This window comes from Sus scrofa, chromosome 15 (assembly GCF_000003025.6).
Source record: "Sus scrofa isolate TJ Tabasco breed Duroc chromosome 15, Sscrofa11.1, whole genome shotgun sequence".
NCBI classification, from domain to species: Eukaryota; Metazoa; Chordata; class Mammalia; order Artiodactyla; family Suidae; genus Sus; species Sus scrofa.
Genome location: NC_010457.5, coordinates 31,033,922 through 31,155,713, shown reverse-complemented (window position 1 = coordinate 31,155,713; position 121,792 = coordinate 31,033,922). Strand labels below are relative to the sequence as shown.

The 121,792-nt window shown below is 47.8% G+C and overlaps 2 protein-coding genes and 2 pseudogenes across 10 annotated transcripts; 1 reads left to right on the top strand and 3 right to left on the bottom strand.

The window, feature by feature from the left end:
- TMEM185B (transmembrane protein 185B) lies at positions 9,058 to 15,431 on the bottom strand. The gene has a single exon (XM_003359446.4). It carries the CDS (start codon positions 14,586 to 14,588, stop codon positions 13,533 to 13,535), a length of 1,056 nt encoding a protein of 351 aa, XP_003359494.1. The 5' UTR covers positions 14,589 to 15,431; the 3' UTR covers positions 9,058 to 13,532.
- RALB (RAS like proto-oncogene B) lies at positions 37,277 to 91,373 on the top strand. 9 transcript variants are annotated; one of them, XM_021074756.1, is made up of 5 exons: positions 37,277 to 37,295; positions 69,314 to 69,479; positions 81,175 to 81,383; positions 86,252 to 86,429; positions 89,825 to 91,373. In XM_021074756.1, exons 2-5 carry the CDS (start codon positions 69,366 to 69,368, stop codon positions 89,942 to 89,944), a joined length of 621 nt encoding a protein of 206 aa, XP_020930415.1. In that variant the 5' UTR covers positions 37,277 to 37,295; positions 69,314 to 69,365; the 3' UTR covers positions 89,945 to 91,373. The 9 variants fall into 9 exon arrangements, with proteins under 9 accessions (XP_020930415.1, XP_003359495.1, XP_020930416.1 ...); XM_003359447.4 differs by lacking the exon at positions 37,277 to 37,295 and adding an exon at positions 41,218 to 41,463; XM_021074757.1 differs by lacking the exon at positions 37,277 to 37,295 and adding an exon at positions 41,229 to 41,247.
- Positions 45,617 to 64,743, bottom strand: LOC102164362 (annotated as a pseudogene).
- LOC102164509 lies at positions 100,024 to 103,128 on the bottom strand (annotated as a pseudogene).

Here is a 121,792-nt window from a genome sequence, read left to right as displayed (position 1 = left end):
AACAATTTTTAAATTTTACATTAAAAATATTTAAACTGTGCAGTTTGCGTCGTGGTGCAGTGGAAACAAATCTGACTAGGATCCATGAGGATGCAGTTTGATTCCTGGCCTTGCTCAGTGGGTTAAGGATCCTGAGTTGCTGTGGCTGTGGTGTAGGCCAGTGGCTGCGGTGCCAATGGACCCCTAGCTTGGGAACCTTGATATGCCATGGGTGTGGCCCCAAAAAAGCACACACCAAAAAAAGTTTAACCTGTGATAAAGTGCATAAGATATACCATTTAACCATTCTCCAGAGTACAGTTTTGTGGCATTAAGTGCATTCACATTGTTATGCGCTGTGACCACCGTCACCACAGAACTCTGCATCTTCCTCAATGAAACCTGTTCCCATTAAACACCAGTTCCCCCCTTCTCCCCTCCCCCGAAGCCCCTGACACCTACCCTTGTATTTTCTGTCTCTATGAATTTTTTTTTTTTTCTTTTAGGGCCACACCTGCAGCATATGGAGGTTCCCAGTCTAGGGATCAAACTGGAACTGCAGCCGCCGGCATACACCACAGCCACAGCAATGCAGGATCTGAGCCATGTCTGTGACCTACACCATAGCTCTTGGCAACGCCAGATCCTTAACCCACCGAACAAGGCCAGGGATTGAACCTGCAGTCTCGTGGTTCCTGGTCAGATTTGTTTCCACTGAGCCACGACAGGAACTCCTATCTCCATGATTTTGACTCTCCTACGTGCCAGATATGTAAGTGGGATCATACAGTGTTTGTCTTTTTCTGGCCAGCTTATTTCCCTGAGCATAATAACCTCAAAGCCCATCTAGGCTGTAGGCTGTGTCAGAACTTCCTTTTTCAGGCTGAGGAATACTGCATCGTATGGACATACCACATTTTGGTTAGGCACTCATCTGTCAAGACGTTTGGGTTGCTTCACCTGTCGGGGAGGAAATGATTTCCTCTATACCCCCCGCCAGGTGGTTCTGGCTGTTCTAAGAATTAAACTGGAGTTCCCGTCGTGGCGCAGTGGTTAACGAATCCGACTAGGAACCATGAGGTTGCAGGTTCGGTCCCTGCCCTTGCTCAGTGGGTTAAGGATCCGGCGTTGCCGTGAGCTGTGGTGTAGGTTGCAGACGCGGCTCGGATCCTGCGTTGCTGTGCCTCTGGCGTAGGCCGGTGGCTACAGCTCCGATTCAACCCCTAGCCTGGGAACCTCCATATGCCGCGGGAGCGCCCAAAAAATAGCAACAACAACAACAACAACAACAAAAGACAAAAAGACAAAAGACAAAAAAAAAAAAAAAGAATTAAACTGACATGAGACAGATTTAACAGGAGAAAATCCAACAGATGTTTAACTACATGTAGACTTGGGAGAGACCCAGAAAAACTAACTCACCCAAATGGCCAAAGCCCTCACCTTAAACGCTGTCCTCAGCTAAGGGCAAAAGAGGACGTTGAGGGTGGGGAGGGTCAGCTCTGAGAGGTGGCCAAGGAAAGCCCAGGGAGGAAGGATGAGTTTAAGTTCTTTGCCTTCTCGTTGGCTTGGTTGTCCTCTTCCTGGTACCGCAAGGGAGACGCCCTTACAAATGGAGATTTCCTTATACATGTCAGTGTTTCCTACAAAGGGTTGACTCTTAATTGATTTTCAGAGTTTTTCCCATATTTGCTGTTTCTTATAAAATAACCAAAAAGCTAAATAATTAATATGCCCAAAGACGTATTTTGGAAGGGCTAACCCTGCTTCCCTCATACCTCTGAGCATCCATGAATAATGCTGTTGTGAACATGGGTGTGTGAATATCTATTCAAGTCCAGGCTTTCAGATCTTTGAGGTATATAAACCCAGAAGTGGAATTGTAGAATCCTAATGTCGTCCTTTTTGAGGACCCACCAATCTCTTTTTCCACAGCAGCTGTGTCACTTTACGTTCCCATCAGCAGTGCACAAATGTTCCAGTTTCTCCACATTCTCTCCAGGAGTTACTGTTTCCTGGTTTGGTTTTGTTTGGTTGGTTTTTATAATAGCCATCCCAATAGGTGTAAAGTGATAATCTGATGGTAATTTAAATTTTTTATATCCCTATTGATAGTGTTAAGTATCTTTCCATGTGCTTAATGGGCATTGTCGTATATTCTTTGGAGAAATGTCTATTCAAATCCCTTGTCCCTTGTTACATTGAATTGTTTGGTTTTTGTTGTTGAATTTTAGGAGTTCTTTATATATTCTAGATTTTAATCCCTTAAAAGATGTACAATTTACAAATCTTTTCTCTCATTCTGTGGAATGTCTCTTCACTCTTTTGAAAATGTCCTATGAGGTACAGAAATTTTTAATTCTGATGAAATCTAATTTATCCAATATTTTCTTGTGTTACCTGTGCTTTTGGTGTCATATCCAAGAAATCATTGTCAAGTCCAACGTCGTGAAGATTTCCCCCTATATTTCTCCTAAGAGTTTCATATGTTTAGCTCTTACATTTGTCTTTGATCCATTTTGAATTAATTTTTATGCCTGGTATAAGGTAAAGGTCCAGCTTCATTATTTTGCATATGAATATCCAGAGATAATTTTACTTCTTCCCTTTGGATTTGGATGCCTTTTATTTCTTTTTCTTGTCTAATTTCTTTGGCTAGAGCTTCCAAAGTGGCAAAAAATGACATCCTTGTTTTTTCCTGGTCTTAGAGGAAAAGTACTATGGACTGAATGTTTGTGTAACCCCCCCAAATTCATGTGTTGAAGCGCTAATCCTCCATGAGATGGTGTTTGGAGGTGGGGCCTTGGGGTGTGATTAGGTTTAGAGCAGCTCATGAGGGTGGACCCCCGTGATGGGATGTGCTCTTATACAAGGAAGAAGAAACACAGTCACCTCTCCTGGCACACGGGCACCAGGAAAAGGCCATGTGAGGAGAGAACCTGAAGGAGGCCCTTGCCAAGCACCTGATGGGGCTGGAACTCTGACCTCAGCCTCCCAACCTCCAGAACCCTGAGAGAGAAATTGCTGTTGTTGGAGCTGCCCAGTTGATGATGACTGGGCAGACAAAAGTTATTAACTCACTTGGCTTAACAAGCATCCTCATTCATCAGTTATTTCCTGGGGAGGGTGTGGGCTTAGTCTGACACACTCAATCCACTGCCCTGGAGAAGTGAGCCTTTACCTGGCCTGCCTGGGGTGGAAGTGGAGGGAGCAGATCCCTTGGAAGCCTGGTGCCTTGTGAAGGGAGGGCAGACAGGATCAAAGCAGCAGAGGACAGACAGTCTTTAAGGCAGCTGAGGATACTGAGGGCCGGAAAGTAAAAACAATCTGAGATGGGAAGGCACCAAACATAAACCAGGCTTCATGGTAGCAGTAGTAACAATAGCTCAAAGGTGGAAACAGCCCGGTTGCCTGTCAGTGGATGAATGAATAAACAAAATGTGGTATATCTGTACAACAGAGTAGTACTCACCTGTAGAAAGGAATAAAGTACGTACTATGACATGGATAAACCTTGAAAACATCATGTAGTGTGAAAGAAACCAGATGCACAAAAAAATCACATGTATGATTCCATTAATATGAAAGATCCGTGGAGTTCCCTCTATGGCATAGTGGGTTAAGGATCCAGTGTTGTCTCTGTGGTGGTTTGGTTCCTGTGGAGGTGTCAGATTGATCCCCAGCCCAGTGCACTGGGTTAAGGGTCTGGCATTGCCGCAGCTGTGGCATAAATTGCAACTGTGGCTCGGATTCAGTCACTGGCCAGGAAACTTCCATATGCCATGGGTGTGATGAAAAAAAAGGAAAGAAGGATCCATGAATTTGGAGTTTTGGATAACTAGGTGCAAACTATTTTTTTTTTTTTTTTTTGGCCACATTCATGGCACGTGGAAGTTCCTGGGCTAGGGAGTGAACCCTTGCCACAGTTGCAAACTGCACCACAGCTGTGGCAGTGCCGGATCCTTGACCCACTATGTCACATGAGAACTTCCAAAAATTAGTGTATATAAAATGGATAAACAACAAGGTCCTACTGTACAGCACAGGAAATTATATTCACTTCCCTCTTATAAACCATAACGGAAAATAATAAAAAAATAGTTTAAAAATATGAGAGATCCAGTGCAGGTAGGTCCCTAGAGGTAGAAAGCAGATTATTGGTTGCCAGGAGCTGGAGGTTGGAGGAATGTGCTTAATGGGTGTAAGGTCTCCTTTGGGAATTATGAAAATGTTGGAACTGGATAGAGGTGATGGCTGCACAACAGTGTGAATGGACTAAAATTCCAATGAATCGTAAAACAGTTTATTTTATACTGTGAAATTCACTTCACTAAAACAGAAAACACTGAAGTCAGAGCAAGGAAAACTATTAGGAATAAAGACAGATAATGTATAATACTAAAAGAATGAATTCACCAAGGAGACATAATAATCTTACAGGACTATGCACTAAATAACAGAGCTTCAGAATACATAAAGCAGAAACTAATGGAAGTGCAAAGAGAAATATATAAGTCCTCAACTATAGTTAAGATTTCAGTACCCCTATAGTACAAATGCCTGATATTAAGCTTTTCGCTGCCAAGGCATACATTTCAAAGACATACTGCCAGTTACACAGATAAAGAACCAGGCCACCCCACCCACCACTTTCTGCTTTCAGAAAGCCCTGGAGAATTCAGATAACTGGCCCTTGAGTGACACTGCTTTTCCCTTCTCACACTTTAGTTCCCACTCTTGTTTTAAATTCATCAATAAAGAGTGAACCCATGAGACCCTAGGCCCCCAACTCTAAACCTCAGTGAAGGTAGGATCAGAGGTCTTGTTCTCTTCTCTCCCTGCATCTCTGTGTGGCCCTGTGTGGTGGGTACCGGTGAGTAAGAAACGTTTTTTCCAAGTCCCCTACTGGTGGTTGCTGAGTTGCACAGAGGCCTCTCCAGCCACAACTTTGGTCCTGATTGGGGGAGGGGTAATGTCTGTGGGGGCACACTGCAAAGAACAGGGACCCAGGTGAGTGCCCTCAGGCATTCCTGGTTGGTAGCATCACTATCAACAGGCTAAAACCCACACAAAAAAAACCCTCTCTCAATAATTAACAAGTGTACAGAATATCCCTAAGGATATAGACAACTTGGACCACAGTATGAATCAACTTGAACTAATCGATATTCATAAAACCCTTCACCCAGTAGCACAAGAGTGCAATGAAGATTTACCAGGAGAGACCGTATCCTGACCATTAAGCAAGTCTTAATGAATCTTAAAAGATTCAAGTCATACAAAGTATATTGTCTGACTATAATGAAATTAAACTAGAAATCAGCAGTAGAAGGATATCTGGAACATCCTTAAGTATTTTGGAACTAAATACCCACTTCTAAATGACTTAGTGATGTGGAGTTCCCATGGTGGCTCAGTGGTTAACGAATCTGACTAGGAGCCATGACGTTGTGGGTTCGATCCCTGGCCTTGCTCAGTGGATTAAGGATCTGGCATTGCCGTGAGCTGTGCTGTAGGTCACAGTTGCGGCTTGGATCTGGCATTGCTGTGGCTGTGGTGTAGGCCAGTGGCTATAGCTCTGGTTAGACCCCTAGCCTGGGAACCTCCACATGCCGGCAGGAGTGGCCCTAGAAAAGGCAAAAAGACAAAAAAAAAAAAAAAAAAAAAAAACCCTTAGTGATGAAAGAAGATATCAAAAGGGAAATTTAAAAGTATTTTGTATTGAATGAAAATAAAAACACAAAATCTCAAAGTTTGCTGAGTGCAGCTAAATTAGTAAACAGAGGAAAATGTATAGCACTTAATGCTTAGAAAAGGTCTCAAATCAGTTACCCCAGAGTACACCTTATAAAAAGAATAAAAGGAGAAAGTCCACAATAAGCAGAAGAACATAATAAAGAGCAGCAATCAATAAAAAGAAAACCAGAAAATAATAGAGGAAATAAAAGTAACCAAAAGATGACTCTTTGAGAAGGTCGATAAAATAAATCAATCTTGGAGTTCCCTGTGACCTAGCAGTTAAGGATTTGCTGTTGTCACTTCTGTGGCTCGAGTCTGATCCCTGGCCCAGGAACTTGCACATGCTGCAGGCATGGCCAAAAAAATTCTTTAATGAGTAAAATCGAAAAAAATCGAGAGGTCACAAATTACTAAAATAGAGGTGACATCACAGCAGAATAATAATAATAAAGGGGATTATATGAAATCATGTATGTGAAATTTTTGAAAATTGTAAAACACTATAAAATTTAAAGAATCTTTTGGATTTCCCGTCGTGGCTTAGCAGAAACAAATCTGACTAGTAACCATGAGGACACAGGTTCAACCCCTGGCCTCACGCAGTGGGTTAAGGATCTGACATTGCCACGAGCTGTGGTGTAGGTCGAAGATGCAGCTCGGATCCCATGTTGCTGTGGCTGTGGTGTAGGCTGGCAGCTACAGCTCTGATTCAACCCCTAGCCTGGGAATCTCCATATGCCATCCATGTGGTCCTAAAAAGCAAACAAAAGAAAAGGGCCACCAGAGAGGAGAGTTAGCTGCTTCTCCTTGCCCCATGAGGACTCAGTGAGAAGGGGGCTCTCTGCCAGCTGGGAAGGGCCCTTACCAGAATCCAGCAGTGCAGGACACTGACCTCAGACTTCCAGCCTCCAGAACTCTGAGAAATGAGATGTGTGTAGCTGACATCACTTGATTGCTGTTGAGTCCCGCAGTGTAGAGGATTTTTGTCATGGTAGCCTAAGCTTAGACTATGTGTTTTGGGCACATAGCTGACTGTCATTTGACCATGTGTGGGGGGGACATGCACCTGGGACTGGCCCAGGCCATCACTGCAGCACTGGGTGGCCTGCCAGCCTGCTTTGCAATGCCCCCCTCTCACCTGCTGAGGTCCTCAAGCAGGTTCTATGAGGCGGCAGGGTCTCAGGGATGTCCCAGGCAAGGCCCCATTGTCTCCCTATCTGTAACTTCTGCCTGAGCCTCTGGAGAGGAGGGTGGTCACTCAGAGACTACCCTAGCCTGGCTGTCCGGGCCCTGTTTGGCCTCCCGAGGCTGGACCTTGGGTCTAGGTGGCCATGGCCCTGATCTCCCAGCTCTGAAAAGTGTATCCGATGTTTCAGAGCCCTGTCATCACGGCGCATACCCCTGGCCTGGGGCAGAGTCTGGCCTGGTCCTCAGGATCAGCCAGGAGACTGGGCTCAGGTGTCCTGTCCAAGGGGACAAGAGCCAGTCAGGGACCAAGGGTGGAGTGGGGGCTAAGCACAGCTGGAAGGGAGAGGGGTGAGTCAGGCCTTGAGTAAGGAAGATGCTCGGATATTTAACCATTAGGACAGCAAGCCCCGCCCCCCAAGTCAGTCCTGTCATTAAACTGCCTGGTGGAGAAAGGTGGGGTGTGGTGAGTGGGGCAGCCCTGGCTCCACAGCAGCACCAGGCAGTTGCCATACAGGAGGCAGTGCAGACTCTGTTCTCACTGGTGGCTGGTCACCCATTAAGAGCAGGGAGGCCTCCTGGAAAGGTCTCAGGCCGGTGGAAGAGACTTTGAGTGTCCCATTCACTTACTGCCCTCGGTTAAAACTGGAAGGGCCACGTCAAAATGCCAGAGTGGGAGTTCCTGTTGTGGATCAGCGGGTTGAGAACCCAACTAGTAGCCATGAGGATACTAGTGCGATCCTTGGCCTCGCTCGGTAGGTTAAGGATCCCGTGTGGCTGTGGCTGTGGTGTCAGCCGGCAGCTGCAGCTCCAATTCCACCCCTAGCCTGGGAACTTCCATATATTTCTGGTGCAGCCCTAAAAAAGAAAAAAAGAAAAAAAAAAAAAAAGCCAGAATGGCCCAAGGAAGAAGACTTTGGCCACTTTGAACCAGCCACGTCTCAGATCCAGAGATTGGCTGAGGTGGTGAGGAGGGTGGGGAAGGTCCTGGTGTGGAGGAGAAGATAGAGGGCAGGTGACCCTTGTGTGTGGTGGAGGCGGCACTGGTCCAGGAGGGGTGGCCCCTGGGACAGGACTGTGAGGGGACCAGCAGGGAGCTGGGATGAGACCAGAGATGTCATAGCCCATATGGCCCCAGGTTCTGCACAAGGTGTTCTGCTGAGGCTGAGGCCCGGACCCAGGGCGAGGGGAGGGGTCGAGGCCGAAGGTGGGGGTGGGGAGCGCTGAGCCACACAGGGAGGGAGGTTTCGAAACCACTTCCCCTCCCTGACCTCTAAAGAAGCTCTTTAACCCACAGGACATCCTGAGAACAGAGACTGTGGCCAGGGAGCCCTGGGGGGAATGGCTGTCCATCCCTGTGTCCCCTCAGTGGTCAGGGCCACCCAGCCCAGCCAACACAGCCGCCTTGGGGTGTAGGGGGGTGGTGAGGAGACTCTGGAGCAATTGTGTTGCTGCTACAAAAGGGGTGGGGCTTATGGTCAGGATCCTAGAGAACCCCCAGGCCCCACATGGTTCTAGGTAAAATTAAATGAAGAACCAGCAGGACCTGCACAGGGCTGAGGCCCCACCAGGTTCCAAAACCCCACCAAGTGCAGTGTGGTCAAGGATGGCGGGGTCCCCTGGGGTGGCAGAGGAGAGAGGCATTCTCTGACTGTGCAGGAAGGACATACCTGTTACTCTCCCCTCCCTGCCAGGCACATGGATCATAATATACTCCACCCAATTTTCATTTTTTTTCTCTTCCCACCAACTCTAATCTAGGGCAGCCCTTCTCAAAGATTTTGGTCATAGGACCCCTTCAACACTCTTAAGAACTGCCAAGGAGGAGTTCCCCTTGTGGCTCAGGGGTTAAGAACCCAACTAGTATGCATGAAGATTGAGGTTTGATCCCTGACCTCTCAGTAAGTTAAGGATCTAGTGTTGCTGTGAGCTGTGGTATAGGTCGCACACCTGACTGAGATCCTGCATTGCTGTGGCTGTGGCTATGGCTGTGGCTGTGGCTGGCAGCTGCAGCTTCGATTCAACTCCTAGCCTGGGAACTTCCATAGGCCCTAAAGAGCAAAAAAAAAAAAAAAAAAAAAAAAATCAAGAACCACAAGGCCCTTTTGTTTCTGTGAGTTGTAGTAACATTTACCATGGCAAAAATGAAAGCTGGTGGCTTTAAAAAATATTTATTAACTCTTTAAAAAAAATAAACTCATCATGTGTTAACTTTTTTACAATGAAAAATAAGCAGAAATCTAGGGAGGGGAAGGGTGGCACTGTTTTTTCATTCCTGCCAACCTTTTGAGTCCGGCTCACCAGAGGGCAGCTGCATTCTCGGATCCGCGACTGCATCTCACTTGAAGTCTCGGTGGAAGAAGAGCATCTGCTTCCCCTGAGGGGTAGCTGGGAAAAGGAGGCGCTTGTGGGCCCCCTGGGGTCCTTGACCAGCCCTTGGAGGCATGCCATGGTAGTGAACATTAATCCACACATTCTGGAACATACAGAAAGAATATGATAGAGCGAGAGACGGATGAGACCCCTGCAGATGCCCTGGATGAAGAGGTGGCTGCAGGAAGGATGAAGCAGCTTTGCGCCATGACCCTCTATCAGGAAAGATGAGCTAATGCGTGGTGGCGAGGCCAGTTGTGTCCTGCTGGATAAGAGCAGTGGTTTTGAAGGGTCAGCACAGGAGGATGCGCATCCCCCAGCCCAGGAGCACTTCTGTCATCAGCTTTGGTCACCCAGTCTCCGAACAGCCTTCCCTTCTGCACAAACCTCTACTGAGTGAGTCTGGCCAAGTCCTGCCTCCTCCTCCTGGTGCCAAAGAAGCCAGATCCTCTTCCACTTCATGTTCTGGAAGCTGCAAGGTCTGCCCATCACACCCTCCCTCCTGGTACTTGAATCTTGAGCTCTGGGCAGAGATGGCTGGGTATTTGTTATCTTGGTGGCAGTGTCTCGTGGCTGCAGTGGGTGCCAGCTGCAACATCCTCACCAGGTGGTCCCTGAGGCATCAACTTGCTAGGGTCTCTGGCAGCACCCCTTCCCGTGATTTCCCACATGCTTGCTGAGCTTGGCACCCGCATTCCTGCCCGTGTGCCAGCTGCCCGGATCCTTTACTGAGTCAGACATAGCGCTTTCTCGTATTTGCCTTCCAGAAGCCTGGGCAGGCCTGGCCGGGAGGGTCTGCTTCTTCCTTGACCCAGAGTGCTGCTGAGGCCTGTGTAGATGCTGCTTCTCCCTTGTTTCCCAGCACTTCCCACCTGGCTGGTCTCCCTGTGCCCGGGCTTGACCCCTCCAAAGCATCCCAGGGACCCCAGAGAAACCCTTGGAGTCCAGTGCTGCCATAAATCCATTTTGTGTGGAGCCTCCAGAGCCCTCCACTGTTGACAGAGGTGTCTGGATGCAGGGCCTTCCACATCTCACCTCAAGGCCCCTGCCTACCGGCCCCCGCCCCACCCCAGATTCCCTTGTAGTTATTACTGCAATATTGCAGTATTAAATAATGAAATTTTTTCTTTTTAGCTGCACCTGAGGCATGTGGAAGTTCCTGGGACCAGGGAATGAACTTGAGCCACAGCAGTGACAATGCTGGATCCTTAACCTGAACCACCAGGGAAATCCAAACAATGAACTTTTCAAGATGACAGAATGTTTGTAAAATACGGGGAAGATCATTCACGTTCTGCCACAAATTTTGTGATTCCTTTCCTGTCTTCAAAACTCTCTTGCAAGGGCTTAGTGTTTAATGAATCCGACTAGGAACCATGAGGTTGCAGGTTCGATCCCTGGCCTTGCTCAGTGCGTTAAGGATCCACTGTGAGCTGTGGTGTAGGCCATTCAACCCCTAGCCTGGGAACTTCCATATGCCTCTGGTGGGGCCCCAAAGAGTCAAAAACAAAAACTCTTGCAACAGCTGCTCCGACCGTGTCACTGTTCTTGGGCTTGAACTGACCACCCCCGAGGTGGGGCTTGGCCTTGTGCATTGGCCAAGAGAACAAGGACACTTGACATCCACCAAGTGCGTGACCTGGGGCTCAAAGTGTGCTTGTGGGGTTGGCTTGGCCTTTTGTGCTTCTGCCATGAGAAAGGACATGCCCAGGGGACTGCCACTCCTTCCCGCCCCCAGGACCTGGAACAGGCCCAGACCACACCCATGCCCTGGAATATAAAACCCCAGGGTGAGGATTTGTAATCAGTAGCCTCTGAGATTTCTGAGGTTGTCTTGCAGTAACAGCGGACTAAGGCATCTTACAGGAGAAACTAGAGTTACTGAATTGGACACATGCTAAATACTGTGGCTAGTCAGGGTTGCCATAGCAATTAGGTAACTCTCTAGGCATAGCTGAGACTGTATTAGCTTCTACAGACTAAACAACTTTCTACAAGCCGCCACGCCGGCTGTTTTTACTTAATGGTCTTGAGGCAGGAAAGAGGTCAGCCAGGGGATGACCCACCTGCAGAGAACACAGGACCATCACTGGCTCTCCAACACCAGGCCACCCTGGGATGGCAGAGAGGAGACAGGCAGGTGAGCGTCAGGAGGGACCGTCAGGTTTGGAGGGATTGTTTTGGGTGCCAACAAGTCCACAGCCTCAAATTGTACCAGGAGGGGCTGTTGAGCCCACGGCTGCCCCCATACCAGCCCTTCAATTCCTCCGGCAACCCCTCCTCCACAGCGATATCTTACTGAAGTGTAAGCCATGTCTTTAAGGTATTGTTTGGGGATGGAAGGACAGGCAGGGGCTGGGCTGGGCTTTTGCAAACAAAGATGAGAGTCAAGTTCCAGGGAAAGATCCCCCCGAGGCCAGGGGCATCCTGCACTCTCCTGCACACATTGCTCCTGCCTTCCTCCCTCCCACAGATAGGCGGCTGCCACAGGCACTACCTCATCACTTAATTGTGTGCTGTGTGCGTGAAGGCAGTTGCCAAATGTGATCTGCGCGCATCCCAGCACCACGTCCGGCTCAGAGCAGGTCCTCAATCAATACGTGTTGAGGAAGCGAATGAATGAATCCATGCTTGTGAAATGTTACACCCACTGCTTGTGGGCTGGCAGAGACCACATGTGTGTGTCTATGACCTCAGTTCAGTTCTAGGAGACCAAACTGAGCTGTAGCAACACCCTCATGCTTTTGGGCACCCACGTCCCCAAAAGGTTGGCCATTGTTGCTAGCATGTCTTCTCACCAGGTAGATTATTTACGTAATCCCTACGGAGCCCAGCTGAGATAATTTTTACTAGGTGGCTAGTAACAGAAATGGGTTCCCTCCAGTCTTCTCTCCATTAATAATATCAATACTCTTAAATTTTAACCTCCTTTTGAAAGGATTTGTTTTTCTCAGAAAAACAAAACCCTTCCAGGATCTGGTTTGTGCCCTTCTGATCCCCTGGCTACCACCAGTACCTAAAGCAACATTGTACTTATTTTAAAAATAACCTGTTTCTGACAGATCAAAAAGTTTGGACCTTAAAATAATACTTGATCCTGTTAGCCATTTTCGGTTAAGGCCACTCTCTCTGGCTTTCCAGTGACAAGTATAAATACCACTTTACTTTATGGCCAATTAATAGTCTAAGATTCTTAGAAATGGACAAACCACTTGCTGCTTCTTTTAGTTGTTCGTGAAGAGATGTACTTGCCTGTGTGGAAAAATTCAAGGTGCTAAATAACAGTTACACTTTATGGTCTGGTGCCACCCTGGAGCATGTCACCTGTTCCCAAAGGACAGTGGCTCCTCCCAAGAGAGACCTTAAAACTCTGCAGACCGAGGCATTGGAACACCTGAATATTCAGATCCTTGGGATTTTTCAATCCCTATATTCATGCCTAGAACTTTAATAAGACCCCAGACCAGGTACATATTAATGTTTTAAGCAATCTTTAACAACATCTGCAATAGACATGTGTCTTCACATATAAACTTAAAAAAATACTTTAACATAATACACTTTACTGCACAGAACTAGAATTCAACATAATATATTACATGGCTAAAATATTCATATAAATATCACATCTGTATGGATTCACTGCATTAGAAAAATTCACCTCTGAGGCTACTCAAAACCTGTATCAGTAAAGCCTAAAGAAAAACTATTCTAACAGGAGGAACGCCTAAAGTAACAACTATGAGGTTTATGTGCAAGTGGTGGGAAGGAGAAGGCTTTACTTTTGCTATTGATTACGTCACAACAGGCACAATCTGAAATACAATTTCAGGCCAGCAGTGTATAAAAATACTTTTCAAAACAATACTTTTGATAGGTATATAGTACCACTTAAAAAAAAAAAAAAGCCCTAGCTGTGTCTTGAGCCCATCTGAAGACCTACTAAAACAATTTAATGCACAGCTCTAGCTGGTTCTGCAGCAGCAACCTGGAGACAAGCGCCTCATACCGGGAGGCACATCGTGCACGCTCACAGGCACACCCACCACTATAGGGTAAAATAACCTCCCACATCTCCGATGAAATACTGATGAGTCACTGGTAGGCATCGATCTCCAACAAGGCATGAAATGATGTTTGGAGCCTGTTATCAGTTCCAAGTTTGAGATGGATGAGCAAAGAGGCCAAAGTAAGGTGGACTTCGGGTGTATATGGTTTCTTTTCCACTCGTGGGCACTCCCCCACCGACAACGAGTTTAATCCGGCATATCAATATTTAACTTGGGAGGTGGGGGAACATATTTTCCAGGGCTCTGGGTTATCACGACCCTGGCCTTCTTTCCGAACATTGGAGCGATTTTAGGAGCTTCTGGAACAGATGACGTTTCTTCAGCGTCTTCACTATCTTCATGATGTAGATCGTATGAAATGTTCCCGTATTCTCTTAAACAAGGGCAAATTTCAAGCAAAAACTGACAGAAATCTCTGCGAATACCAAACCACCAGTGGTTGCCCCCCTTTCGCCGAAATGTTGTGGTCATTAAAGTGATTAATGACAGCCAAAGAGGGACGAATATGGAGACGTAGGAGAACACGTTGTGGCCGTCCAGCCTGTGAACCAGCAGAACCTCAAAAGTGAGCAGGGGCACGACGATCGTTATCCAGCTGATGGCCATGGTCACATGTGTTCTTCGCTGCTCGGCAACCACATCCAGAGAACGCAGGAACAGGAGGGACCAGACAATGTAATAGAGGACCACCAAGCAGAGAAAGGACATGAGGATCCAGAGCGGCACAAACACCACCAGCCACGGCCAGTGGATGATCCTGTCCAGCCTCAGGGCGATGAAGATGAACTGCAGGATGTTGACAGAGCACAGGATCTCCAGCTCCAGGGACCTGTCGTGCCGGAAGCCCCATACGCAAGCGGCCACGGAGACGGGAGACACAAAGAAGAGCGGCATGAAGACCAGTAGCCAGAAGTGGGTGCCCCTCTCCACCCTGTCGCAGACTAGCACTTCGAACATGAGCAGCAGCAGGTGGATGCCCACGGCGATCAGCATGGCCTTGAACTCCACACAGGCCTCACCCTCGGTGCGGTAACGGGGATTCCTCGCCCAAACGCCCGCGCCCACCGAGGCGCCAGCAAGGACCAGGAGCTTCCACAGCCATATGGGGGCGAACACAGCCCAATAGCTCCACTGGATGACGCCGTCCAGGCGGAGGGGCAGCAGCACGGAGAAGAGCAGCAGACAGGCGTAGATGAGGAACTTACTCGGGTTGAAATCCTGGAACAGGCCCCTGGGGTTCATAGCGAGGCTGCTGCCCCCAACCCGGGGCCACCGCGTCTGCGCTGCTTCCGGGGCCCGCCGCCTCCCCCGGCCCGGCCCGCGTCAGACCCAGGTGGGAAACAGCCCTGAGCCCTGCAGGAGGAGCTTCCGGCCTGCGGCGCCGAGAGGCCGGAACACGTGCGCGCCTGGTCACGTGGCCCGACCGGAAACGCGATGGGCGTGGCGTGCGCGCCGGCGGTCTCCTGGCGACCCGCCGGGCCCGGAGGACGAAGTGTCTCGGAGCCCGGCGCTGCCTGGGCCCCGCGGCCGCCCGCCTTCACTGCGTACCCATTTGGAAAGCAGCTACTGCGTGTGGCGCCGGGAAGGGCGGGACGGGCGACTCCGGCCGGCCCGTTGGCAACGAGCTGGCGGCCACCGCGGGCGGACGCTTCCTGACGGCGCTGCGAGCCGGGAGGCGGGAGTGAGCTCACATCCTCTCGGCCAGCCCAGGCGGGAGGCGGGGCCCAGGCAGGAGCCGGGGCTGGGCGCGGATATGGGCGGGCCAGGGCCCAGGCAGGAGGTGGGGAAAGGGCGGGGCCGAGAGTGGGTGGAGCGCGGCCGGCCGCGGGTGCCCCACCCTCTTCGGCAACCGACTGGGGCTCCAGCGCAGCCGACACTGAGCGGGGGAACCGCGTGGGCACGAGCGAGGCGGGTGGACGGGCGAATGTGGAGTTTGTGAGCGAGCGAACAGGTGCTATAACTAGGAATGCACAGAGTGGGTGTGCATATGTGAAGACGTGTGTGTGCACGAGACATGAGGCAGTGGGCTTGACCTCGTGCGGCGGAAGGGGCTGGTGCGTGCAGTCAGTGTACTGGGTAGGGTGGAGCCCAGTGCCTGGAACAGATGGCTTCTGGGGCTGAACTCGACATGGTGGGGCACTGGCAGTTCTCAGGCTGCTTGTGAAATGGCGGAGGCAGGGTGCCTGGCTACCAGTGCAATCTCACACCTGCCCAGAGAGGATGAGAAGGTGCTGAGAGGGTGTTAGACCCTGCAGGGCCCCTCCCAAAAGTTCCAGGAGCGGGTGAGGAAACTGGACCCAGCAAGCAGGTGCTTCCTGCTCCAGGTCACAGTAGGGTTAGGAGCAGAATGGAGATTCAGATTCTGGGCTCCCCACTTGAAGTTCCTAACCCTTATCTGCCCCCGCCTCAGTCTGATTGTGACAGAACAATAGTGGGACAAGGGCCAAGAGGTCAAGAAATCTGGCGTGGGAGTTCCTGTCATGGCTCAAAGGAAACAAATGCGACTAGGAACCGTGAGATTTCGGGTTTGATCCCTGGCCTTGCTCAGTGGGTTAAGGATCTGGTGTTGCCGTGAGCCGTGGTGTAGGTCACAGACACGACTCGGAACTGGCATTGCTGTGGCTGTGGTGTAGGCAGGCAGCTACAGCTCCGATTAGACCCCCAGCCTGGGAACCTCCATATAGGGCTGTGGGTGCGGCCCTAAAAAGCAAAACAAAAACAAAAAAATAACTCTACCAGTCCAGCTACTGAAATGGGTTTTTTGAGGATTCAGTGAATCAATACATGGAAAACACTTTGCATTTAAAGAAAGTTCGCTGGTGGCTCAGCGGGTTAAAGATCCCATGTTGTTACTGCTGTGGCATAGGTTCAGGCCCCAGGAATTTTCATATGCTGGCGCAGTCAAAAAAAAAAGTCACCACACTTTGGAAAGTAAAGCCTGGGGGTGGGGGACCTGCTGGCAGCTCCCCAGGCAAGTGGTGGCAGAGCCAGTTCTTCTGGCCCCTGTTAGGACACTCAGAAATCCTCCCCAGGATCCTCCCTAAAGCCACATGACCTCGGGCCTTTGCTGCCAGCTTGGTGGCCAAGATGGGAGTTTTGGAGCCTGTTTCCCACGCATCTAGAGCACCTCCAGACACGCATCTGGTTCTCATCCAGGAGGGAGATTTTTTTTTTTTTTGTCTTTTTGCCTTTTCTTGGGCCGCTCCCATGGCGTATAGAGGTTCCCAGGCTAGAGGTCTAATCGGAGCTATAGCCACCAGCCTACGCCACAGCCACAGCAATGCCAGATCCAAGCCACATCTGTGGCCTACACCACAGCTCACAACAACGCCAGATCCTTAACCCATTGAGCAAGGCCAGGAATCGAACCTCAACCTCATGGTTCCTAGTCGGATTCCTTAACCACTGAGCCACAGCGGGAACTCCCAGGAGGGGGATCTTGAGATGGGCTGTCACAATCTCATGTGTCTTTGCTGTCCTCCTCCCAAGGGAGGTCAGAGCCTGCTTCCGCAGGTGCAGCCATAAAAAGACAAAAAAAAAAAAAAAAAAATTTGAGCCTACTCATGATAGTGACCCTGCCCTGGCTCAGTAGTTCCCTCCCCACTGGCTCTGAGTACATGGAACCCACAGGCAGACGCGGTCCTCACTGCCAGCATGGCAAGCCCTGTGCTGTTCCTTCCCAGGCCAGGGCCATCTGTCTTCAGAGAGCTCACGTATTTGTTCTTAGTTTTCAGTTGCGACTGTTAATAACTTGCCACAAGGAGAGCTTAAAACCATGCCCACGTTTTATCCCACAGTTTTGGTGAGTCCGAAGTTTGGGCATAGGCTGAGCTCAGCTGGTTTTATGCCTGAGTCTCACCAAGGGCCTTGTTCCCTGCTGGAGGCACTGATGTGAATCTGATTCCAGGCTGGTTTAGCTTGGCAGGACTTCATTGCCTTGGGGCTGGAGGACTGAGTCTCCCCTGTCCTTGCTGGTTGTCAGCCAGGGATGAATCTCAGCCGCCCGCATCTCCTGGCCTAGGGCCCCCTTCACAGCCGCCAGTGGTGCATTCTCCCACTTTCAAATCTCTGACTGCCCCTTCAGCTGCACTTCTCCTCTGCCTGACTTTTCTCTTGTTAAGGACTCAGGTAATTACACTGGGCTCAGCTAGACAATCAGTTCCCTGGAGGAGCTGGAATGAAGGCAGGAGTCTAGACCAGGCCATGGTCTTCTGGCCCCAGTAGACAGAATCCCCTCACTGCAAATCCCCAAAGTAGGTGGCTAGGGGTAGAGGGATGACCTGTACAGAAAGCCCAGGGACACTGGCCTTCTCAGACCCATCTGGATTGGCTTAGGTCAGCTTCTTCACCAGGACACCATAGACCACCTGGCCCTTTGTGCCAGCCTCAGCACCCTGCTGCCCTGTGACCCCCTCAATCCTGATGCTGCTGTCTCCAAGCTCCGTGAATTTGGCAGCTAAGCAGCCTCCAGCCCCATCTGTGTGGTGGAGACAACCTCACACAACTGTGATGCAAAATGAAACCATGTATGAAAAACTCAGGATGTGCTTAGTTATTCTGTCCTTTCGGTGGCTACTGTTTCTCTTTTATTTATTTTTTCTTTCTTTTATTTTTCCTGGCTGTGGCATGCAGAAGTTCCTGGGATTGAGCCCAAGCCACAGCAGTGACAATGCTGAAGCCTCAACCTACTAGGCCACCGTGGAGCTCCAGGTGTTTTTCCCCTCCCCCTCCAGCTCTGAGGTTCTCCTCCACCCCCCAGTTGTGTGGTCAGGCCCAGTGCTCACACCCCAGGGCATTGAGATCCTCTCTCTGCTCACCTGGCTGTCCCAAGATGACAGTGGTTCCCAAGGGCAGGACCCCATCTTTCATCTCTGTATCTGCAGTTTCTAGCACAGACCTATGCACAGTGAGTGTATCCAGGAAGCAGGGGTGGGCAGGAAGGAGGCAGCTGTTGTGGCATTGTAGGCCTAGGCTGAGCAGCAGAGCAAAGCAGCTCATCCAAAGCCCAGAGGTGTTGGGTTTTCGAGGGGCAGTCTCTGGGCCCCGCACGAGGACGTCCTGGAGCCCACCAGCCCCTCATGCTTGTGCTGAGCTCCATATTTCAAAGCGAGACATCATCTGAAGCTCGTTTTGAGGGGCTGCAGCAGAGGCGCAACCCTCAGTTCACAGATGGGGAAACCAGACCAGGTGAGCCCCAACTCTGTGACCACAGCTTTCTCCTGAGCCCTGCCATTGGCCCAGCTGGTGTCCAGGCCCCACTGAAGAGCTGGACTCTGATCGGGGTCCCTTGAGACTTAGGCTTGTGTTTAGCAGCTTTTCCTTTACTGGCATATTCATCTCACGAAGGTGTGTCAAGCATCTGTCCTGACTTGCAATGCAGTAGTACACATGCTAGATTCACGAGATTAATATCCCACGGGCGCTTAATACATAACGTCTAGTATTTTTGTTTCATCTTCTTTGTCGTCTTTGCAGAAACAGGGTCAGTGCAAATCTGCAGTTGATGGCGGCTGGTCAAAGGCTTTTGGTCTGGAAAACTCCTCAAAGGTGAAGAATTTACATTGATGAAGAGGTAAAAAGGCCCAAATCAAATGTAGACTCAAGTACTAGGCTGCATAAGATTAAATCAGTGAAAAAACCAGGACAGTTTTTGATGTGTGTGCAAGTGTGCGTGTGTGGAGTCTGTGGTTTATTTGGGGTTGATCACAATTACCTCCAAATGTTACAAAACCATAAACAAAACCCTGGGAGAATTTAATTTGAGGCATCCAAATACAGTTCAACTTTATTAATTCAATCTAATTTCTTATTTGTGGCTGTGGGCAAGCAACTTCCCAAATTAAGGACTTTGCTTAAACAAATGGTAAGCAGTTCAGGAAACAGTAGTTTGCATTTAAATTGGCACAACCAGGTAGTTTCTGCCCTGGCGCAGTGGTTAACAAATCTGACTAGGAGCTGTGAGGTTGTGGGTTTGATCCCTGGCCTCAATCAATGGGTTAAGGATCCAGTGTTGCCGTGAGCTGTGGTGTAGGTCACAGACACGGCTCAGATCCCATGTTGCTGTGGCTGTGGTGTAGGCCGGCAGCTATAGCTCTGATCGGACTCCTAGCCTGGGAACTTCCATATGCGTCGGGTGTGGCCCTCAAAAGACAAAAGACAAAATAAATAAATAAATAAATAAATAAAATTGGCACAACCAGAATATTTTCAACAGTTGGACCATGTTAGTTTTCTTTTCCATTCTCACGTGCACAATGAATTTACTCAGCCAAGAGTTTTCTATCATATAGAGATAATCCTTGGTTCTGTTCTCACCTGGCATCAGTTCCAAAATAGTGTGTCATAGGTGGATGACTGGGGCAAAAAGGGACATTAATAAAAAAAATTTTTTTTTTTGCTTTTTTGGGCCACATCTGTGGCATATAGAAGTTCCCAGGCTAGAGATCAAATCAGAGCTGCAATTGCTGGCCTACTCCACAACCATAGCAATGCTAGATCTGAGCCACATCTGCGACCTACACCACAGCTCATGGCAATGCTGGATCCTTAACCCACTGAGCAAGGCCAGGGATCAAACCCGTGACCTCATGGATACTAGTCAGGTTCATTACTGCTGAGCCACAAGGGGAACTCCCAGACATTTATAAAATTCGAATTGTGGTCTCATTCTGTGTTACCTCTTGTTCTTTCACTAACTGGTGCAAAGTAGCAAACAATAATAAGCAAAGAAAGACAGGACATGCCTCTGCATGTCATGCAGCACCAGGCCCTGGAGTTGCCCCAGGAGCAGTTTGGGACTCTTGCCTTCAGGAGCCTCTCAGTCTGCTTGCAGGTCGAAGACAGCACAATGTGGGGACATGGGACCATAGGATTCAGCTTGCCCTGCCACAAAGCTTTGGTGGCTTCTTATTTCTCAGGGCTGTGGTTGACCAGCCTCTGCCCTTCTTTCTGGCCTCATCTCACTCCTTGCCCCCTGGCTGCCTCAGGCTTTGTCCTGAACTTTTGTGTCTGGGCAGGTGCCCCGTGGGGAGCTGGAACTGAGAACCTAGGACCCCCAACTGCTTGAGGCCACTCACTCCACTGTGGTAGCCTCCAGGGACCAGCATGTGTTGGGCCTTGACCCTCAGGCCTGATTCCTCACCATAGCAGTCGAGGGCCACAGACATGACAGATTGAACAACCCTGAAAGAACAGGGAGCAGGCTGGAGGTCCCGGGTGGAAACCAATGAAAAGTCAGCTTATAGTTACCAGAAGAGAAATGTTGGGGGAGGGATAAATTAGGAGGATGGGATGAACACATACACACTAATATATATAAAATAGATATATAACAAGGATCCACTGTATAGGAGTTCCCGCCGTGGCTCAGTGGTTAACGAATCCAACTAGGAACCATGAGGTTGCAGGTTCGATCCCTGGCCTCGATCAGTGGGTTAAGGACCCGGTGTTGCCATGGGCTGTGGTATAGGTCGCAGATGCAGCTCAGATTCAGCGTTGCTGTCTGTGGCTGCAATGTAGACCGGCGGCTACAGCTCCAATTCAACCCCTAGCCTGGGAACCTCCATATGCTGCCGGTGTGGCCCTAGAAAAAGATAAAAAAAAGGATCCACTGTATAGCACAGGGAAATCTACTCAGTACTGTGTAATAACCCAGATGGGAACAGAACCTGAAAAAGAATGGATGGATATATAACTGATTCACTGGGCCATATACCTGAAACTAACAGATCATTGTTAGTTAACTATGGAGTTCCTTTCATGGCACAAACGAATCCGACTAGGAACCATGAGGTTGCGGGTTCGATCCCTGGCCTCGCTCAGTGGGTTAAGGATCTGGTGTTGCCATGAGCTGTGGTGTAGGTCGCAGACATGGCTTGGATCTGGCGTCACTATGGCTCTAGTGTAGGCCAGCAGCTTATAGCTCCGATTTGACCCCTAGCCTGGGAACCTCCATATGCCGTGGGGGCGGCCCTTAAAAAAAAAAAAAGACAAAAGACATTATCAGTCAACTATACTCCAGTAACATTAAAAAAAAAAAAAAAAAAAAAGTCATCTGAAAACCAGAAAAAGAGAAGCACTGGGAATAAGCTGTTGGGTGGAGATCAGGCTGGCTGGGTGATCCAGGGAGAGGCTGTTACAGCCTCTGGGCCAGAGCAATGCAGAGAGCCCCTGCCCTGGTGTATTTAAGCATGAGCCACAGAAGGGACCACCTGGAGAAGTTCCATGTGGCTCAGCAGTAACAAATCCGACTAGTATCTATGAGGATTCGGGTTCAATCCCTGGCATTGTTCAGTGGGTTAAGGATCCGGTGTTGCTGTGAGCTGTGTGTAGGTTGCAGACGCAGCTCGGATCCCGCTTTGCTGTGGCTGGTAATATAGGCTGACAGCTGTAGCTCTGATTTGACCCCTAGCCTGGGACATCCCATGTGCTGCACCTGAGGCCCTAAAAAAACAAACAAAACCCACCAGGAGGCCAACCCCATCTCTGTTGAAACTACAGGCAGGGCCACTGAATCTAGAAATAAATTTCCAGCCCCAGTCCAATGCCGTGTCCTAGAAGTCACCTTCAAGGAGAGAAAACAGCTGACCTCTGAGACTGCAGATGTTTCTCACCATGAATTAGCTAAATATAAGTGGAAAATACATTTTTGAGGCTGGAGATAACAAAGGATTAAAACCTAAGCCAGGAGTTCCCTGGTGGCTCAGTGGGATCCAGCATCATCACTGCTGTGACTCAAGTCACTGCTGTGGTTCCATCCTTGGCCCAGGAACTTCCACCTGCCATGGGAAGCCCCGCCCCCCCCCCAAAAATCCCCAAACAATCCTCTCCTTTTCATGCAGTAGCTTCCTGCCCAAGAAAGACAATGAAATTCTGCAGAGTTCCTGCTGGTCTTCAGTTTTTCTCTTGTTAAGAACATAAAAATTATTTACCATCAAGGAGGTTCTTTCCAAATTGCCTGAAAGAGCTATAAACTTTCCAGCTTTCTCTAGGGAGACCTTGAGGTGGTGAATTACTCTTGACATAAATGAATTCCTACTGCAAATCCAGCATTACCAGATTTCCCCTAGGAAGACAGATAATTTCTTGAACTCCAAGCACTTTTACAGAGCAGGGGGTTTGAAAAAAGAGGTTTTGCTGTACAGTTTCTAAGTAGGTGATTAAAAAAAAACTCAGTGAAATGGTTTACTGGCCATTAGTACCACCACAGCAGATGCATCAGCAAAAGGAAACATCATAAATTGTATGGTTGGGATGCTGTGGGGAGCAGAGGAGTTTTTCTTTTTCTTTTTGCTTTTTAGGGCTGCACCCGCGGCATATGGAAGTTCCCAGGCTAGGGATCGAATCGGAGCTACAGCTGCCGGCCTACACCACAGCCACAGCAATGCCAGATCTGAGCAGCATATATGTGAACTACACCACAGCTCACGGCAACTCCAGATCCCGGACCCACTGACAAGGCCAGGGATCAAACCTGCATCCTCATGGATACTGTTCAAATTCGTTTCCACTGCACCACCACAGGAACTCCCTCAATATTTTATTCTGTCCCAATGCCTCATTTAGATGCAGCTGGATCCTCCTAAGATAAATCAGGGCCAACACTTCATGGCCCACACCGGGAGCCAGCACTGTTGTGGACTGTGGCGCAGGTCCAATCACTGTCCAAATGTCTACACACCAGGATCTGGGGGCTCCGTGGCTGGGAACTTTCTCAGCTCCAACAGCTGGGGAGCAGCAGAGTGGGGTGCACTAGCCTTCTGCCTCCAGAGTCTGGCTCTGCACCACCAGCACACTGCCTCCCACCACTCATCTAGGATAAAGTAGCATTTGTTGAGCACCTACTGTGTTCCAAGCAGGATCGAGGCACACATCACTAAAATCCTGGCCAGATTCCTCTCTCCCCAGGAAGGTGAGAAGGGGGAGATGGAGAGGACAGGCGTAGGCTTTTGCCCTCCTCAGCTGACTCTGTAGGGGTAGAGCTGATAGGAAAGGGGCCAGTGGGCGGGGCCAGGCCGGGTGTGGCAGGAGGAGGGTGGAGGTGCAAAGCCCAGGGCAGCCTCAGGCCCTCCCAGTCCAGGTGCAACCACCGCTGCGGGCTGACAACCCAGAACACATCCCATCTGCTCAGCATGGCCACCGGGGATGCTGGCTGAGTGCCCGTCCCAGGAGAGCCTGCCAGCCTGGGCACCTGCTTTCCCAGGCTCACCACACAGGTAGGCACAGCCCAGGTGTCTGGCTGTTTTGGCTTCAGGGTCACGGCCTCCGCAGCTAAGCCCTCATGGGACACACAGGAACTCAGGTTTGGGTGGTAGCGTCCAAAAGCCAATTAATACAGGGCTTGAGGGCAAGTCTGTCTGACAGTGGTTTGGCCAAACTTTCAATCCCTTGTGAGATGGAAGATGCGGGTTGTGAGCTGTGACTGCAGCTCAGGGCCAGCTGCTGCCAGTAGGGCCAGGCCCCCCAGGTGGCCCTTCCTATGGCACGCAGTGGAGGTATATCTAGAGCAGGGGGCCTTTCAGGCAGCCGTTCCTCCTCTGCAGGTTCCCCCAGACCCACTTTGCAGGTGGGCCTTAAAAAGAAAAAGATTATTTGAGATGACCTTCGTGAAAGCAGCCAGCACATGGTAGGTACTCAATAAATGCTTGTCCTTTCCTATTTTATGCCAGGTGCCTCTCTCTCCATGGAAGGGGGTGGGCAGGGATGCCCCGCTGCTTGGTGGAGTTTGGAGGAGAAGGTGGGGGGTCATGGGTGGAGGAGGGGCGGGAATGACTGGGGGGCACCTCGGGGTGCTGTGTGCAACCTGGGGAGCAGCTGGGGGTGAGGCTGGCGGCTTGGGCCTGGGCCTGGCCGAGAGCCTGGACTTCGAGGGAGGTCACCAAAGGTGTGTGTTAGGTTTGCCAAGGGAGGAACGTGCAAGGCCTAGTTGGTAAAGCAAGAGAGATTTTCTTAAGGCATCAGAGGGGCCCAGGCTGAGCTCATGATGGTGCCAGCCCTGACTGTGAGGAGGTGCTAAGCTTATAAAGAATCTGTGGCTGGAGTTGATGGTGGAAACGTGTGGCAGGAATGACGAAGAAGGTGGAGGTGGGGGGGAAGGTGGTCGAGTGTGTAAGAGGGCAATGAATCCTCGTAGGAGGTTAATCTATGCTCCACATTCCGGGAAAGGGTGTAGATCTTGCTGGGCTGTCCCCATGTCCACAACGGGTCTCCAAGGTGAACAGTCACATCTGGGGGCCCGTCTCCATCCTCCTGGGAACCTATCAGTGTGGAGGGGGCAAGGCCTGGTCTGATTGTGTGTGGAGCCAGTTGGGAGGGGAGGCTTCCTCAGAGACCCTGGTCCAGGCCTTCCCACCTCCTGCCCCCTCACGCCGTCATCGCCCATCCTGGATTAAAGGGTGGACGATGTGAACCCAGTCTCCGGAGCTGTCTTCTGCTTGGTCTGCGTGAGGAAGATGGAGGGTCTTCCTTAGGACCTTGCTACTTCCTTGTGTGAACTGAAGTTTGGCCCTCGCCATCTGCCTCTACGTGGAGTAAAACGGGAGCCACCACGGCTGCAGCCAAACGGCAGCATCCCCTGAGCAGAGCTCAGGGTGGAGACCAGAAGTGAGGCACTCTGTGTTCTGGGAAAACTGGAAGAATGGGTTTTCAAAGAGTAGGATCTTTTTAGGAGAAGATTTTATGAGCCCAACTCTTGCATCTCCTCATATCTAGAAAAACACTAAAATCCATCAGCAATGACTAATGTCTGGGACTAGTATCAACCTTCACAAGACCAGCAGCAAACTTCTGCAAAATGTGTGCCAGGCTGCATGCACCTCCTCCTTCACCTTTATGATTTGTATCTAGATATTTCCCCTTTCCTCGCAGGGCAGTATTTCAGAGCTATCTGAGATACTGCCTCCTGGGCTGCAGTTAAGTTGATGAAACAAAAGATGTCACGGTCATTGTGAGAACAGCCACTCCCAAGGGTGGGTCAGTGAGCCCTGAGGAGACTCAGGAAAGAAACAAGACTGGCCCACAGCTGAGGTGCCTGTCAATGGAGTCATTCCAGTAAGGCCAGGCCCTGACATCTTCCCATAGAAACTGATTTTCTATAAATCTTTTTCTCCAAATCTGATCATTTGTAAATCTTTTGTTCTTACTGGCAAAACTCACACATCCTAGCTCCCCCCTGGCCTCCTCAGAGCGGGGTTTTTTTCAGGGCTACCTGAGATGCTGTTTCCCCGAGCTGAAGCCCTAATTTCACCCTCCTCCCCAATAAAACCTAACCCTCACCTTTCAGGTTGTGACTTTTTTTAAGTCAACACTTGCATTCAGAGTTGAAGTCAAACCATGCGCCCAACGACCTGACTCTTTGCTTCATGGCACCGGCTCCTTTCTGGACTTGGCTCTGCTGTCGCTCCTCCCTCAGTTTCAAGCGAGCAGAGGGTGGAGAAATTTGAGCACCAGCAGTGCAGGGGGACGGGAGGAGGGCAACGTTGGCCTCTTGCTCCCCCCCAGAGTTGCCATCCCTGTGCCCACAAGGGTGTCCTCGTACCCAGCATGGTGCCTGGCAACTAGTGTGTGGTCAGGACATCACCCTGATGTGATGTGCCTACTGAGTGCCAGGATCTCTGAGGTCCACACCCCCCCATGGTTTTGAAGCCCAGGATTTGAGGGGGGCAGGAGCCACAAGCCCAGGAGGAGGTGACCAGCTCACCCCCCACAGGGTACCTGATCCAGCACTTTCCAGGAGGTCACCAGTGTGCTGACGGGTGTGTGGCTCAGGTGATCTGTCTTGAAAGTGGAGGGGGGGCGGTGCGCAGGAGAGGCATTGCCTCTGTTCTACCGCCTGTGATCTGAGCTGGCCTCTTGCTGGAAACAGCTGACTTTTCTTATCACAGAGCTTGGCCGCCATTGGGGAATTTCGGGAGGAAGAGGGGCAGGTCCGGAAAGGAGACCGCCCACCACTCATTGTTTCCTGAGACCCAAACACAAAGGAGGTGATGCTGCAGGGGGGTTGTTTTTTCCCTTAAGAACGAGCCAGCCCCAGTCGGAAAAGGGAGGCCGTTATCCTTTTCATCTAGTGCTTTGTTCCTTCTAGAACGTCTGAATGTATGTGGAGTTTCAGCAGCTGCAGATGGGGAGGGGAGAAGGGCAGAGTCTGCACGCAAGAGTGGCAGGCAGGTGGGTGCAGCCAGTGGGGCCCAGATTGAATCAAACCCCTGTGATTCAGGCATTTTCAGCCTCATGGGAGAGAAGCAGCTCAGAGAGGCCAAGGGGCTTACCCAGGGTCACACAGCATGTGCTGATGGGGCTGTGATTTGAATCCGGGCCTCTGTGACTCCAAGCCCTGTTAAATCTCCCTGGATGGGAGGAACAGCTGGATATACTCCAGCCTGCCTCCCCGTCTAGTTCTGGATCATTCCAGGCCTTTCCTCCATCAGAGCTTGCCATTTCCACGTCCCAGCCTCAGGGGGCCTGCCTTCTGCTGTGTATGCTGCTGGGTCGGTGAGAGGGTGGCTTCTGAGTCAGGGAGTTTGGGTGACAGTGTCTCTTTGGGTGGGGCCATGAGAGCCCAGCCCCAGGGGAGAGGGGAAGGCTTTTTACTGGGAACCCAGAACAGCGGCGGCAAAGTCAGTGCAGAGAGCTGGAGGGGAAGCTGCCACTAAGGGTCCCCTGATTCCCTCAGTCACGGCTGCTTGTCCTTGGCCCTGTGTCAGCTCTGTGCTCTTGCAGGGAAAGCCACGGGGATCCCATGCCCTGTGCCCACCCTCTCCCCACTGCTCCCAGAAGGGGCCCTTCCTGAGCCTGCCCAGAAGGGTGGCCTGAGGTGGCCCCCCGCTGTAAATGACCCCTGGGAGCCACAGGCCCAAGGTCCCTGCCAGGAAGAAAAAGAGCTCGTTTTCCTCCCAGGAAACCAAAGAACCAAAGCTCAGGCCAGAATCCAGTTCACAGGTTTCACAGATCACCTGTTAGAAGCAGGGTCCAGAAATGGGGGAACAGCCACCTCACACCTCTTAGGATGGCTACTATGAAAAAGCAGAAAATAGGAGTTCCCATTGTGGCTCAGTGGGTTAAGAACCCAACCTAGTGTCTGTGAGGATGTGGATTCCACACCTGAACTTGTTCAGTGGGCTAAGGATCTGGTGTTGCTGCAAGCTGTGGCCTAGGTCACAGATGCGGCTCGGATTGGGGTGTTGCTGTGTCTGTGGTATAGGCCGGCAGCTGCTGTTCTGATTTGACCCCTAGCCTGGGAACCTCCATATGCCAGGGGTGTGGTCCTAAAACAAAACAAAACAAACAAACAAAAACAGAAAATAAGTCTTGGCGAGGATGTGGAGAAACTGGAATCTTGTGCACAGTTGGCGTGAACGTAAAATGGTGCAGCCATTGTGGAAGAACGCATGGAGCTTCCTCAAGAAGGTAAACATAGAACTCTATGTGATTGCAGCTCCACTTCTGTGTATAAACCCTAAAGATTTGGAAGCGGGATCTCAAAGAGCTAGTGCATGTCCATGCCCCTAGTAGCATTATCCATTGAAGGGTGAATGCATAACCCAAATGTTTTATACATATAACAGAATATTGTTCAGCCGAAAAACAAAGGAAATTCTGGGAGTTCCTTGGTGGTCTAATGGTTAGGATTCAGCACTTTCACTGCTGTGGCCCAGGTTCGATCTCTGGTCTCGGAACTGAGGTTCCACATCGAGCCACTGCACATCAGGCCAAAAAAATTTTTAAAAAGGTAGGGGGGTGGAATTCTGACATAGGCTACAGTGTGGATGAACCTCAAGGACTTTAAGTGGAGTGAAATAAGCCAGTCACCAAAAGATAGACACCGTATGGCTGCATTTACATGCGGGCTCTAGAAGAGTCAGATTCATGCTGATCCCCAGGTGCTGGGGCGCGGGGGTGGAGAAGGTATGGGGAATTATTTAACGTACAGAATTTCAATTTGGGGAGTTCCCGTCGTGGTGCTGTGGTTAACGAATCCGACTAGGAACCATGAGGTTGCGGCTTCAATCCCTGCCCTTGCTCAGTGGGTTAAGGATCCAGCATCACCATGAGCTGTGGTGTAGGTTGCAGACGCAGCTCGGATCCCGCGTTGCTGTGGCTCTGGTGTAGGCCGGTGGCTACAGCTCCGATTCGATCCCTAGCCTGGGAACCTCCATGTGCCGCAGGAGCGGCGCAAGAAACGGCAAAAAGACCAAAAAAAAAAAAAAAAAAACAAAAAAATTTCAATTTGGGAAGCTGAGAAGGTTCTGGAGAAGGAGGGTAGTAATGTTTACATAGCAACTGGAATGTAATTAAGGCCCTTGAAAGTGCACTTAAAAATGGTTGAGGAGTTCCTATCATGGCTCAGCGGAAAGGAATCTGACTAGCATCCATGAAGACACAGGTTTGATCCCTGGCCTTGCTCAGTGGGTTAAGGATCTGGCGTTGCCATGAGCTGTGGTTTAGTTTGCAGATGCGGCTCAGATCTCGAGTTGCTGTGGCTGTGGCATAGGGCAGTGGCTACAGCTCCGATTCGACCCCTAGCCTGGGAACCTCCATGTGCTACGGGTGTGGCCCTAAAAAGACAAAAAAGGGGGGGGGTTGAAATGGTGAGTTTTATGTTGTGTATTTTATCACAATTAAAAAAAAAATTAACTCAAAACAAAACAAAATCAAGGAAATGGATGTGGACCAAGGGGCTCCTACAGGCCCAAATGGCAGCAAACTCTCTGTATCGTGTTATTGAATCTCCCCAGCCTGCTCTGTGAGCTCACTCCGCTTACAGACAAGAAAACTGAGGCTTGGAAGTTCCTGCTGTGGCTCAACAGGATTGGCAGCATTGCTGAAGCACCAGGATGCAGGTTTGACCCCCGGCCTGGCACGGTGAGTTAAAAGATCCAGCATTGCCACAGCTTTGGTGTAGGTCACAACTGAGGCTTGGATCTGATCCCTGGCTCAAAGACTCCATATGCTGAGGGGTGGCCAAAAAAGAAAAAAAAAGGAAAACTGAGGCTCAGGCCATACAGCACCCCAGGGGCCTGGGCTGTCTGTGGCAGGCCAGGATGTCGATCAACTTTACATTCTGAGTGAGAGCTGGCTGCAGGGTGTTGGGCTGAGTTGTAGCATTGGGCACTCAGTCTGAGGGGTCTTATGATTTCAGCTAGGGGTCCTCTAGCCACAGGACAGCAGCGGAATACAAGGGGCTGTGGAATCAGTGGTGAAGTGTATAGACAATCTGAGAGGCTGAGTCATGGAGGAGGGGTGGTAGAGGAGGGGTGGGATCGGGGAAGCCCCGGAGAGGTGCCTCCCCGCTGCCCACCCCGCGAGGGGTAGCGCTGCTACATGCCATCTCATTGGAGCCTGCAGCCGTCCTTGCTGGGGGGCTGCTTGCATGCTTTGGAGGTGTGTGTTGGGGGGGGCTCTGTCTGGGAGCCATTTGTCTGGCCTGCTCCTCTGGCCTCCCTTCTCAGCCAGCCCTGCAGCTGGGCTCTGACAACGGTGGTTGGTGTGGGCTGCTGCAGTTTGCCCATCCAGAGACCCTGGGCTTGGGTAGTTTTGTCAGATTTTGCAAATAAAAATACAAGATGCCTTGGGAGTTCCCTGGTGGCACAAAGGGTTAAGGGTCTGGCATTGTCACAGCTGTGCCTCAGGTTTGATCCCTGGCCCAAGAACTTCTTCATGCTGAGGGTGTGGCCAAAAGAAAAATTCAATTTGGCATCTTGTTCTTTTTTTTTTTTTTTTTTTTTTTTTTGGCTGTTCCTGGGCCAGGAATGGAACCCATGCCACAGCAGAGACCCAACCCATGGCAGAGACAATACCAGACCCTTAACCTCTAGGCCACCAGGGAACTCCAGATGCCCAAATGATTTTGAATTTCAGATCATCAATGAAGAATTTATAGTGTAAATATGTCCCCAACATTGCATCTCCGGTTGATGTGGCAACCTTAGTAGCCTTGGGGCTTTGTCCACTGGGAGAGGGGCCAGTGGATGGTGCTCTGGGTGCTCCAGGTCAGGGCCTGCTGGCCTCAGGCAGAGCCAGGCCTGCCACAGACATTGGTCATCAGGGCCTGGGCCCAGCCTGTCACAGCTCTGCTGAGACACACGAGGTGGCCCTGGGTCAAACCACTACCCAATGTGAGCTGATCAGTCTGACAGTGGGGCCCTAATTACCAGATGGAGTAAAATGGGCCATGTGCCTGACACTGCTCTGTGTGCCATGCAGAGCCTGCTGTGGGAGATGGGTGCTGTCAACACCTTGCAGGTCTGTGTTCCAGATCTGGCAGGCTGTTTCTGCACGCATCTCGCCATGGCCTGCCTGTAGTCTCAGGGCCTCTAGGCCCTCTGGCCGCCAAGTACCTGCTCCTGTGTCCACCACCTCGCACCTACCTCGGGGCATCCCCAGTGTGAATGGCTCTCCTAATCCTATATCTCGAACCATCCCCTTATTCATCCTCCCTCCCACCCACTCACCCATCCATCCACTCACTCACCCACTCATCCACCCAGCCATCCACCCGCCCACCCAGCCATCCGTCAATCCACCCAACCATCCACTCACCCACCCACTCACCTACCCACCCACCTATCCATCTACCTATTCTACCCAGCCATCTGTGTACCCACCCAACCATCCACTCATCTACTCATCTATCCATCCATCCATCCACCCATCTATCCTCCAACCATCCATCCATCCATCCATCCGTTAATTAACAGGTTCCGAGGCTTGCTAAGGATCAAACCCTGTAATAGGCCCTTTGATGTATAACATCTCAGCTGTGGGAGGGATCAGAGGAATTAATGTTTAAGTGTGAGAGGCTAATGACAGCCATCAGATCTGACCTGGTGAACCAAGGATCCGTGTTCCCGTGTTTCAGCACCAGGAGATCTGGGGAGAGATTCTCTAGCCTCGCCCTTTAGGCAGCAGCCACTCCTCCAAGGGAGTTCCTGGAACAGGCTTCAGGCTGTGATGAGATGGGAGCTGGAGCGCTGGGGGGCCAGGAGTCCAGAGGAGCCACAACAGCAGGGGACTGAGCTGGCTCTGCCGAAGGTTTGGCCTCTACCTGGGCCAGCTGCCCAAGGGGAGGGGTGAGAATACAGGATGGCACTCTTTCCTGAAAGCTGGGGCCTGGCAGAGCTCTGCCATAGCTGGTGCTCAGCATAGACCTGAGACCATCACCAGATAGAGAAAACTCAGGTTTAGAGAGGGGAGGTGACTTGTCCAAGGTCACACAGCCTTGCAGCCATGGGACTGGGATAAAGGGTGTGTTTTTCATCATCAGGCACATCTGGTTTGAGGCCTGTTCTGCCTCTCAACCTGCCTGACCTACCTGTTAATAGGAAATTACACCTCCCTCTTTTTTGTTCTTTTTTTTTTTTAGAGCCGCACCCGAGGCATGTGGAAGTTCCCAGGCTAGGGGTCAATTTGGAGCTACAGCTGCCAGCCTACACCACAGCCACAGCAACACCAGATCTAAGCCGTGTCTGTGACCTACACCACAGCTCATGTCAACGCTGGATCACCAACTCACTGAACGAGGCCAGGGATCGAACTCACATCCTCATGGATGTTAGATTTGTTTCGACGGGAACTCCTGCACCTCCCTCTTAAGACAGTAGGGCATGAAAGATGCCGAGATGCTGTTATAAATTGCTTGGCACAGGACCTGGCAGGGTGCCCACCTGACCTGCTGAGCGGAGAGGTGGGCCCCCGTCTTGGCTGAAAGGCCTCAGACTCATCCTGTGGCCTCTTCAGCTCTGGGCCTCATCTCCTCTCTGTCTGCAGTGAGGGCAGGCAGGAGCAGGTCCCCCAGGAGAGAGAGCAGGAATCCAGCTCTGGCCACTGGGCCTTCTCTTGGCACCACAGGGCCGAGCGTACCTGTGCAGCCAGCATCTGGGCTGCACATCTATCCGGAAGTAGACTGCTTCCTGCCATGTATGGCCCCGACTATTATGACTGGATCTGCCACCTGCATGGGTTGTGCCAGGATGTCCCAGGAGTGTGGCCCTAGCCACTCTGTCCTTCTGGAGTTTTCCCAGTGGGGCCCTGCCTCGGGGGAACCTAAAGAGGATGCAGCTTTTTCCCACCCCTGGGGGCCAGACTAACCTCACTGTTACTTTAATTTTACTCCCTTCCGCCACATTTCTTGGCATGATAAGGAATTACAACTCTACAGAAAAATGTATTGCAGAAAAGAGGATGGTTCCCCAGTCCCCATCCCAGAGACATGAATTTTTTTTCTGCTCATTTTTTTAGGGCTGAACCCCTGGCACATGGAAGTTCCCAGGCTAGGGGTCAAATCGGAACTACAGCTGCTGGCCTACACCACAGCCACAACAGTACCACATCCGGGTTATATCTGTGACCTACACCATATCTCACAGCAGTGCCAGGTCTATGACCCACTGAGAGAGGTCAGGGATTGAACCTACATCCTCATGGATACTAGTTGGGTTTGTTTCCAACGCACCACGATGGGAACTCCCAGAGATGTGAATTTTAATGTCTGGGTGGTCTTGCTTTTGGAGGAGGGACTAGGGGATGGGAGGGCAGGGGTGAGACTCCACTTGTAATAGTTTTGCTTTCTTTCCAAATCAGAAACTCTCCTGACTCAGGGGCCCCTTATCCCCCACTGGCCACCTCACATTCCTCAGACCTCTGACCCTTTAGCCTTGACCTGCTCTCTGGAGCTCATGCAGGAAAGAGATCTATTTTAAAAAGAAAATCAAAACACATTTTTAAAAGGTGTTGCTGGAGTTTCCGTCGCGGCGCAGTGGTTAACGAATCCAACTAGGAACCGTGAGGTTGCGGGTTCGATCCCTGCCCTTGCTCAGTGGGTTAACGATCCGGTGTTGCCGTGAGCTGTGGTGTAGGCTGCAGGCGCGGCTCGGATCCTGCGTTGCTGTGGCTCTGGTGTAGGCTGGTGGCTACAGCTCCGATTCGACCCCTAGCCCGGGAACCTCCATATGCCGCCGGAGCGGCCCAAGAAATAGCAAAAAAGCCAAAAAAAAAAAAAAAGGTGTTGCTGAGGTTTACATTGTGGCTCAGTGGGTTATGAACCCAACTAGTATCCATGAGGATGTGGGTTTGATCCCTGACCTCGCTCAGTGGGCTGATGATCTGGAGTTGGCTGTGGCTGTGACGAAGGCTGGCAGCTATAGCTCTGATCCAACCCTTAGCCTGGAGCTTCCATATGCTATGGGTGTGGCTCTAAAATGCAAAAAAAAAAACCCCACAAAAACCGGTGTTGCTGGATTTCCCTGGTAGCATAGCAGTTAAGGATCTGGCGTTGTCACTGCCGTGATTTGGGTTCATTCCCTGGCCTTGGAACCTCCACCTGCCGTGGGTGTATCCCCTCCCCCTAAAAAGTGTTGCTAATTTAAAAAATCATGGAGCGGGGAAGGGCTGGTGTTTACGGTGATTGGCTGAGGGCAGGGATAGGGGTGGGCAGGGTGGCAGCTTGAGGCCAAGGCTGAAATGCAGGCCCCCTCACCTTCTCCAGAGGAGCTGGAATCAGCCTCGAGCAGCAGGCAGGTGGTGACTAAAAACCCGGGGGCCTGGACTTCACTGGGAGGCTGCAAGGATGGTTCTGGCTGCACTAGGCCAAGAGCAGAGCTAGTCAAGGCCCAGCTCCAGACCTAGGCTTGACCTCAGGCTTTTGCCCCTTGGTCCTCTGTGCCCTGTGGGCCCCCGAGGCCCAGGGCCCTCATTTATAAGGTGAGGAATAGCAGTGCCATGGGCTGCTGCGGGGATCACGAGAGAGCAAAGGGCAGTCTGCACAACACAGGCCCGAGAAAGGCCCCCAGATGCTGGGGAGGAAGAACTTGCCTTGGCTCTTCTCAGTTCTTTTGGCTGGTCTAAGAATTAAATGGACACGGGACAGACTAATAGGAGAAATCAAAGTTCATTACCTATGTACAGGGGCTCCCTAATAATACGGGGCCCACGGAGAAGTCAGGCAGTTGAGGCTTATCTGCCCTCTGAAGTGGGGGGAGGGGCTGGGGACTATCGACGGCAAGGAAGAGGAATGTCCATTGTGCCTCATGGTGCCCCTGAAGAGGTGGGTTCGATCCCTGGCCTCGCTCAGTGGGTTAAGGATCCAGCATTGCTGCAGCTGCAGCATGGGTCACAGAGGCGGCTTGGATCTGGTGTGGCTGTGGCTGTGGTGTAGGTTGCAGATGCAGCTCTGATTTGACTCCTGGCCCAGGAACTTCCATACACTGCAGGTACAGCTGTAAAATGAAGGAAAAAAAAAAGGTGAGGAAGACAATTCACAGGAAGATGAAATGAGAGGATGTTTAGAAAACAAATGTTTGCTGGGCTGTGCAGTGACACTGGGACCCAGAATTCCTCAGTGATGACCTAGGCCTTGCTAATTCCACCTGGTCCATCATGCCTGGTACTCATGATATTATGATAATCTATAATATTTTCCTGAAACAGGTCCTCCATCTAAATTCTTTCAGACAGTTAGGAGGAGGGTCAAAGGTTCCTCCTCGGTCTTTGGGCCTTCATTGTGTTCAGCTCAAAATAATCCAAAATAATCTGTAGGCCAAAGAGAAAATTTTTTTGTTTTTTTTTTTTGGGGGGGGTATGCACCTTATAGAAATCCTGGACCAGGGATCAAACCCTTGCCATAGCAGCGACCCGAGCTGTAGCAATGACAATGCTGGATCCTTAACCCACTGAGCCACCAGGGAACTCTAGAGAGACACATTTTGGGGTGGCAAAGTTGGCTCCCCTGCACAGCCAACATCACTTTCTTTCCTCATCTGCCTTCCTAACTCAGGCTTTTGTGTCCTGTCCTTTTTATCTGTCTGTCTGCCTGCCCAGGTGCTGACAGCTGGACTCTGACTCACTGGGTGACATGCATCTCAAGATCAGAAGAACGTCTGGGTGGGGGACCCAGCTCTGGTTGGGTGTCGTCAGCAGGCACTGGGTGGGTGATATGGGCCCTCAGGGAAGGACAGGTGGCTGAGATGGGACCCTCAGGAGCTCTGGGGTCTGAGGAGCAATGGAGTCGAGGCACCAAGAAGGCAGGGTTGGTGTGCGGTGGCTGAGGCTGGCACCTTTGAGGCCGAGGCAGCATCCAGGGAAGACCTCGCAATGCGGTCAGGAGAACATGCTGGCAGGGAGAGAGGAGGGGTGTTTTCATGCTCTTGGATGGGGCTGGCTTCTGGAGAGACGGGGTAATATTTCATGTTGGAGAGCGTTCAGCACAACATCCAGACACTCAAATTTCATTTTATATCACAAGCCAGGGCTTTGCCGCTGCCACCCTGCAGGGTTTTTATCTGGTTACCTGGAAGTGGTGTACCCTGCAGATTTTTGGAAGCACTGAGCATGGGTGTCTATGAAGTTGGACGAGGAGAACATGAGCTGGCAAGGGGTGGGGCATAGCCATAATGAAGACTTATTACTTAATGACCGGATAGACTTGTCCTCATTTCATGGAGATAACTCTTGGTAAACTATGACGGCAGAAAGATAAGTGCGGCTCATTCAACACTTCAAAACAGAAAGGAATCTTTTTGTGGGGTGGGGGGGAGTCTTACCAGTGGCATGCGAAAGTTCCCAGGCCAGGCAGCAGCGACAACACCTAATCCTTAACTGCTAGGCCACCAGGGAACTCGGAGAGGAATTCTTTCCTTCTTTCTTCCTTCCTTTCTCTCTCTCTCTCTCTCTCTCTCTCTCTCCCTTCCTTCCTTGTCTTTTTAGGGCTTCCCCTGTGCCATATGGAAGTTCCCAGGCTAAGGGCAGAATTGGAGCTGCAGCTGCCGGCCTGCACCACAGACACACAACTTGGGCTCGAGATCCAAGCCTCAGCTACCATCTACACCACAGTTCACGACAAGGTAGGATCTTTAACTCACTGAGTGAGGCCAGGGATCGACCCTGAGTCCTCATGGATACTAGTTGGGTTCGTTACCACTAAGCCACAACAGGAACTCCTCATTTGTTTCTAATGTGTTACCCAAGTTGATTAATTTCTTTTAGAAGAAGAAAGCTCATTCTCTAGCTAATGACGTGGACCTCTGCTTTCCCAGAAGAACAATTCCTGGGAATATCTGGTTAGTTCCTGCTGCCTGGCTGGGGCTGGTGAGATGACATAGAAAGGGAGTAACGCAGAGAGAGAAGCTCTCAATAAAACACTTAGCAGAAAGTGGTTGAGAAAAGGCCCAGTAAGTCTTTTTCAAGTGGCCATAAATAATCGAGCACCAAAGTCAAGAGCCGGAATGTGGCTGGGAATAAGAAAGCGCCAGCGCTTTTCTTGGTAGCTGCCAGCAAGAGGCTTCAAGAAAGGAAGTCAGAGGGATATTCCCCAGGCTTTGGGGAGGCTCCAAGAAAGCATCACCCTTACCTGGTGCCTTGGGTGAGAACTCAGGAGTCTGAACCTTTGCCAGCCCCAGCCAGGAAGGGAAAAGTCACGCCATCCTAGTAGTGTGAGTTAAAGACCTCCGGTCCTCAGAGTTCCCATTGTGGTTCAGTGGGTTAAGAGCCTGACACAATGTCTGTGACAGTGTGGGTTTGCAGTGGGTCGGGGATCTGGCATTGCCATGAGCGGCGATGTAGGTCACAGATATGGCACGGATCTGGCGTTGCTGTGGCTGTGGTATAGGCTGGCAGCTGCAGCTCTGATTTGACCCCTGGCCCGGGAACTTCCATATGCTGCAGGTGTGCCCCCCTCAAAAAAAAAAAAGATCTCTGGTCCTCCCCTAAATCCTTCCCCTAGCCTAAGACCTCAAGTTTCAGTTTCGGATGATGCAAATGCCCAGGAAGGAGTGGGTACCCACTGAGCTGTCTTTAGCCCTTTATTCCTATGTGCGGATGAACCCATGAGGCTGTTCCTGAGAACAGGAGGAGCTGGCAGGAAGCGCCGGACACTGAGGGCTGGAGAAACAGAGAGGGAGATGACCAAGAAGAACCCTAAGGAGTCTTGCTGTTTATAGTGGATTCTCCCTATAACCATTGGTAGGTAAGAATGACTTCTTTTCATCTGTAGATCGGTGGCTCCCCCTCTTTCCTCCCTTCCTTCCTTCTTTCCTTTCTCTCTCTCTTCCTTCCTTCCTTCCTTCCTTCCTTCCTTCCTTCCTTCCTTCCTTCCTTCCTTCCTTCTTTCTTTCTTTCTTTCTTTCTTTCTTTCTTTCTTTCTTTCTTTCTTTCTTTCTTTCTTTCTTTCTTTCCTTTCTAGGGCTGCACCTGCAGCATATGGAAAAGGCTAGGCAGCTGCTGGACAACATCATAGCCTCAGCAATGTGGGATCTGAGCCATGTCCATGACCTACACCACAGCTCATGGCAATGCCTGATCTTTAACCCACTGAGTGAGGCCAGGGATGGAACCTGCAACCTCATGGACACTAGTCACGTTTGTTACCGCTGAGCCATGACGAGAACTACCCCCCTCTTTTTTCTAATCCAGATGGTCACCAAGTATCAAATGCCTGCAGGGATAATTGGAGCTTGTCAGACTCTTTCTAATAATACCGTCTATTTATATCATCCTGCCAGCTCGTGGGAGCAAGTCTCATATGCTGGCTGATGTTCTAGGAAATTGGCCAGCTGCCCTCTCACATCCTCCCCTGTTCTGCCTGGCTTTTGAGCACCTATCTCCTGGGGTCAAAGCACCTCTAGAGCTCCCACCTTCCAGCCGCTGGGATTGGCAGAAGGACCTTCTGTTTAGTCTTCAGTGCTTTTGCTCCCTTCCTTCTGCAATCTCCCCAGATCTCCAATTAATCAAGGGCAGATTACAACACTGCCAGGCTCTACCCCTGTGGGCCCCACTTTGCTTGGACCCCCAGAACAACCTTCCAACATCCACGTCCACTCCCACATTTGCCCCTTACAGGCCACTCTCCACACAATAGCCAGGGTGGTCTTTCTTTCTTTCTTTCTTTTTTTTTTTTTTTTTTTTTTTTGTAAGTCCGCACCCATGGCATGAAGAGGTTCCTGGGCTGGGGATCCAACTGGAGCTATAGCTGCCAGTCTACACCACAGCCACAGCAACGCGGGATCTGAGCCATGTCTGCGAACTACAGTGCAGCTTGTGGCAATGTCAGATCCTTTACTCAGTGAGCAAGGTCAGGGATCAAACCCATATCCTCATGGATGTTATGTAGTTCTTAACCCGCTGAACCACAACAGGAACTCCTAAAGTCACTTGTAATGGCACACCATTTGTAATGACCTAGTTGCTTGTCTGTTGGTTCTCTTGTCTGAGTTAGCCATCACCATATCCCTAGCTTGGTACCCATTAGGGCCTGACATCAGTCAGAGCAGACTAAGCTGTGCAGCAGCAACAAAAGACTTCCAAATCTTAGTGTCTTCAAATCACAGAGTTTGTTTCTCAATCACATAAATGTCTGTCACAGGTTAGTGGTGGACCGGGGCTGGGGGGTGGGGGGCACTGTGTTCATTGCAGGGGCCCAGGCTGATGGGGCCCCCATACGTTCCCAGTACCATACCATGCAGATGAGAGCTCTGAAGGGTCTCCCATGGACAGATAAATTCTCCCACCCCCAAATGATTTGTGTATCATGTCTGCTTCCAAGTCATTGGGTCCCATAGAGTCACCCACCTACAGGGAGCAAGAAGTTCAAGACTGTCTAGGGCCAGGAAAGAGAAGTGGAAATATTCGCCAAACAGTAGTCCAGACTCACTCAATACTCAGTCAGTACTTTTGAAGGAGCAAGCATCTAGTATGTTCTTTCTACAGCTGCAGTGGGTTAGAGCGACCTTACAGGGTCCTGCTGGGGCTCTTGTATTCTTGCTGTTCAGGCTGCTGCTCTGCAGGGAGTCAGAGTTCCCTCAGGAGAAGCTCAGCAGACAAGGGTGTCCTCTGAGATCTGAGAGGAGCAGTCCCAGAGGCTGTGGTTCATCCCCAGATGGGGATATGTTCCGGGTCTGTGTCCTTTGTGAGACAACTCTTCCAAGTGCCCTGCCAGTCCCCTCTGAGACAGCCTCACTTAGCTAGGGTCTGGCATGTGCAAGAGCTGAACAGATGACCCTCTTGGCCGAGTCCCAGTGGAATCCCTGGGTGGGGGGCGGGGAGGGCTGAGGCAGGTAGGCAGGTGGTTGGGTGGGGATGGGATGTGGAGAGTAAGGGCATCATTTTTGAGACCTAATGCGCCCTGTTACTAGTCATAGGAATGGCAGTTATACACCCCAGGAATGGTAAGAAAACCACCTGTGACTGCTGTAGGTCCTAGGGGTATGGGGACAGGAAAATGCTGGTGGTCATCCAGGGCCCTGATGCTGTTCCCTAACCTGTCCGTTTCGTTAGGGCAGGCCGCAGTAAGCCCTTCCCGGGTCTGAACTTGCATTTGATCAAATGGCATTGCCACAGCGTGTCCTTTCTACCAGGCCATACACGGTGCTGTAGTGGGAGGAAATGCTCTCCCTAGGTGGTTATAATAAGCTCGTGTCCATCTTGGCTTTGGGTGGCAACACAATGGAAGCTAATGTTTGCTGAGCACCCATCAAGTTCCCAGCACTATGCCAAGTGCTTTATATGTCATTGCATGTAAATCATCACACCTGCAGTGCGCAGGTGCTGCTCCTGTTGGGCAGCTGGGGAAACCAAGGCCTGCAGTGGTTAACTTCCTAATTAAGACACTGTTAGTTCTATGGCAGAGCCCTCCTTTAAACCTCTGCTTCCTGATTCCAAACCTGTGCACTTAATCGTTATCCGTAGGAATAGACTTTCATCTGATTCCCCTTCTAGGTCATTCATACTGGAGAACTTCCTTTCTGAGGAGCCTCCTACCTTCTCCCTTAACAGTACCTAGCAGAGTTTCTCATATACTTAGCAGGCAATATAAGTCTTTAATGTATATGGGGAAGGTCAAATAGAATACTTAAGATCCTAGGCTAAACTAGCAGAGTCTGGTGATATGGTCTTTGATAAGCCTGTTACTTAAAACTAAGTTAATGCTTCTGTGCTTTTTGATATTGCTCTTTGTAGAGGGTCTGGATCTGTTAGTTGCTTATACACAGCGATTTAATCAGAGTACAAAGCCTTTCCTGTAATACATGCAGCACCCTGATGTATAATTATCAACAAGGAAAGAATTAATTACACAGTGCTAGCTGCTGTGGATATCGAATTGAACAAGAGATGGCTTCCATCCCTAGAGATTATGGAGGCAGGCATTTAAACAATTAATTGCCATATAGTGTTTGACGAACCATGAGGTTGTATCGGGGTCAGTGGGGCCATAAATTCTGCCTAGGCAAAGTGGAGTTGGGGTAGGATTCAGCTCTAGGAAGGGGCAGTTAGGAAAATCAACCCAAACCCTATTTGGATAGAAATTAGAAGTTCCCGGGTTTCGGATCATGATAGGGACGTACTGTGGGTGAAAAACCTTCCGGCCATGAGCTTCCTCAGTGAACTTCCTGCATCCAGGATGGGCTCAAGCTTCTGGCCCTTGTACATGACCTGGGCTAAGTTATTGCTAGGCATTAGCAACCCCATTACTACTAATAGGATGTCATCAGCCAAACGCGTCGTGGTGGTAAGCGGAGATCCCGCCTACGGGAGCCCCTGGCCGGCGTCACGACGGCCTCCCGGACACATCACAATTTACTTCGGTTTCTCTGTATCAGATCTGTCCTTCCTTTCTGCTTTCTACGGCTTTGGCCTCGCCCTGACCTAAGCCCAAAACTAGAGCACCCTCCCACCCGCCACACCCAGAGTCCCAGACCGGCTCAGGATTCCTTCACTGCAGCAGCGGTCACGTGCACCGCGTCAGCCGCGGAAAGCAGGAAAGGAGTTGGGCGGGGCCGACGTGCCGATTCCGCCCCTTCCCCCTCCCCGAGACGGCTTCTCATTGGCGAAGACTCCTCCCCCACCCGCCCAAGGCTTGGAACCTCCCCTTCGGATTGGATAATAGGCTCTCGATGGGCGCGGCCGCCGGGGGCCGGGGGTGAGGAGCTGAAGGCAGGGCGCGCTCTCGAGGGACAGGGTTGCCTTGGCGACGCCGGGCGCGCGCTCGGGGGTGGGGAAGCGAGCCGGCAGCTCAATGACAAATCGGTGGGGTGCGGCTGGGGTCCGGCCCCCGGCAGAGGAGAAGGAGCGGGCGGGGCGGGTTTAAGGGCGGGGGGTCCGGTGCGGACGGCCAGGAGGCGCGGGAAGGTCCAAGGTAAGGGTGCCTGCGCCCGGGCGGGCCCCTCCGGGCGAGGTGGGGCGCGCGCTGGGGAAGTGGGTGCGCGCCCAGGGCTGGGTGGCCCTTGCCCCCGGCTCCGCGCCAGGCTGTGGCGGGAGGGCGACCCGAGGGCTGCGGCCCCGCTTGGGCCAGGATTGGGGGGGGGGCTCCCAGAGCCGCGGGGCTAGGGAGATGGGGGCGGCGCCCCAGCCTCCCCCTGTTCACTCCTTCCCTTTTCCCGCAAATGGCCTCTGCCTCCACTTCCTGCGCGTTTGGGCCTCCAGCCAAGGACGGTCCACTTCCTCAGGCCCTTCGTCGCCGCTGCGGTCAGGGTGAGAGGTGTGAATGTTGCAAAAACTTAGTCGTGCCTTAAGAACTTGTACTTGGACTGTGCTGGGGCGCTGTTAGGGAAGTTGCTCGGTCTGTTTGTTTTTGCTCCTGTCTGGGAGAAGAGTGTGAAGTGCCCCCCCCCCCCGCAACCCCTAGTTCCTTTCTAAGGGGGGCTGGCCCTGATGAGGCTCTGATAGGAAGCACAAGGACCTGCGTGTTGGCCGGGTCCAGGCTTCAGCACCTCTTCCTGCCCTCGGATAGGGCTGTGAGGTTATCCGTGACTAGCGGCAGAGGCGGCTGCGCCCAGACTACTTGTTGAAGCAGTGTCCATTCTCTGCCCACTTTCAGGTGAATACTGGAAACCTTGGGACTTGATGTTGCTATCAGGTGAATCTTCTGGAGAGAAGTTCTAGCAGACTGATATAGAATTGCCAAGGAGGAGACTTGGCTGATGGTTCATTGGAGTTATTTGTGACTTGATTCTAACCCCTGTAGAACCCTGAACTTTCTGCTTTGTCCTGGTTTCCTAACCTTATTTTTTGTTGTTAGGTTTTGAGGCTGGAGAGAGGGCATTGATTAACAGAGGGGTTAGCGAATCTTTGAGATGTGTAAATGATCCATATTTTTTTAAGCAGAGCCGCAAGATCTCTGATATCAAAGTTCAGAACAATGTAAGGCAATCTTCCTTAAACCTGGAACAATATAAGTAGAATCTCAAAGTTCTCTGATACGGAGTGACAGTGAAAAGTACCTGTGAATATTGGGAAGAGCAGGGGACAAAGTGTGAAGACCTAGGTTCCAAAACTTTATTCATGGTGTGATTTTTTTCCTTTTTTTTTTTTTCTTTTTAGAGCCGCACCTGTAGCATATGGAAGTTCCCGGGCTAGGGGTTGAATTAGAGCTACAGCTGCCGGTCTGCACCACAGCCCCAGTAACACGGGACCTACACCACAGCTCACAGCAGTGCCGGGTCCTTAATCCACTGAGGGAGGCCAGGGATTGAACCCAAATCCGCATGGATACTAGTCTGGTTGGCTACCGCTGAGCCACAATGGGAACTCCTGTGGTGTGATCGTGAGCCTGGTTTCCCCCTCTCTGTGTTGCAGAGTCCATGGCTGTAGAAAAAAAAGGTAGTAATGGTTGGCCTACTTGTTAGGATTCAGTGAATTAAGGAATGTTTGAGGTATTCTTTGTGATAGAGGGGGGGTGGGATGGAGGGAGGGGAGGAAAAGAGGCCAGGGAATCCTGTCCTTTGTGTGTGGTTTAAGTTGCCACAGCTAGCCTCCTTCTGACCACATCTAGGCCTTTCCTTCCTTTTCTGTTCATGTTATTTCCCATCGGAAACAGTGGGTATTCTGATCTGAGATGTCAGCAAGATTTCCCTATGCCTTTGCCAGGATTGTGTGTGGAAAAAAAGTGGAGGTCTGGTTATCATATATTTTTCGGGAATATGGGACCTGGACACATAAATGCAGGAAAACCAGGTTTAGAGGCCTAAATGGGTCTTGGTAGGAGATGGAGGAAGTGGAGGAGTTCTAATTTCTTGCCTTAATTTTTCGAGGTTCTTGCCTCAGCTGAAAATGGCTTGAGATTCTGGAGATTTTCAAGCCAGAGAGTTGAGAGAATTCTCTGGGCTGCATCACCCAGTTCCACAGTATTTCTTGGCATTCAGTTACTGAATTCTTAACCACATTGGAAACATCCTGGGAGACCTTTTCCGAAAGCTAAATTGGGAGACAACGTGACAACAGTGCTGAGAGATGGTGGTGAGCTTTTCTAAGGCTTCCGGTGTGACTGGTCTCAGGGTGGTATGCACGGATCCCACTTTTCATGGGCTATGAGTCCAGATTTTCCTTGACTTACAATGAGGTTATGTCCCGATAGACCCATCATCATAGGTTGAAAATATCATTAAGTCAAAGATGCATTTACTACACCCAACCTATGGAAGCTCACGGCTTAGCCTGGCCCGCCTTAGATGTGCTCAGAACACTCAGATTGGCCTCCAGTTAGTTGGGCAAGATCATCTAACCTAAAGCCTATCTTATAATAAAGTGTTGAATATCTCATGTAACTTACTGAATACTGTACTCAGAGTGGAAAACAAACTGGCTGCATGGGTATGGACTGGCTATGTATCAGCTCTGGCTGACTGGGAGCTGGGGCTTTTTTTTTTTAATTGTAGTTAATTTACAATCTTGTATGAGTCTTAAGTGCACAGCAAAGTGATTCACTTTTACATATATATAGGTTATTACAAGATACTGAATATAGCTCCCTGTGCTCTACAGTAGGTCCTTTCTGTTTATCTTTTTATGTTTAGTAGTGTGTATCTCTTAACCCCAAATTCTCAATTCATCGGTCTCCCCCACCACTATCTCCTTTGGTAGCCATAAGTTTGGTCTCTATGTCTGAATCTATTTCTGTTTTGTAAATAAGTTCATTTGTATAAATTTTAGATTCCACATGTAAGTGATATCATATGATAAATGTCTTTCTCTGGCTTGCTTACTTAGTCTGATAATCTCTAGGTCCTTCTCATTGCTGCAGAGGGCATTATTTCATTCTTTTCTGTGGCTAATATTCCACTGTGTATATACCACATCTTCTTAATCCATTCCTCTGTTGAAGAACAATTATGTTGTTTCCATGTCTTGGCTACTGTGAAGAGTGCTGCTACAAACTGTCTTTTTTTTTTTTTTTTTTTAAGTTGAATATTTTATTATTAAACTTTTCCTTATTTTTCTGCAAGGCTGTTGCTTCACTGTATAAAAATAGCACCAGCAAACACAGTATATTGTAAAATTAAGATAGTAATGTTCTTTACTGACACTGTGCAACTAACGAAAATTTTTCTCCACAGCCATTTATTTCCAATGGGAAGTTCATTAAGTAGTTTAACCCAAATCCAGGGATGGCTGTAAGCAAGTTACAATATTATATATATATATATATGGCTTAAGATAATGATGTTATCCTTGAATTATGTAATTTTATAAGTAGTTTTACCACAGATAATTTCAAGAATTCTGAATACTCTAACTGATGCCTAGCCTGAAAATCATAGGGTGCTGTGCAAAAGATGCATACTGTTTATCTGAGGTCATTAGGAAGATAAGTGGTAATTTTTTCTGGTAACATTGTAAGTAGGTTCTTTTGCTAAAGGTTGTTTTTAATTTTTATTTATTTATTTATTTATTTTTTGTCTTTTTTTGCCATTTCCTGGGCGACTCCCATGGCATATGGAGGTTCCCAGGCTAGGGGCTGAATCAGAGCTGTAGCTGCCGGCCTACACCATGCCACTGCAACAAGGGATCCGAGCCGCGTCTGCAACCTACACCACAGCTCATGGCGATGCCGGATCCTTAACCCACTGAGCAAGGCCAGGGATCGAACCTGCAACCTCATGGTTCCTAGTCGGATTCATTAACCACTGAGCCATGCCCGATGGGAACTCCTAAAAGTTGCTTTTTAAAAATCTCTCCACCACTGGAGTTCCCATCATGGCCCAGTGGAAAAGGGAATCCGACTAGAAACCATGAGGTTGCCGGTTTGATCCCTGGCCTTGCTCAGTGGGTTAAGGATCCGGCATCTCTATGAGTTGTGGGTGTAGGTCGAAGAGGAGGCTTGGATCTGGCGTTGCTGTGGCTGTGGCGTAGGCCAGTGGCTACAGCTCTGATTAGACCCCTAGCTTGGGAACTCCGTATGCCCAGGGGTGCAGCCCTAAAAAGAGAAAAAAAAAAAAAATCTATCCACCACTAATTTAAGACATCTATGCTAGATTAAGTTGTTTCAAACTGGTTTATTTAGGGCTTCCACTTTACTCCTCAATAGGTTTTCTGTATTTCTCATATGTTTCTTCACTCATTAGTTCATCTAGTTCTGAAGGGTTACCGAGTGTCATCTTGATCAGCCAGCCATCTTCATAACAAGATCTGCTGACAAGTCCTGGATTTTCTGCTAGAGCTCCATTCATTTTAGTTACTTCTCCTGGTAGAGGAGAATAGAGTTCACCGGCAGCTTTCACACTTTCCAAAGCACCAAACTCCTCTTGTTTGTTCAATTTTGTCCCAACTTCAGTCAGACTGCAGTAAACATCTCGCAAAGTTTCCTGTGCAAAATTGCTGATTCCCACTGTTCCAATGACATTTTCTGTTGTTATCCATACATGTTTGTCTGTGAATTTTCCCACAGAGAGCAGAGCGGGGCTGGTGCCCAGCTCCTGGACTGTGCCCATCCGCAGCCCCCCAGGCGGTGCAGACAGTGCGCTGTGGGCGCAGAGACAGCACGTAGGTTGGAGACAGCAGCCTGCACACTCTGAGCCGCTCGAAGCACCAAGTTTGCAGACGAACGGTCTTATTTTTTTTTTTTCCTTCCTTTTTGGTACATAGCCACATAATTTAATTGGTTTCTTAGCCATAACTGTCTTTAACACCATTTTTCTGAAAAAGTATGTTTCCAATATGGTCTTAATGTTTTAAATTTTTCAAAAAAATGCCCGCAATCTGTTTCACAGTTGCATTTTACAGTTAAATTTGAAATTGTAGACGTCTTCAGTTAATTCTTCTCTATAGATTATAATGTTTTTAATTAAGAAAATACCTTCTACAAGAGAAGAAAAATTCTACTAAATGGAAGATATTCTCAATACTGATAATTTTTATTAGAAATGTATATATGTATATCAGCTAAAATCCATTCACAGGTTCTGTCTTTTTGCCTCCATTCAGAGTACCTCTCCTTGACTAATGTTTTTTTGTTCTTTTTTTGTCTTTTGTCTTTTTAGGGCCACACCTGCAGCACAGGGACGTTCCCGGGCTAGGGGTCCAATCGGACCTAGAGCTGCTGGCCTATACCACAACCACAGCAACCCGGGGTCTGAGCTGCATCTGTGACCTATACCACAGCTCACAGCAATGCCGGATCCTTGACCCACTGAGCAAGGCCAGGAATCGAACCTTCAACCTCATGTTTGCTAGTCAGATTCGTTCCTGCTGCACCACAATGGGAACTCAAACTGTCTTTTTGAATTAGAGTTTTCTCTGGATTTATGCCGAGGAGTGGGATTGCTGGATCATATGGCAACTCAATTATTAGTTTTTTAAATACCCTCCGTACTGTTTTCCATTGTGGTTGTGCCAGTTTACATTCCCACCCCCTGTGTAAGAGGGTTCCCTTTTGTCCACACCCTCTCCAGCATTTGTTATTTGTAGACTTTTTGATGATGGCCACTCTGGCTGGTGTGAGGTGGTATCTCATTGTACTTTTGATTTGCATTTCTCTAATAATTAGCAATGTTGAGCATCTTTTCACACGCCAGTGGGCCATCTGTATATCTTTGGAGAAATATCTGTTTAGGTCTTGTGAACACAAGAGGATCTTACCATGTATCGCTAGCCCAGGAAAATATTAAAATTCAACCTCTGAAGTATGGTTTCTACTGAATACATATCACCTTTGTTTTAGCCATCATAAAGTTGAAAAATTGTAGGTTGAATCATAAGTTGGGGGCTGCCTGTACTTAAAAGAAAATTGTTTTTATTATAGTTGATTTGCAATGTTCTGTCAATTTCTGCTGTATAGCAAAGTAACCCAGTTATACATATACATACATTCTTTTTTTTTATTATTATCCTGGGCTGCCTATACTTCTAAACAAACAGCCCTTTGGATGTTTTTCTAAAGCGAATGCATGTTGCTGAAGAGTCTGAATAAAAGAGCTGACTGAGGAGTTCCCAGTGTGGTTCAGCAGGTTAAGAACCTGGCTAGTATCCATGAGTGTGCGGATTTGATCCCCGGCCTGGATCAGTGGGTTAAGGATCCTGGATTGCTGTGGCTGTGGCGTAGGACGGCAGCTGCAGCTCCAATTTGATCCCTAGTCTGGGAACTTCCATATGCAGCAGGTATGGCCCTAAAAAGAAAAGAAAAGAAAAAGGAAGGAAGGAAGGAAGAAAGAAAGAAAGAAAGAAAAAGAAAGAAAGAAAGAAGAGGTGAACAAGTTCGAGAGAAAATGGGACTCTTCCTTCATCATGCAGAGGGGGCTGGGGTGGGTGAGGAGGTGGAGGGAAACTGGTGTTTGTGGAGCATCAGCTGTCTGCTCAGCACAGACCCACTGATCTGACCAAGGCCAGGTAAATATCTGGCCTTGGAGATTTGACCATGAGCTGTGTCCTTTGGCTCCTCAGTTCTTTTTGGTGCCTAGGAATACAAGTATGGATGTGCATGTGTACGTGTCCTTGGATGTTCCCAAAAGTAGGCCGGGTAGGCAAGAGGGTGTAATAAGCTTTTGGATGGGTGAGAGTGGAGAGAAAGATGTAGAGAATGTGGACGCCAAGTGTCAAAGCAGGAAGGTACAATAGCAACTACAGAATACCAGCCAGGTCTCAAGTTCAAGTTGATGTTACTCTAAAAAAGAGTAACTGGCATTCCCGTGGTGGCTCAGTGGAAACGAATCTGACTAGCATCCACGAGGACTCAGTTTTGATCCCTGGCCTTGCTCAGCGGGTTAAGGATCCGGTGTTGCCGTGAGCTGAGGTGTAGGTCGCAGACACAGCTTGGATCCTGCGTGGCCATAGTTGTGGCGTAGGCCAGCGGCTACAGCTCCGATTGGACCTCTGGCTTGGGAACTTCCATATGCTGTGGGTGTGGCCCTGAAAAGACAGTAAGATAAGATAAAATAAACTGCAGTAATTTTCCTGAGTGTTCTCTGTTGTAGTTGTAGACAAGTCTTTGGCAGAGTTTTTCCTTTTTTAAAAATTGAAATATAAATGCAGGAAAAGGTGCCATTAATAGATAATTGCTAACATATTGTTGTCTTTTATTGCTTTTGTTAATGCTTTGTGGGCAGTTTATATGCAATGTATTTTAGGCCCACTAGATTGGGAATTGACATACATAATATTAAGTTAGTTTTGATCCAAATTAAAATAGTCTAAGCTGGGTAATTTTGCTTAGTAAACGGCAGGAGTTGAAGGATGTATAGTAATTTGGTCCTCCTGCATAGCTATTTCTAAAGTTTGTCTTTTGAATGAATCCTCTACTGATGTGTGATAAATTACCCCCTACTTCACAGCTTAAGGCAACAGACATTTACTATCACAGTTTCTGAAGTTCAGGAACTGGAGAGTGGCTTGGCTGGGTGCTTCTGGTTCGGAGTCTCTCCCGAGGCTGTGGACATCTGCAGGCTTGACTGGTGTTGGAGAGTCTGCTTCCAAGATGGCGCACTCACATGGCTGTTGGCTGGAGGCCTCAGTCCTCACCAAGGGGCTTCTCCATAGGACTCTTCACAACATGGTGGCTCACTTTCTCCCAAGGGCAAGTGATCTGAGACGGGGAGCAAGTGGGAGAAAGGATGATCAAGTGGAAACTGCAGTGTCTTGGTATCTAAGTGACATACTGTCGCTTCTGCCAGCACAGAGGCCAACCTGGTGTAACATGGGAGTGGACTGCCCTGGAGAAGCTTGAAGACCATTGGCATGCTTGTTTTTTGTTTTTGTCTTTTTCTAGGGCCGCATCCACAGCATATGGAGGTTCCCAGGCTAGGGGTCTAATCGGAGCTGTACCACAGCCACGCCAATGCAGGACCCGAGCCTCATCTGAGTTGTAGCCACCAGCCTACACCAGAGCCACAGCAATGCCAGATCCGAGCCACATCTGTGACCTACACCACAGCTCACAGCGACACCAGATCCTTAACCCACTGAGCGAGGCCAGGGATCGAACCTGCAACCTCATGGTTCCTAGTTGGATTCATTAGCCACTGAGCCACAATGGGAACCCCGACCATTGGCATTCTTGGAGCCTATCTACCACAATTCCTTTTTTTAATGGTTTCTTTTTTTTCAGGTGCTTACTGGAGTGTGTACTGTAGGAGCTGAAAATGCAGCTGGAATTTTTACCATTCTTGAAACTTTTAATATTATACTTGAAGTTTTATGTTCTTTCTTCTGGTCCTTCCTTGTCAGGCGCTAGGATTAATTAGCCAAATAAATATACAGTAGCTTTGGAAATTAGAAATGAATATCTCGCTGGGGAGTTCCCTTCCTGGCTCTGCAGGATATGGGTTCAATCCCTGGCCTCGCTAAGTGGGTCGGGGATCTGGTGTTGCCGTGAACTGTGGTGTAGGTTGCAGATGAGGCTCAGATCCCGAGTTGCTGTGGCTGTGGTGTAGCCCGGCAGCTCTAGCTCTGATTCGACCCCTAGCCTAAAAAATTTCCATATGCCATGGGCGTGGCCCTAAAAAGCAAACTAAACTAAAACAAAATCTTGGTGGTCCCTAAACCAAATGAAACAGCTGAGGTTTTTTTTGTTTGTTCTTTTGTTTTTTTGAAACCCTAAAAGAAACTGGTTAAAAATTAGCCCAAAATGATCTCCATGATGAGCAAAGTTAGTTGTTAATCATCTGTGTATTTTTTTTCTTTCTTTTTTTTTGCTTTTTAGGGCCACACCTGTGGCATATGGAGGTTCCCAGGCTAGGAGTTGAGTCAGAGCTGTAGCTGCCGGCCTACACCACAGCCACAGCAGCTCAGGATCGGAGCTGCATCTGCGATCTACACCACAGCTCAGGGCAATGCCAAATCCTTAACCGACTGAGAGAGGTCAGGGATTGAACCCGCGTCCTCATGGATGTGGGTTCTCTAACCACTGAGCCACAAGGGGAACTCCACCATCTGTGTATTTTTTAAGAAATAAAACTCACTGACATGGTAGCTAAAAACATCTTGGAGAACCTGTTTATTAAATGCTTCTTTCTAACTTTATGTATGTGTGAAACCTGCCACTATAAAAAGTTTTTTTTTTTTAGTCATTTGTCTTTTATGTGGGGGTTCCCAGGCTAGGAGTTGAATCAGAGCTGTAGCTGCTGGCCTACACCACAGCCACAGCTACTCAGGATCTGAGCTGTGTCTGTGACCTACACCACAGCTGATGGCAACACGGGATCCTTAACCCACTGAGTGAGGCCAGGGATCGAATCTGCATCCTCATGGATACTGGTCGGGGGTTTGTTAACCACTGAACCATGACGGGAATGCCCCATACAAAGTTTTTTAAAAAGGGGAGGGGCAAAAGAGGCATAATCACAAGAAAAAGTTTCCTAGAGCCCTGACAGCAAGGCCAATAAATAAATAGTGGCATTCTGGCAATAGAAAAAATAGAGCCCTTCCCCCAATTACCTGAAAACTTCGGACAATATTTATTTGTCTAGCAAGTTTTCATTTCTTTTTTGAAATTCTAATACTTTAAAAAAACTTTTTTTTTTTTTTAAATGGCTGCACCCCTGGCATGTGGAAATTCCCAGGCCAGGGATTGAACCTGCGCCTCTGCACCTATATGTGCTTCTATAGTTGGATTCTTAAGCCACTGTGCCACAGAGGGAGCTCCAAGCCCTAACACATTTTAATTATTCACCTGCACAAAAAGAGCTTTATTCTTTTAACTTCTAGATGAAATCTTTCTGAAGTGTCCCTACGTGCAGAGAAGAATTTAAGAACCCTGAGCTTGAAGCCCGATTAAAAGGCCTGTAGGTTTCTTCCTAGCTCTTAAAAATTCTATGATTCTAACATAGAACAAATATCCTTTGACTTGGGCATATTTATAACAAAAGGTTTCATAAATCAAGTTAAATTGTAACTTCAGAAAATGAAGTCTTCTGAGAATTGCTTTAGTTCATTCCAACCCAGTTCAAGGTTGTTAGTCGCCATTAGGCAGACTAGAAAAGTCAGCACAATTTGCCTTTCCTTTCTTCCTATTTTTGGCCTGTCTCCTGTTTGCTGCCCTAATTTATGAGCTAGTATCTTTCTTTTCTCTTTATCCTGCCTCTCCTATCAGCCCCCCTCTTCCTTCCACTCCCCTCCCCCTGTGAAAACAGGAAAAGGTTGGTGGCCAGGCATTTGTTGTAGATTAGCTGATCCCATTATTAGGAATGGATTTTAGCCAATGTGGTACCTCTGCTCATCCTCGCATATTAAGCCTTTTTAAAATCTCAAGTTATATGTGTTCATTCAGTACCTTCTGCCATCTTTTAACTTTTTTTTTTTTTTTTTGGCCACACCCACAGCATGGGAAAGTTCCCTGGCCAGGAATCGAACGGCACTGCCGTTGCAACCTGCACCACAGCTGTGGCAATGCCGGATCCTTAACCCACTGCACTATAAGGGAACTTCCTGTTATTTTTTGAAACGTAAAAAAAAAAATCTTACTGTAGTTGATTTTTACAATGTTCTGTCAATTTCTGCTGTGCAGCAAAGTGACCCAGTTATACCCATATATAGATTTTTTTTCACATTATCCTCCATCATGTTTCATCACAAGTGATTAGATATAGTTCCCTGTGCTATATAGCAGGATCTCATTGCCCACCATTCTTAAACTTCTAAAGGGGTTCTACACCCAATTCCAATGTGGATTATGTGTGGGGGCACAGCACCAAGACATTCTCTGACACCAGCAGGGTGACCTGTGATTCAGCTCAATGGTGACGCTCTCTACCTAGAGATAACACCAGGTTCCCGAGGTCAAGGACTCTGTCCCACAGGACTGCCCTCCGCTTCAGCTGCCAGTCACAAAGCCCAGATGTTACCTGTACTTCTGACCAACTAGCTATAAACCAGAAGTTCCCATGTCCCCCTGCTTGGGTTTGATTAATTTGCTGGAGTGGCTCACAGAACTCAGGAAACCCATTTCATCACTTCATGACCAGTTTCTTACAAAGATTGTTAAAGGACGTGAATCAACAGCCAGATGAAGAGATACAGGTCCCAGGTCACAAACCAAGGAGCTTCTGTCCTCATGGAATTTGCCCCCGCCCCCCATGGTGGCACATGAATGAACTCTGCTTCTCCAGTCTGGACACTCTCTGAACCTCTTCTTTTCTTCTTCTTTTTTAAATCCTTTTAGGGCCACACCAGGCTAGGGGTCCAATTGGAGCTGTAGCTGGCGACCTAAATCTACAGCCACAGCAATGTGGGATCTGAGCTGTATCTGCGACCTACACCACAGCTCATGGCAATGCTGGATCCTTAACCCACTGTGTGAGGTCAGGGATTGAACCCACAACCTCATGGTTGCTAGGCAGATTCCCTTCTGCTGCGCCATGACAAGAACTCCCAAAACAGAGTCTGGCTCCATCCCAGACCTGCTGAATCAGAATGTGCCTTTGACCAAGATTCCCAGGTACTGTGAGAGGCACTGGTACAGATAACTAGGCCTACAGAGAAATTGTGTCACTAGCTAGAGGGGAATATGAGGATAAAAATGGTAAGTGTGTTTAGGATGAAGATTAAACAGAATGACAGGAATGACCTTGGTATGGGGGTGTGGGTGGCACAGAGTCCAACACCTGTGTGGAGAGTTGGCCTCTGCCAAGAGCAGCAGACGAGGAGGAGATAGGCATGGATGCCAGTGGGTTTGTAGACTTGGCAGAGGAGTGGTAAGGGCGTTGTGCTCCATGGCTTCTGTTTGGGGAAAATGAGGCAAGGTCACTGGTGGAGCGTGAGCGTGGGGAGGGCCTCGGAGAGCGTCACAGTAAGATTTCTTGGACGTGTAGAGTGAACACCCATTCCCAGTTTGTGACCCTAAACACACTTCTCCTCGTGTTTCCTAAGGTTGGTCATGTGACTTTCCCACTCCAGCAGCATTTGCTTGTTGGGTGCAGATGCCAGGCAGGATAGTGAGGCGATGAGGAAGGTGACTGTGTTTGCAGAGTGAGCTATGGGGTCTCAGTTGGGGAAGGAGGGAAGTGGGATCCCTGGGGGTCCATGCACTGAGGGAAGGTGCTGGAACCAGTGCTCTTGTATCCAGAGGCAGAGAATGATGGGGGAGGGGTGGATGAGCAGGTGAGCTAGAGGGATGGGGGCCAGGGCCAGACAGTGAGAGGAGAGGATGATCACGCTGATGATAATGAAGTGACCACAGTAGTGTCACAGGAAAGGAACGAAAAAGCTTTGGGGAATTCCTGTTGTGGCATAGCAGAAATGAATCCGACTAGGAACCATGAGGTTGTGGGTTCGATCCCTGGCCTCGCTCAGTGGGTTAAGGATCCAGCATTGCCATGAGCTGTGGTGCTGTGGTGTAGGTCGCAGATGCAGCTTGGCTCTGGTGTAGGCTGGCAGCTGTAGCTCTGATTAGACCCCCAGCCTGGGAACCTCCATGGGCCTTGGGTGCGGTGCTAAAAAGCAAAAAAAAAGGAAAGAAAGAAAAAGAAAAAGCTTTGAGAGAGGAGAAGTTCAAGGGTTAGAGCAGCCACGCTCCTGGGCGGGTGGTCAGTGTGAACATAGAGGTCGCTGAGGAGGATGATGGGGGTTGGGGTGGAAAGGAAGCCTGTGAGTCAGAAGCAAGTACCACGAGTGAACGAGGGCCGTGAGAGGAGGTCCAGAGATGCTAGCAGCCAGGTGGGGGCCCAGGGCTTTTGCAAGAGGAAGAAGGAGACGGTTGGATGTGACACTTGGTGGGGGGAAGGGAAGAAGGACCCTTCTCTCCTCCTGTCCCTGAAGCACATGAGGAGAAATAGCATCCCCTTAAGATGTCGTGTCCCCTGGGACCCCCGGGTCTCAGGATAAGCCAGAAGGTAGAGGAGCATTTTTAGAAGAGTTTGCCAGTGTGCCCAGGGGCTGGGGGATGCAGTGGGGGTGGGTTAGTCATTTCAGGTGATGGATGCCATCCTGGTGGGATGAGAGTTTAGTTGTGGGGAAGAGTGGGGGGCCTGCGCGTCTGGGGGACTTGGTAGAGGGACGCCCCTCAGCGTGCTGCCCTCCCCACTGCTCCCGCACTGTGGCTCCCAGATCTCAGCTGGATTGGTGGCAGCTTCTGGTGGCAGCTGGATTGGTGGCAGCTTCTGGTGCCCTAGAGCTGCACACCCTGACACAACGGGGAGAGAAAGAGAGGTGACCTCTGTTAGATTTCAGGAGCTTCCGGGGGAGATTTCAGTCAGGGCCTACAGTGCCCCTTGTGAATGCCTCTGAAGGCGAGTGCCACTGTCCTTGTGGGTGACAGAAGGAGGAAGGACCAAAGGACCTCTGTTAGAGGTGGTAGCATTTCTACCCTTGTTTCTGGCTGGGAAATGCTCGTCCAGCCTTTACTGCGGGTTTCCGCATTGGTTCCTCCCAGGTATGGCACGAGGTGCGGGGGTGGGGGTGGGGGGTGGGTAAATGCTGTCCATCCTTTGGGCCCAGAGGTAAAGGGACTCGTCTCATCACAGAATGAGTGGCTGAATGAGGACCAGAGCCAGGCCTCTTCCTGTCTGGGATGGAGCCCTGGACAAGTGCCACCTTGGTTGTTGGGAGGCAGAATCTGAGCGAAGGAGTCACCCTGGCCTTGTCTCTTCCTCCCTCAAGCCTGGCAGCTCGCCCTGCCTTGGCATAGCTGGGGCTCCTCTGCCCATTTCTTTCCAAGACTTTCCAGAACATACGAGTGGATTTCTGGAAGCAGAGTGCCTGATCAGAGCCAGGTATCGTGGTAGGTAGGTGTTTTCTCATCATGACCCCGGGGACACAGATCTCTTCTGGATTTACTAGATCAGACTGAGGCCGAGGGAGCCAGCTGAACCAAGGCCATTAGCTTCCCAATGGCAGACGCCAGACTTCAAGTTGTGCATTTTTTTTCTTCTGACCCACTGTTGTGGGCGTGTAACTACTTAAAAAAAAAAAAAAAAGAAGTTGGGGTAAAGTATACCTAACATAAAATTTACTATTTTAACACTTTTTTATTTTGGCCATGCCTGCAACATGCAGAAGTTCCTAGGCCAGGGATTGAATCCTCTCAACAGTGACCTGAGCCACACAGTGACAACACCGAATCCTTAACCACTAGGGCACCAGGGGGCTCCTCATTTTCATAGTTTTTATGTGTACAGTTCAGTGGCCTTAAGTCCATGTATGTTGTTGTACAGTTGGCCCACTGTTTTTGTCTCTGAAAGCTTTTTCAGCATCCCGTTCTGCAGCTGTCCCATTCATCACGAACTCTCCATCCTCCTTGTCCCCAGCCCCTGGCAACCCCTGTTCTCCTTATGAATTCATCCCAATGAATTTGACTATTCCAGGTACCTCCTATAAGTGGAAGCAGAGAGGGATCTGCCTTTTTGTGAGGGGCTTGTTTTACTCAGCCGAATGTCTTCAGGAGTCATACGTATTGTAGCTTATCTCAGAATTTCATTCCTTTTTAAGACTAAGTCCTATTCCACTGTATGGATAGATTACCTTTTGTCTTCCATTCATCTATCAGTGGACACGTGGGCAGCTTCCACCTTTTGGCTGATGTGAATATTTACTGTGAACATGGGGGTACAAATACCGATTTGAGGCCCTGCTTTCAGTTCTTTTGGGTGTGTCCTCACTGCTTCTGATGGAACATTTCCTCCTAGGTCTTTGTTTTAGAACTTGGGCTCTGGTTGTCTGTGCATTCCTGACTCTTAAAGAGCTTTCTGATCCAGGAATTGCAGTATTTCACCCCATAATTGAAGGTCCTCCCGCCTCCCACCCCCTGCAGCCACTAAAGGTGTCCTGGCTGAGAGTGGGGGCTCTGAACCAGTTAAATGACCTTGCAGGTTCCACAGGCTCTGTGTGCATGTGACATGCTAGTGGATGATGGGGAAGTGAATCTAGGTGAAAAATCTAAGCGGTGACATGGTGAATCTAGGTGAAAAATCTAAGCGGCACTTTGGGTAAGTCTTTTAGGACAGAGCCACCCACGTATGCTGGGTTCAGACTTGACCTTCAACCATCCGGAGGCAAAGCAGCCCTCATGTCTCCGCGGCTGCCTTTGTGGGTAGAAGGAACTGGAGTCTGTATGGCTTGGCAGATTCTTTAAGGCCAGTGAAATCCCCAGGGTCCATTGGAGGTGAGGGTAGGGTGGGGGAGGTCCTTATTTTGGAAGTAACTGCACATGCTTAAACAATCAGAGCTTGCAAATGACCTCGCACCATTTCTTTTTGCTTTGTAGTTGAGGAAAGTCATCCTTTAAGGAAATTTAACTTTTCAAAGTTTGTGAGTTAACCACTTGTCTTTTTGAGGCCTCCCAACCCAGGCAGAGAACTTTCTTTCTTTTTCTTTTTTTTTTTTTTTTTTAGTCCACCATGGATTGGGGGTCTCCTAAGTGCCAGGTGCATGGCACACAAAGACACATGGGCAGCTCTCGGTGCAGTAGGGGAGACAGGCCTGGTCTGGAGGAGATCACCGCTTTGCCTCAGTGGGTGGTACGGACAGGCCTGGGAGCCTGCGTGGACTGAGGGTCAGCTGAGCTGGAGGTCCAGGGAGGTCATGGTGAAGAAAGGGCAGTCCTGGCAGAAGCAGTAATGTGTACCCAGCGGTACAGACCAGAGGCAGGGTGCTTGTGATGAGCAAAGCAGAACTTTCTGGTTTTGTTTTAGTTAATTTCGTTTGGTTTTGTGTAGTCGCCCACCTCCCCGCCCCACCTTTGGCAGGAGAACAGATAAAGAGATATGCATCAGGGAACACAAATACCTAAAACAAATTTCCTTAGGTGCACAGGAGCGCTAATGTAAGTTGTTTTGCAGATCGGATTTCAGAAAAATGCAGCAAAAAATTGGAAAGGAACTTGGATCATTTAATTCAACTTCCTTGTTTTCCTAGACATGGAAACTGAGTCATATATGTATGAGAAGATAAAAATATTCTGTTCCCTGGGGCTGATGACAATAGCAGCTGCACAAGGGAGGGGGAAAACTGAGGTTATTGGCTCTGCTTGCAGCTTATAAAATTCCTGGGCCAGAGACTGAACCCATGCTAGAGCAGCGACCAGAGCCATAGCAGTGACAATGCCGGATCCTTTAACTGGTAGGCCATCGGGGAACCCCTGAGTTTCCTTCTTTAAGTTACTAGATGTAGGAAGGGCTGAGGCTCCAGTAAGAGAAACTGAGCCCCTTGAGGACTTAAGTTGTTTCTTACCAGGACCGTCACTCCAGGAAGGTCCCATTTCATGAAAAGCCATCAGGAAATGCAGATTTACCAGCCTGAGGAGTTAAGACTGAGTATCTTCATTTGCTAGAAGGATTTAACAGAGGTTCAGCCTTAGCCCTCGGAAGTTTGTGGCTGTGGAGAGAGTCAGCAAGCCAACGCAGGATGCTTGGCGAGGTGACCCAACTGCCAGGCACTCAGGTGCCCAGAGCCACTGTCATGCTATCCAGGTTCAGCTGTCCACTGCAAAGCCTGTGCTCCTTCCTGAGATCACGAAGTCACGTAAGAGATGGCCAGACAGATCCCTGCCAGCTGGATAGCCGTCAAATGATCAGCAATCCTTATTTAAATAAATAAGGGTTTAATAATTAATTGACTACTAATTGATTACTAGTGAATAGTAATTAATAAACTAAATAATAAATCAGTGGGTGAAATGATGAGATTCTTATACAGACTAGGTTGCTCTAATTTTTAGAGTATCTCTGGTAAAACTATAGGGACTTTGAAATACCCAGCCACTGAACCTGCAGTTTTTTGTTTATGTGGAGCATTGTTTAATAGACAAAACTTACTTTATTTGGTGATCTGGTGATCTGGTAATCTCTGTTTTAAGGGCCTATCTCAGAACTAATAATGATAACCTCAGACCAGGCAGTGCATGGTCTGAAGGGCCACAGGGGTTCCTGCTTCTCTCTCAGCCCTGGCTGGGGGCTCGTCTCCCAGCTGTAGCCACCAACGACCCCGTACTTGGGTCACGTGCCCCTTTGGGATCAGTTTCTCCCTGAGAATGGGGCCACATGCTAGCCTGGCATGTCTTCTCTCCCTGAGCCCTGCCCCTTCTCCTGTAGTAACCATGAGGATGGTGGAGGGGAGCAGTTTTTAAAACAGAATACCAAGGAGTTCCCTGGTGGCTCAGCAGTTTAAGGACCTGCTGTGGCTTGGATCACTGCTGTGACTCCGGTTTGATGCCTGGCTTGGGAACTTCCACATGATGCAGGTGCAGAAATAAAAAAAGAAAAGAGAAGGATGCCAGGCAGACAGTACCTTAAACTATGTATGTTTAATGTTACTTAGCAAAATGTTTTAAAAACTCATTTTTACTGGATGTGCTTTTGCCAAAAGGGCCTTTTATTCTTTTTCTTTTTTTTTTTTTTTTTTTTCTGCCTTTTCTAGGGCCACTCCAGCGGCATATGGAGGTTCCCGGGCTGGGCATCTAATCGGAGTCGTAGTCACCAGCCTACGCCAGAGCCACAGCAACTCGGGATCTGAGCCGTGTCTTGTGACCTACACCACAGCTCATGGGAAGGCTGGATCCTTAACCCACCGAGCGAGCCAGGGATTGAACCCACAATCTCATGGTTCCTAGTCGGATTCGTTAACCACTGTGCCACGATGGGAACTCCAAGGGCCTCTTAATGTACTGTTACTTTAGGTAGTCCTCTGCTATTTTGGAGGGGAGTTGGGAGGGCTTCAGAGAAATTTTAGTGATTTATGGCAAGAAATAAAATACGGGGGTTATTATAGGTATGGTTTGGCAATCCTGAACCTGGAGATATGCATTCTTGTCACAGATACATTCTCCTGCCACATACATAATATAGAAGATTTGGAGTGTTTAGGCAAATTTTAAAAAAATTATCCTGAACTGAATTTCTAGGTTTTGTTGAGAGGAGCAATTTGTGCTTTTTTTTTCTTAATGTAAATATTGGTAACTAGAACATCCTCAAGAAACTAAAGTAATAATTTAGTACCATGAGTGTATTCCATCAAAAATAAGCATCTAGGAGTTCTCTTGTGGCACAGTGGGCTAAGGATCTGGTGTTGTCACTGCAGCAGCTTGGGTCACTTCTCTGGCTGGGGCTGGATCCCTGGGCCAGGAACTTCCACATGCTGTGGGTTACAGCTATTAAAACAAAACAAAAAACAAAGTACGGAGGATAGTATAATGAACTACCTTGTGTCCATCCATCAGCGTCAACAATGATCAGTTTATGGCTCATCTTATTTCATCTAGATCCCTGCTCTTTTCCCCCTTGATAACTCTGAAGCAAATGTCATAAATCATTTAGCTTCATTTGTAGTAAGGTTAAATGTAGTCATGTGAAAATTTTTTATCAATAATTCTTATCAAATCCAGTCAATGCTCAGAATTCCCCAGTTTTCTTATGTGTGTGTGTGTTTGTTCATACTGGGATCCAAATTTGGTCCGTATGTTTCAATCCGTTGATATGGCTCTTATGTCTCATAATTTACGGGTTCACTCTCCATCTCTCTTTTTTCTTTTTCTTTTTTTTTAAATGTCTTTTTAGGGCTGCACCTGTGGCATATGGAAATTCCCAGGCTAGGGGTTGAATCGGAGCTATAGCAGCCTGCCTACGCCACAGCCACAGCAATGCTGAATCCAAGCCGCATCTGTGACCTACACCATAGCTCATGGCAATGCCCGATCTTTAACCCACTGAGCGAGGCCAGGGATCAAACCCACGTGCTCATGGATACTAGTTGGGTTCATTAACCTCTGAGCCACGACGGGAACTCTATCCGTCTCTCTTTTTTTCTTGCACTTTATCCGTTGAAGCAACTGTGTGTCTTATTCTGTAGAGCACATTCCTCTGTCTCCCTGTACTTCAGGTGAATCAGTGGTTAGATTTAGAAGGTTTCTGGCAAGGATACATCTTGATGGTTGTGTCTTTTTCAAGATGTCAGATTGTCTCTTCTTTGTAATGTTAGCAGATCTCTTAATTCATGAGGAGTTGCAAAATGGTGATAGCCTAAAATCTGTCATTCCTTGATTAGTTAGAATATTTCGTAAAGGGAAACTTTGCTTCATCTATTATTTGGTCATCTGTTAGGACAGCTTGTATAGGAGAAGCAAGATATATTTTTATATATCCCTTTTTTATATGTCCCTTTACTTACCAATTTTAAAAATAATGGGTTGTTTCACCAGTCCTCGAAAGATGCTTTTTTAGTATCATTATGAACAAACTGGATGTGTTTCAATCCATTGCAGTTATTATCTTTGCTGATCTTTAATTTTCCATCTCGGATCCATCTCTTCAAATTGGCTCCTGAGTCTGTGTGTGTGCATTTAAACATTTTTGTAGCTAACAGCTTTTATTGTTAAACCACAAAAAGAACCTCTGGGGAGGGCTGCTCCCTTAATTGTTTACCTTCTAGGATCAACGTTCACAATAGAACACACAATGGATAAACCTTTCTTTAATGGAACGTGGATGAAAAATGTGGCATAGTACGTGTTATGGAAAATTGTTTAAAATGCGCTCTCGGAGTTCCCGTCGTGGTCAGTGGTTAGCGAATCCGACTAGGAACCATGAGGTTGCGGGTTCCATCCCTGGCCTCACTCAGTGGGTTAACGATCCGGCGTTGCCATGAGCTGTGGTGTAGGTTGCAGATGCAGCTTGGATCCCAAGTTGCTGTGTCTCTGGTATAGGCCAGCGGCTACAGCTCCGATTCGACCCCTAGCCTGGAAACCTCCATATGCTGTGGGAGTGGCCCTAGAAAAGGCAAAAAGACAAAAAAAAAAAAAAGCGCTCTCATTTTTATTTCTTAAAGACTCTTCTCTCACGGTTCATTCACTCCGTATTCATTCTCTGAGCATTTCTAGTTCTCTGATTCACTGTCAGTAAGAGCCCTAGTCCCCGGGGACACTCATGTGAATAAGACACTACTTAACCTTTCTGCCCAAGGAGTGCCTGTGAGACTGTATACAAAAAACCACATTTGTGTCATTAAAAGGACAATGATGGAGTTCCCTTCATGACTCAGCAGTTAAGGAACCCGACTGGGATCCATGAGGATTCAGGTTTGATCCTTGACCTCAGTCAGTGGGTTAAGGATCCTGTGTTGCCGGGAGCTGTAGTGTAGGTCCCAGATGCGGCTTGGATCCTGAGTTGCTGTGGCTGTCGGGTAGGCATATGCTGTGCATGTGCTGTGGGTGCTGCCGTAAAATAACAAAAATAAAATAAAATAGAAGGACAATGATACAGGGATTCTGTGCTGTCAGTTTGTATTCTCACAACCATGCCCGCTGGTATATACAGCCATTTTTTCACAACTATCTAACAGGTCGGTGTTCAATGATAAGAAATGGGGAGACTGCATGTTGACTCTCAGTGTCCATAGAAATGATGGCTCCCAAATGGACGGCGTCACTGTTCATTATTCAGCATTTGCAATCCCTGCCATCCATCGCTTTCCTGTGTTCCTCCATATCCGAGATGCTGCTTCTCAAGGGGAGGACTCTTCAGGACCCTCATTTAGATCGGATTGTTCCTAATTTGGATTGTAACCGGAAGTGGTCTGGATAGTTGGGATTTGTCCTCATACTTAATACTGCTGCTTGTTAAGATGAGGAGTCGGATTCATAAGTAACCTGAGATGCTTCAAGATTGTGCCGGTCTCCCGATCCTCATCTGAGTCTCCCCTTTAGATTTAGCATCTCCTGCTGATTCTTGCCTGAACCAGTCTTAACTCTGATAGATGGAAAATGTCTATATTTTTTTTTAGCTTCCTCACCCTGTACTGTTATTAGTCTGCCTTTGATGTTCTGCTGTAAGCAATAGCCTCCCTTGTTTATTTAATATTTATTATAGGTATGATTTCATAAATTCCTCATTTCTCTATGGTCTGTTTTCATTATTGTCCTTAACTTTTTGGGTGACTAAATTCTCCCAGATTTAGGATTGTCTCCCTTTTTGATTATTGTTATTATTATTATTATTATTATTATTTTTCTTTTTCTTTTTCTGGCTGTGCCCATAGCATGCGGAAGTCCTGGGCCAGTCCTATGTTGCAGCGGTGATGATGCCAGATCTTTCCCTTTCTCATCCATACGGGAACTCCTAGATATGTTTCTTTTTCTTTTCTTTTCTTTTTTTTTTTTTTTTTGTTTTGTCTTTTTGCCATTTGTTGGGCTGCTCCTGCGGCATATGGAGGCTCCCAGGCTAGGGGTCTAATTGGAGCTGTAGCCGCTGGCCTATACCAGAGCCACAGCAATGCAGGATCCGAGCCATGTCTGCAACATACACCATAGCTCATGGCAACGCCAGATCCTTAACCCCCTGAACAAGGCCAGGGATTGAACCCGCAACCTCATGGTTCCTAGTCAGATTCATTAACCACTGCACCACGACGGAAACTCCTGGATATATTTCTTAAGACAGCATTTTAGGCTTACTTGTAGATGAGCACATCTGTCTTTGGAGATGTGACACCCAGTCACTTCCCCACCCCATTCCTATGCTTCAATATTATGTGATTCTGGGACCTGCTTTGATACTTCAGGCCTTTCTTGCTTTGCTATGCCCTCTGTTATGCATGGAAAGCTTCCCTCTCTCACCCCACTCTGCTGGGTGAATTCTTACTCAATTCTGAAGCCTTTCCAGAACTTCTTTTCCCAGAGTTTGTTCTGCTCTCCACTATACCCTGAACCATCTTTATCGTTGCATATGGGCAGTTCTATCCCAATGCTTTATATCTATATCCTTCCTTAGGAGATCGAGTTTTCTAAGATGCACAGCTAAGCATAGAGTAGCGTTTAAATGTTTTTTTTTTTTTTTTTTTTTTTTTTTGGAGAGAAATGAAGCCCACTATAGATACAGCTTTCCCGTTGTTAGGTGGAGACATATTAAAAAGAATCTATTGGAGTTCCCATTGTGGCTCAGTGGGCTAAGGACCTGATATTGTCTCTGTAAGGATGTGTGTTCGATCCCTGGCCTTACTCATTGGGTTAAGGATCTGGTATTGCCGTGGCTGCAGTGTAGGCCTCAGCTGCAGCTCGGATTGAACCTCTAGCCTGAGAACTTCCATATGCCGCAGGTATGGCTGTAAAAAGAAAAGGAAAAAAAAGGGGGGGGAATCTGTGGTGTGTTTCTCAACTGGTAAAAGATTTCTTTTTTCTTTCTTTTTTTTTTTTTTTTTTTGTCTTTTTGCTATTTCTTGGGCTGCTCCTGCGGCATATGGAGGTTCCCAGGCTAGGGGTCAAATCGGAGCTGTAGCCATTGACCTACGCCAGGGCCACAGCAACGCGGGATCCGAGCCGCGTCTGCAACCTACATCACAGCTCACGGCAACGCCGGATCGTTAACCCACTGAGCAAGGGCAGGGATCGAACCTGCAACCTCATGGTTCCTAGTCGGATTCGTTAACCACTGCGCCACGATGGGAACTCCCAATAAAAGATTTCTGACTCTGAGGGGTGAGCCTGCCAAGGCCTGGTGTCACAGGCCCCAGTTCCCATTGTTGGAAGGTCTGTGTTTTGACTTTTCATGTATTGGCTATGAACCCAAATTGGAATGGAAGAGAACAATTACGAGGTTTGCAAGCCCCTTAAAGATCATTCTGGGGCAGATAGAATTGTTTTGTGAAAAATGGATGTATGTGGAGTTCCCTGATGGTCTAGTGGTTCAGGATTGAGCATTGTCACTGCTGTGGTGAGGGTTCAATTCCTATCTTGGAACTTCCACATGCTGCGTGTGTGACCAATGATAATAACAATAAAAAAGATGTGAGTGAAGCTAGGGATGATGTGTACTGATGTATATAGCTTACATGGAAACACATCAGAACATAAGATGGATGGATGGGTGGGTGGAGGGCTGCCAGATGACTGGCTTTGCCATGAAGCAAAAGGCAAGCAGCACGTTAACTGTAGGATTGGGTGGTGGGTATATGTGCAGCTCTTTCTATTTCTCTGAAAACGTGGAGCTTTTCATAATAAGATGTTGGGGCAAAGGGGTACCTATGTTACTTTTTAAGAATATGTTTATTGGCTGGGCATACCTGTTATAAGCCACAAGTCACCAACATGACCTTTCTGAGCCTCCCTGACTTGTCTTCTTCCTGATGTCTCCTCCTCTGTCACCAGCTCCTCCAACCCTTGCTCCCTCGAGGCATGTCCCCTGACCTTGCCATGTGACTCAGGTGGCTCTCCTATGTTCCCAGAGCCCTCGGCAGTGGGGGCAGGCAGGGGCGGGGGACTCCTGCCATAGACTTTGTTGGCCCAGATGGTCATCATTGATGAATCTGTAACTTGGACTCTGAGTTTCTTGACCACAGACCACAGTTTCTGGAATGCTGTCTGGACAAGTAACAATAAATAGATCCAGAGTGGTTTCAACATACGGGTTTATCATCTCCCCTAACAGGTCGGCACCTGCAGTTTCCAGGCTTGGTTCTGGAGGGGCCCGGGCTGACTCGCCTGCCTTCTTCCTGCCTTTTCCCTTGTGTCCAGGGCTGAAGCGGTTACACAGCCCGCAGGTAGCCACCACACTTGTTTCAATTTGGGGGCTTGGTGCACAGGTATTTGGCAAGTATCTGTGGATCTCTTGAGTAACCTTCAATTCATTTATGGTTGTTTCTTCTAGAGAAACTGACTTTGCTTTTAGAAAACAATGGCTCAGAGTTAGATGCCTGCATGTGTTTGCTGGCATTCCCCCCCCCCCGCCCAAAATATGGAAAATTACTTCTTCATTTTAATACAATTATAATATAATATCATAACTCATGGAAGCAATGTTGCTTCAGAGAAATCGTCGATGGTATAGAGTTTCTAACATCATGCACTGATCTTAGCCCCATGGTGAACAGTTGTGGACCAGAAATTAGGCCAAAAGCAGTTTAACCTTCCTGAGCCTTTGGAGGAGGCCCGCTCCTTATCCCACTTATTCTATTTTAGTCACAATTCCAATGTGCTTCATTATCCAGTTAATTGCTTAAAACACTTACTAAAAAGCACATCAATAGGAAAGGGGCCCTAGAAAGAGGGCCTTCCAGTGTGGGGGGAACAAGCAGGCATGTGACCCCACTCAGAGAAGCCAAGGCTTCTGATTTTCAGTGACGCTGAGTCTTGAATCAGCCAGAAAAGGTTTATGTTCAGTCTTCCCCATTTAAGAAGACAGATAGATAATATGTGAAAAATAACACGCAAAACCATACAAATATGATCTCCAAAAGGTTTTAAATATAGAAAGAATTATATGGATTGAAATGTAAGAATATATAGATTAAAATACAAGCATGAAATTCACTGTCAATAGTGAATATCTCTGGGTGATGGGATTTTTTTCTTTTTTCTTTTTCTCCCCCCAGGCCAACCTTTGGCTTGGGGAGGTTCCCGGGGCCTGGGAGGGAACTCGAGCCACTGCAGTGATGATGCCAGATCCTTAACCCACCAAGCCATTAGGGAACTCCCAACTCTTGGCCTTTTGATAATGCAGTTTTCCTCACAGTCTGGTTTTGTCTTTGTTAAAAACAATCAAATAATTTTTTTTATCATGGCTGTCTGAAAAGTCCTACTTGTGAGGGATGCCAGCTCTCCTGCATGGTTATTTTCTTAGGTGTTCTGTAGGTTGGACCTGTGGTCTCCTCTTTGTGGGGTTTGGTTGTAGGAATCCTGAGCTGTCTTTGCTGCATTTAGCATCTGTCTCATGCTGCAGCACCACGAGCAGCCTGAGATTACTTTTTATGTTGATTCCTTAGTTGTGGAGGAATGCTGTGCTTACAGAGTTTCAGGGTGCACTTTGCTGTAGGCAGGGTCCAGGCAGACAAGCGTCCTTGTTGTCCTCCCCTGCTGGGGGTACAGGGGAGCAGAATTTACCATCCCCAAAACAGAGTTCTGTGGCATATTACTGTTTGTTTGTTTTTTTTTTTTTTTTAGGGCCCTACCTGCAACATACGGAGGTTCTAGTCTAGGGGTCGAATCAGAGCTACTGCTGCCAGCCTACACCACAGCCACAGCAATGCAGGATCCGAGCCGTGTCTGTGACCTACACCACAGCTCACAACAACGCCAGATCCTTAACCCACTGGGCAAGGCCAGGGATTGAACCTGCAACCTCGTGGTTCCTAGTCGGATTCATTTCCGCTGTGCCACAAGGGAAACTCCAGCATATTACTCGTTTTAAGCTAGTTTTTTTCCCAGGAAACAGCAGACATGGAAAAACATTCTGAAAAACCAAGCAGGAGCTAAACATTTGCAGGAAACACTGACATATATAAGGTATATAGCTTCATTTGTAAGGGCGTCTCCTGTGCTGTACCAGGAACAGGAGGGCGGCCAAACCTCTAGAAGCTCTTATCAGTGGAGAAGGCAAGGAGTTAAACTTGCATAACAACCTTACCCTTGTTTACTGGACTTTCTCTGCTCATGTCTCATAACTGACTCTCCCCACCCTCAACATCCTCTTTTGCCTTTAGCTGAGGACGGCGTTTAAGGTGAGGGCTTTGGCCATTTGGGCAGGTTACTCAGTTTTCCTGGGTTGCTCCCATGTCTACATGTTATAAAACGTTTCTGGGATTTTCTCCTGTTAATCTGTCTCACGTTAATTTAATTCTTAGAAGCACCAGCAGCACCCAGAAGGGCAGAGGAAGTTTCTTCCTCCCTGATAGTGGACCGATGTTTGGCTGGTTCATTCTTTACCTGAAGGTGTCTTCTGTCAAGAGCCTTGGCTTCTCAGTTCTCAAATGAGAGGAGGTCTCCATTCGACCTCTCACCTGGCATGGGTGTCCAGTTTCCTCTCCCTATATGTTTTGTTTGTTAAATCCTAAGGTACTAAGAATAATAGCCATCTAGGACTGAAGAGATACCAGCTCTCACTGCTCTGATTTTTTTCCTCCCCAGCACGGGGATTTCTTACTTCCTTTTGAGCTCAGCGGAGCATTTAATAGGAGTTCTCAACCTGGGAGGCCTGCTGTCATCACCAGGGAAGCTTTTAGACATTCCCATGTCCAGGCTGTGATCCCAGACATGCCAGCCATCCCAGACCAAATTCCATCAAGATCTCTGGGGTTGTTTTTAAAGCTGCCCAGGGGTTGCATCATGCCACCAAGGATGGAGAGCGCTGATTTAAAATGATGCTGTAGGAGTTCCCATCGTGGCACAGCGGTAATGAACCCAACTACAATCCATAGGGACGTGGGTTCAATCCCTGGCCTCACTCACTCGGTTAAGGATCCGGCGTTGCTGTGAGCTGTGGCATAGGTCGCAGATGCCCTAAAAAGCAAAAAAAGAAAAAAAAGATGTGTATTTCCATCTTTATTTTTTAATTTTTCCATGTTTGCTTTTTTTTCCACTGGGGGTATTTTCAGGTTACTTTGTCAGAAGTAATGGAAATAACTGCTCATCATGCTGTAATTTGAAAAAAAAAAATTCTCTTAAAATTAGATAGGAAGAAAACCAGCCTTTCTTAAGTTGCTACTGTGTGCCAGGCACAGTGCTTCGGTCTTTCACCTGTTGTCTCATTTATTACTCTAAAAAATCCCACAGGGTAGTTAGTTCACTTGTCTGCAGATCAGGAAACCGGCCTGGAGAAACTGAGTAACTGGCATGTAGGTTGCGCGTCTGGCAAATGAGAGAACCAGACTTGGGCCTATGATGTGCCTGAGCCTGGGCCCTTTTTCCTTATGCTGGAGCAGGTGTGAAAGAGACTTTCCGAACAAGTTGCCTAAAATAAAAATTGGCACATGGGTTAGAGTAAGTTTCAGGCACTTGTTAAATGTACTTATTTGGAATACTTTCTCTTATATGTATATTCTCTTTTTTTTTTAGGGCCGCACCCACGGCATATGTAGGTTCCCAGGCTAGGAGTTGAATTAGAGCTGCAGGTGCCAGCCTGCGCCACAGCCACAGCAATGCTTGATCTGAGCTGAGTCTGTGACCTACACCACAGCTCACGGCAACACCAGATCCTTAACCCACTGAGCAAGGCCAGGGATTGAACCTGCGTCCTCATGGACACTAGTCAGATTCGTTTCTGCTGCGCCACGATGGGAACTCTGGAATACTTTCTCTTCCCACACCACCAAGGTTGCTCTGTTCTGCTCATTCGATTTCACTTCTGATGAGGTTAAAACTGATTTTGACTAATAGGTTGTTAATTAATGACTTACTAATGTTTGCATCCGTGGCATGAGGAAATTCCAGGGCTAGGGATTGAAACTGCACCATTGCAGCAACCCATGCCACTGCAGTGACGACACTGGATCCTTAACCCACTGAGCCACCATGGAACTCCAGAATAGACTATTATTTTAGAAAAGTGTAACTCATTTTAGTTCGCCGATGTAAATGAATGTGGAGTGAATAATTTAGTTTTCCTATATGTCGCATGTCACGAAGGGATGCTTGTTATTAAAAGCACGTTGACTTAACCATTCTCAGGGTTCCGCTTTGGTCCCCCGGAAGGCCGTGTGAGGGTGTGTGTGTTGAACATACGTGGGAGGGGGCGGTGTAAATAAAGGGATGGGACTGAGGTCCCTGTGAGGTCCCTGTGGCACAGGTGACGTGGAGTCTCTGTCTGGTCCCCCGTGTCAGTGCAGCTCTGTGGCGGGTGTGCTGGTTTGGTGATGGGCGATGGATGCACACACACCTTCTTCTCTCTGCCTCACCCTCGCTCTGGTCCTGGCGCTGCTCTGGGCAGTGACTGCCAGAGATGCTGGAGGGCTTCTGTCTCTGCCTGGAGCCTGGAAGAATGACCTCTCTGTCGGACCGGTGGGTTGGGCTTTTCTGGAGCGGATGGTTCACGTTTGATTTCACTGGAGTGAAAAGGCACCCGCCTCAGAGTCTTTGTTGTCTTCACTGGCAGCTCTTCCACTGGGTCCTCTGTCCGTGTTTCGTGACCTCAGAAAACCAGCAGGATGGCTGCCAACAAGAGTAAGAGCCAGAGCTCCTTGGCCCTTCACAAGGTGATCATGGTCGGCAGTGGCGGGGTCGGCAAGTCGGCACTGACGCTCCAGTTCATGTACGATGAGGTAAGACACCCGCCCCGGCCAGCCTGCGGTGGCCGTGTCCCTGCTCCAGCGGGAGGGTCCTGGGGCACCTTGTGTTAGGCTGGTTTCTTCGTAGCTCTCCAGGGGCTTCTGACCAGTGTCAGAGCCGCACTGCTGACTGCAGGTGAGTAATTTCAGCTCTGGCAGAGACATGCGGGGTCCCTGCACGTAACTTCCATTGGTATACTTGGTGCTTTTCTTTTCTCTTTTCTTTTCCCTTTTTCCTTTCCTTTCCTTTCACAGTAGAATTTTGCTTTACTATGTCTTGGTACCGATTTATCTCCAAGATCCTTGAGCATGTCATATCTCCAAGACTCTAGCACAATGAAACCTGTGTTTTAGGAGATCCTTCCTGAAATAAGGGGAAGTATTTCAGTCATCTTTTTCTACTACGTTTGCCCTTCAGCTCAGAATTCATGTAAAAAAATCACATATTAAAAAATTTTTAGAAATTGAAGTGCAATTAAATGTTTATGTGGATCAGTTGGTGTTACATGTTTTTTATTTTTTAAAAAATTTAATTGACGTATAGTTGATTTACAGTGTTTTGTTAGTTTCTGCTGTACAGCAAAGTGACTCAGTTAAACATACATACATATATATATGTATATATATATTCTTTTTCATATGTTTTTCCGTTATGGGTTTTCACAGGATATTGACTATGGCTCCCTGTGCTATACACAGTAGGACCTTGTTTATCCATCGTATGTGTAATAGTTTGCATCTGCCAATCCCTAACTCCCACTCCATCCCTCCCCTTGCCTCTCCCCCTTGGCAACCCCAATTCTGTTCTCCTTGGAACCTTCTTTATGACAGGAGCAAGGGAGGAGGAAGGGACCTTTGAGCAGGTGCATCTAAAGAATGGGTCAGTGGCTTAGCTTTGTGACAGTCACTTTGGGGAGATACTGAAAGGGAGAGCCGAGTTGTCATATGAACTTAATCTTTCCCCAAGGGACAGATGTCATGTTCTCTCTAGTTCTTCCAGGGATCAAAGTGAAGTTCGCCCCATCTTTGCCTCAGAGTCTCATCACTTACCGGGGATAATGTGCTGAGTCCAGGGTCTTGATTCCTGAGCCAACAAATGTCCCTGCCTGATGGCCCCTTGCCGGTCCTGCAGCAGAGGGTTTAGACCAGAGCTTAAACCTTGGGGCTTCTCACTGGCACTGTGTTTGCACAGGCACGTGCTTTCCCTAATGTGCGCGAAAGAAGACAGTATAACCATGGGCAGTAAGATCGCTCTCTCTTTCCCCTAGACTTTCTCCTCTGTCCAGCTTCCTCCTGTGCTGGGTGGCGATGGAGTGGTCATGACTTTTTGGGGGTCTAGCTGAGGGAAGCTGAATTGAGGATGCATTTGGCTGGGCACCAATGGTGTGTCAGTTGTGTGTGTTTATGCGGTGGGGTTATTCCCAGCAGTCCCAGCCTTCCCACTGCCGGCGGTGCTGACTCACCAGCCAGGGTGTGTCCTGGTGTGAGTAGGTCCTGTGGCACCTGCCACTGAAAGTGTGTGGGTGGTGGAGGAAGAGCAGGGGTGGAAATAGTGTCAGAAACAGTGTCTAGAAAGTTCTTCCAGGTCTTACGGGGGAGGGTCAGTAGAGGTTTCCCAAATTTGGCAATAGTCCTAAACTTTTCATTGCCAGTAATTGTCCTGTAGTTGTGAAGCCGAGAAAAAAACTTTCCTAAACCATCAATAACAGAACTATTTTTCAATTTGCTAGAGGAAAGACTGAATTATTTTTTAGTTCTCTGTAGGAGATTTTTCAGGATCCTGGGCACACGACAAGATTATTCGAATGTATGAAGCAGACAAAGTAGGAAGGTATTCTAGAGGTATGTCAGGCAGATGATTTTGTGATGTAAGTGGTATTTGTATTATTGCTGTGTAACAAATTACCACATGGTCAGTAGCTTGAAACAATACACATCAATCATCTCCAGGCTCCAGGGGTGAGGAGTGTGGACCCGCTGAGCTGAGAGTGTGGCTCTGGGTCTCAGTCTGCAGGAAGGGTGTGGAGAGGCTCCCGGCTCCTCCAGGCCCCCTAGCGGCGGGCAGATGCCCCGGAGGTCGTCCGCAGGCCTCTGCCGAGTGGCCCTTTCCATAGACAGCTCTTACCATGCAGCTGGCTTCTTCCCGGCCAGCAGGAGAGTCTCTGCAGGGTTCCGAACCAGAAACATAGTCATGGGGTTGGCTCATCACCGCTGCCGTGTCCTGTTGGTGAGAAGCTAGGCGTGGGTCCTCTGCCATTAAGGGGAGAACATCACACAAGGGCCCGATTCACTGAGGGGCCCCTGAGGGTGGGTTCACCCCAGCATTGGGACATTGCAGAAAACTTGTGATGAATTATGATTTCTTTTCTATTCTGAATGATTGCTTATTTAAAAAATTTCTTATTTTTTTATTAAAATCTAGTTGTTTTACAGTGTTGTGCCAATTTCTGCAGCATAGCAAAGGGACCCAGTCATACATATATATATGTATACATATATATATATATATGTATATTCACGTTCTTATATTATCTTCCATCGTGGTCTATTCCAAGAGATTGGACTACAATCCCCTGTGCTGTAAAGTAGGACCTCATTGCTTATCCATTATGGAAGTTCCCAGGCTAGGGGTCAAATCAGAGCTGCAGCCGCTGGCCCGTGCCACAGCTGCAGCAACGCCAGATCCAACCCACATCTGCTGCTTACGCCACAGCTTTTGACAATGCTGGATCCTTAACCCATTGAGTGAGGCCAGGGATCAAACCTGCATCCTCATGGATACTAGTTGGGTTCCTAACCTGCTGAGCCACATGGGAACTCCCTGTTTATGCATTCTAAATGTATTGGTTTGCATCTACTAACCCCAAAGTCCCAGTCCATCTCACTCTCTCCCGAATGATCGCCCTTGTATTTAATATTCTTTGCATAATTTGAGGGCCCTGTGGTGAAGAAGCTTCAGACCAAAACCTCCCTCTCATCCTGGGTCAGAGCCCTCCTGTATCTTATCATGAGAAGCTTTTATTTTTGATGCTTGCATTTCTTTATTTTATACTCAGGCCCAAAGTGGGGGAATCTAACATAATCTGTTTAATTGACCCACAGCGTTTTTGGGTGAAGGAAGGGAGGCAGGTTTCAACATTGGCTTTGGAAGGCTTTGTTTGTTTTTGCCTGATGATGTGATTTGGTTACTAACGATTCTTTCTCTTTCTTCTTTAACAGAGGCTGGGGAAGAAAAGAGGGTGAGGAGAGGAATTAGGACGAGGGAGACAGGGTTAGAGCAGCAGTTGTTACTGGAGATAAAGGATCAAGGCGAAGATGCCCTTCCCCCACCTCCCCTCCCCCCCCATCCCTCCTCCTCCCCCGCCAAATCATGAACAACTGAGGGGCGAAGGGTGCTACTGGCACCCAGTGGGTAGAGGCCCGGGATGCTACCAAACATGTTACAGGGCCCTGGAGAGACCCCACAAGAGGGAAGGATCCAGCCTAAAGGACAGTCATACTGCTGTCCAGAAGGCCTGGGTCAGAGAGCAGGTCAGTGGAGGAAGGGCTCCTCCACTGTGTGGGTGACTGACAGGTCCCAGCTGCGAATCTAAGGATGGGTTCAGACATAGAGCCCGACTTCGCTTTGAGGCCAGGATCCATTCTGCACAGTGTGGCCGCCGACCCCGCAGGAGACCAGGAGAGTTGAGTCTGGGTTTTTCCTTTTCACTGCCTATGTTTCTGTGTGTGCATGCAGTAGTCTGGGTTCAAGGAGTGGGGTGGGGTGGGGTGGGAGACATGTGCAGAAGGATCGAGAGCTGCTTGTCCTCTTCCCAGTTGCTTCAGAGAAACTGACCTGACCTGAGTCTGTTTTTCTGCCGGCTGACCTATCTGAGGACCAGAAAGCAGCAGCTATTGAAGAAATGGTCAAATAAAATCTGAGCAAGAAGAGAAGAGAGAGTAGTGATGTCTGTTTGGGGAAGCTTTGATTTTCTTAGAATTTTCTGTGATGCCGGAAATGTTGTGTCTGTTCTGTCCAATGCCGGTGGCTGCTGAGCTCTGGACTCCTGGCTGGTGGCTGTGATTTTGAACGGTATGGTTCTAGAATCACAGTTTTGGAGCTTGAGACCTTAGCAGTGATTCCCAAACCTCACTGATAACAGACTTTCAGGGGCACCTTTACAACATCCCTTCTGGAGTTGAGAGCTGGGGGGTCTCTTTTCATAAAGCAGTTCTGACATGTGGTCACATGCGCTGTTCTGGGAGGTGAGGCAGCCGAGCCCAATTGCAAAGAAGAGGAAACTGAGTCCTGTACTTGGAGATGCCGGCTGTCTTGGAGCATCATGAGCCATTCAGACTGTTTGCTTCTGCTCCAGTGCTTTGCCCTTTGTTTAAAACAAACAAACAAACAAACTTTTAGCTTCTATGTTAGAATTTTCAGGGAAATTGGATTATGGAAGGAGCCATAATCTCAGAAGTCTTTATTTTTGTCTAAGGTCTGACTTGGAAAAGTTGGAAGGAACTGCCAGTGTGGCAGATGGAGATATTAACCTTTTAATCCTTGGATTTGAAGACTTTAGGATTTGAGGCCTTTTCTGGTAAAGTGAGGTTGGCAATGGGGGGATTTTGGCAGTAACCGCTTTACACTCTAAGCAGCCCAGCACAGGCAGCTTAGACGTGGCTCGAGAAGAACAGGTCTGTGTGAAGTTGGCCCTGGGTTGGCGTGTCTTGGGCATTTGAGATGGAATCACAGCAGCCCGGCAAGGCCAGTTGTACGGTTCCTGTTAACAGATAGCCAGGCTCTGGGAAGTTCCTGTTTCTAGTGGGAAAATGTGAATGTCAAGATTATAAACCAGTGTTCCAACAACAGGCACACTTTTCCGTAGCATGGATCTAGATGGTCGTATCAGGACATTCTGACTGCAAGTGAAAAAAAAGCCCCTGGCTGCTTTTATCCTTGGAAGTTTAAAAATAAGCAGTTGAGGTGCTTTTTTTTTGGCTATACTCACGGCCTACGGAAGTTCCTGGGTCACGGATCAAACTCATGCCCCAGCAGTGACAATGCTGGATTCCTAACTGCTAGGCCACCAGGGAGTTCCACAACTGAGATGCTTTATGGTGGTATTTAGAGATGTGCACTGGGGGTTGGGGTGTGTTTTAAGGGGGATTGTGTATCTGTCTTTGAAGAGTATTAAAAGAAGGACACCATTGTGAAGCATAGACAGAATATTTTCTCTATTTTAAGATCATTATTATAAGAATGTAAGAGAGCCTAATACCGAAACTCCTTTGGCAACTTCATTTTTTGATTTAAAATAATTTGAATTGGAGTTCCTGTCGTGGCACAGCAGTAACGAATCCGACTAGGGACCATGAGGTTGTGGGTTTGATCCCTGGCCTTGCTCAGTGGGTTAAGGATCCGGCGTTGCCGTGAGCTGTGGTGTAGGTTGCAGATGTGGCTTGGCTCCATCTCCTGCTGTGGCTCTGGCGTAGGCCAGTGGCTGCAGCTCCGATTCGACCCCTAGCCTGGGAACCTCCATATGCCCTAGAAAGGCAAAAAAAAAAAAAAAAAAAAGACCAAAAATAAATAAATAAAATAAAATAATTTGAATTAGTGGCTTTCATTTGGCAATACTCTTGTTTTTAAGAGTGTTTATCAGAGAGGCCATAAGTTCGCATTGATATTTTCTTTTTTTGCACCCACAGCATATGGAAGTTCCTGGGCCAGGGACTGAATCCAAGCTGCAGCTGCAGCAATGCTGGATCCTTTAACCCACTACATTGGGCTGGGGATCTAACCCAAGCCTCCACAGCAACCTGAACCACTGCAGTTGGGTTCTTAACCCACTGGGTCACAGCAGGAACTCCCAGATATTTTCAATTCAGTTACTGAATTTTTAGAAAATATGAATTATGACTTCATTAAGAATTCATGCACCATTGCACCCACATGTTCATTGCAGCACTATTCACAATAGCCAAGACATGGAAACAACCCAAATGTCCATCGACAGATGATTGGATTAGGAAAGTGTGGTATATATACACAATGGAATACTACTCAGCCATAAAAAAGAATGACATAATGCCATTTGCAGCAACATAGATGGAACTAGAGACTCTCATACTGAGTGAAATAAGTCAGAAAGACAAAGACAAATACCATATGATATCACTTATAACTGGAATCTACTGTATAGCACAAATGAACATTTCCACAGAAAAGAAAATCATGGACTTGGAGAATAGACTTGTGGCTGCCCAATGGGAGAGGAAGGGAGTGGGAGGGATCGGGAGCTTGGGGTTATCAGATACAACTTGGAATGGATTTACATGGAGATCCTGCTGAGTAGCATTGAGAATTACGTCTAGATACTCATTATTGCAACCGAACAAAGGGTGGGGAAAAAAATGTATACATGTAAGAGTAACTTGATCCCAATGCTGTACAGCGAGAAAAAAATTTTTTAAAAATAAAATAAAAAAGAATTCATGCACCAAGAAATTTACTTTTTCAAAAAAAATTACAGTTGATTTACAATGTTGTGCCATTTTCTGCTATATAGCAAAATGACTCAGTCATATATAATATACATTCTTTAATTAAAAAAATTATTAAAAAAAAAAAAAAGAGTTCCCGTCGTGGCTCAGTGGTTAACGAATCCGACCAAGAACCATGAGGTTGCGGGTTCGATCTCTGGCCTTGCTCAGTGGGTTAAGAATTCGGCGTTGTTGTGAACTGCGGTGTAGGTTGCAGACGTGGCTCAGATCCAGCGTTGCTGTGTCTCTGGCTGTGTCTCTGGCGTAGGCCAGCGGCTATGGCTCTGATTGGATCCCTAGCCTGGGAACCTCCATGTGCCGTGGGAGCGGCCCAAGAAATGGCAAAAAGACAAAAAAAAAAAAATTATTTTCCATTATGTATATATGTATATATATATATGTATTATGTATGTATGTATATAACTATTTCCATACTGTATATAGTTCTCTATAGTGTACACTAGGACCCTATTGTCTATCCATTCTAATGAAATTCACCCTTTTAAAGTGTACCATTCAATGATTTTTAGTATATTCAGACAGATATGCAGCCATCACCATGATAGGATTTTAGAACATTTTTATCACTCCAAAAAAAGAAGAGCTCTACCTGTTGCAGTCATTCCTCATAATCTCCTGCAACCCCTCACCCTGGGCCCTGGCAGCTACATTCTGTTTTTATGGATGTGCTGTTCTGGACCTTTTATGTAAATGGAATCAGACAATACGTGACCTTTAGGTCTGGCCTCTCTCACTGAACATAATGTTTTAAAAGTTCATCCATGGTACAGCTGTATCAGTATGTTATTCCTTTAAAAAATGAGATGTAAATCACACACCATAAAATTTACCCTTTTCAGTGTACAACTCAGTGGCTTTAGTATAGTCACAGAATTGTGCAACCATCACCACTGTCTAATTCCAGAATGTTTTCATCACCCAGAAGAAACCTCATAACCATTGGCAGTCACTCCCCATCCCCTCCTGCAGCCCTGGTGACTACTACTCTGCTTTCTGTTTCCATAGATTCATTCATTCTGAATGTTTCCTATAAACAGACTCATAATATGTGGTCTTTTGTGTCTGGCTTATTTTCCTTCCCATAATTTGTCAAGTTTCATCCACATTAGAACGTGAATCATACTTCATTATTTTTAATGACAGAATAATGTTCCATTGTCTGGATATACCATGTTTTCTCTATTTATCAGCTGATAGATGTTTAGATTGTGTCTACTTTTGGCTATTCTGAGTCATGTTGCTGTGAACATTCATGTTCAAGTTTCTCTGTAGACACGTCAGATTTTTAGGTTTATACTGAGGAGTGAAATTTGCTGGGTTATGTGGTAACTCTCTGTTTAACTTTTTGGGAAGTGCAAAACTGTTTTCCCCAGCAGTTGCACCGTTTTACAATATATGAGGGTTCTAATTTATCCACATCCTCACTGATGTTTGTTAATCTCCATCTTTTTGATTATGGCCTCCTAGGGGGTGTGAAGTGGTATCTCATGGTTTTGATTTGCATTTTCCTAACGACTAATGATATTGAGCATCTTTTCATGTGCTTATTGGCCATTTGTGTTACTGTCTTTGGAGAAATGTCTGTTCAGATCCTTTGTCTATTTTTTTTTTCCATTTTCATTTATTTCTTCTCATTTTCTTCCTTGGCTTATTTTTACATTGGCATTTAATTTCCTTTAATTTTAAAATTGTGTTTTTATTGGCTTTTAATATTTATATATTCTGGATATAAGATCCTTATTAGATACATGCTTTACAGATTTTTTTTTTTGCCATTCTGGGGGTTGTCTTTTCACTTTTTTGGTGGTATTCTTTGAAGCAGGAAATTTTACAATTTTGATAAAGTCCACTTTATCTGTTTTTCCTTTTGTTGCTTGTGCTTTTGGTGTCATATCTAAGACTGCATTGCTAAATCCAAGATTTCCACCTGTGTTTTCTTCTATGGGTTTAGAGTTTCAGCTCTTACATTTAAGTCTTTGATCCATTTTGAGTTAATTTTTAACAGATAGTATAACCACTGAGGGAAGTTTAACATTTCTTTGAATTTTTTGTCCTTAGTCTCTTTTAATGGAATGCATTTTATCTAGACATTCTGTTTCAAAGGCTCTTGAATTAATTCTTTCTTTATGGGGCTACATAACCAACTTAATATTCATTTAGGTTCATTTTCTTCAGTTTTTCTGTTTATCAGCTTTTAAATTTGTTTTGCTTTGTCCTTCCGGGGTGTGTTTTTGGCAAATACACACACACACACAAACACACACACACACACACACACACGGTACATCTGTTTTTTTGGTATATTTTTAAATTTTATTTAATTAAAAAAATTTTTTTTGGTCTTTTTGTCTTTTTAGGGCCACACCTATGGCATATGGAGGTTCCCAGGCTAGGGGTCTAATCGGAGCTACAGCTGCCAGCCTACACCAGAGCCACAGCAATGCCAGATCCCAGCCGTGTCTTCGACACACATCACAGCTCACAGTAACACTGGATCCTTAACCCACTGAGCGAGTCCAGGGATTGAATCCTCAACCTCATGGTTCCTAGCTGGATTCATTTCTGCTGTGCCATGACAGAAACTCCTATATTTTATTTTATTTTTTAATTTTTTCCATTATAGTTGATTTACAGTGTTCTGTCAATTAAAAGGTATATCTTATATGTGTATGTATATATTATGCAAAAGGTGGATTGTAATATCCTAAAGATATTTATATATCTGTACATGTCCTCCCCTCTTTTTTTATACCTGCATAGTGTTCCATTATGTGGATCCCTGCTCTGGGCATTCCCGTGGTCTGTAATCTTTTGCTATTGCACGTGGCACTACAGTGGATAAGCTTAGATGTACCTGTGTAGGTGTTTGTGTAGATTAGATTCCTAGAAGCAGGATGAGTACTTGTCTCAATCATTAGTGTTGCCGTATTTATCTCCATAAAGGCCGCACTGTTCTCTGTTCCCAGTAGCAGTGGGCAGGAGGGTCTTTTCCCCAGAGTATGTCGTCAGACTGTGGGATTTTTGCCAGTTTGGTAGGTGAAAAATGGTATGGCAAAGATAGTTACAATTTTTATTTTCTTTATTAGTGAGGGTGAACCTTCTCTCATATGTTTAACCATCATATGAATTCATTTTTCTATGAATTGTTTATATCTGTTGCCACTTTTCCCCACTGGATTGTTTATTTATTTATTTTTGTCTTTTTTGCCATTTCTTGGGCTGCTCCCGCGGCATATGGAGGTTCCCAGGCTAGGGGTCGAATCGGAGCTGTAGCCACCGGCCTACACCAGAGACACAGCAACTTGGGATCCAAGCCGCATTTGCAACCTACACCACAGCTCACGGCAACACCAGATCCTTAACCCACTGAGTGAGGCCAGGGATGGAACCCGCAACCTCAGGGTTCCTAGTCGGATTCGTTAACCACTGAGCCACGACGGGAACTCCGCCCCCACTGGATTGTTGATTTTTTTCTTTCCCCTCCTTGTTTCTAGGAACTGCAAATACATGGCTCTTTGTGATATTTGTTTAAATACTTTTTCCCTGCTGTCATTTGTCTTTATTTATAGTGTGTTATACCATACAGAAGTTTTAAAACTTCTTATGGAGTCTAATTTATCAATTTTTTCTTTTTTCTGGCTTTGGATTTTGAGTGATAATTAAAAAGGCCTTCCGGAGTTCCCATTGTGGCGCAGTGGTTAACGAATCCGACTAGGAACCATGAGGTTGCGGGTTCGGTCCCTGCCCTTGCTCAGTGGGTTAACGATCCGGCGTTGCCGTGAGCTGTGGTGTAAGTCACAGACGTGGCTTGGATCCTGCGTTGCTGTGGCTCTGGCGTAGGCTGGCAGCTATAGCTCCGATTCGACCCCTAGCCTGGGAACCTCCATATGCCGCGGGAGCAGCCCAAGAAATGACAAAAAGACAAAAAAAAAAAAAAAAGGCCTTCCCTCCTTCTAGGTAATAAGGGGATCTCAATACCCATGTTTTCCTCAAGTACTTGAGGGTCTTATTTTTTACACTGAATCTTTGACGCATTCGGAGTGTATCATGTATAGTTATTGAAGCCTCTTGGTACCTCTTGACATATTACTTTTCAGATGTGTTTTTTTTTTAATTTTTTTTACATACTGATTTTTATTTTCATAATATGGTTTACAGTGTTCTGTCAGTTTTCTACTATACAGCATGGTGACCCAGTCACTCAGATGTGTTTTATACTTGGGTAGATTATGAACAAGAGCTCCTGTCCCTTACCCTTGCTGGTGCTTGTATTACAGTTTTCCACAGGAGTGTTGCCAAGTGTTCTGCTTTCTGCTTGGTCTCCTCACCTGTAAAATGGGACTATCTGCTCTGATTGTTTAAAAACAAAATGAAAAATGAAAAATGGAAGAAGTGAAAGCAGCAAAGAAGAAAAGTATTGCATAAGGAGTTATTTGTCCTTTAAGAGTGCCTTGCACATAGTATGATAATTATGGGCCCTCAATAAATACTCCATTGATGATAGGCAAAGTACCCATGTACGGAAATATATTCTTTGGCAAATTTTATTTGTCTTAAAACTATTCTTGGATGGAGTTCCCGTCGTGGCAGAGTGGTTAACGAATCCGACTAGGAACCATGAGGTTACGGGTTCGATCCCTGGCCTTGCTCAGTGGGTTAAGGATCCGGCATTGCCGTGAGTTGTGGTGTGGGTCGCAGATGCGGCTCAGATTCTGCATTGCTATGGCTCTGGCGTAGGCTGGCAGCTATAGCTCTGATTTGACCCCTAGCCTGGGAACCTCCATATGCCGTGGGAGCAGCTCAAGAAAAGGCAAAAAGACAAAAAAAAAAAAAAGCTATTCTTGGAGTTCCCATCATAGTGCAGCAGAAGCAAATCTGACTAGTATCTGTGAGGATGTGGGTTCAATCCCTGGCCTCGCTCAGTGGGTTAAGAATCTGGCGTTGCCATGAACTGTGGTGTAGGTCGCAGATGCAGCTCAGATCTAGCATTGCTGTGGCTGTGCTGTAGGCCAGCAGCTGCAACTCTGATTAGACCCTTAGCCTGGGAACCTCTGTATGCCTCAGGCAGCCCTGAAAAGCAAAACAAAACAAAACAAAAAAACCCTCCCCAAGACAAAACTATTACTAATTATGCTGTTTATTTCCTCAGTTCGTAGAAGACTATGAACCCACCAAAGCGGACAGTTACAGAAAGAAAGTGGTTCTTGATGGCGAGGAAGTCCAGATAGATATTCTGGACACGGCTGGCCAGGAGGACTACGCAGCCATTCGAGACAACTACTTCCGAAGTGGGGAGGGTTTCCTCCTCGTGTTCTCAATCACAGAGCATGAATCCTTTACAGCAACTGCCGAATTCAGGTACGTTTGGAATGAAATAGCCTTCAGGAGGCCCTTTGCCTGCCTTCCTTTTTTTTTTTTGTTTGGTTTTTTTTGGCCACCCACAGCATGTGAAAGTTCCTGGGTCAGGGGTTGAAACCATGTCACAGTAGCAACCTATGCCACTGCAGTGATACCACCAGATCCTTAACCCACTGCGCCACAAGGGAACTCCTGGCCTTCCTTTCATGTCTTAGACTTGGAAGGAATTTGGGGCTGAGTATAATGGTCCAGGGTTGAGCTTGTTAGGAAGAAATCTGTCTAAAGAATTTTCTGGGGCGTTTTGAATCATGGTTCATTATAGTTCATCATTTGTTATAATCTCTTGAGGCTTCATAGTTTGTTTTTTTAGCCATGCCCACGGCATGCAGAGGTTCCTGGGCCAGGGATCGAGCCCTGGGCCATAGTAGGACCTGAGCCACAGCAGTAACATCACCAGGTCCTTAACCACCAGGGCATCAGGGAACTCTGAGCTTTCTGGTTTTATAATTTCCAAATATAAATGGTCTTAAGACTCTTCTTGTCCCTGAAGAGGACAAAGCCATTGCTTGTACACAAGAACCTGTCATTGTTTTCATAGACATCCTGAGAGAGAGATTGACGAGAGTTAACTGTTTTTATATTTTTCCTAATTTTGCTAGAGGAGTAACAGTTCTGCTCTACTTTAAGGCTTCTGAAACCTCAAATGTCAGGCGAGTGAAAGTTGTGGGTCAGAGTGCCCGTTTGCGGCTCCTTTGGAGACATTTGCATGGAGAGAGCCCTGCTTTAGATGACACAGACCTGGGTTTCAGTCCCTGCCCTGCCGCAGTGTCAGGACCCTTGGCAGCTTTACTTAGCATTCTATTGATGTGTCTGAAAATGCTCTTATCGGCTGGTGAAAGGAAATGACATGATGCATGAGACTAGGTTTCCTAAGTAGAACCCTTCACTGGGTCATGACCCCAGAGCTTTTTCCCTGTATGGGCGCAAGGTCAGTAGAATATTTAATTTGTAATGTATTTACTATAATGTATTTGAAATCATGGTGGTAGGTAAAGATGCCTGAAGTTCATTTTGTTATAAAGAACTAGTGAGGAGTTCCCGTTGTGGTTCACTAGTAACGAACCCGACTAGTGTCTATGAGCATGCGGGTTTGATCCCTGGCCCCGCTCAGTAGGTTAAGGATCTGGTGTTCCCTTGAGCCGTGGTGGAGCTCACAAATGCAGCTCAGATTTGGCGTGGCTGTGGCGTAGGCCGGCACCTGCTGCTCTGATTTGACCCCTAGCCGTGCGCCTAGTTCTCATAGGGATTCTAGCAGAAAGGGTCTTGTTCCCTTTGCCTGGCCCCTTCCCGTCTCTCTTTCACACTTGTTGTTTTTCATCTCCCCTCCTTATAAACAGATCCATCCAGATGATTTTTTTTTTTTTTTTTTTTTTTTTTTTGGCCGCAGCATGCAGTTGCTTGATGTGGGATCTCAGTTCCCAGACCAGGAACTGAACCCAGGCCACAGCAGTGAAAACACTGCATGCTAACCAAACCACTGGACCACCAGGGAGCTCCCCAGATGACTTTATTAGACTCTAGAGCTAGAGTCTAATAAGGAATTAAAAGGGGGGGGGGACCCAGTAACTTTGTTTTTCCTTCTTAAGCAAGTTCCAGTTAGATAAGGTGATCACCAAAGGGGAAAATGAAGCTAACTATCCCCCCAGGACTTGGAAGGAAAGGCTGGGAAGCCGGGAAGGGAGGCCTTGGGACCCAGCAGAGCCAGGGGAAGGGATACGTCACAGCCTGAGCTGTTGTCATGGTCTCAAGTCCAGACGGTAAATTTTGCTGTTCTCGGCAACAGTGGCGTGTGTGCTGTGGTGGTCAGTTGAGTGGTCAGGACTCCCTATGAGAAATCCTGTAGTTTGTAGCCCTTTCTGACATGCCTAGAGATTTCTGAAAGTGGCTACAGCCCATGTGTTCATAACTGGCTTAGCATCTACAGGGTCCTGTGGTTGTGTCTCCGTCCTTGAGGCTAAAACAGGACACATGCACACACAACCCTGTTTCTCTCCTTGCCTGACCCCGGCCTTTGATTTCCCACTGGCCTCCTGAACGAATCACCACAACAGGAAACACTGGGGGTAGAAGAGTTCCCGTCCCCCGCCCCCCCAACCAGAAGAGTAGCGCCACCTTGTCCTGGGAGAAAGGACAGGTGATGACTTCAAAGCAAAAGGGAGAGGAAGTCAGTCCTTTTGGCTTAAATGCTGGCCATTCAGAGAAAAGCCCCAGAGCCATCCAGGTCTCTTATGTCACTGGGAACAGAAGGATGGGGGTAGGTGATCTGAGCCCTTAGAGTCAAACTCAGTCACTTTATTCCCGTTAGCAGTTTGAAAACAAAACATTTATAGAGTTCGTGTTGTGGCTCAGCAGGTTAAGAATCTGACTAGTGTCCATGAAGATGTGGGTTTGATGATCCCTGACCTTGCTCAGTGGGTTAAGGATCTGCTATTGCTTGGCTCCAGCATTGCTGTGGCTGTGGCGTGGCCTCAGCTGCGGCTCCGATTCGATCCCTAGCCTGGGAACTTCCATGTGCTGCAGGTGTGGCCCTAAAAAGAAAAAAAAAGAAGAGAAAAAAAATTTTTAAAAAGGGAAAACATATGCATTTCTGTGTTACCTCCCAAATGGAAAGGCCCCACCAGAAAATAAAATGTGAATACTTGCCCTCTTTCTCGAACGTCTTCCTTGATGTATTCCAAAAACTGGAAAAGTAGGTTTGTTACAGGAGACCAAAGCTTGGTACTCCTGTTTTGGGATCTCTGTGCTTATTGATGGAGCTAATCAGTCATGCCTTTGCAAGACTATGAGCCAGAAAGCGGTCAGTTTTTATTGTTCATTAATTATACTGATCATGTGACTTCTAAAGGCAGCATACTCCTTGACCCCTGTGGAAATGCAGGCTATGGCGAAGCTCCTCAGAGGCAATTTTCAAGCATCTGCTTATTTTTCATTTTCCTTAAAATGTTTGGTATCTGGCTGTCCCTAAATGAAACAGAGTAGATGGAGGGCAGGTATTGTAGCCTCTCTGCCACAGGAAAATGACCTCCTCCAGGGGCAGAGTGGTCCTTAAGCCATTCCTTTCTAATCCCTAGCAGGTCCAGAAGAGCATCATTTTCAGCCAAACCCGGGAGTTCCTTTCAGATAAACCTTCAGACCTGATGGTGTTTCAGGCTCATTTGAATCCTCAATGGGCTAAGGAAGGGCAGGTGGGGCTTAAGTATTAAAAAAAAAAAAAAGTTTGGTATCTGGTACTTCAATTGACTGTATGGGAAAAAAAATTATTTATTTATTTATTGTTATTTTAGGGCCGCATCTGCAGCATATGGAGGTTCCCAAGCGAGGGGTCCAATTGGAGCTACAGCTGCCAGCCTATGCCACAGCCACAGCAGCTCAGGGGATGCGAGCCACATCTTCGACCTACACCTTAGCTCTCGGCAATGCCAGATCCTTAACCCACTGAGCAAGGACAGGGATCAAACCCTCGTCCTCATGGATACTAGTCAGGTTTGTTAACCACTGAGCCACGGATGGTAACTCCTAGAAAAAAATTTTAATGTTTTTATTATTATGTAATGCCACCTGATGTTATATAACAAATCAGCGCAAATCTCCACAGCAGGTTTTGGAAGGATCTCTTTGGAATGTATTAGAATGCAGAGCTAGATGTGTTCCCACTGGGTCAAAATAATGGACGTGGAACATTTAATTTTTTAAATACTTGGTTTTTTAAAAACAATTTTAGATGGCTGGTTAATTTCAGTAGCGCAAAATTTAATGTGCTACAGGTAACAGTTTTTTAATTAAAATTTTTTTTTCTATTTTTCTATTTTTTTTTTTTTGGTCACTCCTGTAGTATGCAGAAGTTCCTGGACCAGGGATTGAACCTAAGCCACAACAGTTTTAATGCCGGATCCTTAATCCACTGAGCCAGGGAACTCCAGTAAGAATTTTTTTAAAGATGTTTTTGAAGTACTTTTCCTTAGGAGTATTTCTTTCATTTTTTTTCACATTTTGTTGCAGTAGGGTTACTGCCTAAGAGAACTGGGTGTGGGGAGAGTGGGGGGCACTCACATAACACAGACATAGTTGGAACAGGAGTTTTGCAAAACCCTACTCACCTTTACTGCTTGAGAGTCCCTCTAATGTTTCTTTGCTATTCTATAATATTATATTTCATTGAGGAAAAAGAATTACCAGGGTTTTTTTTTTCCCACTAAATGATTTCATGTCTGCTAATGGGCTATTCTCTTCCATATGAAAAACGGTGGAATTCATAGTTTTTTATTCTCACAAAGAAATCACATTTTTCTTCCAAGGGAATTATTAAGCATTTTGTATATGAAGATACTTACTTTTAAATTTTGTTGTAATTTTTTAAAATTTTAATTTTTTTGGTCATGCCTGCAGTGTGTAGAAGTTCCTGGGCCAGGGATGAAACCCCTCCCCACAGCAGTAACAATGCTGGGTGCTTAACCCACCAAGCCACAGGGGAACTCCCTGAAGATACTTCTTTTAGCTTGTTTTGATCCCAGAGGTTCCCAGGTTTTTATTTTTTTTTTCTCCTAAGCATGAATTTTCCCCAGGATGCTGTTGAAATGCAGAATCTTGGGCTCCTGCCCAGACATCTGCTTCTGTAGGGCCCCTCCTGGGCTGCACATCCGCGTTTGGAATGAGCATCTCAGGTCACCCTGGGGCAGGCAGACAGAGATGCGGTTGAAGACGCTGAGGGAGGAGCCCTGAGTGGAGGCATTTCCCCAGTCAAGCTGGGTTAGAGGCAGGGGGTTCCTAGTTTAGCTTCTCAGTGGCTTCATTCCTGATGTGCTGTCCAGGGAGCAGATCCTCCGTGTGAAGGCAGAAGAAGATAAAATCCCGCTGCTGGTTGTGGGGAACAAGTCGGACCTGGAGGAGCGGAGGCAGGTGCCAGTGGAGGAGGCCAGGGCCAAGGCCGAGGAGTGGGGCGTGCAGTACGTGGAGACGTCGGCCAAGACGCGCGCCAACGTGGACAAGGTGGGCATGGCTCCCGGCGTCCCATCTGCGGTCCCCAGGGAACCGTTCTGGGAGGGGCAGAGGTAGGGCTGTCCTCCCAGATGTCCTGGTACTGTCCTGAGAAGCACCAGGACGGCCCGATGCAGATGTCGCACCCGGAGCTCCCTGGCTGTGTCCTGAGCCTTGGTCAGATGCGCCTTGTGGACGTGTACCCAGGGGAGACCACCGGCTTGTGGGGCCCGTGTTCCCCAGGGCGGAGCCAGCCCTGGGAAGGCCTCTCATGCAGGTGTCCGGAGAAGCACGCGTTTCTTGATTTTTGCTCTCCTTGAAGGATTAGTTAGTGCCTTCTTTTCACCTTCCTATCCCCTGGCAGAGCCAGGGGGTTCTGATAGTCTCTCAATAGTGTTTTCTCCCAGGAATCAGCCCTCCAGGTCTCTCTTCTCTGGGTCCCAGCTTACTTTTTCATTCAAATCTCTGAAGGTAGTTAAAGGATGGCCTTGACAGTGATGAGCATCCTCCAGTGACTGGAAGACTTTTTTTTTTTTTTGCCTAGGGCCGTACCTGCGGCATATGGAGGTTCCCAGGCTAGGGGTCCATTTGGAGTTACAGCGGCCGGCCTACACTACAGTCACAATGGTGCAAGATCCGAGCAGCATCTGCGACTTACACCACAGCTCACAGCAACACGGGATCCTTAACCCGCTGAGTGAGGCCAGGCATCGAACCCACAACCATGTGGTTCCTAGTCAGGTTCATCTCCGATATGCCACAACGGGAACTCCGAGAGACCCTTTTCTTTGGCGGTGGTGAGCAGCAGCTTAATGTGGGATTTCAGTTCCCAGACCAGAGATCGAACCTGGGCCATAGCAGTGAAAGCACTGAATCCTAACCACTAGGTCACCAGGGAGCTCCCCTTCTTTTCTGTTTTTGTCCTGGTTGTGGTTTTTTAAGGTAAGATTTGAGGCAGTTGCCACAGAGCTAAAGTAGACCCACTTAAAGCTGAGGCTCTCTCTTCTGCCCTCACCTTGTTCATCAGCTCTCACATCACGATCCAGGCTTCTGCAACACCTACACACATCACCTTGGCAGCCAAGCCATGGACACCTCACCCCGTGCTAGCATCGGTGTCTGAATTGCCCACATCCCTTCTTACACCCCTCTTTCTTATGGAGAAATAATTTTCCTTTGCTTCTCACCTGAAGAGGAAACGGTTTGTAACCAAGCTTTCCTTTAGCTTGAAATGATGCTGGTATTTTGGATGTTGGTGTCAGAAGGGGTTCACTTTGGAAGCCTCTCCAGCAACAGAAATCTGTTCAGTTGCGGAGTTTCCCCAGTGATTCAGTGGGTTAAGGATCCAGCATTGAGGCTCGGATTGTGCTGTGGCAAGGATTTGGTCCCCGGCCCTGGAATTTCCATGGGCTGTGGGCAGGGCCAAAGAAACCCCCCCAGAAATCTGTTTAGTTGTATCTTGTTCCCCTGTCAGCTTCTTTTCCTTTGTGTTTTCCTCTCAGCTCTTACATTGATTCTTATGCATTTCCAAATTAACTTCTGCCAAACTGTTTTCTAGCGGTAGAGTTCGAAAACACACAGGAAATCCAAATACCTAACTTCATTTTTTAAAAAATCAGCAAGACTTTCCCTGGCCTGGGAACCACGATGAGGGGGGGCAGGGGCTGTCACAGGGGCTTGTCCTCCCCACTTCCTGCCCCGGACCCACTGGACCTGCCAAACAGGAACCAGCCGGAAACCTCTGACTGGCAGCATTGTATTCACTTGTAAACACTTGACAGGCAAGGAGCTTGTCGATAAGATCTGCTTGGTCATCATTTTGAGTTGGACACATGCTTTTCCCTTCCTCTGCTTTTGCTGAAAGAAAAGCTGTCGGGGGGTGGGGGTGGGACTTCCTGAGAGGCTGAAGGAAAGGGGTGCTTAGGTCAGTCAGATCCACTTTTGGGGGGGGGGTCCTTTCCTGTGCCCCGAGCTGGTGGGAAGTGCTCCTGGGAATCCCCACCCAAAAAGCTCCATCCTGCTTCTCACTAAGAAAATAACAGGAGCTTGTAGTTTTGGGTAAACGTCCAAGGATTAAGGCCTCCCCTCAGCCACCCACTTTCTGTCTCTGTCTTCTCTGTGAGGAATCTTGAGGCTTTCTTGGCAGGAGGATATTTCGTCTGCAGGGGGCTACTCTGTACACGGGCCTGGCTGACGGCAGCGGAAGGCCAAGCCCGAACTATTGTGACAAGTGCTAATTGGCATCTAAGTAAAGCACTTGTGTTCAGAGGGTGCGTCTCATCACCTGGAGGGGTGATAAAGTTCCTTCCAGTGACATCACATGGAACTGAGGACTGAGGAAAGGGGAGGGTGTCAGGAGCTCTGCTCTCTCCCTGTCCCTGTGTCATCTGTTCGTTCTGCTTCCCGTCCTCCCCGTGGCCCTGTGATCCTAAGCCTGCCACTGTGGGGTTAGGCTGGGAGAGCAGTACTGTGCAGTGACTTTGTCCCTCTGAGGTCATGGAAGGACTGATTGGTCGGTCCCCAGGTGTGTCTCAAAGCTCCTGGTCAAGAGCACTCGGGCCTTCCTCTCCTGTCCTGGTGGTTGGAAGAGCCAGGAAGTTGGAAGACTGCTGTCACTCTTAATATATGTGAATTTCACAAGGTGGTGTTGGCCGGTCCTGTGACGCCTCATCCTTCTCACACTTAACACTCAAGACGGGCTCTATCTTTTTTTTTTTTTTTTTTGGTCTTTTGCCTTTTTTAAGGACATACCCATGGCGCATGAAGGTTCCCAGGCTAGGAGTCTAATCCGAGCTGTAGCTGCCAGCCTATGCCACAGCCACAGCAATGCCAGATCCGAGCCGCATCTGTGACCTACACCACAGCTCATGGCAACAACGCTGGATCCTTAGCCCACTGAGCAAGGCCAGGGATCGAACCTGCAACCTCATGGTTCCTAGTCCAATTCGTTTCCACTGCGCCACAACAGGAACTCCGGGTTTTATCATTTTGAAATAAGCTGCCAAGTGGCAGCGACAGTGTGATGCTTCTGTCCTTAGCTTGACCTGTTGTGTGAAGGGAACAGAGATTTCCCTTTGTAGAATGAGACTGTGTTTTTTAATGTCAGTTGCTCTTCTTTGCCCTCGACCTCTTGTTTTATATGGCTTATGGTTTTTTGGTTTTTGGTTTTTTTGGCCAAGCCTGTGGCATGTGGAAGTTTCTGGGCCAGTATCAAACTCGCACCACAGTAGTGACACTGACAAATCTTTAACCACTAGGCCACCTGGGAACTCCAGGCCTATGGTTTATAAGAATAAATTTGGCTTTATGCTTTGAAATGTAATGACATATCTTCCTTAGTCAAACTGCTTCATTAAATCATTAAATGGCTTCTTCCTCCTCATTCTCCAACCCCGCCCCCCATGCAGGTGTTCTTTGACCTAATGAGAGAGATCAGAGCAAAGAAGATGTCAGAAAACAAAGACAAGAACGGCAAGAAAAGCAGCAAGAACAAGAAGAGTTTTAAGGAGAGGTGCTGCTTACTGTGAAGGCTAAGGTGCTGGGTGCATCAGTCGCCACTAAGGACAGAGGGCAGGCTCCTCAGAAGGCGACAGTCCACCTCTCGGCCTGTTCCCTGCTCTCCCCAGCCTCACTCACACACACTTCTGTAAATGGGGAAAATATCTGTGCAGCAGTGGCTGGCAGAAGAAAGAAGCCCTTGACTGTGCAATGGAACAGCTCCTTTGTCAGGAGGTTTCAGAGTTTCTTCCCTCCATCCCTTCCACAAGTTACCCGCATATGTGGTGCTATAGGCAGGAGTTAGCCAAGTGTTAAGTAAAAAGAAAAAGGACTATATCCTGGCTTCTGTCCCCACCCCCTAGTTTTGTAACATTAGCTTCTTTGGTTTTAACATGAAAATGTCTTATTTTATTAGGTCTTGACAGCTAGGGGGTGGCTAAGACCTCCCCCCACCCCCCAACCTCTGTCAGCTCTCCAGTAGGTCTCAGAAACATGCATTAGGTTCTAATGACGGCGGAACATTCAGAGATTTTTCTGTATGAATCTCTTAGCCATCCCCTGTGGGTCTGAAGCAGAGCTAAGAAAATAAATTTGAATTGGACCATGTGGGTTCATATGAAATCCTTCTCAGTATGAAAAGTGAAAGTCGTATTCTTCATATTGAAAGATCAGCCAATGGGAGTCTGTGTTGGCTATTTTCCTCCTATAGCATCCTGATTTTTCTGTAAGAGCTTTTTAATAGACTAGGTGAAGGCTCGAGAGCAAAAGTCTATATAAATGATACAATTTTTTCTAATCAGAATTTAAAACAGAATTCTTTGGCAGAGTCCTCTTCTAGCCTCCAGTCCTGCGGGCGGGCCCCGCCTCCTGCACCAGGAGCCAACAGCTCTGTCCTGTCAGCTTCTCGCTGTTTCATCCCGTGTGACCCGAGTTCCTCTGAAGGACGTGAGGAATTAAGGTGGCATTCTAAAACCGCAAAGCCAGGGCCTGTGCCAGACACCCCACCTCCTCCCGTGGGAATTGCTCATGACTCTGAATTTCAGTTAGAAGTGGGGAACAATGAGAGCAGCCATCTCCCCTTTTACCTCTGAGCACTGGCTACTGTTTCTAATATGCATTTGTTTCTGAGACAGCCGTGGAGTTAGAAGATTTTTATTGGTGAGATGGTTCATCTTTCTTGTATCAATATGCTAAATCCAGCTGTCAGAAAATTTTTCATCAGGCACAGAGTACTGTGATTAAAAACCTTGTGCTCAGCACATTTTCCCCCCATTTTGCAGAAGTGACATTTCACATACAGGTGCCAAAAGTGAATCGGGGTGGGGAGAATGGGAACCTTTGGGATTTATGGTTATGACAAATTGTAGAAATTATGATCCAACTGGAAAACCATCTTGTATCACCTTCCACAGAATCATGGGCTTTTTGAATAAAAAAAAAAAAAAAGGCAGACAAATACAGTTTTTAGAATTTCAGCCTTTTTTTTAAATCCTTTTGTCATACATGTAAAATGTAAGTACTGACATTAAGTTATTCATTAATGTCCTTGTTAGATGTTCTGCAATGTCAAACAAACTTTATTTCAGTTAATTTTTTGAACTGGGCCATGGGAAATAAATGTATAGGTATAAACAATACTTTTAATTTCATCTTTCCTTTAAAATTTAAAATTTCTCTTCTTGAAATTTAAAAAGTTTGGAATTCCTGTTGTGGCTCAGTGGGTTAAGAACCCAATATGGTGTCCGTGAGGATGTGCGTTTGATCCCTGGGCCTAACTTGGTTAAGGATCTGCTGTTGCTGCAAGCCGCAGTGTAGCTCATAGCTTGGATCTGGCATTGCTGAGGCTGTGGTGCAGACCCCAGCTGCATATCCAATTTGACCCCTGGCCCAGGAACTTTCACACGCTGCAGGTGCGGCCTTAAAAAAAAAAATTTTTTTTTTTTAAGTTGAAGGTGGGTTTCCTGCTGTGGCACAACAGGATCAGTGGCGTTTTGGGAGCCCTGGGACGTAGGTTTGATCCCTGGCCCCAAACAGGGATCCCTAATCCAGCACAGTAGGTTAACTATCCAGCATTGCCGCAGCTGCAGCTTAGGTTGCAACTGAGACTTAGAGCTCATCCCTGGCCTACAGGGTGGCCAAAAAATAAAAAGAAACAAAACTTGAAGGTAATCACATTCTTGAATTTTTTGAAACAACCTTTCTCTTTTCACCCTAGTTTGCTTCCTGTTTGATATCACTTCTGGTCAAGAGTAAGTAGATTTGCAATATGTACAGATAAATTACGGATGCTAGGAATTGTTTCATGCTGTGGAAATTATTCTTGGTATATGCCAATAATATATATATATTAATGGCAGCCAGTAATATATCTCTGAAATTTAACTGGATAGCAATCAGAAATGGATCTTCCCAACAAAATGATTTACACATATGAAATTCTTTTCCATAGAAAAATAAGCAATGTTATTTATAAATTTGAAACATAGTTACTTGCTAAATGACTACAGAATTGTGTCCATAGCCTAACATTATTTCTCTAAAGTATTCATTCTAGAAATATTTGAGCACCTACTTGGTGTCAGGCTCTATTCCAGTTGCCAGAGTATGATATTGAACAAGATGGGCAAGAACGCTTCTCCTGGCGCTTATGCTGAGCAAGGAAAGAGACTAATGAAAGTTATCAGAGCAAGTGCTTTCATGACTAAGACTGAATAATATGATAGGAGTTGTTTGGGGCAAGAGTGCTGATTTTAACTGGATGGTCAACAAGCTTCTGAAAGGGAGTGACATTTAAGCTGAGATGGCAGCTTAAACTAAGGCCTGAAGGAGCCAGCCTCATGAGCTTCCCGGGGTCCGGAGGCCCTCGGGTGCTCAGGAAAAAAACCCAAAGACCAGCATATGGCTACAGTGTGATGAGGAATAGCAGAATGGTAGAAAAAGATGTAACAGGGAATTCTCATCATGGCTCAGCAGTAACAAACCTGACTAGTATCCATGAGGATGTGCGTTTGATCCCCAGCCTCGCTCAGTGGGTTAAGGATCTGGCCTTGCCTTGAGCTGTGGTGTAGTTTGCAGATGTGACTCAGATCTGGCATTGCTGTGGCTGTGGCATATGCCAGCAGTGCCAGCTCTGATTCCACACCTAGCCTGGAAACTTTTATATGCCACAACTGCAACCTTAAAAAGAAAAAAAAAAAAAAAAAAAAAAAAGATGTAACAGACTAGAGTTCCATAGAGTGATGTAGGGGGAAATACCCAGACATATATTTTCCTACAAGTATCCTAGTTCATCACATATAAGATGCCACTGATTGAAAGACATCACCATAATTTATGTACCACTGAGGAAAAAAAAAAACTCTGCCGATTATGTGAATCCATCCTGATTTTCAGTGACATGAATATATGGGAAAAATGGACATTTAGATTAGTGAGTTATGATATATAAATTCAGAGTTAACAAAATTGAGATATAAAATTCACCTCTGTTGGTCTCAACACTATATTAAAATACTATAGAAGCTAAACAGCAGATAAATATTAACAGTGGGAAAGTACCCCACAGTTGAGGCTGGGCCAAGGGCAGTGCCAACAGCAGTGTACTTTTGAGTCTGCACAACAGGTGAGAGGTGATACCACCAAATGTACTACCTGGTGGAAAAATACTCAGTATCTCCTCTCCCAGTGGAAGTGCTCCAATCCTGCCTGCCTCACTCTGCAGCCCAGAAACAGTTCAGAAATGGATCTGGGGGCTTCTACTCCAACAACTGGGGAGCAGACTCTGTCACTGACATGGCCATGACAATCATGGAGCAAAGAGGAAGCTCCACCCAATATCCAATGCAGGCTCTGATCACCACAACACCAGTCACACTGCTTATCAAGGGGATAATGGCCAGGACACTTTGAGAAAAGAGGCAGCAGGCATCCTTACTAGAAACAGCCCTCAAACCAAAAATGTAAAACCCATGCAGGTCACACAGGGACACTCCCACATATAAATAACCTTCCCAGACCACAGTAGATGAATTGTTTCTCCTAAACTCACAGAGTAAGAATAAAAGGAAAAGAGTAAGAGGAAGAGGCAGAGTGAACACTCCCAGTTAAGAGATCAAGAGAATCCCCTTGAAAAAAAAAAACAAGGAACAGACCTCTTCAGTCTGATAGACACCAAGTTCAAAAGAGAGATAATAAAAATACTGAGGGAATTAAGAAAGGCTATTGATAGAAATTGCAGATTACTATAAAAAGGAACTAGAAACTATAAAGAGGAGCCAAGAAAAATTAGAAAATGCATTTGCTGAGACAAAAGCCGAGCTAAAGACAATGAATACAGCATGAATAATGCAGAGAAACAAGTAAGTGAGCTGGAAGACAGAATAATGGAAATCATCCAATCAGAACTGCAGATAGAAAGTCAAATTAAAAAGAAGTTATGAGACCTATGTGACAATATAAAGCATGCCAGCCTATGCATAATAGGAATTCTAGAAGAAGAAAGAGAAAAGGGGTTCAAAAATGTATTTGAAGAATTATGGCTGAAAAACTTCCCAAACCTAAAGAAGAGTCTTTTAAAAAGACTCCAGGTACAGGAAACATAGAGTGTCCTAAACAATATGAACCCAAACAGAATATAAGACATATTATAATTAAAATGGCAAAAGTTAAAGCAAAGATTCTAAAGGCAGCAAGAGAAAAAGGGATTGATTCCAAAGGAACCCCCATGAGGCTATCAGCTGATTTCTCCACGGAAACATTGCAAGCCAATAGGGTGTGGCAAGAAATATTCAAAATCCTGAAAGGGAAAAATGTGCAACCTAGGATACTCTACTCAGCAAGATTATCATTTAGAATAGAAAACTCCTCAGACAAAACAACAAACAAACAAACAAACAAAAACCTAAGAGAATACAGCAATATTAAACCCATCCTAAAGGAAATATTGAAAGGTCTTAATAGAAAAAAAGCAAGAAGCTATAGAAAAGAGAAAATCACAACTGGAAAGTAAATCACTTAAGTAAGCCAGTGTACAGATTAAAAGAAAAAAGTTTTTAAAAGATTCTTGCGAAAGCAATGATAACCACAATGAACAACAAAAAGATAAACATTAAGATATAAAAAGGACATGAAAACCATAAAATGTGAAGTAGAGTAGGAAATGTAGTTTTTTTTTCTTTAAAAAGAGGGGGGGTTGAGCCTAAATGACTATTCATCTAAAGCACATAGATAAAGGGGGAAATTAACATATTTGAAAAACAGGGTACAAATAAAAAAATAGATTCACAAAAACCAAAAAGAAGAGAACACAAGAATAATATAAAAGGAAATCATCAAATCATAAAAGGAAAAACAAAAAAAGACAGGAACAAAGAAGAAATGCAGCATTCATAGGAAAACAAGGTTTAAAATGGCAATAAATACATATCTATCAATAATTACCCTAAATGTCAATGGACTAGATGTTGTAATCAAGACACAGATGGGGAGATTGGATAAAAACAAAAGCTTACAACATGCTGCCTACACTTTAGGGCAAAAGACACACATAGATTGACAGTAAGGGGATGGAAAAAAATAATGCAAATGGGAATGAAAAGGAAGTGGGGGTTGTAATAGTCATATCAGACAAAATAGACTTTAAAACAAAGACCACAGGGATTCCCATCGTGGCTCAGTGGTTAACGAATCCCACGAAGAACCATGAGGTCATGGGTTCCATCCCTGGCTTTGCTCAGTGGGTTAAGGATCCGGTGTTGCCATGAGCTGTGGTGTAGGGTTAAGGATCCAGTATTGCCGTGAGCTGTGGTGTGGTGTTGCCGTGAGCTGTGGCTCGGATCCCGTGTTGCTGTGGCTCTGGCATAGGCCAGTGACTACAGCTCCGATTCGACCCCTAGCCTGGGAACCTCCATATGCTGCAGAAGTGGTCCAAGAAATGGCAAAAAAATAAATAAATAAATAAATAAAAATAAAAAAGTAAAAAAAAAAAATAAATAAAGACCACAATGAAAGATAAAGAAGGACATTATCTAATGATAAAAGGATCAATTCAAGGAGAGGATATTATACTTAGCAACATATATACACCAATATAGGAGTATCCAACATAAATACCAACAGACAAAAGGGAGAAACTGATTGGATGCAATAATAGTAGGAAGCTTCAACATCTCACTCACATCAATGGATAGGAAGCTTCTAGGCAGAAAGTCAATAAGAACAGAGATCCTAAATGGACAGTAGATTCTAAATGATCCAATAGAACAGTTAGATTTAATTGATATTTCCAGGACATTACATCCCCAAAGCCCCAGAATATACATTCTTTTCAAGTGTACATGGAACATTCTCCAGGATTGACCACATACTGGGGCATAAAAACAATCCTCAACAAATTTAAGAGGACAGAAATTATTTCAAGTATCTTTTCTGACCACAATGCCATGAAACTAGAAATCAACCATAGGAAAAGAAATAGGGGGGAAAAAAAACACGACTGCACGGAAACTAAAGAACATGCTACTAAAAATCCGATGGGTTAATAAGGAAATCAAAGAGGAAATTTAAAAATATCAAGAAAAATGACAAAACACAACCATACAAAATCTATGGGATGCTATAAAAGCAGTTCTTAGAAGGAAGTTCAAAGAGATACAAGCCTTCCTCAAAACACAAGAAAAAAATCTCACATAAACAACCTATCACCTGAAAGAATTAGAAAAAGAAGAACACATTAAGACCCAAAGTCAGCAGAAGGAAGGAAATAATAAGGATCAGAGAGGAAATAAACAGAGATTAATTAATACAATAGGAAAAAATCAGTGAAACAAGAGCTGGTTCTTTGAAAGGGTAAACAAAATTCACAAACCTCTGGGCAAGTTCACCAAGAAGAGAAAGGACTCAAATAAACAAAGTAAGAAATGAAAAAGGAGAAATAACTGATTCCACAGAACTGCAAAAAAAAAAAAAACCCAAAAAACAAAACAAACCAAAAAAACAAAAACACACAAACACACAATAAAACAAAAAAACAAAAAAACCATAAGAGAATACTATAAACAATTATATGAAAAAAATTCAACAACCTAGAAGAAATGAACAACTTTCTAGAAAAATACAGCCCACCAAAACTGAATCAAGAAATAGATAATTTGAACTGACAACTAGAAGTGAAAAAGAATCTGCCATTAAAAAAAATTTCCTACAAACAAAAGTCCAGGTTCAGATGGCTTCACAGGAAAATTCTACCAAACACACCAAGAACTTATACCCATTCTTCTGAAACTCTTCCGAAACTCTTTCAAAAGACTGAAGAAAGAACACTCACAAAGACATTATCTATGAAGCCAACACCACCCAGATACCAAAACCAGACAAAGATAACACCAAAAAAAATTACAGGCCAATATCTTTGATGACCACAGATGCAAAAATTCTCAATGAAATATTAACAAACCAGATCCAAGAACACATAAGAAGATCGCACACCACAACAAAGATGAATTCATCCCAGGGTCACAAAGATTGTTGAACATATGCAAATCAATCAATGTCATACACCACATCCACAAAAGCAAAGACAAAAACCACATGATCATCTCAACAGATGCAGAAAAAGCATTTGATAAAATTGAACATCTATTCATGATAAAAACTCTTACCAAAGTGAGTGTAGAGGAAAGATAGCCCAACATGATAAAAACTCTTTATGGCAAACCCATAACCAATATAACACTCAATGGTGAAGCTCTGAAAGCAGTCCCACTAGGATCTGGAACAAGGCAAGAATGCCCACTCTCATCACTTCTATTCAACATAGTATTGGAAGTCCTAGCCACAGCAGTCAGACAAGAAAAAACAATAAAAAGGTATTGAAATTGGAAGGGAAGAGATAAAACTGTCATTATAGGCATATGGCATGATACTATATATTAAAACCCTAAAAACTCTACGCAAGAACTACTAGATCTGATAAAGGAGTTCAGAAAAGTAGCAAGATATAAGATTAACATACATAAGTTACTACATTATTTACACTAACAATGAAATATCAGAAAGGGGATATAAAAAACAATCATTTTTAAAATCACATAGGAGTTCCCGTTGTGACTTGGTAGAAATGAATCTGACTAGTATCCATGAGGACGCAAGTTCAATCCCTGGCCTCACTCAGTGGGTTAAAGATCTGGAGTTGTGAGCTGTGGTATAGGTTGCAGATGTGGCTCAGATCTGGTGTTGCTGTGTCATAGGCTGGAAGCTACAGCTCCAATTCAACCCCTAGCCTGGGAACCTCCATATGCTGCAGGTGCAGCCCTAAAAAAAAAAATTTTGTTTAAATAAAATGCCTCAAAAAAATGCTTAGGAACAAACCTGACCAAGGAGGTGAAATACTTAACAAGCTGAAAACTATAAAACATTAATAAAAGAAATTTGAAGATAATTCAAAGAAATGGATATTCCATGTTCTTGGGTTGGAAGAATTAATAATGTTAAAATGGCCATACTAAGTTCCCATCGTGGCTCAGTGGTTAACAAATCCGACTAGGAACCATGAGGTGGTGGGTTTGATCCCTGGCCTTGCTCAGTGGGTTAAGGATATGGCTTTGCCATGAGCTGTGGTGCAGGTTGCAGATGCAGCTCAGATCCCTTGTTGCTGTGGCTCTGGTGTAGGCTGGCAGCAACAGCTCTGATTAAACCCCTAGCCTGGGTACCTCCATATGCCACAGAAGCGGCCCTAGAAATGCCCAAAAAAAAGACAAAAATAAAATAAAATAAAACTGGAGTTCCCATCATGGCTCAGTGGTTAACGAATCCGACTAGGAACCATGAGGTTTCGGGTTCAATCCCTGGCCTTGCTCAGTGGGTTAAGGATCCAGCGTTGCCATGAGCTGGTGGATCTGGTGTTGCTGTGGCTCTGTGTAGGCTGGTGGCTACAGCTCCAATTAGACCCCTAGCCTGGGAACCTCCATATGCTGTGGGTGCGGCCCTAGAAAAGACAGAAAGACAAAAAAAAAAAAAAAAAAAAAAAAAAAAAAGGCCATACTACCCTAAGCAATCTGATCCCTATCAAATTACCCATGACATTTTTCACAGAACTAGGACAAATAATCCTAAAATTTATATTGAACCATAAAGGACCCAGAAATGCCAAAGCAATCCTGAGGAAAAAGAACAAAGCAGGAGGCATAACTCTCCCAAACTTCAGATAATACTACAAAAAAACATACACATGTGTATAACTGAATCACTTTGGTGTACAGAAGAAACCAACCCAATATTGTGAATCAACTAGACATCATTTTATTTTATTTTCGGTCTTTTTAGAGCCACGCTCATGGCATATGAAGGTTCCCAGGCTAGGGGTTGAATCAAGAGCTGCAGTTGACAGCCTACGCCACAGCCACAGCCACGCCAGATCCAAACCACTTCTGCGACCTACACCACAGCTCACGGCAACGCCAGATCCTTTACCCACAGAGCAAGGCCAGGGGTTGAACCTGCATCCTCATGGATGCTAGTCGGATTCATTTCCACTGAGCCACGATGGGAACTCCGGATATCTTTGTTTAAAAAAAGAAATAATTCCTTGCTTTGGACTTCCAATATCCCTGCAGTGTGATAAAGTGCCCTCCGGCAGAGCCAGAATCACACAGGGGTTCACTATGGTCTAGGGATAGACTACCAGCCGCATACTTCTTGGCACGCCCACCCCTCAGGGAAGGTGGAGGAAATGAACCATATTTTAAAGAAAACCTTGGCAAAGCTCTGCCAAGAGACTCATAAGCCCTGGACCAACCTGCTTCCTACTGTGATACTCGGGGGTTTGTGTAGCCCCAGGAGTGGTCTGAGGCTGGGCCCACTTGAAATGACCTATGGGGGGGGGGGCGTGTCTTTTTTTTTTTTTTTTTTTTCCTTAAAGCAAAATATTTTTATTTGGTCTATTGGAGGCTGAGTCTGCAAACACCCATGGAGACATCCTACGGGACAACTGATAAAATAGTCTCTGTCTCACAAGAGCTGCCGTATATACAGGGTTAAAAATACTCAGCTCAGAGTAAAAGGAGTATAAAGGAGGCCCAAGTGGGGGGGGGGTTGTCTAATGTCTCCAGGTTCAACACCCCCCCCCCCAACCCAGGGCCCTGCGGCCAGGGGCCTTGGTCATCCTCAGGCAGGCACAGAACTCAGGGCTGAGTAGCCACAGGAAGAACACTGGGCTTCTGAGGTGGGCGGGGCTGGGATGGGCCACACCTGCATGTGCCTGGACAGGGCGGGTCTGGGACTCTTCTTCCCAGCAGAGGGCAGGTGGTGTTGAGGACAACCCACCTCATCAAGCACAGGGCTGGCCTGGTCCCACCTGACCCACCGGCCCATCCCCAGGAGGGCATGGGGATTGCGTAGTGTCCCTCTCACCCCTGTTTGAGCCCAAGGTCGCCAGGCACCTGCCTCCTGGGACACATTGCTGGGACTCCAGGGACCTCGGCTTTCCTCATGAGGGGTTGGGGGTAAGATGGGTTCTGGGGGCAACCTGGGGAAAAATGCTCCTGACCTCATACCCCACAAAGGGGGTGGTCCCTGCTCTCACCCCGGGGTCCAGGCCTCTGAGTCCTACAAAGGGGGTGATCCCTGCCCTCACCCTGAGGTCCTGGCCTCTGAATGGCCTAGATTTGGTTTTGGGAATAGAAATCTTGGTGCCTCACCTTGGCTCTGGCAGTCTGAGCCAGACCACCAGGTGGGCTGGTCAGAAGAGCTGGCACACAGCCCCTAGGGCTAGAGGCCATTTTGAGGTGTACTGCTTGGTGGCTGGGAGGCCCTGGACAGGCGGGAGGGGCAGGGAGGAAGGCCCAGGGGACACCACCCCCGCCCCTGGCAATCCCTGAGATTCTGGTTCAAGCGCCCCGTGTTGGGGTCTTACCAGTAAAGTGTGCGTGGGGACAGGCAGGTGGGGGCAGGGTAGTCACAGTGAATGGGGACCATGCAGGCCAGTGACCTCGGGTTTGAGTCGGGGTCTGTGGCTTCCCCTGGAGGTCGTTCTGTCGCTGAGGAGGACCTGGGCTGCCCTCCAGTGGGCCAGACGGTGGGTGATGGAGCACGCTGTCCTGGGTGTGCAGGCTGCCCTGGGGGACACCACGTTGTAGCTGTTTGAGCAGTCACACGTGCACGTAAGACTTGGGGTGCCGGCTCTCCACAACCATGATGAACCCTGCCCAGCCGGGCATCAGGTAGCAGCAGGCCATGCCCTCATGACCCTCGTGCCACTTACCCCTGCTTTCTGTGAGCAGGATGATGGCATCAGCCAGTGTGGCCAGCTGGGCCTCCACTGTGACGAGCCTCAAGCTGTACACCACTAGCATGTGGCCAGTCGGCTCCAGGGTGCCCCAGGAAAACTCCTCCTGAGGGGCTGGAGGCCTGTGTGGCCAGCGGGTCAGGCATGGGGCCCCAGTGGCTGAAGACACAGCACACCATGGTGTACCTGCTGGGCTCCAGCGTCACGTCACAGTCAACTAACTTCTTGACGGTGATCTTGCTGCGGGCCAACAGGCAGCCCAGGCTCAGGTGGCCACCGCTGCTGAAGGATGCCCGGAACACCAGGACGCACAGGTCTAGGAGGTGGCTGTCCACTGAATCTGCGCACCTGCTGCCTTCCTGGAAGAGGGCGAACTCCAGGGACTCGAGCTCCAGCGCTGTGAGGGCTGCGTCGTCCACCGGCCCACTGGCTGAGCTGGGGAAACAGCCCTGTACCTGTGCCTCCTGGCAATCCGAGTGCACCTTACAGATGTCCACGGAGTGAAAGTACCTGACGAAGTTACTGTATTCCGTCCAGAAGATGCCCTCGCTGCTGCCATGTGGCATTAGCTCGCTCTCAAGATGCCCTGGCCAGTGGGGCTGCTTGTCTGACCAGCTGCCATTCCAGACCTGCAAGGGTCCGGAGCCCTGGATGCCACACACATCCAGGATGGAGTAGGCATGGTGTGGGTGCAGACCCAGGCTCTCCTAGGCAGCATCATCTACCTTCATGGTGCTGTTCCACAGGAGGCACCCACGAGGGACCCAGCCTCCTTAGAACTCAGCATTTTAGCCCAGATGAGGTCAGTGTCAACAGGCTCCTCAAAAGGGTTAGTGGAGCGGACCTGCAATGCCAGGCTGCTGGAAGCTGTGCAGCTTGGAGCAGCTGCATGGTGTGTACTGGGGCGGGGGGTGGGGGGGGCGGGCGGTCCTGAACATGTACTTCGCTCACGACCAAGTGGTGAAGTCAGGGCTGGAGGCGCTGGTGGTGGGAGGTCTCTTCTTACTAGATACATTCTAGATAAAGAAGTGAACCAGACCCTGAGATATATCATTAATCTATAACAATCTATTAATCTAGGACAATTGAGAAGGCCATCCAGGACTATGCCCACAAGGCACTGCCAGCTCCAACTAAAAATACAGCAGGAGGGGCAGTCCCTTCAAATAGACCCCAGGGGCCAAGTTGTTCAAACCTGGAAAGTGGAGTCCCCGTGAGACCAGCTATTGTTAAAATGGAAGTGCCCCTATAAAGAAATTTTAGCTATTTCTACTGCTGTCAAACTGCAAGGGATATCTAGTTGAGTACCTTTGTACTAATGTTTTCACCTCCAAAATGCCCAGAGGTCACAGAACAATACACCTATGAGCCAGTGGAAAATCCAAGATATCCATTCGAAAGACAGGCACCTTCCACAGATAAGTCACAATGATATGGTGGGTTGGACTCCTATTTGCCATTCTTGCTATTGATCTCTTGTTTGCATTTTACCGGTTTGCTAAGCCACCCTGAGCAGCTCCTTTGTGCAGAGTTTAAGAACAAATCTGACTCCATGTTACATCTGTTCCTTTTTTTGTGCTTAGTCATGCTGGCTCTGCACCTTTTGTAAAAAAAAAATGTTGCCTAGAGCCTGAAATATACAGGATTGCCTATTCTCAAGGTTTTGACTTTGAAGATACAGAGATAACAAGTTGCAGAACAGCAAATAACATGTCTTATTGGAGGCTTACAAGGAACCTTGTGACCTGACCTATGTGGACAGTTGCAAAAACAAAGGATTCCAACAGGAGAATTTTGCAACAACTAACCACACCCCTCCCTCACCTTGCCTTTAAAAGTGCTTTGCTGAGGGAGTTCCCTCTGTGGCTCAGGGGTTAACGAACCTGACTAGGATCCATGAGAATGTAGGTTTGATCCCTGGCTTCACTTGGTGGGTTGGAGATCCCATGTTGCTGTGGCTGTAATGTAGGCCAGCAGCTGTAGCTCTGATTCAATCCCTAGCCTAGGAACTTCCAGGTGCTGTGGGTGCAGTCCTTAAACAAACAAAAAAAGGATTTTCCCCTTCAATAATATATTACTAGTAATCATTTAGTCAAGTCCTATAGTTAATGGAGAAATAAACACAATTACAAGGGCAGACATCAGTCAGAAGATATCTATGAATGAATCTGGAACTTACAGTGCCAAAAAAAAAAAAAAAAAAAAAAAAGTGCTTTGCTGAAACCCTTCGAGGAGTCTGGGGCTTTGGGGGCCTGAGCCACCCATCTCCTTGCTCGGCCCTGCAGTAAACCTTTCTCTGCTCCAAACTCCCACATTTTGGTTTGCTTGGTCTCACTGTGCTTTGGACACATGGACTTGCATTTGGTACCAGAAGCAGTCTACCACTGACGTGCTCCTCCTATTGACTCTGTCCATCTGCAATTAGGGGACAATTATAAGAAAACTCACTAACATTTCCAGAATCCTTTCTAAAGGGGAACATGTAAAAGAAGGCTGGATGTGCTGTCACCACCCCCAGCTGGCTACTGCCCTCCTCTCCTATTTCCCTTGAACCTGCCAGGTCTGATGGTAATTAACAATCTAAATCAGGCTCAATGGCCACTGCCCTTGACCTCTGCTAGTCACACTTGCACCTCCTAGGGGCTACTCCAATGCTTTAATCTGACTCCCCCGTATGACTGGGCCCAAGGTGAAGGGCTCCCTGTTAAACTGCACAGATGGCATTTGTCTCTCATGCCCCGACAACTGCTGAGGTTTAATTATACCAGATATCCTGCCTCTTATAGAGGGCTAAGAGGTGCCCTGTTTCAAACTATGACCCTGTTCCCCTAAACACCATGGAAGGAGAACATGAGTAGAGGGAAAGATACATCCCATCTGCCCAGTCAATCCAGTTCAACTCACCTGTGGGATTCTGGGCAAATAATGATCTGGATCACTGAGTGTGACCCCCTGGTGGTGCCAGCAGGACCATACAAGAGCATCTTTTTAAAAATTTTTTGTCTTTTTGTCTTTTCTGGGGTCGCACCCGCAGCATATGGAGGTTCCCAGGCTAGGAGTCTAATCGGAGCTGTACCACAGCCACGCCAACGCAGGATCCGAGCCTCATCTGCAACTTACACCACAGCTCACGCCAACGCCATGGATCCTTAACCCGCTGAGCAAGACCAGGGATCGAACCCACAACCTCATGGTTCCTACTCGGATTCGTTAACCACTGAGCCATGCCGCGAACTCCCAAGAGCATCTTGTTAAAAATGTTGTAGAGCTTTATACGCTTAATAATCAACATCGTAGTCTGCTGTCCCCTGATGGATCAAGTACTAGCAACAGTTATGTCTTTCAAGGTCTGCTCTTAACAACCAGGAGACAGACGTTCAGGGATGCACCCTGAAAGTTTCCTTTTCCTCTGCAGACATCCAGCCACCATATGTTACAGAATTATGACCAGGCCCTGCCCTTTTCCAACCATGCTATAGCCTATAAATGCAATGATAATGTCCTTTTCACAGGACAGTGCACTACAGGGACTGTAGGGATAAAAGGGATTTTTATCTATAATAGGACCACCCTGGTTCACCACTGAACCAGGGGAGAACACAAAGAATGATCTTGGCAGGGGTAGGGCTGGCAGCTCCATGGGGTTGGGGGGGAGGCTGGCTATATCATGAAGCAATATAAGAAATCTCACCAGACAGCTCAGTTATATGAAGGAACAGACAAGGCATGCCTTACCAGGATTTAAGACCTCTTGTTTTTTGTTTTTCTGTTTTTCTTTTTAGGGGCACACATATGGCACATGGAGGTTCCCAGGCTAGGGGTTCAAACCAGGGCAGCAGCTGCTGGCCCCATGCCGCAGCCATAGCAACACCGGATCCAAAACGCATCTGAAGCTGAAGCTTGCAGCAGTGCCTGATCTTTAATCCACTGAGGCCAGGGATCAAACCCACATCCTCATGGACACTATGTCAGGTTCTTAACCCACTGAGCCACAACGGGAACTCCAGATCTTTACTGTTTCTCTGGCTAATGTAGTTCTTGATAATCGTCTAGCTCTTGATGTCCTTCCAACAGAACGAGGTGGAGTTTGTGCACTAATACTTCCTGCTAGCCTGGATCGACGTGACAGGGCAGGGAGAAGTTCATATGAAGGGCATTTACACCCAAGCAGAAGGGCTTCCAATTTTGGCTGGGGCGATGTCATCTCTACTGTCTGGTCAACAGTTAAGGAAGCCCTCCCAACAGTTCACCTGGTCCCTGCCCTCTCGAGGCCCTTTAGTGGCTACTGTGCTCCTTTTTGGCCCTTGTTTGTTTAACCTTTTGGTTCAGTTTGTGTCTCCCAGGCTCCAAGAGTTTCAAATGAGGCGCATGAAGGCTCAAGGATTTCAACCCATTGCAGCAGAGGATGGCCTTTGAACAGTCAGTGATGGATTTCTACATCTCTAGGGTGGGCTAGGGTCTTGCGGCAGAAGAATACGAGCCCTACAGCCCCTTAACCCTGAAGAATAGGGGTGCAGAATTCCTCAAAGGGGAATGAGACAGGCTGGGACCTGGGACCCTTTGCTACAGTGCCTGCACCTAGACAAACATCTCCTGGAGCAACAGACACAAAGAAACTATAAGGGGCTAAAAATAACTGCACACATGCAGAGCTGGGGCAGATTGTGAACCCTAAAATTCAAAAAGGCCAAACCCACTGCCACTTGGGAGTAAAATCAGGGTCCTGAGCATGATCCCTGCACATAGCACCGCGCTGGAGGGTGAGCAGACCACCTAGGCCACTCCTCCAGCCCCGCCCCTGAATTTGCTCCTACCTTTGCTGCATTTAAGGAACCAGCTCGCCCCCTCTGCATTTCCCCCAGCAAGAGAGCAAGGGCACATTTGCTTGTTGGGAACCTGTTGCTTGTTTTCACTCCCTCCTGCTGCTGCCCAAGTCCCAGGAAAGCCTTGCATGAATTTCTCCTCGGGCTCCTTATCAATTTCTATTAATTAGAGTCCAAGAAGCAGGGTTGGTAACATTAGTTTCAGGTGTACAGCAAAGTGATTCAGCTTTACATATATATATAAGAATATATATATATATACATATACATATATTCTTTTTCAGTTCCTTTCCCCTTCTAGCTATTCACAAGGCACTGACTATAGTTCCCTGCGCTCTGCAATAGGTCTTTGTTGTTTGTCTGTTTTATGTACAATATTGTGTCCCTGTTAATCCCCAATTCCTAATTTATCCTTCGCCGCCCCAACTAGCCCCTTTGGTAACCATAAGTTTGTTTTCTATGTCTATGAGTCTGTTTCTGTTCTGTAAATATGTTCATTTTGTAGCATGATTTTTTTAGATTCCACACCTAAGCAAATACATCATTCCTTAAATCTATGGTGATAATATGTAAATATTGACTGTGGCTTCCCCTCCTCAGGCACATGCTGGTTTTAGTGAGAATGCTAAGACAAGAGGTCTTAACACTTGAACTTCTTCCTTTCAGCACAACTGAAAAGGCAGCTTCCAGGCTGTTTCTCAGCTTGTTGGGAGGGCTTGGCGACCAGTTAAGTGCTGGGGGCTGTGCCTTGTTGTGGAAACTCACAGAGGAGTGGAGTTTCCTTAGGGGCTCTGAGGACAAACAGCCCTTCCGGAGCGCAATTGGTCAACTCGTGCTGGGCAAATCTTGTTCTTTACTAGGGATATATTGCTTTCGGCATGTAGGAAGATTTTTTTCTGCAGAGATGCTTGAATTGCGTAGCTGTAGGAAAATATTACCCTTTTTTATTTTGGGGGTCTTTAACAGTAAAAACATCTTTTTTTTAAGGGCCGCACCCTCAGCATATGGAGACTCCCAGGCTAGAGGTCTAATTGGAGCTGTAGCTGCCGGCCTACGCCAGTTACAGCAACGTCGGATCCTTACATGGAGCAGGGCCAGGGATCGAACCTGCCTCCTCATGGACACTAGTCAGGTTCTTAACCCACTGAGTCACAACAGCAACTCCTCTTTTTTTTTTTTTTAAATTCAGATTTGTTGAAGGATAACATGCAAACCATAAAATACCTTCCTGATCATCTCTGCACCCTGAAATGTTCTGTTTCTGCAGGATACCACCCAGACCTGCCAACCAAGCCACCCTCAACCTTGCTGGGGCTCCCCCTAGCCCATCTCTGAGCTCCAGCCTTCCTGACTGAAGGCCAGTCCCAGACACACCAACCACTCTCCTTGACCTTCCTCATCAGCCCCTCACACATTAATGGCTGCATCTTGTATGTTCCTTGGTCCCTACAGTCTGAGCCCAGAGGCCTGTGCCCTTCAGTCCTCTGGGCCTCACGTCATTCTTGGCTCAGCTTAGAATCTTAAGTGTTTGCTAAACTGATTTATTTATTTGTCTTTTTTCTAGGGCCGATCCTGTGGCATATGGAGGTTCCCAGGCTAGGAGTCCAATTGGAGCTGTAGCCACCGGCCTACACCACAGCCACAGCAACGCAGATCCGAGCTGCGTCTGCAACCCACACCACAGCTCACGGCAATGCCGGATCCTTAACCCACTGAGTGAGGCCAGGGATCGAACCCGAGTCCTCATGGTTCCTAATCAGATTCATTAACCACTGAGCCACAATGGGAACTCCTAAACTGATTTAAATAGCTCCAATGTGGGAGCTCCCATTGTGCTTCAGCAGGTTAAGAACTCGACATGGTGTCTATGAGGGTGCTGGTTCAATCCCTGGCCTTGCTCAGGGGGTTATGGCTCTGGCGTTGCTACAAGCTGTGGCGTAGATCACAAATGCAGCTCGGATCCGGTGTTGCCATTGCTGTGGCATAAGCCGGCAGCTGCAGCTCTGATTAAACCCCTGGGAACTTCCATGTGCTGCAGGTGCAGCCCTAAAAAGAAAAAAGAAAAAAAAAAAATAGCTCCAATGTAGGGTCAGATGGTCTTGAAAAAGACTTCATTAAACTTTCTCTCTAAATAGTGACTCTTTTGAGGCCCAGGCTCAAGTGGCAAAGTGATATGAGCCAGAGCAGTTACCCTAGAAAGTCTATTTCTCCAAACCTAGATTTGAAGATGTGTGTTCTGAGTCCACAGAAACAAAGGCAGATACACGCTCCCTGCGGTGGTGGGAGTGGATGCTGCTGTCGGCCTGGATACTCCCCACCTTCGCTGCCATGTTGCTCGGAGAGCCTTTCCCATCTTTGCAGCCCTTATCTTAGTAATGTTTTGCTGGCTCTTCTTCCTCCTCCCCACTAGCCTCCAAAGTGTAGAAGTTTTCCATTTTTACTTTTATTTATTGGAGGGGCGGCACCTACCACATGCAAAAGCTCCTGGTCCAGGGATCAAACCCGTGCCACAGCAGCGACCTGGGTTCAGATCCTTAACCCCTAGGCCACCATGGAACTCCTCAGGTTTACTTATAATATTCCTCTTCCTCTTCCCTCCTATTTTTCCCTGATCTCACACACTTTGGGGACAACTAGCCCTCCTTCCCCCACCGTGCCCCACCTGTTCTCTGCGGAAGTGATCTACAAGTGACTTACCTGGCGCTGCAGGCAATTAATGAACCGCCTCAAATAAATAAGCATCAACCTTACTGACCATCACAGCGCATCAGACCCTACCCAACCCCCAACTCTTCCTGCAAACCTTTTCTTGGTAGGAATCCCAGAGCAACTCCTGCGTCCGGGCAGCCGCCAACCTGGCCTCTGGCGTCCTCTGATCCCGCCCCTTGCATCCAGCACGCATGCTCCCCAGCGGCCCTCCTGCCTGGGGAGGGAGGTTGCCAGGCCTTAGTATGAAATCAGACACACCTGGGTTTGAATCTTGGCTCAGTGACTTGGGCGCCTCTGTGAAACCGAGGTGGTTATAGCGGCCTCGGGAGGCGACGGTAAAGATCAGTATTTTGCAAAGCGCTCCGCACCCCCGTCCCACTCTATGCCTTTTCTCACGCAATTCATCTGCCTGGAAGCTTTTTCTCCTCTAATTTTTTTTTTCTTTCTTGTCTTTTTACCATTTCTTGGGCCGCTCCCGCGGCATATGGAGGTTCCCAGGCTAAGGGTCGAATCGGAGCCATAGCTGCCAGCCTACACCACAGCCACAGCAACACCAGATCTGAGCTGTGTCTGCAACCTACCCCACAGCTCACCACAACGCCAGATCCTTAACCCACTGAGTAAGGCCAGGGATCGAACCCGCAACCTCGTGGTTCCTAGTCAGATTCATTAACCACTGCGCCATGACAGGAACTCCATCTCCTCTAATTTCGGATAAATTTCTATCCATCCTTTCAGAGCCATAATGATGCTCCTCCCTTCAAGTGGTCGTTGCCTCCCAGCATAGATTCAGTGTATTTACAGATTATACTCTATTAAGAGTTAGAAGTTATTATAAGATAATGTCTATAATTCCTTGTGCTATGCAATATGTTTGTTGTTCATCTGGAAACGTGGTTTTATTTTTTATTTTTTTTTAGCTTCGTCCTCAAGCCACTGCAGTGACAGACAATGCCGGGTCCTTAACCTGCTGCACCACAAGGGAATGCCAGCCTTTATTTTTTGTTTTTGTTTTTTGTCTTTTTAGGGCCACACCCAGGGCATATGGAAGTTCCCAGGCTAGGGGTCAAGTCCAAGCTGCAGCTGCTGTCCAATGCCCCAGACACAGCAATGCCAGATCCTTAACCCACTGAGCAGGGACTACAGGGCTCAAACCCTCATCCTTATGGATACTAGCTGGGTTCATTTCTGCTGAGCCACAATGGGAACTCCAGCCTTGGTGGGTTGTGTTTTGTTTTTGTTTGTTTTTTTCTTTTTTGCTTTTTAGGGCCATACCCGTGGCATATGGAGGTTCCCACGCTAGGGGTCCAATCGGAGATATAGCCGCCAGCCTACACCACAGCCACAGCAACACCATATCTGAGCTCTGTCTGTAACCTACACCACAGATCACGGCAACGCCGGATCGTTAACCCACTGAGCAAGGGCAGGGACCGAACCCGCAACCTCATGGTTCCTAGTCGGATTCGTTAACCACTGAGCCATGATGGGAACTCCCAGCCTTGGTTTTAATAGACATTTCTTTCACATTCTCTTATTAGTGATTCTTGGGGAGGAGGATCTTTTTTTAAAGAATCATTTTAAAACATACCTTTTAAGAAAAATATATACTGTGATATACCTGTTGTCTGTATTTACATTATTTCAAGTGTCCATCAGAGTTTCTTAAAGAATTTTTTAAATTGATAATTTCATTGACTTTAAAACACAAAGAGGAGTTCCCGTCGTGGCGCAGTGGTTAACGAATCCGACTAGGAACCATGAGGTTGCGGCTTCAGTCCCTGCCCTTGCTCAGTGGGTTAATGATCCGGCGTTGCCGTGAGCTGTGGTGTAGGTTGCAGACGCGGCTCGGATCCCGCGTTGCTGTGGCTCTGGCGTAGGCCGGTGGCTACAGCTCCGACTGGACCCCTAGCCTGGGAACCTCCATATGCCGCGGGAGCGGCCCAAGAAATAGCAACAACAACAACAACAACAACAACAAAAGACAAAAGACAAAAAAAAAAAAAAAAAAGACACAAAGAAAATTTATTCACTGCTACATTAAAGATTTTACCAACCATAAAGACGTGTATTTAATATTTACCACAGAGTTTTGGGGACGTTTATTCTGTTGCAACTGCCAGAAGCCTCTTAAGTCATGAAGGGCTTTGTCTGGATGCTAGAGTTTGAATTACTGCATCTTTCCCATTGAGAATGCCCAGTGCTTCAGGGACCAACAGCACCAGGGAGGACCACTAGAGGTCATTCTTCTGCCTCTGCTGGGCAGGTTCGCTAGAGAGGCTCCCAGACACGCTTGTTTGTACCCAGAAGCTTCTAAGTGTCCACCAGGTGGTACCGCCCAGCAGTCAAGTGCATGGTGGTGAACAGGGCTTCAAGGACCACTGTGACCTCTCCTCCCTGGCTGGAGGGTGAGAGCCCAGCTGGCTCCTGGGGAGGCAAAGGAGAGTCCGTTAATGAGACAAATATTTATCCCCTTGTGAAAACTCCTAGGCTAGGTGGGTGCTAAAGTGGGTGATGGTAGGGTTTCAAAGAGACATAAAACCAGCCCGGCTTTTAACCAGCCTATACACTCCTGCCGTGTGGCAGTGAGGGCTGCTGGCAGTCGTTTCCAGGGCACAAGGCTTCACTTCAATCAGCATCCTTCTCTGTCCCGGGCTCTGGGCTAAGCACTAGGGAAGGAAATTGGAATCAAGCACAAACCTGACCTCGAGGAGCTTCCAGGTTGCTGGGGGGACAAACACACACACACTGACAGCAGCTTTCATGCTATGCAGTTGAGGCAGCGATGTGCCAGCTGTGTGCAACTGGGGTTATGCAGAAGGGCGGATGGGTGAGTGACCCAGTTGGGGAAGGGAAGGAAGGCTTCCTGGAGGAGGTGATGATGAGTTGAGATTTGAAGAATGAAAAAGGAGAGAACTAGGAAAAAGAGGAAGTTTGTTCAAGATAGAGGGAGAACTAGAGGAAAATCCAGAGGAGCGGAGAAGCAGCCAGCTATGCAGAGGGAACTACAAAAGGTTGCATCTTCCTGATGGGCGACAGCCAGGTGGTGGCAAGCTTTGGAGGCCACATGGTGCATGGAGCGGGGACTCAATTCGGTGTTTGAAGTGCCTCAGCTTTAGAGGGGATCACTCTGGGGGCCACACAATTCGAGGATGTCCGAGAAAACTCTGGTCACATGCCTCCTTGACCTCCTGCTGCCTGTGGGACCTTGTCCTCAAGAATAAGACCACAGACACTGCTGGGCCAAGTTTAAGGACTGTTTACATTTAGGGGGCAGCTTGTGCTAAGAACGTGGGTTTTGAATAGAGCAGCTTCAAGTCTTGGCTTGGCAACAAAGCTCTGTATCCTTTGATGAGTGACAACTCTCTCTGAGCATCATTTTCTCATCTTCAAAATGGGGATAATGATGTTTTTAGAATCTGTGGAAGGCCATAGTGACTGTGTGTATAACTGTATGTATGGTGCTTAGCTTGTAGCAGAGGTCAAATAAAATGGTATACGCTGATAGTCCTGTTGCAATATTTTAATTTTTTTTTTTTTTTTTTTTGTCCGTACCCATGGCATATGGGAGTTCTGGGCCAGGGATTGAATCCAAGCTGCACGGATGCAGCAATGCTGGATCATTAATCCACTGTGCAGGGCCGGAGATCAAATCTGTGTTGCCGCAGAGACGACAGCACGTTGGCGCCACATCAGGACCGCCTTAGCAATATTTTTAAAGGAGCACAAGAGAGGAGAGTGAGATCAATTAGCCTCTTGCCACCGATTTATTGAGCTATTTGAAGACGAGTGTTTGAACTAGAGCCATGGCCGAGGAAAAACAGAGAAGGGTTTGGAGTGAATTCCCTCTCTTTCTCTCTGTCTGTCTGTCTGTCTTTTTTATGGCTCCACTGGCAGCACATGGACGTTCCTAGGCTAGAGGTCCAATTGGAGCTGCAGCTGCAGACTTAACACCACAGCCAGGGCAGGACTGGACCTATGATGCATCTGTGATCTACGCTGCAGCTTGCAGCCACGCTGGATCCTTAACCCACTGAGTGAGGCCAGGGATTGAACCTCCCTCCTCAGAGAGTCACTGTTGGATTCTTAACCCACTGAGCCACAACAGGAAGTCCTGAATTATTTCTAAGAGGTAAAATGAGAAAAACTTTGTCTGCCATGACTTGTTCAGGAGGAGTCCGCCACAGCTTGCAGGTTTCCGCTGTGGGTGGTGGGAGGGTCTGATGGTCCAGCACCTGAGACAGCGGCCATGGGAGATGGGTAAGTTTTGAGAGAAAGATGGACTAAGCAGGGGAGAGGACTTGTGGAGAGCCAGCCTTTGTAGACTCAGAATCATGTCCAGGATGCCTGGCTCTGGTGGACAGGCTGTCGGAGTCTGCTCAGGGCCCCTGCTGTCCCCTTCCCTGCCGGCAGTTCCTCTCTGACTCCGGTCCTCTGTGCCAATATTTGCTGCGTCTGTTCCGTGGCTGCTATCCCTGACTGTTTCTTTGGGGATCTCCGTTTCCGTGTCAAACTTTGGCTATCCTGGGCCTGTGGGTATATTATTAATCTATTGCACCACAAACACAGTGGCTTAAAAAACATGCATTTATTAGCTCGTGAATCCTGGGGCGGGCGGGGGGAGCGGGTCTGGGCATGGCTTAGCCAGGTCCTCTGCTCAGGATCTCATGGGCTACAGTCCAGGTGGCAGCTGGGCTGTGTTCCCATCTGGAGGCTCAATGGCCAGAGAATCCCATTCTGAATTCGGGTTGTCGGTGGAATTCATCTGGCGGCTGTGGAAGTGAGCCTTTTGGTTTGTCCCATCGATACTTGAAGGGAGAAGACTACACAAAGGCAAGTGTGAACCCAGCAGCTGGAGTCCTGGGGTCACCTTAGGCCCTGTCAGCATGGTGGGCTAGTCACCCCCTAGTGCAGGGCAGACCTCATGGGCCAGGATGGCTTCCTTGGGGTCAGGCTTCAGTTTTTCGCCAGGCTGCTGTGGCCAGGAGCAGGCAGGGTCACTTGGCTTAGAGCTTGGTGGTCTCTGCACAGTAATAGCCTCTGGGCACTTGTTCTAAAGGGTCAAGGGCAGGAGTTCCCTTCATGGCTCTGTGGTTAACGAACCTGACTAGGCTCAATGAGGATGCAGGTTTGATCCCTGGCCTTGCTCAGGGGGTAAGGATCTGGCGTTGCCTTGAGCTGGGGTATAGGTTGCAGACGTGGCTCGGATCCCCTGTTGCTGTGGCTGTGGCATAGGGCGGCAGCTGTAGCTCCGATCTGACCCCTAGCTTGGGAACCTCCATATGCCTTGGGTGCAGCCCTAAAATATCAATCAATCAATCAAGGGTCAAGGGCAATGCAGACTTAAGGCATCCTGGCCAGTAGCCTGGAACTCAGAGAAGGGCGGGAATTTCCTGGACACAGTGGTAAAAACCCATGAGGTAAAATCTCTTAGCTCCTCATAAGAGTCAGTTCCTCTAGTTCGGCAGGTACTTTGGCTAATTTGTTTCATGACTGACGTTGACATTTTTTTGGATGGTCTTTAAGCTTTTCTCTTCGTCCGTCACCTCAAAATTGGAAACAGCACACGTACGGATTTTTCCATACTGGTTTTAACACTTATGTTAATTTCATTTTCAGCTGCTTATATTCAATCTAATTTTCAGTCTGAAGCCGCAGAACGTTTTGGCATATGTAATTGACCATCATTTGACAAAAATAGGAAACGTATTACACACGAGAGCTTTGTGTCTCTAATTCAAAGGGTAGATCTCCTTTCATTTCTGTGCTTCAGTTTCCTCGTCTGGACTCAGAGGGAGGCAGTTTGCTTCATCCTAAGCCCTGATCACCCGGGGCCGCCTGTCTCCAGGCTGGTGGTGAAGATCAAAGGACTAAAGTATGTGAAGGCGTTGGCCACCCAAACACAAAGCAGGACTGCAGCGACACCACAAAGAGCTTCATTGTGATGCTGTGGTTGTTTGAAATGGAGTTTCTTCTCTGGGATTCTAGACTGACTTGTTCATGCTTCCGTTTGTACATGACATTCCAGAAACATATTCCATAAAGTGAGGGTTTTTTGTTTGTTTGTTTTGTTTTTGTCTTTTTGCCATTTCTTGGGCCACTCCTGCGGCATGTGGACGTTCCCAGGCCAGGGGTCGAATCGGAGCCACAGCTGTCGGCCTACGCCAGAGCCACAGCAACATGGGATCCGAGCTGTGTCTGCAACCTACACCACATCTCATGGCAATGCGGATCCCCAACCCACTGAGCAAGACCAGGGATCGAACCTGCAACCTCATGGTTCCTAGTCGGATTCATCAACCACTGAGCCACGACAGGAACTCTGCCTTTTTTTTTAGTCACACCTGTGGTATATGGAAGTTCCAGGACCAGGGTTTGACCACTGTTGTGGCAATGCCATATCCTTAACCCATTGAACCACCCAGGAACTCTGCCCCATTGATTTTAATGTAAAAAAACCTTAAGTAAAACCCATTAACACCCTATAGATCAGAACCCCAGTCTTGCAAATGCTATCTCTGTGCATAGAAATACTTCCTTTTGGAGTTCCCGTCGCGACTAGGAACCATGAGTTTGCAGGTTCCATCCCTGGCTTTACTCAGTGGGTTAAGGATCCTGCGTTGCCGTGAGCTGTGGTGTAGGTCACAGACTCGGCTCGGATCCCTGCGTTGCTGTGGCTGTGGCGTATGCTGGCAGCTACGGCTCTGATTAGACCCCTAGCCTGGAAACCTCCATATGCTATGGGTGTGGCCATAGAAAAGGCAAAAAAAAAAAAAAAAAGAAAGAAATGCTTCCTCTTGAACCTCAGCTTTGCAGGACCCTGGAGCTAGCTGCTGCTGCCCAAATCTGCTGATCTGATTCCTTTTCATTTTATTAATGAGTGTAATTGAATTGTATTACTCTGCTTTGAAAAAATACATATGCTGCTCTAATAAACTTCTCATGCCACACATTTTGGAGGTTAGTTTGGAACTTAACTAGCTTTCCTCTTTCAATGTGCGAGATCCATCAGCTGAGCCAGAGATTCTAACTGGGAGGCTCTGTTGAGGTCTCCTGGCTGCTCTCTCTCTTTTTTTTTTTTTTTTGCTTTTTAGGGCCACACCCTTATGGAGGTTCCCAGGCTGGGGTCAAATGGGAGCTACAGCTGCCAGCCCAGGTTGCAGCCACAGCAACGCCAGATCTAAGCCTTGTCTGTGACCTATGCCACAGCTTGTGGCAACGCTGGATGCTTTACCCACTGATCGAGGCCAGGGATTGGATCTTCATCTTCATGGATGCTAGTCGGATTTGTTTCTGCTGAGCCACAGTGGGAGCTCCCCTGACCCTGGACAGTGACCTGGCACAGCCAGCAGTGAAGTTCCGGGTGGCCCTGTGGCCTCCAGATTCCAAGATGCTCATGTCGGGGGGAGGCTAAAAGCCAATGACGAAGTGGATCACAGGCAGGGGAGGGTCTAGGGGTCTGAAAGAGCTCCTCCCCACCCCGCCTCCCTCACTCCAATAAAGTGAGAGATGGATGTCTTTGTGATCACACCAGAGTGTGGGGGTGGGGCTCCCTCCAGTATAAAACTTCTGTGTGCTTTTCATACAGTCCCCCCTCCCATGTATATTTCTCTGCACAGAGATGGGCATTTCAAGGAGTCCTAAGCTGCACGGAAGCCCAAGCTGCCCTTTTCGGGTAAACAGTGCCACCTCGTGGCCAGAGGATAGTCCATGTCTCTGAGAGACTGGGGTGGGGGTGGAGGTGGGGTGGGGTGGGGGGGCTGGTTCCTCCCCACTTCTCGGTGGAGGATAGCATCTGATAACACTTTATAAATGGATAGCGCGGGCAGAGCGCTCACCTGAATCACTCCCTTGACAAAGGTCCAAATGCAGTTGTTTAGTTTAATGACCTGCGTTATTATAGGCTTTGGATGCTGTGTGCGTGCCAAGAAAAAGGGTGAACAATACACATCCTCTTGAGGGAAATGTTCCTTTTGAGAGCAGAGCAGACAACATAAGCCCCACTGTTTGGGAGGGCCCATGGTTGCCGGCCCATTTCGATGGTGTTAATCAATTTGTCCTGAAATGGACAGGAATCCTGGTTCCGTGCTTAGTTCTGCTTGCTGAGAAAAGATGTAGAAAGGAAAGAGAAGCCCCAGCCCTTTGCAGGGATCTTGGCAAACTCTTCTTCCACTGAGATGGGAGCAGGTAGGGAGGTGCGCTCACCTCAGAAAGGCCCAAGTGCCTTTGCCCAAGGAGCCCTCAGGCCTGGGGAATAAGAGACACCTGCAGGCTGTCATTGGTGCCCCAGTCTCAGCAGCTGCTGCATGTGCCCTGGTGGCTGTGATCAAACACAATGGCCTTTGCTGCGAGGACAGCTTCTTCTTTTTTTTTTTTGGTCTTTTTGCCATTTCTTGGGCCGCTCCTGCAGCATATGGAGGTTCCCAGGCCAGGGGTCCAATTGGAGCTGTAGCCGCCGGCCTACACCAGAACCACAGCCACGCCAGATCCAAGCCTTGTCTGCCACTTACACCACAGCTCAGGGCAACACTGGATCCTTAACCCACTGAGCAAGGCCAGGGACCGAACCCACAACCTCATAGTTCCTAGTTGGATTCGTTAACCACTGCGCCACGACGGGAACTCCCGAGGACAGCTTCTTTTTTTTTTTTTTTTTGTCTTTTTTTTGTCTTTGTTGTTGTTGTTGTTGTTGTTGTTGCTATTTCTTGGGCCGCTCCCGCGGCATATGGAGGTTCCCAGGCTAGGGGTCGAATCGGAGCTGTAGCCACCGGCCTACACCAGAGCCACAGCAACATGGGATCCGAGCCGCGTCTGCAACCTACGCCACAGCTCATGGCAACGCCGGATCGTTAACCCACTGAGCAAGGGCAGGGACCGAACCCGCAACCTCATGGTTCCTAGTCGGATTCGTCAACCACTGCGCCACGACCGGAACTCCAGGACAGCTTCTTTTTAACTGCACAGTGTGACCTTGGAGGTCTGAGCAGCCAGCCTGGTGCAGGTAGACTGGGGGTTCTGACCGTGACCCACAGGCTGGACCCCTGGGGTGGGTGGGAGGTCACAGGAGACCATCTTGCATGGTGTGTACTTTTTTTTTTTTTTTTTTTTCCTGTCTTTTTAGGGCCTCATCTATGGCATATGACAGTTCCCAGGCTGGGGGTCAAATTGGAGCCGCAGCTGCCAGCCTACACCACAATCAAAGCAACTCGGAGTCTGAGCCACGTCAGTGACCTACACCACAGCTCACGGCAATGCCGGATCCTTAATCCACTGATTGAGGCCAGGGATCGAACCTGCGTCCTCATGGATGCTAATCAGATTTGCTTCCACTGTGCCACAATGGGTGGCACGGGACTTTGTTCTTGCCCCATGTTAGAGTCCCCTAGAGTCTCTCCTTCTAGGGGAGGAGGGTGTCCTGGCTGGAGACGATGGCGGGTATGGAGGAGGCTGGGGGGGATCCAGAGGGGTTTCAGCAGTGAGGTGGGAGAGGTGGGAAGAGGCATCAGGGTGGCGGTGTTTCGCACATGGGGGATGGGACAGATGGGTCCCCTTACCAAGAAGGGGGAAACAGGAGGAGGGGTTTGCCCTGGGAAGGGGTCTTACCTTCCAGACCCTGCCAATCAGCCTTGCCTTGGGTAGTTCAGGACTCGGCAGGCACAAGAAACCCATTGGCACATCTCGGAGTTGTGGCCATATGCTGCTTTACATTTCCAAGCAGACTTTTAATAGCAGTCTCCTGTTACCTAGCTAAAAGTAGCTGCACGCCTCCCGCCATCTATGTTCACACCTCTTCTCCCTTGCTCTCCGACCGCTCCTTCTGCACGCCCTAAATTACAGACCCTTACTCGGTCTGAGCATCAAAAGGCATCTTTAGACTTCTTGGGGTCATTAAGGCAGGTGTGGTGTCAGGCCGATGGCCCGCTCCGCCCTGCTCCCCTCCCCCATCATCCTCCCCAGCCCTCCTCTCCCCCCACCTGCGAGCGATGGGTCCCTGGACGAGCTCCAAAGCACTTTCTTTCATCCCTTGATTGGGGTTTTATTTTTAAGAAGAAAGACAAGCACATTTTTAACAGCCACAAGCAGATGGAGCAAGCTCTTCTGAGGCAACGCGAAGGTAATAAAACGGAGCAGGCTGATGTGGCTTCGCTAATGAGGGGCCCTGGGGCTCCCCGCCAGCTCTCACCACTCTCGCAGGATGCCTTGGCTGGGTGGAGGCGAGAACCCGGGGCAGCGTTTTCCTGACTTCTGTCCTTAAACAACTGGCCCAAGTCCGCAACTTTCCTGTCCCCCAAGCCTTTCCACCTCCGTCTTGAACATTCATCACGCCTCAGGCTTCACAGTAATTCTCTCCTCTTGGCGACCCTGGTGGTGTGTGGGTACCTGCTTCCTGCCCCTATAACGCACGCACACACATGCACATGGAGTAACATAGCCTGTTTCTCCATCATTAAGTCATTTCCTTTGAACCATAATCCTTTACTTCCTGCCCTCCAGCCGGGCTTCTAGAATGGACCTTCTCCTTCTCCCTGATGCGGGCTGATGGCAGCACAGCCCTGACACATGTGGGCTTGGGGCTGGCCCTCCAGGACGCAGCTTAGGGCTTCCTCACTCTCCCCATGGCCTGGCCCTGGTGACCAGTCCCCTCTCTCCTTGTCCTCTCTCGGGTGTGTTGATGGCCTCACTGCCCCTCAGCCCCTTCTTTTCCACCAGCATCCAGCCCCCACCATGCACTTCACGCCACCGTCCCCCTGGCAGAACCAGACCCTAGTTCCTCCTCCCCTGGCAGTCTTGGGAAATGCCTGATCACCTTGTGAGATGCTAGTTCAAGTTCATGCCCCACCTGTAAGTTCTTAGGCAGAGGTTGCCTATGGGCTGGGTGAGCATCGGTCCCGTGGGATAGAGCAGAAGTGGGCACCGTGACAGGAGGGGGGATACCGCGGCTCTGAGGGCGTGGCCCCCGGCATCTCCATCACTCCTCACCGCAGCTTCGGGTGTGGGCTTGTATTGCCAGCCCCTTGTGGGGAGTAAACTGAGGCCCTGGGAGGTGGATTCCCACGGCCTCAGTGTGGCCTGCCTTGGGGTCCATAGCGATGTTCCCCCAGGAGAAAATGCGCCCGAGGGTCAGGTGGGAGCGTGTATGTGTGTGTAGGGGGGAGGGGAGGGTGGATACAAAATTCAAGGCAGGAGGCAGCGGTTAGGCAGCCCGGGTGGGTCAGCTGAAGGGGCCCAGGAACCCCTCAGGGTCACTTGAGGCTCCTGGGAACCGGGAGGAGCGTCATGAGCGTCCAGCTGGGAGCTGGATGGGGGATGGGTGAGGGGATGTCCGGCTCCTTGGCCTTCCTCCTCTGCCGTCTCTCCGACCTCTTGCCCAGTAACCCGGGCCTGAAAGGCATGGGCTCCGTGCCAAGCCCCGATCTTGGCACGCACCCTCTTCTCTGCCCTGGAGGAGCTTATTATTATTGAGTTTAAAAGGAGGCTGAGAAATCAGAGCAAAGATGGGAAACTTTGTTTTCATAGAGAAGGGAAGGGGTGTGTGGAAACAGAATGGCAAAACAAAGGCGGATTGATTTTGTGTTGACTGTGGACGTGGGGAGATGGGCAGGTGTGTGGGGCACGTGGGGGGCGGGGCGAGCAGGGGACCCTCAGCAGCCAGTTCTAGGGTGAGTGTGGGCTGGGTGGCGCCTCCAAGGCCCAACTTCTGGGAGAGGTGTTGCCGCCAGCTCAAGGTTGGGGCCTCCTGAGCCCCTCAAGGCTGGGAATTATCAAACTCAGGTCTGAGTGCTGGTGACGAGGCTGTTGGGAGAAGAGGGTTCTGGGCTGGAGCAGACCCTGCGGCAGAGCAGGAGGATCAGATACTTGGGAACAGTGGCTGCATCTGGGCTTGGCTCTCCAACGTGGCTGTGTGACTTAGTGCCACTAGGATGGAGATCAGCAATCCTGGCACTTTACTTATTTATGTATGTATTTATTTATTTATTTTTATTTTTTCCCTTTTTCAGGCTTCACACCTGGGCATTTGAAAGTTCCTGGGCTAGGGGTCATATCAGAGCTGTAGCTGCCGGACTATACCACAGCCACAGCAACAGGATCCAGGCTGCATGTGTAACCTACACCGCAGCCCGCAGCAACACCAGATCCTTAACCCACTGAGTGAGGCCAGGGATGGAATCTGCATCCTCATGGATATTAATTAAATTCATTATCACTGAGCCACAGTGGGAGTTCCATGTTATATGTTACAGACATGACCATCTCACTGGGTCCTAGTTACTGCTTCGGATGTATAAACTGAGAAGAAACTGAGCCATGGAAAAGTTAAGCAAGTCACCCCAAGTCATCATAGAGTCAGTGACTGGAGCTGGGCTGGGGAGGACACACAGCCCAGCCCAACCTGTCTCCTCTGCTGTGACCTCTCTAGGGCTCTGCCGGGCATTTCCAATACCCGTGACTGCTTCCGAGCATGTCCAGGGAGTTCAAAGCCATCAGGGTAGTTAGCAATTTGCGCATCAGATGCCCTGGAGCTGCTCAAACTTTCAGGTAGCCTGACTCTGCAGTTCTGACCTAATCTCCTTGATTTTCCCTTTTTTGAGCCTTTGCTTGGGCGGTGGTGGGAACCATGAGTGGGGTGGGGGTGGGTGTTTGGGGTTGAGTTTGCAGACCGATGTCAGGACGGCTGAAGTGTGGCAGGCAAGGAGGGCCCAGGATCCCATCTTTTCTGTCCCAGAGTGATGGCGCCCACATCCAGAGGGGGCTTGTGCCCACCACCCTTCGGCCTTTGCGGAGCAGGAGCTGTTAATGCCAGGTGACTAAAGGAGAAGGTTTAGGCTTTGGGGCGAATGGGGAATGAATGAGCTTCTGTTCTCCAACCTGACCACAGGTGTTGGATGCAAACAGACACCTCGCTCTCCTGTAAACACACCTCGTGCAGGTAGACGCTTGTCTGCTCACTTCTCTCTCATGGGAGAGCTGCCCTTCTTGTGCCCTGGCATCACTGGCCTCTTTGCTGCTCTAAGGACATTGAAACCTTGAACCGGCTCCCTGTGTTCCTTCCAGAGGGGATGAAA

Excerpts from the sequence above, each read along its gene's own strand:
- TMEM185B (XM_003359446.4), bottom strand. The coding sequence starts at position 14,588 with ATGAACCCCAGGGGCCTGTTCCAGGATTTCAACCCGAGTAAGTTCCTC.
- RALB (XM_021074756.1), top strand. The coding sequence starts at position 69,366 with ATGGCTGCCAACAAGAGTAAGAGCCAGAGCTCCTTGGCCCTTCACAAG. Across the intron at positions 69,480-81,174 it reads TCCAGTTCATGTACGATGAG|TTCGTAGAAGACTATGAACC; the intron begins GTAAGACACCCG and ends TTATTTCCTCAG. Across the intron at positions 86,430-89,824 it reads CGCGCGCCAACGTGGACAAG|GTGTTCTTTGACCTAATGAG; the intron begins GTGGGCATGGCT and ends CCCCCCATGCAG.